At 38.0% G+C, this 129,401-nt stretch overlaps 1 protein-coding gene across 1 annotated transcript; it reads left to right on the top strand.

The window, feature by feature from the left end:
- Positions 1-20,458: 20,458 nt before the first annotated feature.
- Positions 20,459-86,970, top strand: SH2D4B (SH2 domain containing 4B). Its single transcript, XM_075026897.1, has 8 exons — positions 20,459-20,856; positions 33,859-34,018; positions 35,129-35,276; positions 45,070-45,214; positions 54,171-54,381; positions 57,822-57,949; positions 83,255-83,475; positions 86,863-86,970. The coding sequence occupies exons 1-8, from the start codon at positions 20,673-20,675 to the stop codon at positions 86,953-86,955; spliced, it is 1,290 nt and encodes a 429-aa protein (XP_074882998.1). The 5' UTR covers positions 20,459-20,672; the 3' UTR covers positions 86,956-86,970.
- Positions 86,971-129,401: the final 42,431 nt, after the last annotated feature.

The following is a 129,401-nucleotide window of genomic DNA, read 5'->3' as shown; positions in this document are numbered from 1 at the left end:
ACTAATGGGAAAACAGGGGTTCATAATATTGCACAAAGAACTGACAAGCAGCCAGGTATGGAAATCCTGTGCCAAATGAACTGTGGTTTTATATGCAAACTAATCAGTTACAAAGATTATGGCAAAATAAGGCAGTATGAGTATCCAAATTTATAGAACAGCACTGTCAAGCTAAAATGTTCTTTCTGTTTGAATATAATCCTGCAAACCTGTTGTAAGGGGTACTGTAGAAGGTTCTTACCAACTTCAGGTGCTGATTATGCTAGGTGCTGTACAAATGCACAGTAAGCAATTTTTGTGCTGGGAAAGTTTACAACCAAACTGAAAAATCAGAAAATACCTCGTCAGTAACCTGGTGGAGGGTCAGTGGGAGAGGTGGTGAGAGGACCCAGCAGTGTTCCTCCGGTGAGGAAGGCCCAAGCTCTGCTCTGGTGAAGCATTAGCTAGTCCGCACTGCTCAGAGGGACAATGTGCTTGGGTCTGAGACTGACTGTGTGCCTGTACAGCTTCTGAAATAAAGCTTGGTCATCAGGGACTCTGCCTGGGGAACATGAGGTATGATTATGCCTCCTCTTTTAGGCATGTCCCAGGACTGACAGACACAGAGAAACTATTTTCTCTGCAGATGCCAATGAGAAAACTTCTTTGCAGCAGAAGAAATTAATCTACAATAAATGCAGGAGTGTTTCTGTCTTAGTTGATGGATTGCTCAAGTTAAATTAATCTAATATTCTGCATTCTGATGTATCTCTCATCTGAAGGTTAATTTACTGCTTTTACTGCTTTAATTTTTTACAAGGTGGAAATGTGATGTATTTGATCATGGCTTCAAGTAAACTGGCCTCTTTTTAGAGTGGACAGTGGATACCTATGTTGATCTGAGAAGTAAAATACCAGAAAAATATTTATTGGAAAGGACTCTCTACACCAGGAAATATACAGTGCTTCCATATATGGTATTGTTTTTCTTCTCTGCCTTTGAATGCTTGTGAAAGGATATTTTAGTCTGGTTCACAGGTCTAGTAGATGCAGTTATTTTGGGAAAATCAAAAGATTTTTAGAAAAGGATCCATCATCAGTTTAGTTGCTCAGCATGAAATTTCTGTAACTATGATGAAAATAAACCTCACAGAACAGAAAGGAAGTGGAGGAGTTAGAGCAGAGGGTGATCATATTGGAGAGTAGAGCTAGGGCCTGTGGTTGTGCTTCAGCAAACTTTTTGGGGGAAAGAATTGGAAATAAGTTAATCTATAACATCCCTTTAAGATCTACAGTGAGTCCTGTTCTTGTCGTGGGGGCATATCATCGCACAGAGAGTAGCGCACAACATCTCAGTGCTACGAGAGATGTGGCTGCAGTTCTCCCGGTGTGCTGCAGTGCTGCTCTAGCTATGTAGAGGACATTAAAGATTTATTACTCTCTGCAATTCAGATTACTCTGAAGTACTTTGATGGGGAATCCCTATTAGCAAATGCCATTACTGGGCTTAGAGGTACACTTTTGATTTATTATGAGAATAAATATTTATTCTTATTTGTAAAAACAAGTAACCACAGTTACCAGAGTTCTGTCCAAGATTTCCTGGAAAGAAGTGCACTCATCTGTTACGGATGCACAACCAAACAAATCCAACAGATGTTAAAACTCAGATTTATTCTTCAGCAAAAGTTAGTTAGAAGTCCGGTAACATTTTATAAAACCACAGGCTCAATGATGTAAAGAAGATTAATATTACACGGCTGACTTAAGAATCCCCAAGATTTAAAGTGATGGCTCAAAACGCGCGTATCACTCCCCTAAAAGCTCAGGGCTCTCTCCCTCGAGGAGTTACCTTGGGGGGTGCCCTGGCCCGAGGGGGAGTCCCCGACTGCAGATCCGCTGCTCTGAGGAGGACTGCTGACGTGTCCTCCAGCAGGACCCCGTTTATACCCCTGCCGAATCTGACCTGTGGTCATTTAATTCTGTTGCCTAGGAGGGCCACCTCGGTGTACCTGGCTCATCTCGATTGGCCAGTTCAAATTTCAACCTGCGGCCTCCGGGGTTTCCTTCCCCTTCTCCCTGCCTGGAGAAGTTTTGTTTCCTGCTGGCGGGATGGGGGGACAGGAGGTATTGCCACAACATCTACTGTGCTCTGCATTTTCTGTACGTGCTCCTGTGCACGTTGGACTTGAGCTGAGCATGCTTTTTGTCTTGGATTTCTTGATGTTTTACAATTCTTTTGTAACTCCAGCCCTGAGTGGGCTACAGATATCCCCAAATCCAGAACAAATTGACCTTATGTGTCTGGAGTGTTCTGGTCCTAATGCACGTGCTGGAGACCCAATTTGTGCATATTTAGGGGCCATGTTTGGAGTTCTGGCAATTTGGTCAGGGTTGTATTGGGATGTACCTAATGGTCACGTTCTCAAATTAAGTACAGTACTTCCTGATGGCAAAAAAAGGACTTCTCAATGAAAGAGTGTATGAATTGCTGCTGTCACTGTACTTCTTTTCAAGCAGTTTTTTACGAATACACTTTCAATATTATGGGAAGAATTTGGCCTCCAAAAGCTTGTCTACTCATTAAGAAGTCATGGCTTTATGAAACTGAGGCAGTGGGCCATCTGAATACTGTTATTTCACTTTAAGACTGACTTAAGTTGGTATTCCTAATTAATTAAAACAAACAACTCTTAAGCTCATGATGGAGACACTCCTACCAAAGTTTTTAAATGAATTGCTTAAAAATGGATTTCATTAAGTTGGAGCCATGGTTCAGCATAAACAAGTTCAATTGGTTATGGCATCTCTTTGGACCTTTTTTAATTCCTTGGCTGCCAAAAAAACAAAGGTGATTGCCTTTCCTTCTGTATGTGTAATTAAGTGTCCCACTCAATTTAGGGATACGCTCTTTAAACTTTGGGTCATTAAAGTTTTTCTCTGGTTATTTTTGAGTTGTGTTTTTGGTGTTTTTTTTGGTGTTTGGTTTTTTTTTTTGGTCACATGTCCATGTAAGAAGTTTTATCGTTCTCTGGAATAGGGTCTTCCCATCATAGGAAAATGTGCAGGTGATAAATTTGTAATAATATGGTTTCATCTTCTTGTGTTATACAGCTGTACTTTTTGTATAAAGCATCATCGAGGGTCCAGGATTCATTTAATGCCATCCAATTTTAAGCAGGTTAGTAATCATATTTACTTGGAAGAGGTGGTGTCTATATCTACTGTAAACTGAGAACCTTAGAGAATACATCTAGGCAATATCTCTGCTGAAGATCAAATTAGTCTTGAAAGTCTGCTTACGAGTATGTGCTGAAGAGAGTAAGGGCTGATGTTATAAACTCTTTTCTAATCCTTTCAATGTTCATGTTTTGACAATGAATAATCAGGAAACTCTACAAGGAAAAGTGTGCTGACCAAAATGATGAAAAATAAGATGTAGAAAAGGGTGATATCTTTTAGTGAATAATATGTTAAGTGTGAAAAGCTGGATTTACTACTCAAGTCAGTCTTTGTTTCCTGTCCCATCTTTACTACTTGAATGCAATCTGTAGTACTTCAGGGACAGGAGGGTTGTCCTTTTCTACGCATTCATGAAGTACCTAGACCCTTCAAGCCTATTCATTTTTCGATAGTTTTGTCTGTCTTTGTTCTTCCTTGCTGCAATTTTTATTTACCATTTCTTGCTTCCTGTTTTGTGTGGTGCTGCTGCAATAAAAATATACATACGCCCACAGATTTTTATGCTTTTTAGTACAGAATAAAAATATCAAATAGAAAAGCAGCAGATGCCTGTCAGTTAGCCTAAATATCTTCAACTGAGAAAAACCCACCACCATTATCCTGCCTTTTCCTTGACTCGCATTTCAAAGAAGCTTATCTGGAGTTTTTTGAGGATGGACAGAGACCTGAAGGAATTGAAGTCTGTGATTTTCGGGACCAGAAAGAAACTCACCTTTTTATGAAAAGGCAGATGAAAAATACGAGTCATTTCAGTCCTCATTTTAAAGAGATTCTTCTGGAAGGCAAAGATATGACTAACAGGAATAGATGTGATGGTTTGTGATCCTGTCTGAATTTAACTTCAGTCAGGAAGCTTGCATATGAAGATTCAAGTTGGTGGTAATGATTTAATGCTCTGGTTTCTTATTTTGTGTGAGTCATTTTTATGAGGCCCACATACTAATGTTTCTCAGAGTTGTCAAAACACTATTCCTCGCCTTGTTTGGTGCTGTAGTGCAGTTGTGGAAGAAATTCAGATTAGCTCTAAGTCATAAGCACCGTTAGTCTCAGGATGATGGCCAGATTACTGTGTGCTAAAAAGTAGCTCTATTACACACATACTGGATTTGGATTTATTATCCTTCAGTCCCATAACTTTTTAAGGAGTGGTGTTGGGACAAAATGGTTGCTGTGATTTCAGTCCAGAAGGTCATTCACACTCTCGAGTTTCACTTCTGATTTGGCAGTCTTGTACTTCTGTTGTGGACCAGCACAAGCCTTTATTGTGATACTGTTTCTTGCTATTGTGTATATTTATTTGGAAGTCTGGTGGTTTTGTACAGGGGCTGCCAGTGGAAGTCCTCAGGCTGCTTGAAAGGCCATTGCATACACTTTCACATATGGAGCTGCTTCTGACCTGCTGTGTGGTAAGATTTATTTCTTTGCAGGTTTTAGTTAAAGGGGTTAAAACAGGGTTAATACTTTCCCCTCTCCCTGGTGTAGGGCAAGACTTGAAGGAATCAGGCAGGACAGCGGGTACTGCTCCATTGTTAGAAGGGGATGTGCTGGAACTTGTAGGCTATAAACCTTGGGAGGCCTGATAAGGGAAATAGAGAGGCACCGATGTAGTGGAGAATTGCTGACCCGTGAGTCATGCTTGATAAAGGGCTGCAAAAGAAGTTGATGGTCTTTTGCAAAAGCAGCTTAGTTGCTAACAGTCTAATTGCTGAAGTTTAAGTAGCTACCAATCAGCGCGCGCTGATAAGAATTTTGAAGCATAACAACCAATCAGTTTAAAAAATGCGTCTTCTGATTTCCTATATAAACGAGTGTTATATGCAATAAAACAACTCTCTGCTTGCATCAAGCTGTGTCCCATCTCTCAATTGCGGCACCCTGGGATATTGAAGCCTTACTAATTAGGCAGGGAATAAACTGACTTGTAGTGAGTTAGAAATCTGTGAATTGCATTAAGGTAGAGAACCTATGGAATCTTAATGTGCATGCTCTTGAGCTCTGCTCAGTGGGGAAGAACTGTAGATCTGTGTGACCAAAGGACACTTATTAATTAGTACAACCTTCTTTTACCTAGGAATCCTTTACTATCACGAATACAGGTCAGATTTCCATTCCTTGGTTCTCTGGCTGTAATCTATAGCGTAAGTGAAATCCTAGGTTGTCATTGGTTCACTGTGAGAGTTTTTATTCATATAAAAAAGAAAAAAAAGAGAGAAGGGATTTTAACTTTTCTATAGGTTCCCTAGCTTTGTTGAGGCTGGGAGATGTCATGACCTTCCATATAACTCACTTTTAAATCCTTTTTCCCTCAGGACATTGGTCAAGAACCTTTCTGAGAGAAAATTAATGAACTTTCCAATTCCTTTTCACAGACTAAGGAATGGTTAAAGGAATATCAGTGATGATCTGGAGGGTAACTGAGCAAATCCCTTGCTTAGGACAACTGTTCTGCCACTTTGTATCTGCAAAACATTGTAGGTGGTGTGTGTACCAGGCAGATTTTAAATTAGCTATAGATTTTTGATTCTTCCCATCTGGTTCAGTAAAAAGGTAATTTGCCTCATAACATGTGTTACAGTAACAGCTGGCTACACAACACCAACTTGGTTTCAGAAAAGTTTTTTGAGGTTTTGACATTTCATTTTCTACTATGTTGGGAAGATTTTGGCTTCATTTTTCTGTTTTCGCAACCAGAACTGTACTGGGGTGTCATGTCTGGAATCGAAACCTTGGCATTTCAGTTAGAAGACTGTGCATACATATCCAGCTAGGCTGCTAAAGCTGGCTTGGGAATAGGCAAATATACACCTGTGTTCTGCCTGCTATCTGCTGAGAGTAGGTTTTAAATGAGAAATCACCCAGGTACATCAAAGACTTCAATATTAGGGCCAGTACAATGAGAATATCTGACTTTCAGGAAATGAAATGTTAATTGATAAGTCTCTGAAATATTTAGGCTTTCACAGAACTTTCTTTAGTCAAAACCATTCTGATAATCTCTAATTATTTCCACCCATGTTCAACAGTATGTACAGCGCAGAAGGAAAGCTGGATCCTGCTTTCTACAATTAGTACCTTTATTGCTCAAGGAGAAGGTTTAAAAGTAGACATTAATTCAGTTGTTTGTACTTTTTCTCTGTCAGGCTCAGAGAACTCAAATATTTGTCTCCAGAATCAAAACAACACTGTAATAAGTAATATTAGTGAAATACTCAATATCTTCTATGCGACTTTTTAATTTCCTATTGTTATATAAATCCTGCTGTTCTGTTTTATTTTATAATGGAGATTGGAGGAACTTCTTCACTGCTGAGATTAATTTTTGGTGGCAATTCTTTTCTTAGGTCCTCTGAGTATTTGAGGGTTTACTTCCTGTAATTTTCATTAATAGCTGTTTTTTTCGGACTGGTTCTCTTTCAGTTGCACATGCGGATGTTCAGGAGATGGTTTTCAAAGCCCACAGAACAAATTCGGACTTGAGGTGCTCTATTCCCGGCTCTCTGCCTCGTGAGGCAGAGAATATTGTAACATCAAGGGAACGAAGCAGATGGGTCCTACAGCTCAGCTGTATAAAAAGTGACCAGAGTCCTTGCTTAGGGATATTGGAGGATCATTCCAGCTGACCTTTGGAGAAACTGTAGAAGATATGGAACACCCAGTCATGCTTGTTCTTTGTTATAACTTCCTGACATGAAATACTCTTCAGATCATTTGAGAGAAGAATTGCCTATTCTTAAATAGGTATCTGAAGAACAATAAATCAATCCAGTCGCTTCTTTGTTCAGAGAAAAGGGCTGGTGCGTTATGCTTATAGTATTGTAAAATTGCTTGGAAATTAAAAAATTTGCATTGGTATTGTCGTGGTTTAACCCCAGCTGGTAACTAAGCACCACGGAGCCGCTCACTCACTTCTCCCCAGCGCAGTGGGGGGGGGGGGGGGGGCGGGAAGGTAAAATTTGTGGGTTGAGATAAGAACAGTTTAATAGAACAGAAAGGAAGAAAATAATAATAATGATAATAATAACAATAATGAAATGACAATAATAATAATAAAATAATTGGAATATACAAAACAAGTGATGTACAGTGCAGTTGCTCATCACTCACCGACTGATGCCCAGTTAGTTCCTGAGCAGCGATCCGCACCCCCAGGCCAACCCCCCCCAGTTTCTATACTAGATATGACGTCCCATGGTATGGAATATCCCTTTGGCCAGTTTGGGTCAGCTGTCCTGGCTGTGTCCCCTCCCAACTTCTTGTGCCCCTCCAGCCTTCTTGCTGGCTGGGCATGAGAAGCTGAGAAAAAATCCTTGACTCAGTCTAAACACTACTTAGCAACAACTGAAAACATCAGTGTGTTATCGACATTCTTCTCATACTGAATCCAAAACATAACACTATACCATCTACTAAGATGACAATTAAATCTATCCCAGCTGAAACCAGGACAGGTATTAATATATTTTTTTAAAGAAAACATGTGAAATGATTGAAACTACCTGAACCTCTGGCTTTGTAGGTCATAGAAGAGCCTGTAAAATGCATTGTAAATCCACAAAAAAGATTTATTGCTGGTATGTATGAACTTAGAAAAGGCAAAGGAAGGATATGTGCAAGTATTTATGATGCTCAGAACTGCTTTTATTCTTCTGAGATTGTGGATTTACTTCATCTCATTCGACTTTGGTGATGACAATATATCATTAGACATAAAAAGTTATGAGATTGGGGTTTTCTTTTAGAGTGGAGTTGCATATATAATTTTTTACAATACTTGTCAGATAAAGGAGTGTGTAAACACAGAAACATATCCTTATGTATGATTTTGCTTATTGAACGTTTAGCAAAGACCACAAAATATCTTTGCTCACAAGAAGATCAGGTATCATTAATGGTACAAGCTATTTTGTTGAAATGTAACAGCTGCAAAATACAATGATATATCAGTAATGGAGAGCCGCCTTTGTGTTAACCTGCTGTTGAATTTTAAAAAGGAGAACTTGTTCATAATGGAGAATAGGGTATAGTAAGTCTAAAAGTTTATGAATTTGTGGGAGGCAAACATCATGGAAGTCTGGATCTTGGTTGCACTTTCAGAATTTCCACCTGTCCAGCACCTGTAGTCCTTAAGCCACACAGGGATCCCTCTAGTAGAAGAGTTTCTGATTGTAGATCCAGATTACAATATTATTTTTGTGGTTGAAATCTGGAATCTTGCTTTGTTAAACCAGGGTGTAGTCTGTTTATTTTATTTTATTTTTAGTTTGTAACAATGTTAGCTCTTCCTTTCTCCCTCTTGTTTTTTAATGCAGCTCTGACTTTAAAATTACTTTCTATATCAACCGTCTGCATCTTCCTGCAGCTGTTTTTTTTTTTTCTAAATATGCAATTTAGTCCCTGTTCTACATACTGAATGTCCATGGTATCACTCATAGAGAATACAAATACTGTCCATCTTGCTCCATGGTGGATTTTATTTCTAGAAAATAAGAAGTTTTAATGCAGCATTTTCATAATGGAACAATAACAGCTAAAGAAATATGGTCTCTGAATATTTTTGTTGAATTGTGTGAAAAGACACTGAAATAGAAAGGAAGAAAATGCAATAAATGACAATCTCAAGGACCTAGTCTTCAGTTTAGCTGAGCCAAACTCTTTATATAGCCTTGGGGTCTGTGGGAGGGGCCTGGAGCAAAGTTGTGGCAGTTCAAATTCCTGTGTAGCCTAGAGAAGCCTCAAGGTTGTTATAGTGCTCTACCTACTCTTTCTTGGCCCAAAGGGACTGGGATATATACATCTTTTCTCTAAATAAGCCACCTGTTCTATAGCATCCTGCAAATGCCTTGTACCTTGCCCTTTAGCTGATGTCTGCTTGTTTTTATGAGCTGCCGTATAGACTGTACGGAGCAGCACAACCTATGGAATGGGGAGTCCTTTGGAAACTAGCGAAGCTGGTTGTATGGTCTTTGTGGCTTCCAAAGGGCTATATTGGGGATAAGAATTTGGCCTGTATTTCCCTACATATCACATAATATTCACTTGTACTTATTGGACTTTTTTCATGGAAGATGGAGCGTCTGATTCCATTTCTTCAGTGACCTACAAAGCTTTTTAATATTACACACTCTATCTAGTCCCATTGATTTTACTAGAGTTGACTAAACAACATAAAGTTAAGTGCCTGCTTCAGTCTATATTTTCATTAACAGCTGGGCCTACAAAGAAAGAAGACTGCTGGTGACAAATCTGCAGGCAAATACAATAAATTTTAGAGAGGGATAGAAAGCTGCTTTGTTTTGATTTCTACAATAGTTACGTTTATAAGGATTATTGCTTTATATGATCAAAGTAAAGACTAAATAAAATTATCAGCACAAGTGCTGCATTACTCCAGTGCCTTCTGGCAGTTATCATGTCTAAGTGCTGACTTCTTTGTGCTATTTGGTGACATCTCCACTTGGGAGCAGTCTGTCTCACTCATGGGTGAGTTTATAGATTCATAGTAAGCCAGAAGGGACTATTAGATCATCTTGATCATCATAGGCTATTAAAACTTCACTCAGTTATCCATGTAGCATTTGTTCTTAAGGCTGGATATAACAGGTCTGTGCCTTTTCTGAATTCCATAGGAGAAAATGGAGTGGCTTCATGGGGATTGCTGGAGCGCTCTAGCACTCAGAATTGATGGTTAATTTAGTTTGCAAAGAACTGTTTGTGGTGCCAGTAGAGAAAAATGAAAAACTTCCCGCTAACCTGGGCCTTCAGCTTCATGTGAGTGTATGACTAGTCTCTCTGTGAGACTAATGATTATCAGTATAATTTAATCAAAGGAGCTGCTTGTATCCGTAAGATGTAACGTACTGTATGACTCAGTTGAAACTCCCAACAGCATTAATGTAAAACTTTCCTCCTCTAGTAAATAAATCACATTTCACCAGTCAAATCAGAGGGACCAGGTCTTCCTCCATAGTTCAGACTCTGAGCCAGATTGCAGTTCGTTATGCTAACTATGAGAACTTAGGAATGGCTAAATTCCCTGATGCCTCGCTCTTACTTCCATAAACTGATCTCATCTACTTGCTTGCTCTTGTGAGGAATAAATGATCTTTTCTGCCTAACAAGTTTAGCTGGGAGGTAGCAACACACTCAAGGGCAGCGTAAACCCAGCTTCTACGGAAAGGCCAGCCTTGTGGCTAGTATGGAGAGCTGGGCCACAGGCTGCACAGGCAATGGTCATAAGATTGTGTGCCAGCCTGGCCTGGGCAATGGAGTTGTGAGGACCGGAGTGAAAGAAAGCTAAGGAAAAAAACAATGAGTTTCTTTGTAGTTTGGAGCAGAACGGTTAATTAAGGCTTCTGGAGCTCATGGCAGTGTGGATGGAGGAGACCTCTGAGCTACCTGGTTGTGCAGTTAGGGCAAGTGGTCTGTGGAATAGAAGACAGGACCTATTAGGATGGCAACTAATAGTGTGGAGTATGGCAAGTGAGCCTTGATATGGGATATCAGAATCCTGAAATATCACAGGAGCCGAACCAGTGATGTGCTAACAAACTTCAAGGAGTTCTAGTTATTCCAGCTGTAATGAAAATGAACCTATAAGCAGCTGCAGTCAACTGTGAGTGACTTTCAGCTGAAGACTTTAACCATTGCAGGCATGACTGTGCCCATGACTAGAGTACATTTTGACAACTGAAGTGCAGCAGCTAACTGAGCTCTACTCCAGCATTCTGAGGGCAACTGACAGCAGTTTCTTTCATTCAATACTTTGCAGAGAATGCAAGAGATCTGAACTGCTGATGAACTATACAGGTAGCAGTGAGACAGTAGAAAAATGTGAAACAGTAGTGCGCTGTCTCCCGCCTGGACTGCACACTCACTGCCTGATGGTAAGATAAAGAATTCTAAGATGAGCACATGAAAATAATCTTGTTTGGCAATTGGAGATAGTATTTTTTTTTTGTAATCTCAGAATATCCTCTTGAGGGTATGTACGTGGCTTAAGATGACTTAGTAAAAGGAAAGAAAGACCTGGAACAATAGCCATAACCTGCTCGAATCCATTGTTACTCAGGAATGGCTAGAAAATTTGGCCAACATATGGTAGTTGTCTCTTTGCAGGAACTAGCTTGTGTAGTACAGTGGCAGTTTTTCCAAAGCAAGAGTTTCTGTAGGAAGAAATTCCTCAATCACCTGAGTACTTTAGTAATTTTGTGGCCATGTTGTGTAATGTATTTAATATAACGAAGTGTATTACTTCTGTATATTTGCATCACGGAGAATGTAGAGGGGCTCATCTTCCTGTCAGGAGAGGGGAAAGATGGGATACCACAGGGACGGTACAGTCCTCTGTTGCAGTGAGAGGAGCAGGGATGAATTTACTTGAGCTGGTCCTCTTTCTCAGGAGGTAGCTACTGACAGTGGGTAGAGGCTTAGCGCAGGAAGCAGCAGTAGAAATCTAAAATGCAGAGGCTTAGAAGAAAGGAGAAAATAAACAGAAGTGTGAAGAAGCACTACGTGGCACTGTTGGAAAAGAATGAGGAGGTAACTATCATGACTGAGCATACGACAAGAGAAGAGAGAATGAAGAGAAATAGAGCTGCTCTTACTTCATAAGTCTGCCATAAGGGATTGATAGGGGCACATCCCTATTGTGAAACTTGGATCTGTCATGATTTTGCAAATAGCTTTGAAGAGTGTATTTTCTGTCAGGTGAATGGAGCACAGACATGAATGCCAAAGCTGCTAAGGCTCATATTGTGAAAATGAGTCAGTGGGCTTAATCCAGGTTTTGTGATTTGAAACTGTGAAGATGACTGGGGGGGGGGGGGATCAAGTAAGTTTCAACAATGTCCTAAGCTGTTCTTTGTCCCACAGTATGACAGGAGTGGAGAAGGTCTTAAAAAGGCTATGAAGAAAAAGGGAGGGATTTTCAGAATACTTTAGGTACTGCTTTTTAAACCTTTTGAACAGCACCTCAGTGTCAAGACGTGGAAAGTGCTGAATATGATCTGCAGCAGAAACTTAGGGGTCTTTTGTGGCAGAGGTTTTGCCACCTTAGGAGGTGGGCAGCAATGAAGCTGAAAATTAAAGGGCTTTAAAGAACAATACGATGCCAAAATGATGTTAAAGAACAATGTGATGTTTGTGGATTTTTCTACCTGATCCTTGAAAACAAAGAAAAGTCTGGCTTCTTATGGTGAGTGAAATATTAAAAAAACCCAACCAAAACAAACTCACAAAAAACCACACCAGAAACAAACCCCAAAACAGAAATCATCAAAGGTTTGTTGATGTGATTCAGAATGGCAGCTAGCTTTGTCTAGCTGGATTGTTGATCAGGTCTTGCAAACAAGAGTCTGATAGTCAAGAGAAATCCTATATAGCCTCCATGCAGAATATGCTCTGCCTTTTGTAAATCTTTAGGACTTTATTGTCAGCAAAGTTGATGAGAATAAGAAGTGGCTTAAATGGGCAAAATGCTATGCCCTGAAAGAAAATCACTTGCATGATGCCACTAAAGCAAGACATTTTGTACATAAAACAGATGAGTCATTTAAATGATTAAAAATTTTCCTATTGGTGGCTTTCAATTACACAAGTAATCAATTTATCTGCCATAATGCAGTGTCTAATATGATGTGAAGTTGATATGATATGACTGCTACATTATACATAATGCAGCTAAATTGTACCAGGGAGTATATTAAAGAAAATTAGCTCTCACGTGATACGTTTTGATGCACTTACAGTTAGATGGAAACAGGTGAACTTACTGAGCATCTTTGTAAGTTAATATATATCTGAGAGAAGAAACTCACATAATTTAGAGCATGATATCTCTTGGGTAGCTTATTGTAATGAATTTCATTGAAAATGTACCAAACGCTGGAATAATTTCATGTAGCAATTAGGTCATGGGATCCACAGGTCTCTTGGACTTTGCAGATACACAAAGCGAATAATTCATGTAAAGGAGAATGTTGAATTCCTGCTTGAAGATATGTATCCTGTAGTTATGCAGACAGCTGGGTCTTGGGAAGGTGTGTGCTGAGGGGCAGGGGCAGAAGAGCAAACTGTGCCAGTATTCTTTAGGTACCTGTCTATACTTGGAGTTTCATCCTAGGTTAACAGTTCATTATAAAGATCAGATAGAGGTAAATCAATAAAAAGGCAAGGTGTGTAGAGTCTTAAGAAAAGCCTATCACTCAGGAGTTGAAAGGCAACCAGTTCTGCTTTGAAGAGTCATGGATGGCCTCCCTCAGCTACGGAGACTTCTGCTGAGAAACAGATGGACTGATGTATTTTGTACTTAAACAGCACAAGGCTGAACTGCAGTGTGCAGTGTAAGCACATGCTGTGTTTAATACAGTGAGGTATAACATCAGGATCTGACATGAGCAAGGAAGTGTAAATAGGAGAGCAGGGGGTAGTGCATTCTGCATATCTTTTTGAACTAAGAAATTAATTGGGGACTGTTGCCAGCGGGCCTTTTAATCTGTGTTAAGGCTAGATGCCTACAGACACTTAGTGAGCTGTAATTGCTTCCTAAGTAGAGCCTGCTGCCTGCCAGCCAAGTACACCCCATTCATAGCTGAGGGTCCGACCTGAAGAGCTTGATTACTGTTTTGTAAATAAGATACACACCAGCTGAATTAGACAGCACAAGCCAAGTGAGAGGATGGTGGAGTACCGAGAGCTCTGTTGTAGTTAACTGCAGTGTGTGCGAGTGTCTTGCTGCCTTTTTCTGCCCCTCCCCTGCGAAGTATCTCTCTACAGTGCTTGACTTACGGGACACTAGTTGTTGCTTGCAAGCCTATGTACCATGTTTTCTCAGATGAACTCTCTCAAGGAAGCTTGAGTTTTTTTCTGTTTGGTTTACTTTACTAGCTTTCATTCTGAATTATTTTAATGGTGGATGTTTCATTCTCCGTTTGAAAAATTATGATGGGACTTGCCCACCTCTTTGATGTATTTTGCAATTGTGAGTGTATTAATAGCAATAAACATTAAGTATGTGATCTTCTAGTTGGGGTTGCATCCATGTCTATTACTATAGAGGTATTAAAATTTAAACAAGTCTAAACTTAAAGTTGACAAACTGGTATTGACCTCAGACCTTTGTAATGTAGGTCAGAATTTCAAATATCTACTATCAACTTGAAGAAAAATTGGAGTGCTGCCCTTTCTACCCAGCTTCCCAAATCTCTGATAAATTGTGCTGAACCATGCAGGCATTACAGGCTCCAGTGTAATTCTGTGTACAACAGCTGTAGCACAGAACACAAAGGGATAGACCTAAAGTAATCTTGCTGGGTAGGATTGCCACACTGCCAGGCAAAAATAATCACTGATGTGACATCTTCTGAAGGGCAAGTAGTGTTGCAGAGTACAGAATTAACCTTGGGAGAGTGGAGTAATGACAGATTGCTCTATTGTCTGCAGCCCTGGACTTCAAATACTACTTTCTCTGGGTTAGTTCCCATCCCTTTTCTGTCCCTACTGTTAGTGCTATCTATATTTGTGATTGTCTAATTTCTGCGAGGAGCTGAGGAGTAACAGATTTGAATTTGGGGAAAAAAAAAAGAAAAAATCTGATGAGACTCCTGCCACTGTAAATCACCATTGCACCATTAAAGTCCCAAGTTAGCATCACTTCACTTACAGCTGTGTGACTGACAGTATGATAAGACATCTTTTCTCATTAATTAGTTTATAGTTCTTCTGCTGCATTTAATTTCTTTAATATAGGGTTTTAATCGATTTCATTCCTATTTTGCTATACAGACTTCAGATTTTTTCTTTTTCTTTTTCTTTTTTTTAATTATGGCAGGCAGTGCCTTGTAGAAATACCAGTCTTGAAAGAGTACAGAGAAGGTGACAAATACGCAAAGCCAGTCCATGCTCCAAAACACTTCAAAGTCTGATTTACTGATATTAGCCCCGTCTAGAAAAGGAAGGTCTAGGAAAACACTCCCTCATTCTTGCTTTATATGATGCTTTGTGATAGAATAGCAGCTTCAGGGAAATGATCATTCTGATCCAGCTGCAGATTGTGCTGTTGAGGAGCTCATTGTAGCCCTTAGAGGGAGCCACAGACTTAACTATGGAAAAGGAGGAAAACCAGGCAGGTTTTGTTACATCCATCTGTGATAGAGGAGGTGGGGAGGGGATGGTTCTCAATTGTTTTTGGTTTTTTTCTAGTTTTTAATTGAACAGCAGTGTGTAAATCAGACACAAGACTGGTTTGTTGTGGTGACTGCCCTAATGTGTTTGCTTTTCTAGTGATAGTTTTGTAGAGTTTAGAAGGCCTCAGACAAATGATAATTTTACTTTTCCCCTTTCATGTTGTCAGCTCCCTCCTGCACCATTCAATTCCAGATTCTACTGTTCTCCTTTTGATGCTGACACAGCAGGACTTGAAAAATTCAAATACTGAACATTGCTTCCTCTTAAAAAATGAAAAACATAAAAAAAGACACAAACCACAAAAAAATGATTAAGGCTATGGAGTTCAAAGTCTAGAAAACATATGATTGCCTTTAAGGAGAGAGGTTCATTACCCCTCTCTCTTTCCTTGTAATATGTAGGTTATGGCAGAATATTTTTATGTAAATGGCTAAAGTAGGTTATATGACTGTGTTGTAAAATCCAGATGAACATGCTGTTCTGCTGGCTCAGCATTCATCAGCATTGCCAGTGAGCTATTCAGTTCAGGGAAGGGAGGGTGCACATGCTCGGAGGAAAATGGATGAGGAGATTTGCAGGCCTTGGCCAATTAAGCACTTCCCCTTTTCTTAAAAGTAAAATTAAAATGTTTTTCTCTGCCTTTTCCTCACCCTTCCTCCCCCTTCCCCAGCAGATGAATTCTAGTGGCAGTGCTGAAGACTGCTTAGCCAGAAAGATGCTATACCAGAGATGGGACAGAGTGTGTCTAGTCCCAGAAGATACTGTTAAAGATTAAAGGAAACTCCAGACTTAAATTTCAAACAGCTCTGAGCTGCTTGCAGAGACTGCTACTAATTAGAGCATCGAGTTGTGTGGCAGTTACCATAAGGTAATGACTGCCAACAAAGAGCTACATTAATAGTAATCTCTTATTTTGTGTATAGGCTGTTGACACGTAATGTCTTTCTGTAATGGTTTTAGCTTAGTTTGGACTGTTGAACTAGGGGTATCCAAGATGGAAAAGCAACGGAGAGGTCATTGTCCTTCTAAATTATTCAAAATACTTCCTAGGAAGGCTGGGAAGATGCTGAATGTCCACAGTCAGGAAGGGGCACCCTTACTTCAAATTTCCCTGCTCTTCTGAGTCATTAATTCATCCATATCTTAATGAGGTCTGGGAAAGGAAGGGAAGAGAGAGAATTTTTATTTTGCAATAGAAAGTTTTATTTTGTGTTTTGTCTGAGTTATGTCCGGTTCCTGGCTGGAACTGCAAAGCTCATCTGTTGCAAAATATGAGCTAATCCTAGAAGTGACAAGAGTTTTTAAAGTAGATTTGGTGTTTCATCGAGGTTGCCCTTTTATGTTTTGTACCTCATAGATTTTATGAATTTTCTGAGAAATCAGGAGAGTTCATGATAATTTCTTTGTGATAACTCAGACTATTCATTTGGAATATTTATGGAAAAGTGAACTATAATGAGAATCAGTGTCTGCTAGGTTAAAAATCCAGTCTTGGATTTGCATAGGATACTGCTGGGAATATTTAATATACAGACAAACCCGTTCACTGAGATAGCCAAGAGAGAATCAGCCCTTTTATCTCTTTAACAGGACCATGTCTTCAATGAGGAGAAAAATAATTTTCTAGTAGACAGGTGCTTTCTTTCCCTCTGAGAGGAGGCTTAGAACTGGAAATTCTGTTCTCATTTATGCAAGGAAATCTGTGACCTCTCATTTTTTTGACTTTAACTATGGTGAGTGAGTGTTTTCTTTGAATTTTTGATTGTCAGACATCTTGCTTATCAGAATCTATTAATTTTTACCTGAGGTCATTCTAGAGATTGTCATTCATAGAGGAATCAAGTGTCTAGCTTTCTCTTAGTGAATAAGGTGAGCAGGAAGCAGAGCTGCACAGATGCCTGTGTCTCGCTGGTCATCTGGTCATCCTGACACCTCTGTGTGTTATGGGAGTGGGCTGTGAAAACAGTCTATTTTAAAGATCACTAAAGGCCAGATGTGAGGAGGGCATTAACATCTAAAATGGTGCCTCCCACAGGAGGACAAGCAGTGTGGAAAGAGAATGTTTTTACACATATATTCTTTTTCCATCTTCCATGAGAGATCATTTAATTGTTTTCTAATAGTTCTTCAAGAGTATTTCTTCAGAGAGGAGAAATGTGATTCTGAAAGGATTTGTGTCAGATACAGAAGAGATTTGAGGTACTGGAATGGTGGTTAGTGACTACACTTCATTGTCTGGATTATTTATTGCTCCTTAGCACTTTTAGTCTGGCAAGGGTGTATGGAAGGTGGACCTGCTGTCAAATTCTTTCATACACTGCAAGGTGCTCAGCATAGACAGGTTGGGTGTTGCCAGCTCCTGATGAAGGAGCTTTAGCTCCTGATGAAGCCAACAGGCTGTGCCTAGTTGGGCCAAATACTTCATTGGCCCAAAATATTCAAAGCTTGTATTTCTGGGAACACCATCCAGCATTAGTCTTTTCTGATAAGTGGAACATCAGATGCTTTCTCAAGCATGCCTAGTATTTACTTAACATGACTGAGGTTCTCTATACCTTTGGGATCTGCAGGCAGGTAACCATCTCTCTCCTTCCATTCACTCCATTCCCAAATTGTTATCAAATCAAATGTTAATTAGGAAGGGACTGGTGAAAACACTTGATTCTTCCCATTGGTCCTCTCGGATTTTCCACCTCATAAAGAAACATAAATCTTAAAACAAAAATAGCTACCAGTGGAAGCAAAGGGAGAGATTTGATGAAAAACTGCCTCCCATGTGAGAGTTCAAAGACCAAGTGTTCTGAGGCAGAGTATTTTTATCTTGGACAAGAAACTAATGGAAGACTTTATGATGTATCTTTCTACTTCTGTTGCGTGTTGGCTTATGTCAGATAGAGTATTTCTTTATATTCCTTATTTCTCCTTTGCATTTCTGCAATTTTTTGTTTTCGGGTTGCTACAATCCAAAGAAGAAAAGCTATGACAGAGGAGGTTGATCAGATTCATTGCTGTGATTAGATAATAACACTTCCACATGTGACTTTTATTTAAAAAAAAAAATTCCCCCACAGATTAATTCCACTTGATCATTTGGTTACCATTCTTAAATATTTTTGGTGAATAATCTTAGGCAATGGTTTGTTCGTGAAGTATTCATTTCATCTCCTTGTTCTTGCTATTTTTGTTGTGTGATCGCTCGTTGAACATTACCAGTAGTTTCCTGAAAACTTGTTTGTATGTCATCTTATATCTCCATCCTGAGCTACTTCTGCAGCTAAATGCAGTTCAGAAATGGTTCTTCTTATCATGCTTAAATGCACATAATCCTTGATGAAGAGTTTGTTCTTTGCACTGTGATCGCTTCTGATCGGGATTTGATTTCTGTTCTGTGAAGTCAAGTAAAATAAAATAAGAAAGATGACAAATGGGTAGAACAGCAAAACTGCTTGCCCTGAAGCCTTTGCAAAGGCGAGTCTTTTTCAATTAGTGCCAAAATGTGGAGCCACAGCTCTAATATAATTGAATAAAAGCAGAGATACAAAGGCCGAATCCCCCAGGCTCTCCCCTTTCTATACCTGACCAAGTAAAATAGAAGAAAGAGGCAGTAACAAAGTCTTTCTTACCCTGTTTTTTTTCTTGCCAAACTGTATTTCTTAAAAAATAAAAATAAAAAAATTAAAGCATTATATTTTAGGAGACAAAATCTGTACATAAGAAGAGATCCTGAATTGCAGAGTGGCATGCATTTGAACTGAGCCCTATAAAGCCCAAACATGATGGGTTCTGAAATTCTGTTTCAGCTGAAGGCATTATTCAAGTATAATCTTTGGATTCCTGCTTCTAGGTGATACAGTGTCTTGTCTTGAATTACAGTTTAGGTCAGATGTATTTTATGCCTAAATTAAGATGATAGTATTTTGCATACATCAAAAGAATGTTACGTGAATAGATGCATTGACAGTGTAAGGTTTTGAATATGAGGATCATGGAAATCATTTGACAGATACCTATCTATAAAGAAGGCTTCTCGTGAGGAGATCTCACAGATCTACTTTCGCTCTTCATTCTTAGGTAAACACTGTGCAGTGGGACTCGGCTCAGCCTGCACGCGTCATCCGTGTTTTGTTGTGACTCCAAGTGGCCACATCGTGGTTCTCCTGAGAAGATGTCCCCTTCCCACAGAGTGCCACTGCTCCCTGGGGGAGCTGCACCCCTGCCCAGTGCAAGCTGGCTCCGGAATCCAGAGGGTTTGGGGTTTGGTTTTTTGGTGTGTTGTGGGGTTTTTTGGACACAATTAAGTGGCTGTTGGCCCTGGTGCTGAAATAAAATTATTTTACTGATTTTGGTGAAACTTTCTCACATAGTGAAAAGCCACAGCTGGCTTGAAGAGCGACATAGTAACTTTCTCCACTCACAAAGTGGAAAATAAATCAACAGCAGGACTTGCATAGTCTGCATGAACTGCTGAGAATTTACTCCTGTTTAATTAATATTAATTTACTATTTATAAAGTGATAACAAGAGTCTTGTGGCTTTTGTTACATCTGCTTTTAATTTTAGAGGCATTTTAATCCACTTGCTGCGTAACAATATTTGTCAACACCAGGTAAATAGGACCTCTAATATGACCTACCCTGCTGAGACTAGTTAACAGGCTAAACTGGGAAATAATATGCAAACTCCTTTCTTCTCTCTTGTCAGAAGAGATCAGTTCCCAAAGTGACATAGATATTGTTGGTGTAGGTGATACCTTTAACCATGACATCACTTTAAACCCCTGGGCAACACTTACACCCTTGGGAGTGTATTGCTGCTAAAGGAAACCACTTGAGCTGGAAGTCTGAGACTTTCTCTACATTGAAATTCCTTCCGCTCAAGGGAGGAAAGCTGATGGCTTCAATCAAGAATCCCTTATTTTTACCAGCTTGCAGTCAGGAGCACTGAAGTGACTTTTTTCCTTATCCTTGTTTGTTCCTCCCCCTTCCTTTCACTTGACACCTGCCCCTACCTTTGGCAGATGAGATAAGCAGAGAACTCTGTCCCTGTAAGAGACGAGGAGCAGAATATGCCTACACGAAGAGGGCCAGAGCAAGAATCAAACCTCTCCTGGGCAGGCTGGTGTGGGAGAGCTCCTTTGCTGCAGGTTGCTTTCTGGAGTGCCATCAGTGGGGTTTTGCCACTGTAGTGAGTATAATTGGAAGCAGGTTTATCTTCTTGTTTTTTCTCCTTTTTTCTTTTTTTTTGTTTTTTTGTTTTTTTGAGTCACCATGCTGCAGCAAATTTTGCGTGATATGTATATTGACCCTGAACTCCTGGCAGAGCTGAATGAAGAGCAAAAGCAAATCTTGTTCTACAAAATGAGAGAAGAGCAGCTGAGGCGCTGGAAGGAGAGGGAAGAAAAAGCACGAATGGAGGAGGCCGTGCTGAGAAAGACAGCGAGGCACAAACAGAGTAAGATTTGTGACCTCCTTCTATACTTAAGAGCTGGGGATGGTGGGTGTGCAACTGGCTATGGTGCAGCATGCATCTGGAAGAGATTACAAGGAAGAGTGCCAGCTGTCCCCATAGGCAAAAAGGCAGTCTGAGGCAGCAAAGGCACCATGTTCCTGCTCCTTGTCTCTCAAGGCTGGTTCTTTCTCCAGGGGAATAGTTTAGTGTGGGAGTAAGGGGAATTGTTTTGAACTGCCTCTTTCAGTCAGGAGTCACTGCTCCTGTTCTCTCAGTGGTAACAGATGTATCATGACCAAGTTTCCCCTCTACTCCTAAGGCTTTTTTCTTCACCTACCATCCCCACCCCTCACCCTCAGTCAGGCAAACAGCAGTCTTGCCTGTGCTGTTGAGGTTTCTTGACTTGACATTAAATGTTTCCAAGTGGCTGGAGCAGGAGATAAATTCATGATTTTGAGCTTGTTATGAAGGGCTGTTTGTGAATAAGATGTGGCATCAGAACAGCCATACCATATGAGACTAAATTTCCAGCTGTACTAGTAAACATTCTCCAAAGATTATGGCTACAGAATAGGATAATAGTGGGGCAAGCATGCTAAAAAAAAAACCAAACCACAACCAAACCAAAAAACCCAATAAAAATCCAACCAGCAACCAAAACCAAAAAAAGAATAAAACAGAAATGTGTTTTCATGCAATATATAGTTAAACTGTGGAGCTCCTTCTACAGGCTGCTATGGATGCTAAATGTGTGTGTTGACTTAAAAAGCAAATAAGCTAAATCATGGAAGAAAACATCAAAAAAAGAACTCCAAAGGTGATTTCCAAGTGTCTGGTCTTGGGTCCAAGTGGTTTGGAATGAACAGAAATACTTATTTCCTTGCTCTCTTCTCTGAACAAGTGGCTTCCAGCTCTTTTCCCATTCACAGGATGAAGTTGTTAGACTGATGCAAGATAGAAAACATTTTCATCTTGGAAATGTAGTTGCAGTGATTCCTCACTCAACAAGGAAATGTCACAGAGATATGCCAGACATTCCTTTCCCTGTGAAATGCCAAAGATCTTATCCTATCTTTAAATCTATTAAAACTTGAACATTCAAAATTTCTAATAATTTGGGGTAGCTGATTTTGAGAAAGCACTCTAATAGCTATGTGACTCTGCAGTCAGTGTTTAAAGTGTTGCTCATCTTAACACACCCATGCTAGAAAGCTTTGCTTGGAGCACCTCAATACAGATAGATTATTGGATTCAGTTGTCAGGCTTCTTAAAATGTTTAGAGCCTCTGAACCCTACAAAGTGCCCATTAGATAGTTAACAATTCAAAGACTATCATTAAAGAAACGTGTTTCAAAGCAAAACTAGTTTCCAAGACTCACTTGAAGCAAAGGCCTGTATGAAATGATTCTAGAGTAAGTTACAATGGTAGCCTTAAAATAAAGGGTGAACATTCAGAAGACCCTAATCAGCCATAATAGGAGTTTAAAATGGCCCCTCAGAGATGGCAAGGCGGATGTTGGAAAGCCTCATCCTGTTTAATTTCTATTTTCTTTGTGTTAGTGTACTTACTGTGAATGGCACTATCAGAAGAGAGATGACATCAAAATGGCTTCTCTCATACAACACAAAGCCCTTGTTCATTTTGATTGATTTGTAGCTGAGGAAAAATTAAAAATGCAGTTCAGCTCCATATACTAAAACAACATTATATCATTGAGATAATCTGTATTATGCTCATTCTTTGAGGAAGACAGATGCAGAAAAATCTAACTGCAAAAATATTTATGTGATGATTTGTCACAGTGTTGACACCTCAATTTCCATATATAAATTATACATGAAACCTGTTCAGCTTCCTACTACAGGAGACCATTTTCTAGGTAATTAATTTTCTGATTTATAAAGAATAAGAGAAAGGAGAGCAGCAGAGTAACCTATAGATTATATTTGCTCTGACAAAAGTATTCACGAATACACATGGAGTTAAATTTCACAATAGCTCATATCCATTTTACCTTCTTAAATTGCCACTTTAAGGTATCACTTAGGTTTGACTTTTGCCCACTGTTAGAAACTTTCTACTTCCTTCAGAACTGTATGAAAGAACTGATCTTACCAATTTTTTATAGAGAGTACTGTTGGAATTAGATTTGCAAGTCAGTTATTTGGTTCTGCTGAAAATAAATTTTGACTTCCATGAACTGATGTGGACCAGAGTTACAAAGGATAACTTCCATCTTTCAGGCATGCTGGTCATCAACTATACAGAAAATTGTAACTGATTTCTAGTGTACAGTTCCATAATATGATGGTAAATGGTCTCATAGTGGAGCTAGATTCTTGTAAAAGAAAAAAAAGGTGAAAAAAGTCAGCCAGAAATTATGGTGTAAGATAGGAATTATTGTGCAATGGTTTTGCCTGTATGACTCAAAGGGTCAGAGTAGATGACTGAATAATCCTTTCTTATCTTAAAATATGTGGTTTGTTTTTTTTTTTAAAAGACATTTGGCATCATCACTTTTTGGACCTTGAAGCTGCTTAGTTTTCAGTTTCTATTGATGTATAAGCAAATTCCCAAACATTGTCCCCCTGCTACACAGCGTAAAATATGTAGTATTTTTATTCCTGTTTAAAATTAGTGGCTACCAGGAAATTTAGAGGTACTGCAATTACATGTTCTTTATTCCTTTGAAACTGAGGGATTTGAGCAGTATCATCCACAAGGTTTTGGTTTTGACTCTCTGCTGCATGACACAGTTTTTATGTTTGTGCTATTTTATTGAAGCCAAGAATTACTCTGGCTTTACAGAGGTCTTTGTAACCTGACATACAGTAGAAAACAGAGATGAGACTTCAATATCTCTAATGTTGTGCCAAGTTTCTGAAATTTTCTAGTTGACAGAAAAAATGTATATGTTATTTGTGAATACAACATAACATTTGTATAAAATAATTTTTTACTAATTTAATCAGAATTATCTTTATAGGACTACCTTTCAAATCCTTCTGTTTTCCTTATAGTTTGAATAGCTACATATGAAAACTTTGCCCCTCTTCTTTGGGATGGGATAGGGTAAGATAGAACAAAAGGAATTAATGACAATGGGTGCTTCTTTAAAAATGCTCAAAAAAACGCTTGGGCTTGATCTGATTCAAGAGCTTACCTGCAACGGTACATGTGAACCCAGCAGTATAGCAAAAGGGGTGGATTTTTTGAAACAGAGCAGTGATTGTGAATCCAATTTTGATTTTCTACAGTGACTTGAGGATGAAGGGCTCTTGTGCAAGGTTTAGATGTGTTGTCTTACAGAAACCACAAGTGCACAGTCGGGGAGGAAAAAAGTGACATATGCAAGTCAGATGGGCCTTGTGCTAGAGTTAAAATGATCATCAGCTTTAGGGAATGCTCATCAGTGTGACAATTCTTTAATTTCTTGGAAACTAACTAGCAAAGACCCAAAATCTGCAGTGGTTTTTACAGAAGCACCACCGAACACAGATTGTCCATAAATGTCCGATTCAGTACTATGAAATTTGCTTCTTAGAAAACAAAAACAAGTCCAAACCATGAAATAAGATGTAAGCTGTTGAGAGTGTTTAGCAAGCCAAATAGTGCAACAGTCTATGTGTAATTAGTCTTATTCTTCATTTCTAAAGAAAATAATATCAGTCACCTTCAGTAAATGCTAATTTGTGCCTTCTTTTCCATTTGGATTGTTTGGTTTCATGAGTCTTGAGGAAAGGTTAAAATTGAAATTTGTATCAGAGTGAGTCAATATTAATGAAATTATTTCACTTTAGGGGGTGAATGAAATGTTTTCAGATTATTCAACATTTTTAATTTATTCCCTTTTTAAAAACACAGATCAATGTCTAAAAGGGAGCAATATCTAAACATCACTTCAGAATGAGATATTTCCTTTAGAAGATATTGAATAAACTGTTCCCATGTTTTTGCTGTTTGCACCTAGCTTACATTTGTACCTTGCCTAAAAATATTAGTAGAATTTGAGCATCATTTGGGTCCTCCCAAAACTGCAGTGTTTAGTGAACTTATTCCATGTAAAAGAAGTATTTCATAGCTTTAATTAAATCATGACTGCTGGCTTCTACTGAAATAGCTTCACAAGTGAGTTGAATTCCTGGATGTCCATCTCCAGTTCATTTACAAATTACTCCGGGGCAGATCTTTCAGGAACATATTTTCATTGTAATAAAACAGGTTGCCTTTTCTTATTGTGCTAAAATCACTAAGGGAAGTCTCGTCAAAATTTCAAGATCCCTTTGGGATTTGCTGAGAGTTGACTGACAGGCAGCTTTACAGTTTGCAAAGAAACATATTTATTTGATTAGGCAGGAGCCCTTTAACTCAGCTATATGCTGAGTTGGGAGTAAGTGAAGGATCCTGCCAATTTGGATTTTGACTCTGATGCAGTATCCAGAGCTGTCAGCATACCCAAAATGAGATCTCAAAAACTATTGAGCATTAGGTAGCTGAAGGGCAGCCATGTGGGAGGGAAGACAATGCTGGCCTGCTGCTGCTTATTCTGACATTTATTGATTGTGAACTGGAGCTCATGATGTTCAGACAGGAGCTATTTGTAAACACTCTTATTTACCTGTCCTTAACAAGAGTAGCTGGGAGAAAATTAGGCAGGCTTATCGCAGCATGGCTAGAAAATAATTTCTTTATCTAAATGGCATTTGTGTTAGAAAATCATTAGAGAATAGATGAAGCTGTTTGGAAGCATGTATTCCAAATATCACAAGTGGATGGTTAGAGGATGCATCAGTGTCACATGTGAAGGCCAGTGCGTGGGCGTGTGTTTCAGTGTGTGTATGAAGGGTGAGTGGGTGTACATGCAGTGACATTTTTTCTATGTTTTTGAACTCAGAAATGTATTCCTCATTTATACTAAGGCCTCTAGACACCCTGGTAGTGCTTAGCTAAGATTTTCTCTCCTATGGAGACATGCTCCTGGCAGTGTTCATTGTCTCTTTCTCTCTCTTATTAGATATGGGTCTAACCAGAGACATCAGACTTGAGTATTTCTGATATTTCTGGCTTGAATTCTGCAGAGCCCTGTCTTCTGTTTCCAATTCAGATCCAACTGAAAAAGTAACAGGAGAACATTAGCGAGAACGTTAGAATAATTTTTATTAGGGGACTGAGCCACCTAATTTGAAGTCACTGGAAAAGTTTTAATGTAATATTCACAACATGTATAGCAGCTTGTGACATGATGCAGTTTTGTTTGTACTGTATACCTTGGGGCCAGAACTCAGCTGCTCAGAGCTCGAGCTCAGTGTGGCTGTGTACTGAGGTATGGTTAAACAGCAGCTTCTAAACTGTCCGTTCGCTTCTCCGAACCTGGGGCTAGAAAGAGACCTCCAACTGCCATATGACCTAAATATGTACCAGATGGAACAAATCCAGAGGGACTTCTCTGCCCTCCTAAGATTAGCCATAAGTCTGCACTTTTTAGTCTCATATCTTGCCCTGCAGCCAGCTACCCTGTTTTGCAGAAAAGTGACAGCAGAATATCGCTGGACGTTTCTCTTGCACATGTGCGATCCTCAGCACTCCTGTTGTCTGAAGCATCTGGCATCAGCCGCTTTCTGAGAGAGGCTACTGGGTTAATTGAGCCACTGGCACGGAGAGCATTCCTGTGTTTCTCTATGGCATTGTGCTCCTCAGCCTGTTTGGACACAGTGGTGGTAGATGGGCTTTCTTGTACATACTAGTGCTCTGGTAGTGATACAAGGTTGTGACTGTCTGCAGGCTCGTGAATACTTGATATGGAAAGAGAGCAGTACTGCGGCCAAGCTAATTCAATATTTCCTTGCCGATTTTGCCAGGTTTTAGCATAAATGACTAAAACATTCAAGGACAGAGGCACCAGGATTGGGAAGACATGGGAAACTCAATGTATTCAAGTCAGCAGTGGATTTAGCCAGACACTGATGGTGGTTCATTAACTTTCGAGTCCACTCATGTGCTGTAAAATCTCACTGTAGTGGTATAGTTCTCCCTGCTTTTGTGGTCCTGTGTGCCTGACAAAAGGAGTCACGCTGCCATTAAGTAGGAGAATCTGGTGCAGAACGTGATCCATAGTTCTCTGTTCATTCTGCGACAGAGAACCCTCATCTGACTGCTTTGACTTACCAGCAGACCCTGAAGTAGCCATGCAGGCTTGTTTTTGTTTATTCTTCAGCAGTGGGAAAATCTGGATGCTTTGTGATGCCTCTGTGTGAGAAAACAAGCCCTGTATATAGCTTTTGCTCTTTACAAGAGACAATTGGGATCAGGAATCAGAAATTATAGTGCTATGTTCTTGTCGTCATTTTTTTTTATGAAGAAAAAAAACATTGAATGAACGATTCTGATGAGAATTTTACAACCTTCAACTTTGATCTGATGTTTACCTTCATTTTTATACTGTTTATGGTGAAAGGGTCATTACAATGGACAGAAAGAGACTACCTCTAGATTGTACAGAGTTAGAACAATGTCTTTAAGAGTGAGTTCTGAATGTTATCTCCCAGTTGAATGTGGGCAAATTACAAAATTGTTATGCATAACAGCGTGCCTTGGCCAGGGAGCCAAGAAGATATCTGGGACATACTAGATAGAGACCACATAAATGATACTTTATTTCTCTGTTTCTTTTTTTTTTTTTCTTTTTTGGTTTACAATATGCAAACCTGTATATATGTATTGTATATATGCATACCAGGTGATAACGCAAACCCACTTACCTTTGAGCGTTATGTACAGTTATCTTTGCTACATTTGTTAATGACCATAGTCTTATTTGAGTAACTGTTTCCTCCCTTAATGTTTGCTCTCTTGCAGTCACTCTTCCTTTATTTGATCCTGCAGGGGTATATTGCAGCATAATTATTTCCATGGTAACATGCTGTAATTCCATAAACAGAAGATTGAGTTTGTTATATGATCAGGAAGCAGCTGGAGAGCCATGAAGGCTGATTTTTCAGCAACGCTGAGATACTGCAACCCTTATTGATATAGTAATGTAAATCAGCTGAATTTCTTTCTCCCTCTGCAAATCCTTCTTTAAACAAAAAGGCACACAACACAGTGTTGAAATTGGAGGGTATGTAAACTGAAATGTTGGGGGAATGCTTGAGAAGTTCAGAATTTTTCCCCATTTTCTTCCTGTTTTAAGAATTGAAGTGACTGGTTTTTTTTAATGTATTCTTGGAAGAAAGGGGTTCATGGTCCTTTGACTATTAGCAGGGGCAGACCACAGAATTAATTATAGCAGATCTTCAGTTTATTGTGGGATTATGTTATTTTCATTACTTTCATCATTACCACCTAATTATTCTATATGTATTTTAATGGATTTATGGCAGTTAATGTTTGGAAAAATGCATTCTGTCCTTTGAACAGTCTGTCAGAAACATTCACAGTAATTTCGTAGGTTTTCTCCTTAGAAAAAAGTGAAATTGTGTGTCTATTTGTGTGTTCATATAAAAAAGAAATATAATTAAATAAATTACTTGTACTGGGTAAGCTCAAGGAACTGAGAACAGCCTACAGCTCACATTCTCTTTTTCATCCTAATCAATGTGCTTCTAACACATGTTCTGCAGCTAATGAAACTCTGAATGGAACCTCATCTACCCTGCAGACTATCAAAATTCAAGCTTCTACTTTAAGGAAGCCATTAAAATCATTTGCTCAGAAAGTCAAGGGTGAAACCTCATGCTTAGACCAAAGTATACCAGATATCTAAACACCAAAAGAATAAAAAACCCTCAACCCTACAAACACATCAATCTCCACAAGCTATGTTTTGTCTCTGAATGACAAAAGTAAATCAGGCTGATCAGCTTGATGTCAGCAGTGAATGTTCATGCAGCCTATTTCAAATACAGAATAAATTTCAGGAGCCTTCTTCTAGTGCAGAGAGAGAAAAGAAAAGGAATATTTTCTAAAGAGAGAGTCAAAGGATGTTTGTATAACTACATAGCTTTCCAGCGAGCAAGGAGAGCCAATTGCTGTTGCAGAGATCTGTGGCTTCCAAGCAGGAGGACTATGGTGGGAAGCCCAACCTCAGAGAAACAAGAGTGTTCATTGAAATAGCAGGCTCTTTTGAGAAAGTTTCAGGAGGCTTTGAATGCCATTCCATGTTTCTCAGATTATGAATCAGTGATCTTCTGATTTTCTGAATTTACACTTGACACAGCCTGTAATATTCCCTATGATAGAAAGGCAGTCAGGGTTACTTGGTGCTCTCCATCATTTGGCTGGACCAAGCAGGCAGATGGCGGCCAAGTGACAGCACAGCTGGGAGGCGTGACACCAAATGAGGCCTCCAGTGGTCCTTGGAGTAGTTTCCCTGTAAACACTGGAGATGGATGACAAATGGGGATTGTTAGGGATTCCGTTACTGTTAAAGCAATGGTGAACAAGCTTGGAGGAAGGAAGCTGGCTCCAGCAGTATTCCATTTGCTCTGTTATTTTTAAAGCGCTTTTAATTAGAAGCCTGTGTGAAAATGAAGCCAGGTAGAATCCAAAATCACAAAAATCAACCCAAAACCCCAAACCCCATAGAACACCCAAATGCGCTCCGTGGTTCTACTTCTCTGTCCCGGTTAGCAGAGGCAGTGTAAAGGTCCAGTTCTCCTTTGTTTAACTCCATTTGTTTTTAAGCCTTAGTCACAGTGTGGCAGTCTGAGCTGATTGGAATTGAAGCCTGATTTAGCCTGAGCATTGCGCACAGCCAGGATTCCCCCTGCCATGCACCTTCAGGTGCTGTTTTTCTCGTTCTCTTAAGGTGGCTGGCAGCGTTCGTATTTTCTGGCAGCATTCAGCCTTGACAGTAACGATACCGTGCCTACACCAGGGACTTCCTAAGTGTAGCAGAAAGGCCAAGAGCAGCCTGTGGTGCCATATAGCACAACTCATGGTTGCACTCCAGCACTCTGTGTGAGATTAGTACTGCTGCCGGTGGAGACTAATAATTCTTAGAGGAGAGAGCCTTGAGTTTACTATTACTCTCTAGGGCATTGTTTTATACTTTCATTGCTGTTATAGAATTGACTGAGTAAATACAAACAAATAGTAAACATGATTTGGTCTTATTTTTGATTGTGTGTGTTTATACGTGCAAATTTGTGTTGCTGTTGGTTCGGGCTGTAGGTCTCCAAGAAAGTTTTCACTGTGACCCCTTTGTGCTGCAAATTTGAGATACCTGTCTCAAATTTGCCTGGAATAAGGACCAATATCTAGAAACCAATTTACTTGTCTCAAAGCAGTATAGATGTAAGTTTAGGGGAACTCCATGGGAGATACTAAGTTGTGGAAGAGCTACAGGTGAAAAGAACAGCAAGAATTAATGTTGCCTTCTTGTGCTGCTAAAGAGTTGTTTTAGACAAAAAAACTGGTAGAATACTACAGCCAATAATCATTGGTCTGAAGATTAGAGATGGAAAAGACTTGGTAAATTATTCAGTACATTTTCCTGATAAAGCAGTGTTTGTTTCTTAAACACTTTAATTTTGTCTCCAATGTAGACTAATTTTGATGTCCACTACTTCCTAATTGTAATTATTTGCAGCCTGCCACAGTATCTCCAGGAAAAGAAAAGTACTTTTGTGGTCAAGGCACAAGACTGGTGCTCAAGAGATTTAATTTTTATTTCCTGACTCTGCATTAGGCTTTGTGACTGGGCTCAGAAGCCTGCTTCTGAACAGGAAACATGAGGTTCCCTTGCCTCTTTCTCACCTGGATTTGTTTAGTCAGGGCCTGTCTCTTCCTTTTAGATTCAGTTGACTTTTTCTATTTCTTTTTTTCTATTTCTCTTTCACTTGGAAATGAAGTGTGTTAACAAAATACCTTGTTTTGCAGAAAAATGTAACACTTGAGAGGCATCTTAAAGCAGAAATTATTTTATTATAATCAGCCCTCAATGGTAGTCATTCTCTGCTTGCAAAGCAGACAACACTAGTTTCCTAAAAATATTAAGGAAAATAATGTTCTGTACTTTCAGCTCAGATCTTGCAATTGGTTCTACAGTTTAAAACTGCAAGCCCAGTATCATGAGCCTAGAAGAGCTGACACTGACCACTGTGAACTTGATTCTGCAGGCTGCAAAGACTTTTTCTATGACAGGAATTCCGTTTTCACATTGCCAGATTTTCTCCCTAAGCTGCTGTTTTTCTTCTGCACACTCATTTTTGAATGTTATTCTGTGCTAAGAATCTATCAAGTTTTATGATCAGATTGTACAGTAAAGCCCAACCATGACTTTATGGGAGCATGAGTTTAAGGGAAGATTTGCATGGGAGTCATTTCTTGAAGTAAAATAGAAAGGGTGGTTGGATGTGAAGGAGACATTCTCCTTTTCTAAAGAAAAACCTGAATAAAGGCATATGTGCTCAAGTTGAGTTGTTTTAAAATTTTACATGTGGAGGTCTGTCTGTTTAAAGCTGAAGCTTAAAATTGCCAGATTGTTTGATACTGCTATTATCTTTCAACTTGAGCTATGGATGCGTATACAGTAGAATACTGTACTGTTGTAGACAGTAGTTAGTGCTGAATCAACAATATGTTACACTGAAGTTTTCAAAAAGTTTATACATCTACTGTCCATAGCTTTAGAAGAGACATCCATTGTTTTAAAAGGAAGACAGAGAATAACTTCTCAAGACATGTCTACAAATGAACTATTTGTTTTATGGGGCTGGGTAGTAATGGATAAGTTGTGCCTCTGAGAAATATATGAATGAATAACTCTTTGGCACAGAAAACCTGGAAAGAAGCAAAGATAAAATTTGTCTGCTTACCTGAAAAGGGTTTTTTAATTCTCTTTCCATCTGATAAGCTCATAAATGAGCAGTAGTGGTAAAGTTGTCTCAGAACAGTAGAAGTATTTGGTATCTACCAGTTATGATACAAGAAAATTAACATGAGGCATGTTGTTTGCAATGCTTCTTTAAAGTACTAAATAAAGGGCAACAACTAGGATATCCAGATTCCTCCCAGGGAAAAGGACATGGACCACTTTTAAAACAAAAGCTGCCATTGGTTAAGTGGGATCAGTACTCCTGGGAAATCATTCCATACTTTCCAAGATACTTTACTATAAAATGCAGTAGGAGAAAACCTTGCAGGGAAATACTGATATGGGCAGTCAATTCTCAGCAGATGGTGTTCAAATGCTGTATCCAAAAAATACAACATAAATGTTGTGCTGATAGGAACACAGAAATGTACACACTAGGAACCACAATAAAATACATTCACATTTATAACCTGAGACATAATCTGATAGACTGTGAGAGAGCAAATGCTTTTGAGTCTTATTGAAGGAAAACATTATTAGCTTAAATTCCCCCCTCCCACCCCCATTGAAGTCAGTACCATTAGGCCAACACTGGGAATTCATATAAATCACATTTTCAAATTTGATATAGAATATTAGCTTTCCTTGAGAGATCTGATCTGTTCATTGCCTGCAGTTCATATTGTCAACACTTGCGAGTGTGGGTTGGCACTGGCACTGCCTGCTGTCAACAGCCCCGCTTCATTCCCTCCTGCAGTTTTCTTCTTTCAGTCTGGGATGTCAAAAACACTTTATTGATTGTGCATTGGGAAACTTAATCTGGTTAAATAGATACTGTCCTATCACAGAACAACAGGTAGTTGAAGGTGAGAGTAGCTAAGCTGACGCTTGTACAGAAAGATGTAGAAAGAGCGGAAGCAAAGACTGGCCATTCAAATAGGACCAGGTTTCTTCTAACTCTTATGGGAACATCAGAGAAAAACTACCTAGGAAAATGGCGGACTTCCATTTCTTCACATTTTCAAATGAGACAAAATGCCTTTTAGAAGCTATGCAGCAGCGCACAATTTGCTAACCTCAATATTTGGGTAAGAGGGTGAAATCTAGTGGACTGTAATATACAAGAAGTGAGATGAACTGCTGAGCCTTTATGGCCTTTTAGTCTGTGTTCTTTAAAATAAATCCATTGTTCATCTTGGAAATGGTCTTTGTGGTAGATTCTCCTTTTGTAAAGAACAGTTTCACCAAATTTGCAAGAAATAAAACATAAAAATGGATGCATAAGAGCTGTTTCTACCAATTCCTCATTATGAACCTCTGAAACGCATAAAATATCTCCTAGTTATACATATAAAAGCAGAAGGAAAAGACCAAACCATACTAAGGCAGCGTATGTGACTATTAAAATGTATTCAGATAGGTTCTAATCTAGTGCCTTTTGTAGTCAGCAGAAACCCTATAGTTGGTTCTTGGACATGAAGGTTCACCAAATGTAGTCTATTTTGTAAAGAGCACTCAGGTTTTTCTGGTGTTTTTAAAATCACTCTGTCAACACAGTAACCATAGATTTTTGTGTGGTGTCTTTCATGAAAACTGAACCAGAAACTTAATCCCTTTCAATTGCTGACCTGAACAGAAAAGCCTCTGCAGTGTTGAGTGGTGTGCTCCGAGTATGCAGGCTTTCTGAAACTCCCCCTTTGCACAGTGGGAGCAGGAAATTTCTGGATTTTTTGCAGGGGTTCCAATGAAGTCTCTATATGCTCAACACTTGACATTCTCTGTGCACTGTAGCTTTGCTAGTCACATAAAGTCGCTGGTTATTGTTGTCGCTCCATCTCTTCTGCATTCTCTTCATTTGCTGAGTGAAGCAAGAAAATAAAACAAAAAGGGATCATAAAACCTAAATTCTGGGAAATACATGTTAGAATTGATAATTCCATATTTTTGTGGGACAGTGAGTCTTTAAAGATTGTGTGATCTGGAGCGTACAACCCCCTTTTTTTTGCCCCAGCATGGTAGGTTGGTCAAATCTGAAGATTTCATCCAACCTCTCAGTAATGTTTTATTCTGAATGGTAATTGCAAGCTTAATGTTTCTAAATTGCAGATTTCCCATCTTTTCATCTACATTTATGTAAGAATTTGAACCAGTATTTATATATCTGGTTTGTTCTTGGTGGCTGTTGCAGGTAATGGCAAACATGTGCAGTGGCTACGTGGGAAGGACGGTGAGGTCTGGGTCTGGGTTATGGGAGAAGCCCCAGGTGACAAGCCATATGAACAGATATCAGAGGAGCTAATAGCAGAGCGAGCCAGGCAACAAGCACAGAAGGAGGCAGAAGAACTATGGTGAGGATTTAAGAATCTGAATTCAGGGTCCACTTGGCATAATGGGAGACATGGCCTTGTAGAAAGGCAGCAGGTAATGGTGGGTAAGACTGGTAAGTATGTTTTGTGAACATTTGCTTTCACTTGTTTTGGTAATTTTTCAGCACATGAAAAATGTAATTTTATTTGTATTGAAAACTGAAAAACAAACCCCCTCTTTCACAAAAAAAGTGAAGCAAACCTTTTTCTTTTGGGAATTTTGCTAAACCATTGACCAGTTTGTAAATAAATAAAAATGAAACAATCTGGTTTTGAGATGATTAGATTAGAAACATTTGTTGTATCACACATCTATGCCCACGATAGGCATTTGGTACATAAAATCGTTTTTGAAATTGGTTTTATCTGCATATCACCTGTATTAATTCTTATCCCAGCAGTTCAGAAACTGATTACACAAAGTGCTATGCTGCTATTTCCAGCAGGGCCTCTTCCAGCTTTGGGAGAGAGTCAAAACTGTTTTGATGCTTGATATGGTTAGGAAGTAGGCCACCTGCCTCCTGCACTTCCTTTTGTAGTCCAGCACTGAAAAGTGATGGTTTAAATATCAGATTATTCTATATTGTTCCTTTTCATACTAGATTTTTCTTGCTTATGGTGATTGCATATTTAAGCAGGGATTAAAAGCTTCAACCTGTGCTCTGTGTTCCTTTTACATTGTCAGTACTAATAAACAATCTATTGTAAGAATTTGGCAGACATTCACATTGATATTTGAGAGACAATAAATTCCTAATCATGCTTTGCTAGACTGACAGATCTCTTTTTTTGGCCAGGGAAGGAAAAATATAGGGTATGACTCAAAGACACCCAAGAAGTACTCCTCTAATTTAGAAGTTGCTATTTTAATTAGTCATTTATCAAAAATTGAAAACGTCTGCTTTCTGGATAGTTTCCTCCAATCTGATTTGTGGTAGGTCTCTTGTTAAATAGATTTTAATTCTTTCCTTGTACATTTCCATGAAGTCTTATGCTAATTACTTGTTGCAACCAGTGAGCAAGTATTGATCCTTGATTTAAAAAAATAATCAGTGTCTTAAATTATTTTTATTTTCAAACTCTTTTCTGAAGGAGGCAAAAGGAGGCTGAAATTACAAAGAAATTCCGGGATGCTATGGCTCAAGAAAAAGCCAGAATAGTGGCAGAAAAATGGAAAATAGAAATAGAAGATCGGAAAGCTGCCAAATTGGAGGAGGAAAAAATTCAGGAGGAACTGAAGGTTTGCATAGAGTAATTTAGCTTTTTTAGTAATGTTTTTATAGAGATTCAAAGTTCTTGTCACCTTCAGTGCAAGTTTATTAATCAGCTTTGAAACGCAGAGCTGTAATTTTTCATCCTGGAATATACAAATAGCTACATGGTGTTCACCATAACAGCTGGGAGAGTGATGCAAAAAAATTACATATCTCATTCAAAAGTGTCAGGACAATCAGACTGGTTATTCAGCTCACACATTAACAGAATTGTTCAGTCAGCTGTGCTGAGTGAATCATACTGGGGGAAAAAACATACAATTGTGGAATGTCTCATTTTAAGTTAGTTTGCTTGAACATATTTTGTGTGTTTTGGATGAGTTGTTCACATATTTAACTTGAAAATTCTGTCACTACTTTCTTTAAGATAATGAGGGGGGAGGATCCTTCTGCTACTCAACATATGTGATGAGTCCAGTTGGCTTTGCTGGGAGAAGTTCACTTGGCTGATTTTTATTGACTACATCATGAATTTTCTATGAGCTCAGTTATAGTATTTTAATGTTTGTTTGAAATAATATTTTTTTCACATTCTCTTGTTGAAAATAACAAACTGAGAACTAAACAGAAAAAGAAGGCCTCTCTCTACCCTTTTCATATTACTTTATAAAGATAAAAACTTGTTTAAAATGAGAAAACAAAATATAATTGGTTTAGCATGCAGAGAAATTATCTCAGTCTTCTGAGTCTGGGATGTGCACTCTGGGACTGCACAAGATAGATTGGTGAGGCTGGGTTTCCATGGAGAAAGCCTGTAGCAAAATATGACTCCTAGGAGATCTGCATCCAGTAAGTTCTGTCTATACGCCTCTCCCCTGCTGACAGCTTGCTATGTCATTTTTCCCTTCCTGGGATGGTGATTAAAGGTGTGGAAAGTGCAGATAGGCTCCCCCCTTGTCTCTCTGTGATGGGAGGAATGCTGAAAAACTGAGTGTTAAATGTATGTGGTTTGATTACAAACTAGAGTCAGCAAGTTACTTGTCGTTCTATAAACTGTGGGCCTGGGATTTGAGGCTGGTTGTGCAGCACAAAGCAAGGGTGGTTCCTGTAGCCTCCTCTGCACAACATTGCAGATTTACCTTTGCACAATTAATTTGAATTCATAGGAGAGAACAGGGCCTTTGAAATTTGATGTCAATGAGTAATGAAATTATACCTTTCAAGTGCTTTATTAATGTATGAATAACGAGCAGAGCAACTAATTAAATGCTCTTTCCTCTGCTTTCCAGAAAGCAAAGCCCTCTTAAACAAAGACTGATACAGGCCTGTTCACTTACATCTCTGTGGTTGATGTACAGTGCACTTGATGGGGTAAATGTCCACAAGCTCACTGTTATTCTGTTTCAAAGAAACTTTTTCAAAAAGCAGAGTGAGTAACTTGTGAGACTTCAGTGGCCAGCAGTCATAATTTTCTATTATGGAAAAGTAGTCTTTCAGTTACTGATACAATTTAAAAGGAATGGCACCAAATTCCGCTCATTTTCATATTGATGGAAAGGTAATGTCACAGTGATCTGTGTTCTCACTCTTTCTTGGGAAGTGAGCAGGTATCCTCCACCCAGCTGTGTGCCTGGTAGGAGCAAGAATTGCACTGATGAGATGAGAGTTTGGTTCAGTTTCTACTTTGAATTTCAAGAGCTAACTTTTGGCCAGGATTTCTTTAGCCCTATTCATAAAGTTGCCAACATCTTTATTTTAATCAAAGAAACAGGATCCTTTAAATCAAGCATTTGAAGAGAATATTTGCAAAAATTTAAGAAATGGACCAAAATTTTTAAGACAAGACCCAGCAGAAATGAACTCTTTGGCTTCAAAAATGAGTTTGGAAACAAGATATTATGCAGTGATTATTTTTTAAATGCCCCTTCATTGAGTGTGCTCTCAGCGTTTGCTGTATTAATACAACAACATAGGCTAATTAAACTTCCAGCCCTGGGTCTTCAATTAGGTCTATAATTTGAGATCTGTTAGGAGGGACTTGGACTAACATAGGGTTCCACCAGCAGAGATCCAAATGCAGGATTGATCCCTGGTACTATAATACCACACCTTTGCTGCTCAGAAAAGCAGCTTATCTATTACTTGGTCTTGAAAGAGCAGATCTTGTATATAGTGCTGTAGAACTACTTAAAAACAGTAAAGGCATTTCAAGGACAAGTGAATCTCACAAGCTAATATGGGGGCGTTGTTAACCTCTCTGTCATGTACATGAAGTACATGAAATATTTACAAGTTGAATGAGTGGAAAAGTACCTAGACAGGAAAATAGGAAAATTATGTTTCTGGCATCTCCCTCCAACTACAAAAGGTGAATACAACTAACATGTTGGGAAAAAGATGAATTAATGAATCTACTCATGTGTCACTGCGATCATTGATATCATGAAGAAATGTACCTTTTGTAAATGATTCAGGGTGTGGAATGAAATGCAGATCAGTTAGCAAGCCCCCTTTAACAGTTTTAAAATATTTAATGCGTAGGTAATCATCCTTCTGTGATGACGACGAGACCATGTTTAAAGTGGTCTCCAGTCTGAGGTATGAAAAGTTCAGTCTTTGCTAATGCTTCATCCTCTTGAAGCATTTTGACTTGGGAGATTGAAATGCTGTCCTTTCTGCTGATGTGTTTAATTTCTAACTAGATTGTATCACAAACACTCCTTTTTAAAATGCTTTTATTCCTCTTGACCTATCATGGGACTTTAGGGCTGTCTGCACTAGATAAATGGTATCTCACATATCAAAGTGAATGATGATCTCTGTTTCCTTTTCCAACACTATTAGAAAAGTGCTGCTTTCCTTGGTGTTTCTTAAGCAGAAATGCCTTTAATTTATGGTGCTAGAATATAAATGTTGACTGCTCTATTTATGCAGTTTAAGGACAGCTATTCTTTTATGCACCTATTGCAAAGGACAAATAAGAGAGCCAATTACTATCATTAATCTTTTTGCTAATACACAAAGGCTATGAGATTATAGGCATAATTTCCTACTGTTATCAGTTGCTGTCACTAAAAGTCTTGAACAATGTGCAGAGCTAGGGCAAATTAAAGGTATAAGTGTCAGCCAGCCAGGGGCGGGTGTTATCCTTCAGCTGCGTTTAGAAGTAACAGAGATACTCTCTCAGCTGTCTCTCTCCTCATGTTGTCTACATAAAACAAGAGAATATTAATAGTAAAGTACTGTGTATATGACAACACCAGATACCTGCCAAATTTAGTACTATAAGCACAGTTGACAGTAAAGCTGGATTGCTGCTTAAAAATTCCTTGGGAGATGAAATGTGTGTTAACCAAAAGCTGCATATAAACTTTTATGGGCATTGTTTTTCTTCATGCATCAAAAAATATTTAGTAGAAGTTTTAATGACAGTGGCACTTAAGGAGAAATAATCCTTATTCTCTTGATAGGCAACAAGAGAGTAACAGTGCATTATAATTCCTTTCACTTTTTTTTTTTTTTTTTAATGCAAGTTCATGACCTTTAATTCCAGTTGGGATTGTGGTGAGTGAAGTGAGCTTTTTTAAGGTGTGGATCCAAGAGTTTCTATGTTCTGGCTGTTTCCATTCTCATCAAAGAAGACAGGTTTAGAATCAACCTTCAGAGAAGAACAGAATAATTAGTGCTTCAGTTCAGGACTTCAGTCCTGTGTATTTGGATGGGCTTTCAGTGCATATCTAAGTGCTTTACTGTGCTCAAAAGTACTGTGGACCTGATTCTTCAGACAATTGCTGCCAGTCTAGAGTTTAGGAATACAGTAAAATGTTACCATCACCACTTACAGTACTATGGGCTTCTTGTGATATAGCAGTGAGCATTCTGTCCTGATCTGAAAAAAAATCTTGTCTCCAAGTAAGCATCAAGCACTTCTGAGTAGGCCTGTTATCTTTAAGTGCAAATAAGCTGTAAGTTCAAAGCTGTGCTTTGCTGTGCCAAGAAAACACTGAACTCTTTCCCAAGGACAGCATATTTAGAATCCAGGAATATGACAACAGCTTCTTGCTGGGGTTTGGCACCCAGTTCATACTGAAAATGCCTCTGCTGGGTTCATTCAACTGCAATTACAGTAATTCAGTAATACTTCATTTTGTTTTCTTTTGTGTGACCATAGTTCAGAAATTTTTTTTTTCTATGCAGTTGTCTCTTAAACAATGTTGGAAATGAGACAGCTGTTAGTTTCTTCTGGGAATCAGGTCCTCAGGTTTTTCTATCCTACTTGTGAGGAACTGTGGTCTTAATTCTGAAGAAAAATCTTTTCCCCAGTGACATCAGTAATGATTGTGCTGCTGCAGCCACTGTCTTTATTCTGGATCGCTAGTAAAAACTAGCAAAGCTCTGATATATTCCATGGGTAAATGGGAAGATCGGAGCCACTAATGAGGATAGTTTACATATCAGGAATTCAAGCAATGAAGAGTCCCTAAGATCCAGAGACAAACTTTTATCTATGGCAGCTTGGATCTATGGCAAGTTACCCAAGCAGAGTCTGCTCCAGCATGTGTAATAAATCTCCGATCTCTCCCAGTCAGGAATGGTCCTTAGCTTTGTTTTCTGTCTCATCTAAAAGAGGATCTTTGTGAATCAGAGTATGTTGTTACCTCCCTGTATGAGCCATGTGTGAACAGCATGTCCTGGGGCATATCCATGCCTGAAATGTAACTAACTTCTTCTGCCTAAAGCATGACTGCATTTCATACAAATACATGCACAGTGAAGTGATGCAAACCCAGTGTTCCTTTTGAGACGCTGGTAGTAGAGAAGAAAATAATGTCTCTGCAAACAATTTATTTTCTGAGGCAAGTGAGAGAATTTTCTCAGAAAATGTTGGGAAGGAGTTGGATGTATTTCTGCTGATACTTACTCACAGCCCTGTGAGAAACTGTCAGGTGGGTTTGTGGAGAACTCCGACCTCTGAATTCAGCCTGCTGCATCAGCCTTGCTGAGAGCAGGCTCTCCTGGAGCTAGGGAGCCTGGCACTTCCAGATTCCCTTCCTCAGAGCAGGGAATCCTGCAGGCTCAGGTCTGAAGAGGAGCTGTGCTCTCAGCTCTGTGGCAGGTACCCTGAGTGTCTGCCGTGGCTCAGGGGTGATTGCTGAGGGGTCTCAGGAGATTCAGCTAGCCAACTAGCTGCAGATCTGAGGGCTGCCAAAGACACTTCCCACCTGCCTGAAGCACTGAGGGAATCCCAGGCATCCTTTGCTTTGGAGAGGACTGCTGTAACAAATACGTCTTGTAGGTTTTGCCCTGAGCAGGGTGGCAGTCATTCCAGGGTGGCAGTCATTCCAGGGTGGCAGTCATTCCATTCAGCTGCCCTGTGTCCCGCAAGACTCTCCAGAGAGACCTCAAGAGCCATGGCAGCCAGAGCTCCGTTTTCCATTGTAAAAAAATCAACTGCTGTATTTTGGCTTTTCCTCAGTGTATTTTTTAAATCTTTCTGGAGCAAAAACTAAATGCTGACCTAATCTCCTCTCATCTGCACTGGACTGAAACATTAGAAGCTAACTATGGCTAATATTAAATATTATTTAGACCTGGCTGTAGTAAAGCTATCAAACATTGTGAGACACACGTTTACACTAACAAGTAACAAGTTGGTGGTAAATGGTCAACTGCCAGAGGCTAGATAAGATTATTTAGCATGTTCAAATTCTCCAGTGGAGTTAAAGCTGGAGAGGATTACTGCTGCCTATTGAATTGCCAGTGTGATTTGTTGCAGCAGGTTGGTTTTTCTTGGCAATTTGCAGCTACCTACTGAATTGTCACCTTCCTAATTATTCTGGAAGAGCTGAAAGGGTCATGGCACACAGTACAATCTCTCTCAACTGTCAGGCAGAAGGTGATGTTTGTAGGTTATTATAGCTCTTCAGGGTCATTAGCTCTGATGTGCAGGATTGGGTTCATGGGGAGAAGCAGATAAACTGGTTGCTGTATTCTTCCACTGGAGTAAATGTGAGAAGTTCAGTTGTTGTTCATTTTAAATACGAACTTATACTTTTTACTCATACTTGCCAAAAGGATAACTTTTCTTTCCTGTGTCATACTAACAGGGGTTGTTTTTCCTCACACATACCTTTAAGGAGTTGTACAATATACTTGCACATGTATCCATGTGCTAATTTAAGTAAAGGGAATTTAAAATTTTTCTTCCTTTAAAAAGGAAAATCATATCAAAAAGTTTTGTGAACTCAGAATCAAGTGCCAGCATTAAGGGTTTTTTTGTAGTTGTTGTCTCTTCTTTGACTTAAATCTCCTCCTTCTCACAAAAACAACGACAAAAAAAGGGTAGAGGTTTCTTAGTAGGTATTGCTGGTTTTGATTAAGAACTCAAACTCTACCTGAATTCTAGTTTGGGTTGTTTTTTTTTTTCTTTAGATGCTTTCACCAATTTACTACAAATGCTTCAGCAATAGTTACATTTAAAAAACCCAAACTTGTGATAAAACTCTTGTGTGATTTGGGGAAACTGCTGTGAGTTTGATTGCCCACCCCCCATTAAACCTTGTGGTTTGAGATGTTGAATAGAAAACATGTTGATAACCCAGGATTACCCCTGTGTCTCTCCATCTTCCTGAAAAGATAGCCTAGAGGTATTGGATTTTTTTAGGTAGTGAATCTAAATGAATAAATATTCTCCTCATAAGAGTAAAGAATAGCCGTTTGCATACTTTTTCCAAGAAAGGAATAGAGCCATTTGCTAGCAACTGAAATATGGAATCCCTAATTCTATGGGGTATTTAACAAGATAGTTTAATTTTTAATTTTTTTTTATTTTTTATTCTGAAGAAGCTGCTGGGCTTTGAAGTGAGTACTTCCTAAAAGCACTGACTTTTCAAAAATAATGAACTGTCCACTCAACTAATCTTTTTAGGACTCGGGAGTTAACAATGGGAGGATGATGTTAGAAATAATCAAAGATACTAGCATTAAAATTGACTGAAGTAAAATACCATGCTTTTCTTTCTCAGAAATAAGAGCAGCCTGATGTATTGTTCATCATGTGTATTATGGAACTATTATTCACTACACAGGTGCATCACTATTAATACCCAATATTTCAGGTGTTTTGATTTGTTGTATTATCAAGAAGACAGATTCTCTGCTGGTGTAAACCGGTGGAGTTCAGCTGTGCTAAATCAAGAAGTGCTGATTTATGTTACTTAGGGAGATGGAAAAGTGGTTGAATTGGAAAAGTGGTTGAATTCTTTCAAAGGATGGAGATTTGCATTTGTTCTGTTTTCCCACTCTGAAGATGGTGTTGCTCATCACTGCTAAATTGCTTACTGCTCTTCAGTCTTTCTGTCATTCTTCCTTAAACGTGCCATTGTGTGATCCATGATCAGAACAACCAAACAGTCTTGATTTCTTCTGCTGCTTCTGGCCCTCACTGAGCTTCTAGAGATTGCAAACAGCAATATTGTTTGCTTTGGAAAGCTGTCTTCTGAAAAGAATTGGAGTTACCTTCCTTTAATTCTAGATGTCTGGTTAACAACAGATAACTTCTGCAGAACTAGAGAGAACTGGGGTGAGGGGAGGAGAGAAAAAAGTGCCTTTCCTTCCCCATGGTGGACAAAAGTTTTCTTCTGTTTCCCAGATAGATATTCCAGACACGTGTTTCGCCATTGGGAAAACGTGCATGAGTCCCTCTTAGGGGCATTAAACAACAACATTGTTTGGACATTCATATTACTGTACTCAGGTTGCTTTTGGTACTTGTGCCCTGGCAGGTATTAGGATAGGACAGATAACCTTCGAATGAGTATTTTTGCAATGTATTATAAAATACAAACTATTTACTGTAGGGGAAGTGTTAATCAATTAATATATACTTTACTGAATTAATATAGCTTTTGGATAGTTCAGCCCCTTTCAGCCTAAAAAAAGGCTGAATTATAATGAACGTATATACATAGTGTGAACTTTCATATAAGTAGTATCCTCAAACACTGAACAGGAAGAACCTATGTGTTAAATAAAAAAAAAGACATACAAGTTACTTTTTGCAGGTTTATGAGCAACATAATGAAAACTCAGTTTTGCGTCTCCTGAACCCACAGACTATGTTTAGAGAATAATAGAAGTCAGAGTTTGGCCCCTTTTTTTAAATATCTCTACTCATATTTGTAGTACTTACTAAAAGACACCATGGATTGTTTTGGTCATGCTGTGAATCCTGCTGAGATGAAAGTTTGTTTTCAAACTTAGTAAATATGCCCTTCCATAAAGTTCACAGTGCACAAATATGATATAATAAAAAGGAAGCTAAATATGTGTGATTCCCCTTTGAAAGCAGGAGCATTCCCATCTGAACATAATTTTCAGAATTTACATCATACCATGTCTTAAGAAAAAAAAGAAATTACCAGTACAAAGTCTGTAGTTAAGAAACATTTGCTCAAATATGTCAGCTCAGCTGATTGATAGAATGTGTTAGTGCATTTGAGAAAACTGTTTTCCAATTTAAAATAAGCTTGGGGTTTTGTTTGTTGTTTTTTTTTCCTGTGCTCAACTCTTGCTGGTCCCATTGTAATGAAACATTAAAATCCCACTGAAAGGGAGCAAAGTTAGGAAAATGCAAAGATCTTATGAAACATCATTTCTGACCTTTAGTAAACAAAAGTTATTTAAGGAAGACCCAAAGATCTCCCCCAAACCTCCTAATGTAAAAAGCAATGTTTCACCAGATTTTATTTAACTGGATGTCAGTTGTTTCACCCTAGAAATCTGATAGGGTTAACATTTTGCAACAAGTCACAATCTACTTTGGGCTTCCCTTATTTATAGTTTAGGTTAGGTAACTAGGTTAGTAATTCAGGGTGATTTTATTCAGTGACTTATAACAAAATTCTTATCCATAAGTTTGTTACCCAAAAGGGTATAGCGTTCTGTTACAAAATTAAAGACTGTTCTTATTCATAATTCAAGTTATTTCAATAATATGAATAACATTTCATGAAGTTCAGTTTTGGTTTTTTTGGAGGGTTCCATTGAACAATGAATTAAATCTGCTTCTTTGCTACCTAAGGAAATTGGGAAGATTTATTAGAAAACAGGTATGGACTCCTATTTCTGCACTAATCAAGCTCCTATGTTATTGATAGTATGTGGAAGGCCAGCTGTAGAGGCAATCTTTATCAGCTTTCCATCTCCTTTAAGGTCTCCTTGGAAGGGAACTTTTTTGTATGTTACTTGTAGCTACATTTTGCAAAGTGACTAGTGTGTGCTGAAGGATCTGGCTTTTCTTCTAGAATGTAATGATCTTGATATTTGGAAAATATTATTCTCTGTGTTAGTTATGATGACACATGGTGACAGTTGCTAAACTAAGAACACCAGTAAATAGGTTACTGAATTCTACAGATTCTGTAGATGATGTGTATACTGTTTGAGTGACAGTGATAACTCTGATGGAATTATGTGTGGACTTAAAATGAGCATTGCTTATGGATTGCAGGATAGCACAGGCTTTGGTGCCATGTGATAAAAAATGTTTTCCGTATGGATTTCAGGTCTTAGATACTTACATGTTCCTTATTCCTGTGATACCTGTGCAGCTCAAAACATACCTCCCTCAGAAATTCCTAAGAGGTAGGAAACTTCTGTTATGCCTGTTATGATAGGTGAGAAACCCAAAGTTGGAAGAGACAGTGATTTGTCCAAGGTAACATAGCTACTCTGTGGGAGGAAGCAACTGAAGCAGTGTCCTAACTTTTGGCACGTTCTTCCTCCTTAGTCACCTCTGTTTTACTTCATTTTGCCTAGAAAAGAGAAGAAGAGGAAAGACAAAAGGGCGAAGAACAAATAAGGCAGCAGGAAGAAATCCGAGCAAAAGAGTTGTATCTGAGCCTCAAGCAAGCTCAGCAGCATAGTCAACACAGTGACGATGACCAGGAGTGGGAAGAACAGTGTGAGTAAAATTACCTTCACAGGATTAATGTATTTCTAAAAGCAAATAAAAGGAGACCTGTAGAATGGAAAAAGGAGTTGCCGAAAATCTCTTCTACCTAGAGCAATACAAAATGCTATTTTATTTTGCAGGAATTTACCAGCTTGACCTTACAAACAGAAGTTACTGTGAGTTTACCAATTTCACATTTCTTTCTGAGTAAGAATCCATGTCAATGCCTTATAGAAAATTTTTTGTGTACAGTGACTGAGATAATTAATTTTTGTCTAATGTAATTAATTAACAGTTTTGGCTTAGTAATAATAATTCTGGACACAGTTATTTCGACAGCTTGTCCTCAGCTATCTCTGAAGAGGTAAAATCTGTCTTCATCTGTATTTTAATTACTTCCATATGGTGATGGGGTCAAGCTATGGTAGCAGCACTGAACTCACTTAATTTCAAAAGATTACAGTAAATAATACTTAGATTGTTGCCCTGAAAAAAATCCGTATGATGATGATCTCCCTCTATCGAGGTGCTCTTCCTTTTTAGCCACCCTGAAATTCTTTATTAATATCATCATTGGAATTAATTTAAAAAAACATTAGTGATTTTTAAAAGCCTATAAGGAACAGAACAAATATATTACTATATATATGTATACACACATACTGTAGGTGAGTAAACTTCCACATTACAAGTAAATAAGACTTAATAGGTTATTGTGAATAAAATGTACGTCTCCTCCATCTGGAGTCTATTGTATAGTTGGCTTTAGAAGTAGGAAATTTGTTTGCAATAAGAATTGTGCATTTTTGTTGGGGGGAGAATATTTTTTACTTCCCACATCTATACTGATCTGATTACTCTGCAGAACAAGGAAATGTAATGATTGGAAAGTTTTAGCTCATGTGGGGTTATTGTATTAATTATATATGACACAACGGTTCATCAGCTAATACTAGAAATGGAGTTTTAGGGAGCTGATAGTCAGTATGTGTCGCATGAAATACCTCATGAAGTAGGAAAAAAAATTGCTCTAGTGTTACTTATTTCCTGACAGAAGTAGAAGAAATGTTTCAAAATATGCAATGAGTTTGTTTTATGGTTTTAGTCATCACTTCAGGAGTTCCTGAAGACTAATTACTGAAGTCCTATTACCTGGAATTGATGTGATAGTGAATCATTCGGTACAACATGAATTAAACCTGTATAAGATACACTGGTGCCATTTTCCAAGCTCATAGCAGGCTATGCTCATTTTTGATCAATAAAACCTCTGTATATTACACTATCAATAAAGAGAAGGTAATTATTTTCTGGAGAATTATCTAAATCCTGGTGTATGTGTTTATTCAGAAAGGAAAACTAGCTTTCTGTATTTTGGGTGTTTAAGAGCAGAACGAGTTGGGGAAAAAAAAGCCCTTTAGTCTTGTAGAAAATGAGGCATCGTCAATTAGCATCAGCTGGCAACTTAGCAGAGAGGATGGTATTATGTACTTTAGCATTTCTTTGATGATAGATAAGGAAAGAAAATATATCTGCAACCACATTATTAAAAAAAAAATAAAAATCCAGCCTATCTTTACACTGAAATTGGCAATAAAACAAAATACTATAAACATTACTAAAACCAGCAATCATTTTCTTACTATTGCATTAAAGAGGTGTTATAAATTGAGACCACAACGGACTATAATCCAATTAAAATTTATTAATTGTAGCAAGTAGGATAGGAGCAAAGAACAGCGCTGGACGGCAGGGGAGTCTGCGCTCCGCCGACTGCCGTAACTAGCACATTCACACCTCTTGTTTTTATAGTTTTAGTCCTTAGGTTTTTAATTATCTCATACATATTACAAAACTTGAGCTCCTGGTTGGTGCTTGCAATCTTCCCGCAACGTGCGCATTCTTTAGTTTCTCATATTTTCTTTTTCAATCTTTATCTTGTTCTTTTCGCAGGCACAGTTCTTGTTTGACCTATCTTTGTTTCAAGTGTTAGGAACATTTTCTTCACATTCCTCACAATAATCAGTACATCCCCACACATATCAGTAAAATCGTTAGTACATCCTTATTGCTTAACCTGAGGGTTTAATTAACGGTTAATTGTTACAATATAAAGATGAATTAAAATTAACTGGTTTCAGTAACAAAACGTATTTCCTAATTACTCATTCTTAGCTTTGATAAACAATCTTTGCCTCACATTTATCACAGAGGTAACTGAGGTTTTAAAATGTTGTCTCAGTTTCCTCAAGGAATGCTGGTTGTTCAGGGACAGATACTAGAAATGCAATAGAGGAATTGTGGGAGAAGGCAGAGAGGAAAAGAATAAGCTACGAATGGTTTTGACTATGATTTCTGTAATGGCATTCTTGGTCTGTCAAAACACTTTCAACTGCATCATATGCTGATAGATATAATCTACCACAAGTATTTTTTCTTGTGTAACCTTTGGAGTGTTCTGTATGCTCTGAAGGAACTCTGTCGCCTCCAGTCTGTGTCCCTCAATACCTATAGACCTGTTTGCTTGTGGTCAAAAGGGTGACTGACTGCAGCTCACAGGATTTCAAGCTATCCAGCCTGGTCACCAGTAATAGTGCTGCACAGGCAAAAGAACAGCTTAGCACCTTCTAGCTGGCGGCACCACAGCTGGGTTTTGCAGCATACTATAAATTCTGTGCTGCCAGAGTTTATGTTGTTATCAGTAATTGATTTAGCATTAAACTAACTGCAGACTAATGACTAGAGTGTATCACATCCTTGTTTATCCTCTTATGCTTATCTCAGTGTCTCAATTTATCCCAGTTGGTTTGAGGGCTTAGAACTGTGTTCCATTAGCAAATGAGTGTGACAACTTAAGATATGAAGATGCAGTGTTTAGTGCCTTATCTGAAACCAGTTCCTGGCTGGTTTAGACTATGCCATCAGACTTTGCATTTGAGCTTCCTGAGGTATGTTAACATCTTCCGTTTCCTTAACTTTGCTGCAGAAGCCAGAACCTCCAGCAGACAGGCAATAACGAAACTTTGGAAGTGGGAACAGCTGAAATTGCTATGGAATGAACTAGTAGCTCAGGTTCACCAGATTTTTCACTATGGATTTCAGTTCCAGGTTTCTTTTTTTCCCCTTTTTTTCCTTTTTATGGTAATCCTTTAATTTTGTCTTCAAATATTCCTTTGGGACACAGAGAGGAAATTTAGTCCAGTTAGGCAAAGGTATCCACTTGTCATCTTTTCTAAGCAATAAATAAATGCATGAGCCCATAAAAGAATTACAAGCAGATGTAATATTAACATCTTTTGTCTCTACACACCTGCAATGGAAACCATATTGCCCATTAGGAACAAGGCCAGGCTCCTTTGTGTCTTACCTCCTTGAAGTCAGCCCTCCACATTCAACAGTGCTGGGGGGTCAGTACTGAAGAGGAGCAGCAGTACTAGAGCAGCTATTGTGGAGAGCAAATGTAGCAATGATATTGATGACACTACTAATTTATTTAGTAGATGGAATTTAGAATTCATCTCTTCTCATCACATTATCCCTCAGCTGTTTATTGCCAAGGCAATAAACGAAGTGTTGCTAATATTAGTTTCTGTTGTTCGGTTCAGTTTGCTTCTGCTGTTTGCCTGATTGTGCCAAATAACAATAAAAGCCCATATAACCACTGTGTTAATTGAAATACATAGTTTTGGTTATTTTTAATATACTAAATGACGAATGTAGAATAACTTGAGAAATCAGTACTAAAAGAAAAAAAAAGATGTTTTAAGAGCAATTATACACTTTGATTTCATATAAAGGATATATGTCAGGGTATTTTAGAGGACAGTTAGTTGTGAGTTAATATGTCGAGCAAGTATATTGGTTGGCAAATGAGAAGATGAATAGTGGAAAGACTGATTAAGAGTCCACTGTTCAAAGCTCTTACTCTTTGAAACTGAGAAGTGAGAACTAAGGCTAAGCTTGAATAGAGGAGTGTATATATTCTGTTTAGTTTTGGACCTTTCTATGGGCTATTCCATTTTGTTAGGTTTCTAGAGTATTCAATAAACAATACCCTATATCACAGTCTCTGAGTGTGACCTCTCTCTGTGAGAGCAGAAAAGGAATCTGCAAAAGATAGTAGGAAAAACTGTAGCATAAATATTCATCTGATTGAATATTGCAAAAGGCATTCTGTTAGTACACTTACGAACCCCTGCAAACTGCATCAAGCAGTGAAGTGCTCAGACATCAGTAAAAATGTAAACAGAGTTGAGTGACCAGATCTATTCTTATGCCTTTCCCTAAGCACCCACTTTTGGTCTCTGTTGGAAGTAGGATACCAGGCTGACTCATTATAGCTTCTTTTATATTGCTATATTTTTATGTTCTTCTACAAACTTTGTCTATGAATTTATTTTTGTCTGGATTTTAAAGGAATTTATGTTCATTTGGTACTTATCTTCCACAGAAATTCAAGTGAGTGAGTTTATTGGCAGGAACGTTTGATAAAATGCTGGATTTTAAAGTGAGTAGTCCCCAGTTTGGCTATGCATTAGATAAGCAAGTGCTTAACCTTAAGTATGTGCTCACTGAACTTCAATAGGTCTCAGAGTGTGTTGTTGAATAGGGATGGAATTATTCACATGCTTTCAGATAAAAAGACTGCTGAACTGGAGCCATATTGCTGAGTATTTGTGGGAAATTATTTTCCAATTAGGAAACGAAAAAACACAGTGTGATTTGTATGTGCACTCAGAAAATTTGAAGATTGAATTTTATCTATTAAGTAGTCATTTTGAATTGCTCATAAACAAGCTTCCAAGAATTATTAACAAGCATAAAGCTGAAACAAAATAATTTAAAAATGAGGATGCATATTCATGGCACATGCTTTTTTTTCTGCTTTCACATAGCTCTGACTGTAACTCACAGCTCTTCAAAAGCACAAAATAGATTATACAAAATAGAGAGTTCCTAGTCTTTCATAAATGATGTGATCACGTTCAGTTGCAGCACAGCATGAATTAATCCTCATCTGTATCAAAAGATTTGGTGTTAGAACTTTACCAGGACTGCTAATAGGGATTTCCCAATCCTAAGTGAAAATATAAAAGGTAATCTTGTATTTTCACTCAAAAGACAACTTAGGTTAGCATAGAGGAATAACAGGTTCTTGTAAACTGTTCAAGGTAAACAAGGCAAACTCAGATTAAGACCTAGAGGATCATAAGAGCTATTGCATACATGAGCTTTGTGGTTTCTTCTTTGTTGTTAGAGTATGTTCACACTGCAGGTCATGTACACATGTCCAAGCTGGCTTTAAACTATTTATTTCTAGTACTGATAACTGTATAATCATGACAGCACAGACCTCAGTCTGGATATTTTTACCAGTTTTCCAGGAGGGTTTGGTAGCCCATTTTGCCCTGCAGCCACGGTCACATTGGCACCTAACCTATATAAACAGCTCAGGCATTTCTACACAAGTTACAGTGCCATCAGGGCAGAATTGTGCTTAATTTTACAAGTGCTGAAGGAGGATGTACATGTTGTTATGATCACCAACACCTGAAGAGAATACTAGTAGTGGAGATGGACTTCATGGGAACTGGTTGAACTGTAGATTTCCTGCGAGCTTGACAAATCAATCAAATTCCTCATTTCCCAGACTTGTCAGTCCGGACATTATTCTGTAATATGAAAGGAAGATGAAGAAAATGTGAATTATTATTTGTAGTAATTCTTGATGCTAGGTATATGGACCTACGGTGATGATTTTTAAGGATGGAAGACATTATTCAGATATCTAGTCTCCCTATGGAAAACACTGATTATTGAATTTAATGCTTTGCACAGGGGTCATGCCAGAAGTACATTTACTGTAAAAGGGCATCCAGTCAAGAAAAGTAATCTGTTCCTGCTTAAGACAGTACTAGAAGTCCTGACTACTTTTGCTCTCTTATTGTGAGAAAGGCTATGATGTGTCCTGAAATACAAGTAATGCAGAATTTGTGGCTTCTTCGATCTCAGAATATTTGTGCTACACTTGATCCAGATATAAAGTTCTTATTTCTAGGGACATAGTTCAGAGTCAGAGAGAAATATGAATATTAATTAAATTCTATTGTAAGAAAAACCTGCTGCAGAAATATGTCCAGATTTACCTTTAGACTTTGAGTGACTTTCCCAGGATATATAAATTTGCAGGAGGTATCAGTAAGGGAGGACAGTTCATGTGACACACATCAACTTGTCTGGAGTGTAAAGGGAAAACTTTGTACATTCCTGACCACAATGGCTGAATGAGTCTTTGTCCACAATACTCTTTCCAGTCACCAAAACCAGTTATTGGTGCCAGTGACTTTGGTTATTTGCCTGATACAAAATCCCTTAACCAGTCAGAGAGTTTTAAAAGCAGCTTGGGGTAATATAGCACCACAGATCCACAGTAGGAGCTGTACTAGAGAATTCCTAAAGATAGAGGAATGTGAGGAAAGAGAAAGAGGTTTCTGGGAATAATTATAAGGAATGGGACAGGGAGAAAATCAGGACTCCAGTAACAAAAAAAAAAAAAAAAAAAGGGTTAAGAGACCCTATGCGTCCCTATGGTCAATGATACAATTCTTCAGATACCTCAGTTGGGAAATTTCAATAAAAATTCTTCACAATGTGAAAGAGATGCCTGTATATATGTATATATATAAAATTTATATGCATGCATCTAGGCATCTCTGGCATGCAGCCTTCCCTATCCCGACATATATACAGACACATATACACATCTATGGGTATATACAAATATGTAAACATATATACATATATGTGGATGGATAGGGAAGGCTTTATGTCATACAGCCTTTCAGAAAGTTTTCTGAATGTTAATATCTGACAGTTGCAAACTACGCTACCTCTCAACATTGTTTTGTGGTAAGAAATATTAAAATTTGGTACAGGTTGGGAAAATGTGATCCACGTCACTGGCTTCTGATGGTATAGATTTATTAGCTAGCACAAATACAGTAGGAGTGTCTGTTGAAAAGAGTTATCTATTGCTGAGGAAAGTGGGGCATGAAGATACCTTGCCGTTTTCAATACCAGGCAGCCTGTACATGAGTAGAAAAGAATCCCAGAAAGCTCCAGACATTCTGCCCTCGATATGTATACTGTGATTGTGACAAACAGTGACTGGTTTCTAAATGTCTTACCAAGCTGCATTACACTCATCTTCCTTGCTGTCTCTCCAGCTGTTGCAAGCACAAAGTCCACATTTGAAGCAGCCGTTACTGAGTGGCTTTACAAAGCACAAATCACAGAATTTTTGTAACTAATATACTTGACCCATTGAAATAGTATATTTAGATGACATTATCTATGCTTAAAAATTACCTGGAGGATAATAGTAAAACCTGTTACTCACATTATCTGTGCTGTACAGTTGTTTGTTACTGCATTTAGCTAAAACTGCAGGGTATGTAGTTAAATGAAACCAAATTCCTGTCAGTTGTATACATATGAAGCATCTATGACTTGGTTTTTTACGCTGTCTTAATGAGCTTTTAGTCCTGTATATCTTTCTACTTATGATAATATTATTATATAACTCTAAACTTAAAGGTCTTTTCTCTTTCCCTTATTTTCCCAGAGGGTTTTATTTCACTTCATTTTGCTTTGAGTGCTTTTATTTCTTAATTTCATTAAACTTTTTCATAATTTGGACAAATCCATTTATACTTCTGCTTACTTTAAATCAGGAGTGTAAACCAGTGGCATGCAAACAACTTAATGAAATGCAGCTGTCTGGTTTTGTATCATGCATTCGTAGTCACAGGTACAATCATAATAGAATAAGAAATAATATGTGCACTTTATGAATTGGGTATGATCTAAGCCAAGATAGTCATGGCAGGATTGATAATTGCTACTGGAGGCAATATCTTGCTTCTTTAATATTTGCTTCACTGGATGTTAAAGGTTTGTTTTGCACTGGAATAATTTGCCTGCCTGAAGTTATTTGTGTCTCAGAAAAATCATCAAAATGGGGCTTGAGGCACCAGGAAAGAGCTGATAGATTATGAATATTTGCAGCACAATTCTTGGTGCATTTAAGTTATACCATTTTGAAGACAGGATTGTTAGTACATTAGTTTTAAAATGAAGAAGCTTTAGTGAAAGATGCCTGACCTGCAGTGGCCAGAGGAGCAGTCTCATTTCAGGTTATGGAAATATGTAACTCCTTGGTCAGTGCCATTGATAGGTGTGTATTAAATTTTCCAGTACAGATTCTGGTTCTTTATATGCAATTTCAGAGACTCAAGTGTGAGACAACCCCGTCCATAGCATCAGCATGCCCTTTCCAATGGCTGCTAAGTTCTCCATTGTTACTGGAACCATTTTTAGACTGCAGTTTTCAAGATGGAGACTTGTGTGACTTTAAGTACCACAACAAAGATACCATCTGCCTTTCAGAAAGAAAGCAACATTAGCAACAAAAAGTGTGACCTACATGTTAGTTTTTATAATTGTAAGTTTCGGGAGTAGCTCCTGCAGTTCTAGTTATGTGCATAGTTGCAGAGAATTCTGTTAAACACAGACTTAATTTTAAGCAGTAGTTAACATTCTCTCTTGAAACATAAAACTTGGTGCACTGCCAGTGGAAAAGATGTCCTCAGGCAGAATTTCTCTTATTACAGCCAAAGCAAGTTTCAGATGTAATCGCAGTATGTAGAGGCTCAGTTATTGCCAGTGATCAATTCATTGATAGCTCAAGTCTGGCACATGTCATCTAGGGCTGGGCCTATATTTGAAGCACCAGGGAAGCCATCCAGTTAGCTATCTCTTTGATAGTGCGTTGTCATTTATACGTTCTTAAAATCAGGTCATATAAGGAATAAAGATAGTAAGTTGTTGTATAAGGAAAGGGATAAATGGCTGTTTGTATTTCTAAAGTTTCTCCTCCCCACCCCTTCCCATTCATTCCACCCAGTGCGCCGCTCCAAAGCTGCAGATGAGGAAAGGAGCCACAAAGCACGCAGGGCCCGGGATGAATACCGACGACAATCCTTGCGTGCCATCCAGAAGGGAAGAGTGGCTGGCCTGAGTAATTTGTTCCAGGGGACAAGCCTGAATAACGATCAGGAGATAAAACTGAACAACAATAGTGCAAGTCCTTTGCTGTCTCTGTCTGCAGCATCCAGGTTGGTTTGTACAGGAGTGACTTTGAAATAGTTTTCTGTTGAATTGCTCCCTTTCCAATCCCAACCATTTCAACAACCTCTTCAGTTGCTGGAGATTCTCAGTCTTGCTCTTTCATGATAACCAGAAAAAGAATGTTTAAAGAAAAATGAAAACAGATTGAATACTTAATATAAACTAAATGCTATTTATTTTTCAGACAGATTTCTTAGAGTTCACACAGAGAGAGATGGGTCCTTCAAAAGTCAATATTAGATTAGTATGCAAGGCTGTGATATGGAGAAATCAAACAGACAAATTCTTAGGCAAGTCTTAAGCCTCAAGCTTAAAACTGCCTGCTGCATAACAGCCGTTTGAAACATTTTAGAGAGCTGTCATACTCCTAAGTTTCAGGGGGTTTATGTTTTATTTTCAGACAAAATCAAGTGTCTTTGGTGTTTATTAATCTTTCATCTGATTATTTAGGGAGTGCCATGAATTGCAGAAGAGGAGAAGAATCCAAACTGGCAGATGGGTGATAGAAAGTTGACTAGTCACTCTACTATTTTCCTGGTTATTTCTTATACCCTTAATTTGGTTTCCTGTGGTGATAAAGGCCATGTAAGCACTGGCAGGGTAGTAGCATTAAATGCTAAAGAAGAATAATAAACCTAACAGCCAATATCCAGGCTCAGAAAGGAAAGAGCCCCATTACATTGTTTTTCTTTACCAGTCAGTGTGGCACCAGAGAGAATTAGTCCCTCATTGTTTGGAAATGTGTTCTGCTTTGATGAGTTCTTTGCTCTACTGTGTTGAGACACAGAAACTCTCCGGTAACAGCAGACAAAACTCCCAGTTTGAGGACAAATCAGACTTTCACTCTCAGAGAGAACAGGATCTTTAAAGTTGCCATCAAATCAACTTGTCAAAGGAATTCTCTCATTATTTTTCCAAACTACTTAAAGTCTTCTTCAAATTGAAGTAATAAAAACACTAGTAAAAGTGGCAGATTTTGAAAAAGATGGTCCATAAATTTGAGCTGAAGTTCTGAGCTTCTGAGGTGAGGTTATTTACTCTAGAATTTGGTGGTGCTAGATGTGATCCTTTTCAAAAAGGGCCTGAAAAAAAGCTGAAAAATATTCTGATCATTATCCAGCTCATATTCAATACTATTTACCTGTTTCTAAGCCATGCCTATACTACAAAAAAACAGGCAGTATTTATTTTTCTGATCTCTTAAGGCTCCTTTTTGCCTGTCCATGACTTGATTGTGAAGTTATCAAGAAAAATGAAAGTTGCTTTAAACATGTGCTTTAATAGTGAATATACATAATATATATATAAATCAACTTTTCACACCTAACACTGGTATGGTAAAGCAGGAGCAGATGTGTATCTAGAATTTTACTTTGCCAGTGACCTAGGAGGTCAAGGAAGAGATGCACAGTATGTTGTTATTTACCACTAGTGTGAGACAGATTTTTTGCCTCAAGGGAATGTGGGTGCAGTGTTATCTCTGTAAGTTTTTCAGCATGAAGCATAGCTCCTGTAGTTTTTTCCTTGCCTTGCCTTTTCTTTCAAAAGTCACATGAAAATAGTATTCTTTTATTTTTACTTGAGATCTCTATTTCTTATAATTTCTATATAGTTTAGAAAGCTTCCATTTAATTTTTTTCCCACTGTCTTTCTTATTTTGCTGAGTGTTCTCTTCCCAATGAAACTCTTTGGCCCACTTACTCACTTTTATACTTTTTCCTACTGTGTTGTTTTGGTTTGGGTTTTTTTTTTTTACTTTTTTGGTTGTATTTCTTTCTTCCTGCCCCTACAGGACAAGCTCGACTACAATAGCTGTATAGAAACCAACACAGTAATTTTGAGATTTGGCCCAGGGCAGAAAAAAATCTGGATTTGAGAAGTTTTTCAAATATAAACTGAATTAGAGAGAAATGAGTTAAGAAATGAGAATGGATTGTAGGGCCCTGTAATTTAAATGCTTTTTTGTTTCTGATATTGAAACAATTGAATATTTGAAAATATTCAAAAACAGAAATAAGAAACACATATGTAGTTTGGTTTTTTTAACATGTGTCTATAACTGAATATCACTTTCTCCCCTCACTCATGTTTGTATCTTCAAATTTTATGATGAATATTGGTCAGATCTACTCACACGTGTTTGTGTAATTTAACAATAACTATTACATTCACTGCTGGCTTCATCACTTGATATCAACAGAATCAATCACTAGTTTTAGTAACAGACGTGCTGAAAGGGGGACTCAGTTGCATATTATCGAGCAGACAGCATCTATCTTTTTGCTTTTATTCCTTTCTAAAGAGCACTTTGCTGTTATGAATTGCAGAACCTTGATTGTTTTTGAGGGTGCTTGATTATCTCACAAATTAGTTTAATGCTGTTTGGTGACTTCTGAGCTGACATTCTAATTATAGTAGTAGTTCTCTGTTACATTGTCTAGAAATATACAACATTAACTGGCAGCTCCATGGCAGGTGGAGTAGGAAAGCTAGAAGTATGTAGCCAGCTACTGTACTGAGCACTGTGAGTGTATGTCTCACCAAATGAAAATGAAATTCTAGTACAAGTAGACATACCCACACTAGTCTTCATCCTATTTAACTGAAGAAGAACAGCTATGAAGATTTTGTAATTTGTGCTAACAGTTTAAGCACCCAGAAACCCATGGGATTTCAAAGTGTACAGAAATCCATTGTAAAACCTCCCTTTTACTACTGTTATCAGGGTAAATGATATTGTATGCTTAATTGGAATGCAGTCATGCTTTGATTTGATATGATATACCGTAGTCCTTATTTGGGGTAGCTGGATGGATTTTCCACATATTTTACCTGATTTGCCTCCTACTAGCTTAAAGAATCTAAAAGCATAGAAAGTAGTAGAAACAGTAAGGGAGGCTGGCAAGTAGAGAATGCAAAGGGAACATAAGAGTTTAAACAAAACGTTCCCTCTATCATGCTTAGTGGTTTGGATACACAATCTATTATAGCTGATTCTGATTTAGAATTTCTTGTCAGTGAGAAGGACTATACTCTAAGCAAAAAAATAAACTTTGCTTGTCAAGATGTACATTGGAATAAAAACGAAGTGAAAGAGGAAAGCTGACTGAAATGTCCATTGCATCTTTTGTGGTAAATCGTTTTTTAAATATACGCTCTGTGCTTAAGAAAATGCTTAAGGTTCCATTGCAAATGTAAAATCAAAATGCTCTGGTTTCTGTAAAAACTCAGAATAGTTTTAACAAAGTTAAAAAAAAGTTAAAATTTTTCAGTGACCTATACTGCACAGCAGCTACACTGACCATTTTGTAACTGTATGTTTTGTAAATATATAAAAGAGAGATTAATATTTACATTGTCCCTTGTTTTCATACACTGCTAATTCTTTGTATGACTCTCTTCTGTAATTACTTGCCTTTCAATGCAGTAACATCTGGGAGCGTCCTTCTAGACCCTTTTCCCGAGATGTCATCATTCGCTGGTTCAAAGAAGAGCAGATCCCTCGACGTGCTGGGTTTGAGAGGAACACGAACAGGATTGCTCAATGGTTTCATGGTAATACATTGATCCTTCATTTCTTATATAATAGAGCTGTAAGCATACATTCAGGAAATAAATCTTGCCAGCTTTCATCACAAAAAGGAACGTCTGCTGACACTGTGAAATCTAGTTAAAACAACGTTTTTGCATCATTCCTCTTAATAGCATATTTTCCTGTTTTCTGATTAAGTAGACTAATTTGTGACTCATATCACTGAGGTTTTTTCAGGAATATTTTGGCCAGTATATACTTGCTGTAAAATAGCGAGCCAAGCAGGAGGAATAAGACCAAGATAGGGTGAGGAGGACTCCAAAATAAACTGGCAAATACCGTAGTGATGTGGTATGTGGATGACTGACATTCAAGTTTTTGCTTTACCTGATTTGCAAGAAGGACTTGAACCTGTGTCTATTTAATCCCTGTTGTACTTTCTAAGCGGGGGTAGCATTTTTTCTTTCTCACTTTCTTTTGCAAACAAAAATTATTGAAAGATGTTGATTTTTCTCAGGAAGACTTGGGAGTGTATAATTTTAGGCAGTTTTCATGAAACAGGAAAAAAAGTTTCTGTACAGATCCATAATTTGCTGTCATACCTGCTGGAGTTCCTAGCATCTCGGAGGATTTTTTGCTCTGTATAGCATTTGCTATGCAGCTGAGTCTTTGATATCAAATTCACAGGTAAGACATCTTATTTTCATAGGTATTAGCAATGATCTTTATATTTGTTATACGTAAACATGGACAAAAAGAATCCTGGCTTAATAGCTGACATAATTGAGGGAGTGGAAAGACTTTAAAGTTAAATCTCAATATTTTTTCATTGCTGCTTTTGGTGAGTCTGGTATTCCTTTGTTCAAAGCACTAAGCTCTGACCTTGATCCTATTTTCATGATTCTCTAAGCATAAGATGAAGATGTGTGGGTGTTCTAAGCTGAACCAGGCAAGGAAGATTTCTGAACAAGTTTAGTCTTTCATATATTTCAGAATTTTTTTTATGATACGCAAATCCTTATGTGTTAAAAGACATCAGCAAGCTGCTGTTTTCATTGGCTTAATTAGTCAAAGACAGTGAAGTCAGTCATGAATAGCTTGCAAATGCTACATACTTCCATTTCTAATGAACAATGATGCAGACAGGGTTTTTTGTTTTCTTACAAAAGACATTTGGTGTGGTTACTTTCTGAGAGACAAACTGATTAAAATTTCATCTGTGGACATTTTTTAAAAATATTTTCAACCCTGATCTTTCTGTGTGGTCTAATGGTAAATGTTTTCCCTGCTTGTGGGAAGTTCACAGCCATATAAATTGACATGAGCAGTTATGAACGTAATTCATGCCTTATGTTAAGAAGGCACCTGGGCTTGGGCTACTACCTGTGCAGTCGTTCTACTGACTTCAGTGGCTTTTGGATTATCTGCTAATCACTGCTAGAATTCAGGAATTAATGATCTTTCTTTAGTTTCTCAGATCATGCTGTTCATATCTTAAGAAACTGTGACTATCCAATGACATTTATAAAAGTGAGCGAAGTACCTCATTTGTCCTCCTCCCACTCAAGGAGCCTGACAAAGATAATTAAGATAGATTCCCAGCACAGAGCTCAGTGGTTTTCTTTGCAGAGATCCACACGAATGCTGCTTTGGTACATATTTGCTGTGTTAGCTCCTTTAGCTTCTGCAGCTCTGGTCAGATTCATCGTAATCTCTGCACAACTCAGCTGCCTTGTAACTCTTCTGGAGTGGTGGAAGCTAAACATCAGGTTGTTACAGATGTAGTAGTCAATGTTTTGTAGTGTTATGTAGTGTCTAATCTACATTTTGTAATGTAGACAAACTTTGAGCAGAAACAAACAAACAAACAAGAGCAAAATATTAGAAAGTATTAACATACTTTAACTTCTTTTTTTCCTGAAAAAACCCCCTTCTTCATTGAATTGGCCTCCAATTCGGGGGCAAGTGGGAAGGGGAAGGCAACCAAAAACTTTTGATCCAACCAAAAATCTTTTTTCTATTCTTTATTTACTTCTTATTAAAATAAAGATTGTGACTTCTATTGTATAGTCTTATTTAGGATCTTCTGTGTGTTGTTGTTTTGTATTGTATTCAGGGAACCAGGACATATATATACATTATTTCTGTATGAACAAAAATACAGCAGAATATATCTGGCTTGTATAGAAATTGGCAATACAAATGAAAGCCATTCTGCAAAGCCCAGAACTATGGCTAACCACTTGAGTCAATGGGACAATAATATGATCATCATTTGGATAGGTGGATGTTTCTGTGGAAAGGACTGCTGCCTAGTATTTAATGTTATCTAGTATTATGATGACAGGTTCTTAAAACCTCAAACATCTCTCAAAACAGGTATAATCAGGTCCTTCACATCCTTGAACAACTTCTGTATTTTCTTATATCCCAGTTTTGGACCATAAAATGGGAGGATAATATTCTGCCTCACGTTAAAGGCTTTTTGAATGCAATGCACTGAGAGCTATTACAGCAGTACTGAAAAAGTAGATATCAGTTTGTTACAGAATTACATGTTTCTGCCAAGGTCAATAGACCTTTGCTTACCTGCTATGACTGTCAGGTTGTTCAGTTTTTTAGCTAAAGTTAGGCGTTAGCTGATTCACTGTCTTCAAATTGTGCTATGGACATACGATATTTTGTAATTATGCAGAGATGAAGGTTTGAGACAGATGTGTTTGGCTAAAATAACAAAGTCCAAATAATAATGCAAAAATGTCTTTACCCTCATATATTTGGCATATTTCCCACGTTAAGTCATCAAACTGATCTGGATTCTGTTTTAAAATATATATTGACTAGTGCATTTTCATGATATGCGAAACAGGGTAACATACAGCATATTAATGTACCTGAAGTTTTCCTTTTGTCTTCATTTGAAGAATCACTACAAAATGTTTCATTTGAAGTGGAGTGGTAAAATCTGTAGTAAAGAAAAGTCTTTTCAAATCTGAGCATTTCCTTCCTTATTCACAAAAAGTTACTTCTTAAATGAATATCAACTTCAACTTCATCCATCTCTATTTGTCTCTTGAAATTATCATGTTATCTGCACTTCACTAATACGTTTTTAGCTCATTTTGAATAGGCTTTTCTGTTTTCTTGATTGAAAAAATTACCACATTAAAGATACAAACTGTAATGTTCAGCTGAATTTTGGATGTAAATTCTATTATTTTTGCTATGTTTGAATAATAGATCCTTGCAAAAAACTGGATCATTCACCCCTTCAATAAAGGATAACTTTTTTAAAAATTTGTAAAGAAAAAAATGTTATTTTAAAATATCTCTTTTAAAATGTTATTTATAAATTAAAGCCATCTTTAAGCCCCTCAGAAACCATAACATTAGATGATCTTTAATTCATTTGGGTTGGGAAGCAATGAACCTTTTTTCAAAGTGGCTTATGCTCACTTAGTGGCCACAGTGCAATGATACTCAGTTCTCAAACTGCTAAAATAAAGGAGAATCAGAGCAAGCGATTAAGGTGTCACTGAGACTATCCTGGGATATAAGGTAATTGGTGTCTAAGTCTTTTGTAGAAAAACCAGCTGTTTCTTTTGTATTGTTTAATAGTTGCCTTAGGTTTGAGTGAAAAGAATTATGCCTTCAATTTTTTGACTATGAAAACTAAGAAATTGGTCTACATTTAGTTAAAGGTAAATTCTCATCATTTTGATAACTAAGAAGTTAATAATCATATTCAGATTTCTTACCTGCTAATTGAAGATTATGGGCAGATGAATCTAACTTACAAGGCCATCCTAATGTTGTATCAAGATATATGAAACTTTTTTGTAAAGCTGAATTCAGAATATGCTTTGCCAAGATCTCAGTTGCTGCTACACTTGGAAAGCTGGGAAGTAATTTGGTGTCTAGGATGGGAGGTCTGTCTCTCAAAAGGGCTAGAAAGGGAGACACACTCTTTCTTTTGGCCAAATTTAGCTTTGGACTTGAATTTTCTTTTCGAGCCTCTGTGTGACCCATGCCAAGTAAAGGGAAAGTTACCAGCCTTCCCTATATGTTGAAGAGTTTTGCCAAACTCTGTCACAGTCATTAGCAAATTGTAGTTTTCAGTTTACTACAGACATAAGACACTGGGAATAGAATTCCATATGGCAACAAAACTAGAGGCCTCTTCCTTCCGTAAGTATTTAACAAAAGGATACTGGTGGCTGAGACAGATAATATTGCCATTTGTTTGCTCTGTCTTTCATTTGTCCTTTAACCTTTCTCTTTTGCTTGAAATCTGTTTCAGCATTATTTTCTTTTCCATTCCCACTGGTTTGTCAGCTATTATTTTTGATATTTTTGATATTTTTTTAACTTCAGATGTTAGACTTTTTGCTCTCACATATTCTGTTCTGCATTTGGTTATTTTCCATTCAGAACACAGGAGTGTTGCTGTTTGCAGGAGGGCTGATCTCTAAATATTTCCCCAGCTTTAGTTGAGACCAATGTTTTAGGATTGTTGATGTTATTTATCCATGATATAAAAGGGAACTCTCAGATGTATAGCAACGATAATATGGTATGAGAAAATGAGGAATTTATTCATTGCCAGTCTGTGAGATGGCTGTATGCACGTTTGCTAGGCATCTACTGCAGCACTATCTGATCTCTACTTGCTTTCAGGTTGAAAGGAAAGTTCAGAGGCTGATATCACAGATCTGGAAACATGAGGTAGTTGCCCTAAAGGTTGTACCTTTAAAATGTAATTGCAGTAGCATGGTTCCTATTGTGGAGAACTATTTTATCAAGGCAAATCAGCATGGCAGTGCAGTTACTTGGTAAGGGAGTGGCAAGCTGCGAAGCAGCTGATCAGAGCAAGTTGAAGAAGCTGAGTAATCCTTGAGGTCAGGGGAGCCAGGGAAGACAATTTTCAGTTTAACAGGATCATGTTGCAAATGTGTATAGATCAAGGTATAATTTCAGGTGGCTAATATTGTTTTCAGGAAGAAACTTGTTTTCAAGAGGAAAATCTAGCAGACCTAAATAGTGACTGGTTCTGCAAATCAGATGCTCTTAGTAAAGGATTCAAGACTTAATATTTCTGAAAGTCTACTAATTTTGAGTCCTTGAACAGCAGCAGCAACACTGGCCATATTGGTAGAGCTGAACTGTGGGAAATATAGCTTATAAAATATAGCTTGTATAGTAATATTTTCTAAGGGACACAGAAGTTGCAGTGGTTTGAAAAACATCTAACAGTGAATAGTTTGCTGCTTCAAACATAAAAGCACACTTTTTCTTCTGCTCTTGAAGAAGAACCTTCCAATCATTCATAAATGCATGTTAGGAAGATGTAAAGCAAGTGTTGTAAATCCAGCAAAAGTACAGCCTTCTTGATGTTAATGTTCTATTTTCTGATTCACTGCTTTATCGTTATGTAGCTTTTACTTCTCTCTGAGAAAGTGCACAGATAGATTCGCTGCTTAAGTAAACTGAGCACCCTCCCAGGGGTCTGGGATTTTTTTTCACTTCTAGAATTGTTGTTGATAGGGTACTTTGTTAGGAAGAAGATACAAGATCTTGTTAAAAATCTCCTGAATTCATTGAGGGCTTTTCCACTGTCTTCCACAGGCCTTGAAAGACGCATCCAAAAAATAGCTATATGCAAAGCTTGCTATCTAAAACATCCTGTGATTGGGAAACACCTGGAATGGAATCAGAGAATTCTTGACTTGAATGATAAAAATAGCTAAAATAAAAGTTGACAATTACAACGTACCGGTTATCTTGCACACATTTGCAGGACAGCTCTGGGTCTCTAATTTATTCAAGTGAATGAAGAAGGGGAAGTGTGAGATTAAAAAAGAGTTACAGAATATAAAAATTTATTTTGAACAACTGTCTGGGAAAGATTAAAAAAAGATGACTTTCGAGATGATAGATTTAGAAGAGACTATGTCTACTCCCTTTATCAAAAAGGTAGATTTCTGTTTTCTACTCTGCCAGCCTGTTCTCAAGGAGAGAGGGCTGACACAGTTGTGAACAGCAGTTCGAATGTCTGTAGACTTTGTGGCTTAGGACTGCTGCGGGGATACACCCAGGTCAAGACAGGCTAATAGTTATTGCCACCTGGTTGATTTTTTGTAAAACAAGTGATGCCATAGTCATTTAGTATTAAACACCATTCCTAATCTGTGTGAATTTCTCCAAAAACGTCGTTAAGAATGAGTGTTACCTTTGCTGAGAATCTTGGCAGAAAGGACAGATATGGAATAAGTTTGGACACCCAATGACGCTCTCATCATGTAACCCTACATTAGAAAATGGGTTGAGATATACTGCCTGAGTGGAGAGGCATGCACTGCTGTCACCCCCGTTGTCCCTGATCTGTGCTTAAACAGAGCACATTAGTTTCCAAGGCTGCTTAGTCCCATGCTTTTCATCACTGCTGAATTCAGACACAGAGATGAATGTGATTCCTATCACGGTGGTTATGCAGGATGAATGAAAGCCCTCTGTTGTATTAGATAAAGGGGTTGCTAAACACTGAAGGAGACAAGTCAGGCTGGAAAATCTCTGTCTAGCATTTGAAGGACTGATGATAGGCTCACTCTGGTTTTATACCATGGCCTTTAAATAGTAATAATACTGTAATTTTACTTTACTTTGAAAAATTATAAAGCAGTAATGTTTATAACATACACATACAGATTTTATTGGGTCACTATACGTGAACCAGTTTGTCCTTGCACTTTTACATAAATCCTCTATATGTGTGGTTTTACACATAGTTATTAGAGCCATGATCATCAGTTTACTTGCTGTGAGATGGAACGCTGGTTTTTATATTTCCAGAACATATTCCTATCAAACATCTACTGAACATTCTGAAAATATTTTTCAAAGATAGTGCAGTATTTGGAGTTAAGCAGTTAGATCCTTTGGTTGATTCTGGTACTTGACTATGGATGTCTCAAGTCAAGTCAGACCCATAACATATGACAAAATCCAAATACTTCATCAGCTCTAATTCAGTTCTCAGCTTCTTCCTTAGGAAACGAGAGGTGTTTTGCTGTTTTCTAAGAAATAAGGTGATCCTTCATATACTAGGTCATTCTACTTAGGTCATAATGATTGTTTCAGTCTGTCAGTTCTTTTGAAGGCTTTGAAATTGTTTTTCTAGTGCCATTACAGTGCCAAAGTGTCTACGCAGACAGGTTATTAGCAAACAAAATAAATGTTTTAGACTCATGGCTCCCCTTGGAAGGGAGCAAAGTATCAAAGTGAGGTAATGTGAGCTGTAACATGCTGCAAGGAGAAAGGAAGCACAAAAGAACAGCAGGGAAATTGTAGAATGAGGCAATTGAATAATTAATGTAAATAGGCTAATTGCTAATGTGAAATGAGCTTTCTTACTCTTTTACAATACCTTGTCCTTCTTGACTCCTTTTTAACTGGAAGCTATATTCTAAAGATTAGGCATGTTCTAAAGATAGAAAGTAGCAATTTTTCTGAACAGGTATTGTAGACGCTAAAAATGAGAGATAATAAAGAGCGTGTGACCACACAGGAGAAACAGGTTTGATGAAGTGTTAATGGTTTTATGGATACAAACAGGTCAGGTGCAGTGCCCATACAGTGCACTGCTAGTCAAAGATTTAAAAAAAGAGTAAAAAAAAAATAAAATATCCTTTCAAGTTTGAAGTTTGTGCCAGACAATTCTTTACACTTGTGAAGAATATGCACCAGCTTTTTCATAGAGTTTACTTCCAAGTTAATGTACTAATCTCTTAATGAAAAAATATTTTGCTATTGAAAATCAAATTGGTTTACGTTCAGAAGACTTCTTGCCCCCTTTGTTTAAAACACTTTAAGATTTTCTTCTCCATGTGCTACTGTTAGAGCATGACATAGTGAGCAATTATGATTTCATTTAGTAAGCCATCGTGGTAGCTTAATGCATTTACCTGTAATTTTACATTACAGTTCTGTGTTCTATCTCCTTATTGAACTGGACTGTGTGTGAGTAGATTTCTCTATTACTGCAGCTCCTTCAGTTCTTCAGTTAGGCTTTCTTTATCACATTACAAAGAAAACAAAAAAGAAGAGGCGTTCCTGAAAAGAAAGCTCTGCTCTTAGTCTTTGGAAATGAAGAATCATTTGTAAAAAAAAAAGTGATATAAAAATACGGAACATTAGATTCAAATAAAAAGCTCTGACATCTGCCAAGGTTGTTTATGCTAAGACTGGAAGAAATTATGATGACTGTTTATGGTGACCAAAGTGAACGCAGAAGGCCTTGTTCACCTGTCCAGCAGCCTGAATCTGAGCTATGGTATCCTTTTACATTGTAGTCTGTTCCTTACATGCTGGATCATGCTTTCTCCTTTCAATGTCAATTATGTATATGTATTGTATATGTATTAATTGGTTGCTTAGTTTATCCACACACAAGGTGCCCTTACATGTCAGTTGCTACCAGCACAAGACATTCAGCTCATACTGCATATCTTTAAATGCTGTACCTGGATGTTTCCTGATCACCCCCTCTAGTATACCACAGGTGTCCTGTGCAGAACCTTGTTAGTCTTGGATGAATTGCTGATATCCTTCTTATTGTTAGTCCCTATCTAACTGTTTATCAGCCATGCCTCCAGCTCTTGTTCCTTTGCCTGCACACTTACAATAACATAATATATTTTCATCATATATAATATCCATATATTTTCTTCAGCTTATGCTAGACTAAGTTATATTTATTATTTTATCTGCAGTACTTTCTGTTTAAAGCACAGCAAATAATTGCAAACCCAAGGTCAGAAAGTTTTCCTGGTTTCCCAGCAGATGACCTTCTTACTGGTCCTACTGTCTTGCTACTCAAAGTATTGAAACCGCAATCCTATTGATCCAGCCTCAAGGCAAAAGATTACAAGTTATTATTACAACAGGTCCTTTGAAATAATGGTATTTTCCTGCTAAGCAAACACAAGTCTCTCAAACAGGGTATCAGCAGGTATGGTGTGTAGTCATGTAGAGGAGAAAAGCATGCAACTGTGCAAAATTATGTTACTGGTTTAGCTCAACTCCAGTTCACCCAGTTAGGAGCAGATTGTGACATTTAAACTGCTTTCACCACAGGAGATAAACATTAGGAGATTATATGAAAACAATGGGACAAGATTTCTACAACTAACCTGTATGTGCAACTTCATGTGACACTGGCATGGAGGCAGAATGAGGTGGAGCATGGGAAACATAAATTTTCCCTTCCCCTGCAAAAGTTAAGGGAATGACAGCTCCCTTTCTTCTCTCTTGGATTTCAGAAAGGTCAGTTCTTCCTTCTTCTCATGGCCTTTCAGTGAATGGAACTGTCAAATCACAAACTCATTAATCTTTTTAAGAGGTAAAACTCTGAAAGAGCTATGTGGATTAGCACGCTATTAGTATTGGCTCTGACTGGATCATACCCTACCTCTCTATCCAAGATTAGCATCTCTAATGTAATACACAACAGTTCTTAATCCAGGATAGGGAGGACTCAGATCTAAATTATATATAATTCCATGGAACATTCTGCCACTGCTGTTACCACTGATTCTCACAATTAAGCACAGCATGGGTCTTTCATGAGTGCATGTGGTTATTGCAAATTCATTCCAGTATGCTTGCTAAAAAGAATCTTTTGTACTTGAAGTGAGCTGCAAACATTTATAGATATTTCAATCCAAGATACAAGAAGGTAATAGTTCATTAGTCATAGGATAGAGCTCCCTCTCCTATTTTCTCTCTTAACCATGCTACTGTTTGCAGGGTGGGGACGGAATCTCTGAGAGCTAAGATGGTGGTAGCAACAAATGATTTTGCACACTTGCTGTCCATGTGCAGATCCTCTTGTCATGTAAACTGGAATAGTCCCATTGATGAAATTTAGCATAAATGAAAGACTCTTAATTCCAGACTCTGTATTAGAAATTAAGTAAAAAATTCTGTTTGCTTCTGTTTGTAACTTTTTCAGAACTTCAGATGAAGTTGGTCCCTCCAATGAAGACATTTCTGCTTACTAAGTAGTGGTTTCAAACACCTAATTCAGATTATCCTGCTGTGAGTTTGAGTCTAGCTGCTAGCTCACTTACATTAATTCCAGTGCTGGTAGGAAATGAGGCTATTTAGTGGCTGGTTTTTAGTGGCTTAATGGAGAAATGGGTCAAACCCCAGAGGATGTCCAGAACTGGATCATTGTAAGAGCTTCACGTGGTTATACTGCCACTTATTAGGTGTGAAGTTTTTACTATCCCAGTGTTTTTCTCATTTGACTTTCAAGAGTGCTTCAGTGTCTGGTTCACTTTATCGAGTGATTAAAGGTAACTTTTTCCCCTGAGGAACAGTACACTAAATCAATATGCAAGAATGTTGCAAGCAGCTAGAAAGCCCTGTAATTAACAAAGTTAGCTTAAAGTTTGCAAATCTAGCCAAGTGTGTAAGAAGAAAAAATAGTTATCAATATTAACCCTAGATTTATTTTTCTTTGAGCTGGGTAAAGAAGTATAGTTTCTTAAGTACTTACAGAAAATACCACAACCAAACTGCTTTGTAGAAATCTATCTGGAACTGCTATTTTAATTTGAGTATGGGAAAATACTCCAGATATAGCATGATTTAAATTTGTATCCCTTTTAGCAATAAAAGTTCTAATGATTACTTGATTAAAAAACATGTAGAAAGATTTCTTCTAAGCTCAGTGATGTCACCTGGAAGATTCTCACAGATGTAAATAGATTTCAGATTTGACTGCTAATGTACCTAAAAAATGTATGCATTCTTAAACCTTACACAAATGGAATATATTTGAGGCAAAACCATTTTCCTTCACCTATGAAAAAAGCATGAAAAGCGAAGACCACAGTATATTTTCTGCTTAGTTATCTGTTGTAACATCAGTTGTAAAATTTGAATTCCAGGGCTCCATGTTAACTGTGACTTTTATTTTTCTCCTTTTATTGAGTGAGCTCTGCTGACACCGTGATTTGCATTACAGTTGTCATTTAAGTTTATGGAAAATGTATCTTGACAGCTTCTTTAACACCTATGAGATTATAGTGTTCTAGGTAAGCTGTAAGATATATGTGTTTTTGAAGACCATCATAGGCACATGTATTTGTATACATGTAAAGTTTTGCTACTTTTTGGATCTATTAATTTCATTGTAAAAAGAAGAAGGGCTGATTGGTTATTTTTGAGCATGGGATTTATTTTTGTTAATACCAAGGGATTTTTTTAGTATTTAAAAACAAACTGAGAATGCATTCAACTGCTTTTCTTCTGTCTAATTCACGGTCAAGAACGTTATCTTTAAAGCCTCTTGAAAAGTTTTTATACCTTCTACTCATAAATAGTTGTGATTGCAGAGCTAATTGCGCTGTATAACCGCTATTATCAGCTGATATCTACTCAGTGTATCCATGGTAGTGCATCAAATTGGCTATAAACTGTGGGCCAAATTTATGACAATAGTCGACGTTCTTCCTGAAATTAATAGTTTCATGGTGGGAGCATACAGCAACCTTCAGCTATGTCATAAGGTACAAGGAAACATACTATGGGGAGAGAGAAGCTGGAGCTTACTGCACCCTAGTGATGATGCCATTCTGGTCCCTACCCACCTGAATGAGAGCCCTGGGCTGCCTTTCTAGGGCTGACTTAGAATGGACCCCAGAATCAAAGAGTCAGCTCTTGTTGTGCATGGAGCTGGAGGTCGAACTAGAGGTTTAATGAGTCTTGTTGAATGCAATGAAGAATCAAAATCTAGCTTCCATATACTCAGATAAAAAGCAAATTCAAATAGCATAGGTACTTCAGTGCAAATCAGTATCAATATAAAAAGGCTAGTGAAAAACATTAGCAACTCTAGCAAATTAGCAGCTTGTCAGAGGCTGTAATGTGATATTTTGTTTACTACCATGTAACTCAATTAACTTCTAGACATTTCAGTGTCCATTCATTGGACAAATGCTTTTACAGTGAGACCACTAAATTAATGAAGTTGTATTCATATTGCATTCCCAGCGTACTGAATGACTAACCAATACTAGCATAAAATAAAGCCATTTAAACTAGCAGTATACCAGGAAGACTCCTGAAGAAGGCTCTGAACATTCCTAATGCCCAAACCCATGATCAACCTAGATATGACCGCTCTGTTGTTAACCACTAGAATTACAAAACCTTTCCCACACAGCTATGCATTTTGTATTACACTATTCAAGACGTTTGTTCACATAAATTTGACATTTGCATAAAACTTACTAAGTATGGATGTATATGGAGAGATTTGGTTTTCAGTTTACCTACAAGCAGATTTTGAATATCTAATGGTCCTTACTCGTGTAGAAATCTTACTTCTCTGTTTCACAGTAGTAATTGTAAAGCTTGTTTGTTTTAGGTAGAATTGCAAATTAATTGCCTTTATGGAAAGTAATTTAAGTATTTTTTCAATATTATTTCTGCTGCAGAGATGCATCATATAGAGAACTATTTAAATCCATGGAAGTAGCAGTGACATCTGCTAGTCTAAAGCCAGTCCAGTTGTCTTCCTTTTTATACCACTAGCAGGATCATTGTTCTTCAGATGTTCTTAAAATGTGCTTTCATTCAGTACATCTCATTTATTTTTTTTACATTTTATTCTAAATAGGATTAGGGTATATTTCCTGTTTGCCTGAAGTTGTAATCTACATTTTTGGTTGCTTTATTGCACCCAAATAAAATATGTCAAGCCACTAATAAAGACAGTAAGTTCAGTTTCTAAGTCTATATTTAAAGTGTTGAGCTTTATCTTAGTTCACCAAGATTGTGAAAAAGTTGTGAAGACATTTTTAAACGTACTTTGTTTTTGTAGTGAAGAAATTATACTGCTTTTATATGGGACATACTGACGAGCTTTATGTCAGTTTGGAGAAGGAAAGAATGCCTGAGAATGACTCCTTTTTTTCTTCCTTTTCAAGGGGTGAGCTTGAGAAAGCAGCACTGCTGATTTTCTCTCAATTTTAACCATTAAAAATTGCAGGCTTTTTATAATTTAGCTCATGACTGAATGTGCTGTTTTTCCCTTCTGGGTTTTTTGTATGGTTCTTGGAGAAGCTCTGATAAAGGCAGGAGTACCCATAAAATGTGGTGATATAGATAGGGCTGCTTTGCTTTTGTTTGTCTTTTTATAGCCAATGTCTGCATCATGCAGCCTCTAGTGCAATTAACTCCTGGTTTAAAAATCTTGCTCATTTTGCTACTTCTCACTTGGCTTGATGAAATTTGCCAGTAGCTTCCTATTATCTAAGTAATTTTTTCCTTTTCTTCTTTTAGTAAATCCAGTGGCTATGTTTCATAGGTATTTATAGCTATGGCAATAGTGGCAGAGGAAAACTGCACTAGGAGTTAATGTTGGTGTCTTACTTATTCCATTTAATATGAAATCATAGCATATTACAATTCTCAGTAATTTATTACTGTTATTATTAGAAAGCTTTTTGGCATCTGGTTGTCTCAGTCCAGTCTGTGTGGACAAGGGCCTGATTTTTTAATTTCTCTGTATTTTCTGTACTCAATTACATGATGGAAAAATGGCTATAATGGATCACAAGAACGCCCCAGAATAAATGACTGCAAACATATGAGACAAATGCAAATCAGGCCCTAACTGTTCTGCCAGAGTTTATGTTGATTTATTATATCGTTTATTCAGTATAATGTCATAGTCACAGCCTAGACATTAAGAATTTCATGGGCACTGAATTAAATCCCCTGTTTTCCTCTAGAATTGGCATATTCATGATAGAGCATGCAAATGGTGGGGTAGCCACAGTGGACATTTTAATGAATGTGCATTATTGCTCTCTGTTCTATACATCCTTAAGTGTGGCCACGTTTTTAGAAGAGGGGCTGGTTACACGAAAGATCCAGTCTGCATTTGGAAACATAAATGATTGTTTGCCTGAGCATCCATGTATTCACAATTCAGAAGCACCAAAAATGTTTAACATATTGATACTGTAAGACTATAAGTGAAACCATATATAATTGGTTTTAGCATATTGTGGTTTTCTTATATCAAAATTATTTGAGGACAGAAAGAAATATCTTACTCCTTAAGAAACATCAATATATTAAGATGTGTAGTACAGAAGCAGAACCTGGTGCCAAAATAAATATATTGTATAATTTTTAGCATTTAATTTTTTAAATAGTGCTTATGGAATTACATGTTTTATAAAGTATTTCACACTCCAGTGAATAATGCTTATTTCAGAGCTAGGAAAAATATGTATGAATACGCATGCTGTTTTAAAGGATTGCATAGTTTATCCTTCTAGGTAGAAGTTTTGTGCTTTACTTGTCTGTCTTGTTGAGATTAAACACCTGTTGATTTGCAAGTACAAGTATTTCTTCTGGCAGTGGTTTTCAAAGAAAATCTTGGTGGTTAAATGTACATATCTAATTCAGTGATGGGAGAAGTGGCAAGGTGATAAAAATGTGATGAGATATGTTTTTTTCAAAAGTGCTCTCTGAGACTGACAGTAGTTTTAACACTTGCAATTTTTCATACTCGTCTTCCACTTGCAGAAAGTGGGAAATGGTAACATTTACACACACTAAGTGAGCAGGTGTGTAGAGTTTTAAGTTCCAAAAGCAGCTTTCATGGCAAATCAATAAACTTGCACTCAGTTCTGATTCTAATGCCTTCAGCATCTGCAGTGTTCAGCAACTGATGATTTTAAATTGCAAATAATTTATACTCTTATATGAATATTTCTTCAAGCCTTTGATTCAAGAAGAATTCCCCCCAACCTCACAAACATTTCTCAGTTTCTGTGTGTTCAGAGCTGTACCTCCCAACTCTCCTTCAGCAGCTATCCATCAGCCAGTAATGGGCTCTTTGAAACCATGTCTCTGCAGGAATGTCATCCCAGCCAAGGCTATTCAGTAGTAGTGCTATTCCATGTGCTATTCTCATCTTCGGTCCGTGTGTTCCCCTGGAGTGTCATCTAGCAGTGTTGCCTCAGAGTAGGTTGTACAAAGCCAAGAAGGGGCTACAAAGAGACTACCTTTAACTAATTCTTCTACTTTGCCATTTTACAGAAATCTAAAGCAAGCAAAAATGTCACTGTGGGCTTTATTTTGTTTTGTGCAATTGGTTTGGTAAAAGTTCAGTCTTCCATGTTTTTTCATGTCCATGCTGCCCTCAGAAGTATTTAGGAGGAACAAGGACTTATGATGGCTGGAGTTATGAGAACATAAATAGATCCCAGGAGGGCTTTTGGTCTCTCATCTTCTCCTCTCACAGATCAGGTTTCTCATCTTTTTCCTTGATTTAGATCTCATTTGCATACCAGCAGATTTTCTCTCTCATTTTCAAATTCAGCAAAATTTGAGGATTTAAATGAGAAGTAACAAGGTGAGTAATGTAAACAAGTGAAGTGGATAAGAAGTGCTTGCAAATGATGCCCACAAGCTAGAACTTCCCTTTTTCCTCTGTTGCTTGCAAGACCAAGACCAAATGAATGCAAATATTTTGTCTGCCTGGAGAAAGGGTGGTGAATACTGGCCATTAACCTTCTAAAAATCTGCCATGCTTTTCATTTTTCACAGAAAACACAGTATCAGTGACTGCTGTACAAGAACAGATGTGTTTCTCTTTGCTGGACCAGGATCAGAGCTTAAATCAGCTTCTTTGCTCTACAGTGATTTTGTATTATACTACAGTGCTATTTCTAGCCCTGCCAGGCTGTTCTAGTGAGGTATTTCTTTGTGCTTTACTGATAAAGCAAATTTTAATGTTTCAGAAGATACACTAAGTTCTTAATATCTACTTTGCATGTGCCACATCAGACATCTATCACAAAAGTTTGTTGATAGAGTCTGTATAGTTGTCTATCTTTTTCACACAAAACAGAAATAAAAATTCAATCCATCTGTATTGTAAGGAGGTAAACACATCCTACAGGAATAATATTTGTAACAAAGTTCCCTATTTGGATTAGCGTACTGATATTTTCTTGAAGCATGTTTGTTTCTTATTTGGAGTTTGCAGACATCCTCATGAATATGTTTATTTTCCATGCTCTTTGCAGGAAATGTCATCTTATCTATAACAGCATCTAGGATGCTTATATAGGCTTGGAAGTATTTACTGTTTTTTTTTTTTAAAAAACCAAAAGCAACACTTTCTTATTTTCCAGTCATCCTATCAGCAAAGAAAATTCATCATTATCAAGAATATTTGTACTGTTTATGTAATGCATCCTGTTTAGGTGCTTGGAACCTCCCTGTTGTTGATCTTCCATTGACTTTACTAGAACATAGAGGCTTCCAATTTTAGTCAGTGAAAATAATACAAAATTAAATATTCTTGCCCCTAAGTTTCTGTCAATTTACTCATCATAGATAGTAAACTACACACAGAGAATGTAGTTTGAGAAACCACTGAAAATTGAATGGTTAACTGTTCCATTTTTGTAAATGAGCTTCTTTTCAGAAGCTGTTCAGATGAGAAGAGAAAACTCACAAAAATTAGAGTAATAGCAGATGTTTAATGTGGGGATTTCAGGTCAGAAAGCCCATCTCTAAAGAAAAAAATCAAGAAATATATATATATGAGATAGAAGGTTAAAGGTCTTTTGTGCTACTTTTTCTCCTCTAATAGGTGACAATTAATAATGTACAAAGAGAAGAGAGAGTTTGAAATCTTTGTTTTCCTCCTGGCTAATGCATTCTATAGGCTTATCTGAAAGGAAGGAAAGAAAGAAACCAACACTATGCTTTGAGGAGACTAACAGAAAAAATTATAGCTCTATTATACCAGTGGTGTGTTCAGACAAGTAATGCAAATGCATATCTTTAACTTGCTGCAATGCTTGTTAGTGAATATTGTGTAAATATTTTGACAGTGAATATAAAGGGTTTTACAGTATTTGATAGTTTGGGTATAGAATGAACTTTAAAGGAGACAATTAAGGGGTATATTTTCTGCAGAGTGCATAGGGAATTAACAGTGAGCCACACTGGCAACAATGGATGTAGTACATCTGATTTTCTGTAAACCTGAAGAAAAATACCCATTATAACTGCATTACATGTTTAGATAGGATTTTCAAAGATTCCCAGGGGAGTAAGGCACCCATTTCCTTCAAAATTTCAGTAGGTCTTTAATCGCTTTAAGGAATCTCAACCTTAGGGAATTAAGAAGGCTTCTGAGGTCTGAGTTTTCTTTATTCTAAGAACTGCTTTATCCTAACAGAACAGAAAGATGAGTCCATATTAGTTTAAAAAAAAAAAAAAAGGGAAAAAAACCAGCAAAACAGGCTGATATATTTTTACATATGATACTTTTCCTTCCTGTGTATAGAGGCTCAAGATAGTCCTATGTACCATGTAAATCTTCAAGGAGAGCTTGTTCAGGGCATGGTGCATTATCAATATGCCTTATCCTTGCCTGAAGGGATCTCTTGCCATCAGAAAAACATTATTCCTCTGGGCCTTGGTTTTCTATACATGCCTGTAGGTAGCCCAGAGCATACTTTCCATACTGAGCAAGGCCCACTGGGGACGTAGCTGAGATTCACTGATGTGGAGTTTCCCAATTCTGCTTATATCTTAAATGTACCAGCATGGTTACAAAGGAGAGGAATGGTGAAGAATGGGTAATGGACTCCTGCTCACCTTTCAACAGCACAGATTTATCTCTATCTTAGGTATTTTACTGCATGCATTGCTTCTGCGCTTGCGCAGAAGAAAAGGTAGTGAGTATGGAACAAAGCAAGGTTTCTCCAGAGGCTCCCTAACCACTGTCACTTCACTTTGCCTATGTACCTGAGAAAGGAGGCCAGCCCCGTACTGACCACAGAGTACTCAGATAACCTATCTGTGGCATGGCCAGTGAATTTCAAATGTGTATTTTACCTGTTGATTTCTAAATACATCCCAGCTTTGCCTCCCATTGCAGTTCTATGCAGACAGGAAAGTTTCAGTTTATTTGCTCACATTTTAGGTTTTGCTTTTTGTGACCTATTGCACACCTTTTCTCTATTATCAGCACAGAGGCCTATAGCCCCTTACTTGGTAACATTTATGGATACTGTGCTATTTACTAGGACTTAAATCAGATTGCCAACATGCAGCACAGCAGGAAATATCTGCATTCTTACCAGCTCTAAGTAGCAAAAGCATTTTGTAGGAACTCAGCACCCCGTGGCTCTTGGGTTCTTGCCATGACACTTGTGGACAGGTTTTGAAGAAAAAAACAAAAAAACACCACACCACCACCAAAACAAACTAATCCCAAACCAGTTATTGTACTGGTTTTTTTGTTTGTTGGGTGGTTTTTGTCTTTTTTTTTTTTTTTTTTTAAACCTGGCCATTTATTTCGATGTCTAAATGGGAACAGACCTCTTTTGAAGATCTAGTCCCATGTGAGTTTATCCTGCATTAACAGCAGATGGTGAATAGCTTCAACAGCTTTGTTTCTATTACCGGCAGTCTTTGATTTACTCCTTTGCTTTGCTTTTCAGTCTTTATTGCTTCTATTCTGAAATAACAGAGGCAGAGCTATTGTTATCTCTCAGCCATAGCTTTTCTCACACAATACTATTGATCCCTTCTTTCACTATTTGTTTTGCTGCACTACCCCAAAAAGTATTGTGACTAAAAGGAAGGAGAAGAAGAGGATGAAACATTTTTAATAGAGTGGCACACTGTAAGATCCTATTGCTGCAAATATTTGTGCGTGTATTTAATTGTGCATGCTACTCCTGCTGTAAATGCCGGAGAAATTACAAGGTATGACCTAAATATATACGTTATCCTTTGGCTATTTCAGTCGCAGATCAGTCCATAAACCACCATAACTGATAACAGTGCTCTTTAAATTATACGTGACGTCGGTAGTCTCAAGGATAACATAAAGTATTCAATCTAGACATCATAGTTTTGTAGATTAATAGTGTCCTTCCCAATGAACAACCTTAAGTATGTTCAGTCAGCTTAAGAGTCCACATATAGACTTGCAACTGTGGGAGAGAATTGAAAAAGTCAACCTGAGGAAACTATTGCTTTGAGTGATGTAAAGACTGCTTTTCCCTGAGAGCATAAACTATAGCTTCTCTAGTTCTTGCACTGCAGGGAAGCAATCACTTCATCTTCCCTGCTTTTATGCTTTTGATCTTTCTGAGTGGTTGAAGGAGCTGGATTTTTCACTTTCTCTTAGACCAGAGCTGGTTGCTAGTGTCATGCATTCGAACATTTGTTTCAAGCATTTACTGTCCCACCTTATTATGGCATCTAAAAAAGGTCAGATTTATTCTAAACCTTAGTCCCCCAGCTTGAGTTTTCAACTTAGCTTGTGTTTGTTCCTCGTGTATATCTTCCTTTGCTGTGGGCTCTGAAATCTATGACCGCCTCCATTAGGTTCATAGACTAGTGTTCTAATAAGCTGTTCTTGCACTTCCTGACAGTGGTTGATGTTAATGCTAGCATGCTAACACAGGCTGTCAGTTCTTCCTAAACCACACTGGCTGCAGTTGGATTAATCCCTTCTGAATTTCTGTTTACTTTTCTGATTATTTCCTTCAAAACTGATTACCTTTATTCATATTTTGGTCCCAAGTAGGTTGGGTCTTTACTTCCAACTACATGATTTTTATTATTATAATGATGTAGGCAGAAAACAAACTGGAACTTTTCTGTTTTGATTAAAAATACCCAAGACCCTAAAATCAGTTCTATGCAAATTTATTTTTAGGCTTTTATAGCGGTTTGTTCTGAAATTTGTTTCAGCTTTTTTGCAAGGTGAGGTGCAATCCAGCTTTTGACTCTCAAATTAAGTCTCAGAGAGAAGAAATTTATTTGGAAGTTTTTTGAAAATTCGCTTATTTATTTCCCTTTGGGAAACATTTTATTCCAAAAGGTATAGTTACAATAATGTCTGTCTAGTTCAGTTTTTGAGTTCCAGAAAATGGAAGGGGTTGGCTGGTGCTTTGCAAACTGATCCTTCTAACCCTTGTGCCATTTTGTCACTATCTTTCAAATTACTGTTTAGATCTGCCTGTATAATTAGAAAAATAAAGTCCTTTACATTATTCGGGAGTTACCTGCTAATTCCTCATAATTCCATGTGTTTACTCATTTATTTATTGTTTACACTTGCTCTAGGTGTAATGAGTCTGTATGACCTTAACATGTGAATTATTCATGTAATGATTGCCAGGAATATTTGTATTCATATGAGCTTCGATCTAATCCCATTGAAAACAAAGGAGATACTGGTATTGGCTTCTCTGTGTTTTGGATCCTGCTCCTAATTTTGATTGGTAACCTAAATCACACACTTCCCTGGTTAGATGTCTTAAGTTGTATAAGCAGGATGAGTCTCTTTCCTCTTCATTGATTACTTGTGAATATTCGTAATTGTTCAACAAATCGATTTTGCATGAAATAGAAGGCTTTTCATAATGGTCATGAAAGCACTGTTGGCAGGAATGCTCTCATTAATATTTATTCATGCCAGTATTTGTGATGCTTTTGCTCTGTGAGTAAAACCTCATGCACTAGAGTGTTTGAGATCAAGCTAATGAAAAAATATGAAAAGGGAGAATATCAGCTAAGCAAATAGCTTCTATTGCAGAAGGGTAAATGAATGCATCTGGGCTGTGTTTGTACCTGCTGTCCCTCTAATCTTAGTCGACCTCTCGGCATATATAAATGCACATATGCATATTAAAAATATCTTGATCATTAAAGGCCAAATTATCTTAATATATTGACATTGTTATTACACGTGGTACATTAGACCACTGGTAGATTACAACAATGGACATGATGTAACTTTATCTGTATGATCAAAAAACTAATTTTAGACTTCTAGTATATAGTCTTGCCTTGTTGCCAAAGTTTATCAGCTTTTCTAGTTTGGATTCATGCTTGTTATGGCATTCTCTTAGCAAATATTTATGTATTTCATCTCCTGAGTTTCACTCAAGGATGTATGTAGGATAATGCTGAGAGAAGAGTGGGAAGCTGAAGTGTCATTGCATAATATTTCAGAATAGCATTTTCTGCTACTGAGGCTGCCGTAAACTTGGAAGGCAGCATCAAGATTTCTTAGCTGTTACCACTAAATTCATAATGGACTCTCCAGTTCCCACGTGAGCTTAATATACTCTAAATGTTAGGTGTTCTTTTTCCTTTTTGGAAGATTGGTGGCAGTAAAAAGAACATAATTACAACAAAAATGTTAAGACTTGCCTATCATCTACAAATTTTCGTTACAGGCACTGTATTTAAAAATGAAGCTGTTAATTAGGAACATGTCAGTTGGTGATGAATGTCCTATAATTTGAAATAACTGTCATCCAAAACGTTATTCTCTTGCTAAGAATCAAAAATGTTAATATGTATAAGCATTGCAAAACTAGAATGTTTAGGGTGGACAGGTAGATACATGTAACATGATAGATGCATGAGGTGAATCTGGGGGGCAGGGGGCTAAAACTCAAGCAGGCTGATAGGGTTTCCCTGCTTTCAAGAGGAGTTAGTTACACCTTTGATCCTCTCCCAGTCAAAACCCTACTGCTTTTTTACAGTTTGTTATGGACAACAGCAGTTTGTATACTATGAGAGAAATTATTTGGCATGACAGGTAAAAGATGTGAGTTTCAGTGGGGTCACACAATGAGTTAAATGATACTGATGATAGAGTAATTGTGAGGCATTTATTTAAATGACTGATTTGCAAACTTGAGCTTATGTGAAAGGATTACTGCTTTTGACACAGTGTTGGTTTACAGCAAGTGAAGTTGTTGCCTTTTTTTTTTTTGAGAGATTAGCGAGAATTAAAGAGAGGGGAAAATTAGCTTTCAAAGCATCGGTGGTTTCTCTTCCAGATAGTATTTCCAATTAATATCCTAACTAGCACAAGTAAGAGCATCAGTGATTCTAAACCTCTGACCAGAGCCTTGGGAAACCAAAGTTTCTTGACTTCAGTTCAAACAATTTTAAATGTTCATGTAGGGGTTTCACAGATGTTGTGTATTTCTCTACAGCTGTCTCAGGAGCGAACAGTGCCACTCTTTTTCTGGTTGTCTTGAGAACAGTATAATGTTTTTTAAAGGGTGGAGGGAGACTTTCATTGCTGCAAACACCACCCACTGAAGTACTGAACCAGAGAAAAATAAAATAACTGGGAGGCAGAGACAGGGAGGAGGTGGTGGGGAGAGATGGTTTCTCATGAGCTGTTAACAGAATCAGGAGAGAAAAAAGGAAGAAAGCAGCTGGCTGATAATTTATTACACCATCTTTAACAGAAAAGAGAATGAAAACAAAAAAGAACTTGGCTGTGAGCAATGTAGCATTTCTCACCTACTCAATGTTATAAAGCGCCCAGAACAAAAATAAGGTCTGGCAAAGAAGATAACATCATGTGGAAGCCTGCAGTGTTTTAGCTCTACTGGTGGGAGTTGAGAGCAGGTGAACAGATTGGTTAGTATTAAACTAATCGATGTTAAATGAATTTCGTATTATATGCCTGATAGTGATGGTCATTGAAATCTTAGACATACCCTAAGAATAATGTTCACCATATAATACAAACCCTCTTTTTTTACAACTCTCTTTTTTTACAAACCCTCTATTTTTATAGGTGCTAAATTGTCTAGGCCACCTCATTCCCTAGCAGGCCTGCATAACAGTTCTGACACTGCTTAGAGAAGGGGTAGTTGTAACAGCACCCAGTTCCTATCCCAAAAGTTACCAGCATGGTTTCAATCTAGAATTACAGTATAAATATTGATTGTTGGAATTAATATAGTATTTGCTGGTGATGGAACTGTTTACCCCTTCCTCTATTACTGAATGCTGTGAGCTTGTTAGTGTGGCTCATGTACATGTATTTCTAGCAGAGATTTGTCAAGGAATTTGGCATCATAATCACTAATAAAAGCTTTCATTGTATATTTAAATTAGGGCAATTTGAGAGAAGACTGAATTAACAAATAGTGTGATTTCAGAATCAATTTTTGTGTAATTCTTGGCACGTGGCACCTGGTATTGGGATCTAGTGATACATCTTCACATAATATGATGTATCATATCGATTCATGTTAGTAATATCTTTTCATTTGAACAGAGTTCAAGACTTTTTAACGATTCATCTTGGAATTCTTCCAATAAAACTGTTTTTAGTTTTGCAAAGTGCAGCAATTGACACTGTTGGCTGAGCAGTTGCATGCTGTTTCTAAACAAATGCATATATTTCCATGCTTACTGCCTGTTTTGCATGTCTGGTGCAAAGATGATGAAATATCCTCCAGAAAAGAGAACTGTACATCATTCAGCAGAGTATATATGTGTATGTTTCTCCTCAGTACTGAGGATATTTCAGTAGAGATCTCTGAGCCCCACTGAGATTGAACCCTGGTCATGTTCATCATTGCACCAAGCAAAACTGTAAAAGAAATTCATTGTCTCAAAGTAGAAAAAAACTGAGAGAAGGAGATGCTTTTCTATCTTTCCTAAAATCACCCAGTGCTTGCTTTTAGGACCCAGATCTACTCGGTCCCTTCCTATGTCTCCCAGAGGCATAATTTTCCTTGTGGGCTGGTTTAATTAAAGCATCCCAAACTTTGGTCTTTCAGGTAGGTCCTTCTTTGTATGAATTAGTGATCCCTGGGCTATGGTTATTATTACACTAAAACAATGTGGCTTTTCAGCACTTGGACTCCATGGAATTCTCAGTAGGACACATGTAGGATTCTACGATGACAAGCAGTTCCATTAAATATTACACGTATTGTTTTGAGTAAGTTTAGTTTTACAGAGAGTAACTTTGGAACATGTACATATATTATTTATTGACATTTGTGCCGTGTTCACATTCAGGATGGCCTAATTCAACATCTGTTCCTAATTGAAGTGAGCATCTGGTATTTCACAGATAATTATGAGACATGAGCTTACTGTCCTCTAGGCCCACCAGACAAATTGGAACCAGGCTCTATAGATGGATGGTAAGACCTGGTTCAGTGCTGGGTACAATTGTGATCACACCTTTTACGTGGTGTGTGATCAGATTAGGGTTTATTTGTTATATCCTGTTTGTAAGCAGAAGTACCACAACCTGTTGTGTCCTAGGATCAGAAAGAAAAAGAAAGTTGAAGATTTTTCCAACACAGAAGAATAAAATGGGAAGTTCTTGAAAGCTCTACTCCTGTTAACTTTTACCCCTGCTTATTCTGAAAATCTGAATTTGTGATCCTTCTTTTGCCCTGACAAATATATTTGTCATGCAGCAAAGGAATGAATTCACCTATAAAATAACTGCTTGGTGACCAGGATATAGGGGAGAGTTTGTTCCCTGATTGAGTTTGTCCAGAGAGGTAAGTTGCCTCACAGAGAAAATGACCGCAGGATGATAGTTATGTACTGCAAAAGCCCCAACTAATTTTGTAATCTCTTGTCCCAGAGCAAGGTGCATAACTCATTATTGTTCATTATGAATTGTAAAGACGAGCTCACTTCTGATAAACAAATACAATATTTGATCTTTTTTTTGTGTTGGTACTCTGGTTAGCTCATGACTACAGTTTTTAACTAGAGGAGACTATTACTCTGATATTAAGCCTGAAAGGTCCCAGAAGGAAAGGACTATGATCTTGTTTTCCTCTGTCACAATGTTCCCTAGAAATGCAAGGCTGTGAATAAGTATTCTAACATACCCATCTCTGTTAGCAGCTCTGTTAGCTGCAGGTTTTGTTTTCTTTGTGCTACAATTTATCTATATGCATCTATGGATGTGTGTGTATGAATGTACAAATCCAGGCAAATGCTTTTTCTCCTGGCACTTTCTTTATGTTCCTTCTTTAGGACCTATAAAACAGTTGTAAGGCAACACAATCAGAAATACTGCAATATAATTGCAAATACCAGCAATGTATTGCAAATTCAAATTGCGATACCAAACCATGCTGGTCTGCTAAATGATCACTTGTATGGAATTCTCTGGTCTGATAGGCCAGTTGTGTTTGGTCACTTCCTTTGAAAAAGCAGTAATGATGGGAAAAAGCAATTCGTAATCAGACAAAAAGCATATCCCACCAGACTCCATTAAAACTCTTACAGCTATCCTTCAGAAGCAAATAGCATAAATGTTGTTTCCAGAGCTCTAAGTCCTCCTATAAACATTTCAATCTTGACAGGTTACGCCATTTTAATTTCACTTCTGCTCTGTATTTGTTGCCTTTGATTTACTGTGACAGACCCATTATCTGCATAACCATAGTGTTTTTTCTTGCCAGGTATTATCAGCCGCCAGGAGGCAGAAGAGTTGTTGATGAATAAATCTGAAGGAACCTTCCTGGTGCGAGTCAGTGAGAAAATCTGGGGCTATGCGTTGTCTTATCGCCAGCAAAGTGGGTTCAAACACTTCCTGGTTGATGCTTCGGGGGATTTCTACAGCTTCTTGGGGGTAGATCCAAACCGACATGCAACGCTGACAGATCTTATTGATTTTCACAAGGTAACACTTGCTAGGTAGAGATCAATAACTGAGTGGAATGGATTAATAATTTAAAGAGAGACTGTGTAATTTGAAACCACAGTGGAAAGTAGTAGTAACCATAGTGGGGAACAGAATATATGCATATATTTTACACTAAGCCTAGCTGTAACATTTATAGTTTGTGTCTTTTGTTGCAGTGAATCAGAAGGCTTTTCCCCTTCTTTCAAATGCTTCAGCATGTATTTGTGTCCCCTTCTAAGCAGATTCTTATGCAATGCTTGCTCTTCTGGGCTAAAAATAGACTGATAAGGGCCAACAGAGCTAACACTTTTTGAGCTTCTTTGCTGTGCAAAATTGAGTTGGAAATACCATAGAAAGGTCTGACAATGAAATTTCAGCATTTTTCGACCTTCAATGTGAGGGTTGTAACTTGCAAAAGCAAAAGAGTGGGGCCCTGCAGTAAAGAAGGGAACATTGAGGGGTTCTGTTTTAGGGATGTGCTAAGGGTCATTTCTTATTGTCCAAAACAATGCTACAAGACTAATTTACTATTCATCTTTGACTTTAGATGGGTTTGAATTCCTTTGCCTCTAACTTGTGTTTCTTGTTGCCAGACTATGACTAAGGAGTAGCACTGTTTCTGATAGCATAGGTTGTTTTCATCATCTTGCATCTCTTCCCCATCTTCATCAGTTTTAATTCTGCTTTTTTCTTAGCTACCCTTATAATTTCTCTTCATCCTCTCTTTTCTAGTTCCCTTCCCTTTTTTTATCCTTTTCTCACTCTTGTCTCAAATGAATTCTATTAATTTTTTGCTCCTCCTCTTCTTCACAGCTTTTAATTTTTTCAGTATCAGTCTCACAAACACTATGCAGACATTATTTTTCTTCTAATTTCCCTTTTCTTTTAAATCTTTCTTTTATTTCAGCTAGTTTGCAACATCTCTTCAATGTTGCCTTAGTGTCCCCACAGAGATCCCTATGACGTTATATTTCCACAAATTACATTTCCACGTGGGAGGATAGTAGGTGTCACATTTGACCAAAAAAACCCTCCTCCCCTAATTTGGTGAAATTATCTCTCAGTGGCTACCTTGGAAGCCAACCGCCCCCCCCACCTTTCTTCCTCTATCACAGTTTTTATTGCTGAGCATGACATATAGTACAGAATATCCTTTTGGCCAGTTTGGGTCAACCAGCTGGGCTCTGTACCCTCCCAACTTCTCACTTATTCCCAGCCTACTCACTGCCAGCAGGTCCTGAGTGGGAAAAAGAGAAAGCCTTGATGCTGTGCAAGCACTGATCAGCAATAGCCAAAACATTAGTGTGTTATCAAAACTAGTTTAGCCACAAATTCGAAACACACCACTATACAGACTGCTGTGAAGAAAGTTAACTCTATCCCAGCCCAACCCAGTACAACTGGAAAAAGCCTAACCAGGGCCTTGTCAGGGAAAGAAAGGCACACATGTAACACCTCAAATGCAGATTATCAGGCATTGGATGTAGGAGCTCTGGCTGAAGTAGTATCCCCTGTGCTCCTGGAGAGAGGTGATGGTGACAACCAAATGCAACCATCTCTGCTCCAGCTATGTTCTGATATCTTCATCACAGTTCATCCTAGGCAATCACTGTGCTAGAAACACATCTATTTACAGACAGCAGAAGGGCACTTGTCAGAAGCAGAATGTCTTTTAGTTCCTGACATTTTTTTAAAGAAAAAGAAGTTTTCTTAGGTGTCCCCTGATAATAGTTAATAGCTCCCCCTGTACTAAGACTATCAGAGAAACTGGTTCACCTTTAATGTCACCACACAATTCTCTTAACTCTCTAGCTTAATAGCTATATTAAAACTGTTCTCTTTGGCAATCACTTCAGGAGGCATCTTATCCTGTCTCTCACATGGTTTTCTTTGAAGCTTTTCTGCCTGCCCTTTCTGGTGAAGTCCATTGTCAAGTGTCACAAAGCCTTCTGGTAGCCAACTATGCAGTCTTTATGTAAATGGTTGGGCTACAGGCACACTGTCTCTTGCAGCTATTGCTATATTGTTTGGAAAAGTTGCTGCTTCCTCAGCACTATTTTTGGCAAGGGTATGCTTCCCCACCCCAAAAGTTGCATGGACTGCTCTTTGAGGGTCCTTTTCACTTTCAACCAAAATCAGCAGGGCTGGCATAACTGGCATAACTACTTTTTTAGTTGCTTAGACTTATTCATCTAAAACGGCTTCATTTTGATTTAAAAAAATTTAAGAAGAGGTCACTCAAGCAACTCAGCTGACAGATACAAGGGGCTGGTAACCATTAGCTGGAAGAACAAACATCTTACAGAAGAGGGTGTGAGTGTGCATTTTCTCTTATTACTATTTGCATTTAAATACTGTGTGGAAAGCAGCAATAACATATCCAAGAGCATTGCTAAATCTTTTTATTTATTTCCTCATAACCTTTGCGAAAGCATTTAATTTGAGTAGTAACTTTCTGAACTTATTCTCAGTCTGATGTACTGATTGGGACGGGGCCATGACAGGGAGACTGCATGTGTTCTGAGGAAATCAGGCACCAAATTTCTATTGAATTTCAATAGAAATTAGATAAGTTTTGAAAATGTTAGGCCCGTATATAGATCCATAACTTGGCTCTAAACTTTCAGATGAAGGATTGCTATTTTAGTCAATATAATTCTGGATTCTGGCTCATTTTGGTGCATTTATAAATCTTAAAGTTCTACAAAAATAAAAATGAACTATCATTACTCTAAGATTAAGTGCAAAGACCAAGTTCTCTACCTTTTCCAGTAAGTTTTTTTGTATTCATCTTGGTAATCAATTACTGGAATGACAGACTTGGCATGTGGGTATTTAATTAATGAGAATGGGTGCTATTTGTAAAGACTGTCTTTACCCTAGCAAGGTTAATATCTTTCACCTCTCTGTAATCAGTCAGAAAGCTGTTACTGTTGTGTGTGAGTACTCAACATTGAGCTCTTGTTCAGTCTGCCTGGGGAAGCTTCTTTCAACCCAATGACTATGGAAGTAGAATAGTAGGACTGGCATATGTCTGTTAAATTAACCCTTCAGAACATCCTTTATAGGCATCTGTAGCTCTTTTTTAAGTAGCGTAGCAACTTACAGGTAGTACAAATCACCACCTTTTTTGTACACCAGCTGTTTGATTTCACCGTTTGATACTAGCCCAAGTTACTACTGGCATAAGTATAAGATAAAGCATGAAGAAAATGAATGGTTGATAGGATCCCTTTGCTGGCCTGTATTTATTTTATCAAAGGTTTATTCGTAATTGGTTACCAGTTACAGTGGAGTGATGGTCTTTATTGCTATCAGCTGCTTTTCTTAGAAGCTCGGGAAAGGCTTAGACCTTTGATATTTTAATTGGTTTTATCTTTATAGGAAGAAATCATCACATCCTCAGGTGGGGAGCTACTACTGGAGCCATGTGGACAGCAGAAGAATCCACCAGACTACAGCCCTTTATTTGAATAACTGACCCAGGACTAACAGGAATGCATTCTGGATAGCTGTAGTAATAGATAGCTACAAAAGTAAACACTGAAGAGTAGTTAACAAACTTCCAAAGCCACTGGTCTTGTGGCCAAAAAGTATTCTCATTAGAAGGCCTAAAATATTTCTGTTTTGCATCTGAATTATCATCTTTATTCATATTGCTAACATATTAAAGGTGAGAAACTACTGGCAAATTACAAATGAGGACTATTCCCAGGAATTTTTCAAGGGATTGTGGCCAATTGCACTGAACACTAAGTTCCTCACTTTATTTTCTTAATGTCTGAGATTGAAAATGCAAAAAGCCTCAAGAAGTATGGGCAGGAACTATTAATAGATTATTGGACAAAGTACCAATATTGGTGAACATATTCTTTTTTCCAAAGCAAGGTTTGTCAGTTTCTGTTGACAATCTCGTTACTCAGTGGTGCACTTTTGATAACCAGAGGAGCAGTCTTAAAACATCCTTTGGCAGTTTGTGATTGCTGAAATGGTTAGGTGCAGCTGGAAACTTGCCATTGTGCTTTGGAATTCAGGCCTACAAAGTTCACCACAGCAGAGACAGAATGAGGTAATTCGTATTTTATTTACAGTTTCATGCAGTCCCACTGCCTTGGAAAGAATTTTACTCCTGTACAGAAAGTGGTCAGTTTATTCTAAACTAGTTATTCTAATGAAAGCACTTTGATTTGCAATAACAACTCTTACTGGCCTTGTCATGTTTTCTGCTTTCTGATGTGCAAGATACATGCTGGAGATTTCTAGCTTTTCTTTGCTATGGACCAGGTATTTTCCTTAGCTGAGCTGTGGGTGAAGTTGGGGTTGGTATATTTATCCACAGAAAAGGTACAACTAATTACATGATCATCATGCTGTTTCATGTTTAAAAAAAGATGCACACAATGTGTTCTTGATCCATTTGTGATATATAACATGAAAATAGACCTGTAGCCTAGATCTATGGAGCAGTTGCTTAGTGTTTGGACTATTAAAAAAAAAATCTCATCACAATAGTTAATTTGCCCTCCTGAAATTTGTGTCTTAGCAGTCCTTGCGCTCTGGGCTGTCACACGGTATAGACGTAGTCTTGTGTTGCTTCACTGGTAAGCTGGATACTACTGGGGCAGCCAGTTCAGGAAATGGAGTGAAATGAGTTGGAGAACTGTTACTACTACCTTCCTGTGCTCCTTGCTCTGTTCCTGTGAATGGCCAGATAGAAACTGCTGAGTATAGAAGTGTTGTTTTCAGCTCTAAACATTCATTCTGCAGGGCAATATTTCAAATAACTGGGTTGTGACAGTTTTATATGCAACTGATTTTTTTCAAGAGTGAAGTGGGACATGAGGGAAGTAGCTGCGTACCTGTTGGTTAGCCTGATAGTCATGCCTTTAATAGGCAGTTTCTCAGTACTTTTTCTTATGTGATATGTATTTTGAGATGTAAAGTGGACTGATCTGTATGTGTTACTGTACCTCCATGGTGAATTTTTTCCTGGAAATCTCTGAACACATAGGGAAGGCACACTGAGTACATTTCTATATGCTTTGGGCAGTCTCTGAATTCCTATGTGGTTCTCTTCCAAATCCCAGTGTAGACTTCCCTCCCAAACCCCATGTAAATCCAGCTCTCCTCAAATAGTCATTTCTCTTGATTCACTATTACCTTCTGTACTTTGTCTGACCTAGATGGTAAGCTCATCTAGGAAAGAAACTTGTCTTGTCCAAGCTTATAAAGCACACTATACATTTAAGGTGCTAAAATAATAATAAATACCTGTGGTAATAATAGCAACAATTTTTTCATAAGTAATTCTACAGTTAGCCCATATTAAAGTACAGATTTTTGCACACAAACTTCATTGTTGTTCAGGAAAATTTTCTTTTGTTAACATTGCTTTTTGTGTGATTTAGTCCATCAATGTTTGTGACCCTTGAAAAGAAAGTTCTAATGAACTTTCCACAGAGACTTAGCTGCACAGTTTCTGTATTAATCACTTGGGACACTGGCTCAGGAACTTTTAAATAGTTACTGTTAGCACCTCATAACAAAGCAAATCAGGACACAGCAAATAAGCAATGCTTACTAGCTGGAGGAGCTGTTCTTAGTGCACAGTGGTCGGATAAGATGACAGCTGGGCTTTTCACAGCAAGTAGGCTTACAGAGGTAGGACGTCTTTAGCTATGTGTCTAATACCCTGAGAAACAAAGTGGCTTGGCAGCTAGAAAAAGGGTCAAGATACACAAGTGGTCTTGTAATTTTGTTGAAGTGTGGTCCTTTGCAGGTCACCAGGGGCTGGATTCTCAAAATGAAATACGGCTCTGCAATTCTGGACATAGTAACACTTATGTACGCCTCTAGTAGGATCTGTAGTCTCTATTAAATGAAAGGCCTGGTATGTGTGATCTGGGATCAGAATATACGTGGTACAGGTATATACAGACATTGAATCCAGCTACCAGAATGTGGCAATTCACTGTGCTTCAAATATGGAGTCTGTAAAATAATCACAAAGTTGCTTTTTTCCAATAGAACATTCAATAGTGCAATTTACCTCCCCCAAAGAGTTCCAGTATCTACTAGCTGCTTCCTCTGAGAAACTAGCTCTGCACTTGCTGCCTCTACATAGACATCTCAAGAACCACCTCAGCCTCAGGTTATTCACAGCTGCACATGTTCCATCACAGAACATTTGGACCCCTACTTTAAAGGAGAATGGAAAGAGACCTTTTAAAGTAAAAAAATGTAGGTATCCATAGACTTACCTCTGAGGCCAGAGAGCAGCAGCTGGGTGCATGGGACTGAGGGTCTAAAGGTGGTACTGAGTAATTAAGGTGGTATTTAAACACCTAGACATCTTTGCAGACTGGTGTTTTGCCTTTATGAACAGTAAACAAACAAACAAAAGGCATAAAATGCTGCCTTCTCTTTGGAAAAGGTGCTAGGCGTACTAGAAAAGAAGGCATGCAATTTCCAAAGTTTTTGGAAGATTACTTAACCCATTGTACACAATTTTGCGAATGTTTATAGACAGAATATTGAAGAACTTGATCAATAAGGATTCACATTCAGAGACTGATAATAATGCAGCCATTTATTTCTAGTGACACACTTCCCAGCAACTCCTTGCATTTTGTTTAGCTGATAAGAAGGCTTTGAAATATTAGCTCTTTAGCTTATGTGTCCTCTTTTGATGAACATCACAACAGCATCATCATTTTCACTTTGGAGCACATTTCCTACTTTTAATTTTCTAAATTTTTCTGTCTGAATTCCATCCATTTCTCATTCTAGGTTTTACCTGGCTTTAAAATAAATCCCTTGTAAGTTCCCCTGCAAATGAAATTACTTGGAAAACTGCAACTTATCTGAGAGTTTTATTATGCTAATAAATGTCAGAATTCTCAAGTAAAGGAATTTTTTTTTTTTTTTCCATAACCCCACAGAAATAATGAAAAATAGCCAGCCAATTCATAGAGTTACCAGGAAAGAAAAACTCAGCAATACATAACCAGAAGCAGCAGCAATAAAATACAGTGCAACTTAACTGAAGATAAATTTTGAATGAAATAAAAGGAGATCATAGCAAGCAGAAATTAAGAAGAACAGAAGCTTTCCTTGGTAGAGATGTGCAGCTGCTGCAAATAACACTTGAGGGCTGTGAGTGAAGTGCAAGCGTGGAGATGTTTTCTAAGCTAACAAATGCTTCTTGTTGCCTTCCAGAAAATAAGTGGACTATGAAAAGGTAGCCAGTTAGCAAGAAGAATATAAGGGAAAGCAGTGATGGAGTAAATACGGAAAATTAAGAAAATAAGAAAGGGGAAAATGTGCTTATCCCATTGTTTTGAAAGCATTTTGGACTTTTGTTACTCTGGGAGGAGGACTGGGCACTGCTACCTCCCTTTTGCTCTGCAAGTCTTCAAGATTTCAGCTTTGAGCTAAATCTACCTTGGAGCTAGATTTTACATCCTCAGTCTGTAAGAGTCAGGCTGGTCCATACTGCAGCCTTGAATGCTGCATCTGCTTCACACTGTCTGCCTCTACATTTAGTGCTGTCTGAAGCTGTTCATCACTGTGTACAAAATCTTTTTAGTGCTGCAGTTTCATTGTCTGGAAGGGCTAGCTTTATTCTATTACACAGCGACCTTCAAGTCTTGCTTTCTGGTCTGTTTTTCTAGTGGTAGCTACTGTTGAGTCATAAGAGGTGCGTGTTATGGATTTTCATTATAACATTTCCTGTCAATGTATCTTGTCAATGAGGCCGCTGGGAGTACACTGAAAGACCTATTATGGTAATTCTGTTCCATAAGGAAAAATGCTACAGCAATAAGGAAAACTTTTAAACTTCTAAATGAATTGAACTTTTCTTCATATCTGTTTCACAGCAATAAAATATGGCACAAAAGGTCCCAAGCTTGTTTGCACGTATCTTTGAAAAAGCAGCTCTTGATTTATTCTTGCTGGATCCACAGATGCATCCGTTCTTTCTAACTTTGTTTTAATCTGTTATTGTACATAGACATCTCCAATTTAATACTGCTTTCCTTAAAAGAGAACAAAAACCAGGCAAAGAAATTGACAGCAATCATGGATGAGATTTTTCAAAGCCAGTCTATTACCTCTTATGATTACTGTAATGAAATAATTACATAGTATGAGTATTTAGATATTAGTTTTATAAAAGAATATTCCAGGGCAACTATTAAGTACTAAATCCCTATTGTACTGAACAAGTACTGAGCAAAAGAAGATAGCTCCTGCCTCAAGAAAGAGATACCTAAAAATTTTAATTAGATTATTTTCAGACTTACTGAGTAGAAACTGTTTCAAAGACCACATTCAGAGTGAGAATTTCCACTAGATTTCAATGACTTTGAATCAAATTAATAAAACCTATTTCTTTGCTGAGGTGAGCCAAGATTAGTATACTGACTACAGTAAAACAATTCAGTTTTGTACAAACTAGGGATCCACTTCTGCTCATTCTTCTCCTGAGTCACCACAGACCTGAATATAGAGCGTTAATGGAGTTACACCACATTTCACTGCAGTCTAAACTCTTCTCTTTACATAATGCCACAGCACAAACCTGATCTCAGGTGAAATGTGGTAGTTCACAGTGGGAGAAATTTTTTTCTTCCTTTGTATGAATAAATTCATTTGCATAATTTACAGATTGGAGTTTATTTTTCAATGATTTTCAAGGACTGACTTTCTTTTCTGTTTTATTATGCGTTTGCTTTAAGATTCCTTTTTCCCTTCCCAAGAGCATAGGGTTAGTGACCTCTGTGAAGTAATAATGTGTCCCTGGCTGGGCTATCAATTGCAGAATGAGGTGTTCGCACTTGACCAAATGTTTGATTTGTGTTTCCTGAGATGAATCTTCTGGATACATACTTACTGTCTGATGATAATGATGCGTAATTGATTTTTATAGCTAATTTCTTGCCATGCAAGTGCTGTGTGAAACCTTCTCTTCAAATATTTGTTTACTGCTAGTGATTAGTCCTGTAGCTTGTATATTTACATTATGACCCATAGCTAATGCAAATTTTCTGCCAGGCTGGAGCCTTCAATGAATTTGGTTTCTTCTTGCTTGGAATTTCTTCCAGTAGTTTTAAATGAAGGTAACATCATTTTATGGTATCTTTATTAAACATCAATAAGTGATTTTTTTTCTTACAGAGGAGAAATAGCTTCAAAAGAGATTGGACATTTAGTTTGGTCCTAATTGTGTTAGTTTGATCTATGTGCAAAGAAAACACTTAGCATGTTAATGTCTTCTTTAAATTTTAGCTGCCATTTCTCCCCTGTTCTCAGTTTTAATGAGAACTGTATGTGGGAGAAGGTCATATGCTTACGAGCAATGGAGAGAAAAGAGAGGAAGTAGGACCGTCTTATTCCATATAATTTTACATATAACAGCAGGCAAAGTCTTGAATCAAGTATTTCCTGAGATGCACTATTTTTTCTGCTTAGCATTCAGAGGATCTAGCCTGAGACCTATCATCACTACTTTTCCCTCACATAAGAGCAACAGGAAGGTATTCATACTGGGTGTGAAAAGGACCCAAATGGAATTGAATGAGTAACATTACAGTGCCCCAGGAATGGTACAGAAGTAGTGCAGGTCAAGAACATGGTAAAGACATATTTTGTATATGGTTGTGTAGAACTAGGAGTGCTTGCAAATTCTTGTTTGTTAGAAGTTAATTCTTTTAATTATATGATTGTCATTAGTGGTCAATGCATGGGAAGACATGGCCAATCTTAATGAACTTCCTATTCCACAAATTCATAGAACATAGATTGCCTCAAAGGAAAATCAGAAATACTTGTCTTAGACAAGAGTTAATATGCATTACTGTATGATATTTGGGGCAGAGAATTTTAAAATGTGTTATGCATCACTATCAGGATAGGAGAATGTACAAGCTAAACACTGCTTTCCACATAAAGCATAATGAACTTCTCAATGTAGTTTTTATAGCACTTAAAAAGTCAATGAAGAATAAAGCTATCCCCAGTTATACTCCTCTCCAGTAGGAAATGCTGTCACTACTGTAAACAAGAAAATGTCTTCTCATCTAGGATTTTAAGATTAATAATGGACTTAAAGATTACAGCAAATAATTTCAGAGAGCTGTACACTGAACACTGCACTCCAATTAGGAAAATAGCCTGTTGCACTTACATTTGTTGTTGGTTCTCAAACCCTACTTGCTTGTGATAGCCTGATGTTAAAGAGAAGTAAGTTTTTAATAAGTCATTCAAATCCAACTTTATGGAAGATGTAGTAAGGTATATGTTTCATTATCATTTTTATCATTAACAGTTTCTCTCAGGGAATCCCAGAAAATAAAAAAAAAATTCTAAGGGCGATGACTAAATGCATTCAGCTCTGGTCTGACCACTAGACAGTATTTTGTTATGTTTTATGGGCTGTACTTACAGCATGCTGGTTCATTCATTTTGAATTTCAATACCCTATGTGCTACATTGGAACCTATCTACATTTTTTTAATAACAAAACAGTAAAGAGCAGTGCATGTGAGCAAACTGTTATATGCGATTAAAATGTTCACCAAATTCCAATGCTGAGCCCCCACAACATCCACTGGAGTTCATGCGGCAATCTCTAGTTGATAAATATGAGAATTTTTTTAATAAGGATTGCCTGTCAGAATGACTTTTCCCTTCCCCCGGAAAGAAATTGAGATACTCTAAAATCTTCCATTGACACTTTTTAATGGAGAAACATTCTGTTTTCGAAATGCAAAGCTTCATGAAATTGTTCCTATTTTTGAGAGTAAAAAAGATTAAAAGTATATAAAGGCATTTTTAATTGCAGAAAATATGAAAAGTATGAACAAATTTAACACCAAAAAAAATCTGGGTTTTATTCAGCCCTAAAAGAAAATGTGCTGCATTAGCCTCCAAAGTCAATACAGGTATTCAATGTTTTTGACATTTCATTAGGTATCCATTCTCTTCTTTAATGCTAGTTTCCTTTTAAGGGAGAATGGAAATACTTAGGGAACAGTTATTCAAAATGTCAAGCCCATTAAATATCTGGTTTGACAACTCAAATAAATTTATGAAGGTTTAAATAAAACCCCAGGTAATGTTTTCTCCAGAAAAAAAAAATCAAGCTAGTGAGGTGGGTGAGTTCAGAAAGAAGAACTGATGTATATTGCTCACAATTTTGTGTATTTTGTGTTATATGCTAGGATCCTTACAGTATGATTTCCATTTAAACACTACTAGAAAGTATGAGCACTGAAAAATAATTAATTTAAATGGAATAATAAATAACATAATGGAAATTGTCTGCTATTCCAGTTTCTCTAAAAAAGGCTAATCCTATCAACCTATGGTTATGTGAAAGACTAAGCCTATTCATGGACTTTTGCAGGAAAAAAGATCTAATTTTCCATGTCATCATTGGGACTAATCACAACACAATCTCCTCCTGGTTGAAGGTCTTTGATTAATAAATACAAAGTTCTGACTACACATTCAAATACTAAATGGAAACATTTGCAATGAACCAGTTGCATGCAAATACAAGCCATCCCACAGAATAGCCATTGTCATGTAGCAAAAATGAATAGCTTGGACTTCAGTTGTTCACCTTAAGCGGGACTAGAAATGTTGACTTAATCCAGAAATCCAGGACAGTGTGGTATCAGCTCCTCTGTCAAAGATCACTGGTTATTTGAGGAGACATGAGGTCAGGAGAGAGTGTGAAAACTTTTGAAACCTTGAAATATTTCCGTGATCGGAAAAAAATTCTTCCCCACCCTAGGTAAGAGTCAGTTTGCAAAGGAAAAAGAGGAGGCTTTGTGAAACTGTTGCAGACATCTTTTTTCCTGTTGGCGAGTAGACGTCTAGACAATTCGTTAAAGTCAACGAGAAGTAAGTGGGGAATAAGGATTTCACAGCCGGGTCATTTTTTATTCATTCTGTTCTACAGCACCGCACATACAGTCATGAAGTGCTAACCCATCTGTTCTCGGAAGTTGTTCAAATCCAATGGACTAAAAATATTCTGTCTGCCAAGGAGACAGTCAAGGTGATTTGAAAAGGCTTGGATGCTTTTACTTTGGGCCACAGTCTGCAGATAAATTAAGAGGCATCAGGGCTTTTTTTTTTGTTCCCTTTTCTCCTCACCCAGACCTATTAATAATGAACCAAATTCACAACAACCAAGGAGAAACCTGCCTGCTGGCTAATATTCTGTTTGTAATACTGTGTCTGCACCTGCCCATGGTGCTAAAATTCATTTCGAGTTACACTTTAGTAATTGATGATCACTTGCCATATCCCTTTATAAAGCATTTTTATCAATGTCTTTGGTGGTTCATTTTGTATCAGCAGCAGATCAATGAAATTTTAATGGAATGGAGTGCTCTACTTGAGACTGAATTAATGTTGCTTTACCTGTTTCAATATCAAGCAAAGTTTTCAATGACGAGAAGGATAATAGTTTTTCAGATTTTTTCTTCAATAACTTTGTTTCTGCACAATGGTGGCATGCTTGTGATCAGCTCTAATAAAGTTTAAATGCATTAATGAACTTAGTTCTACATTAGCCATGTGCTGTGAGAGACAGTGGGAAAATGGGGGGTTTGAAGCTGATACCTGAATCCTTGTAAATGTAAATGCCACTGAGATGTAGCAGGGAACACATGAACTCCTAGAATACTAGCTGGGGAGTCCAGGAGGATCTGAAATGGTTTAAAAATCTCCAAGGTAATGCAGTAATTAACCATGCACAGGGAAGTATAACAAGGTCATGAATTGAGTTCCCTTCTTTAAAACTGCAGGAGGAGCCTGTGTTGTTATCAGAATAATCCCACAGCACTGCGGGAATAATATCAACCACTGCAGCCACCTCAGAGCAGCCTGTGAAGTACAGATGTCTTGCGTGTGAACTCAGCACAGAGGGACTACTGGGGCTTTTTGAGTGCATAGATCCTGCCGGTCTATGTCTATCACCAATTAAGAAACTATGGATCTTGAGAAGCTCCAACAACTCTCACATTGTCTTGGAGCCATCTGTACAGCAAAGTGATTGAACTATTTTATTCCCTTGTAGAAATGATTTCTTTCTGGTCCTCTAAGCCACATGAACTAATTATGTGGTATTTCACTTTATTTTTTGCTACTATAGATGACTAAAAAGCATATGACAAAAGAAAATTACTTCCACTCAAGCTTAAATAGGCTAGGAGGCAATATAAACCTTTTCCCGACGATTTAGCTCAAGGCTTGTGCTGCAGGTTGCCGCAGCCCCCCTGCTCCCTCAGGCCCCCCCTCAGGCCCTCACTCCCTCAGGCTCTCCTTCAGGCCCTCAGGCCCCCCTTCAGGCCCTCCCTCCCTCAGGTCCCCCCCTCAGGCCCTCCCGGCCTCAGGCCCCCCCTCAGGCTGGGCCCCCCTCAGGCCCTCACTCCCTCAGGCCCTCCTGCCCCCAGGCCCCCCCTCAGGCCCCCCTCAGGCCCTCCCGCCCCCAGGCTGGGAGCCCTGCAGCAAGCGGCGCAGGCAACCGCCAGACAGCAAGCGCGCTTTGCGAAATGCCGCTTGATTTTGGCCTTTCCGAAATGGGACTGTTAGACTTCATGCTCCAAATCGGGCAATTTTTAGCCATTCTAAACACAAACTAAAAAACCCTTTGCAAATGAGAGAAAAATTGAGATAAGTCTCAAACAAACAACATTTCTTGGTTTGCGTTGGAGAAAATTCATTTAATTGATCTAAATTCACCTGAACTGGTCTGGATTCATCCCCTGGCTTGGCTTTCGCCACCGGTTTTGACAGACTTCCCTCTGTTTCCCCTCCCGCTCCCCTGCCCCGGTCTCTCAGTGCGGCAGCTGGACGGAGGAACTGTCCCCTAGCCCAGCCTTGTCACCGTGTGGGTTTGGGGACCAGGGGTGCTATGGCGGTGCGGGGGTGGCTGGAGGGGCTGGCAGCTACAGCAGCTGCCGAGGAGGACGCGGGATGGAGCTCTCGTGGCATAGTTTGCCCATCAGTGCTCCGAAGTGAAGGCTTGGAGGTTGAGTGCAGCTTTACTGGAGGAAGATTTCAATAGCGGTTTTCATCTGCTATTTACTGAGTCCTGTCTGAACCAGGGCCTGAAATGCAGGCCTGATAAAAACTTCTTCCATGGGCTGATTCCCCTCAGGCTGAACATAGCAGATAATTTACAGACTGACAAGATAAAACCAGCAGTAGGAAATACATGGGGGAACGCCGAACTATCCCGGTTTAAGGACTCTTCATCTGCTGAGGAGGACTTACTCAGTTGTGCTCCTTGTGGCTGGACAATAGAAATGGGAAGACCATAAGGAAGGAAGCTGCCATATTGCCTTCAAAGACAATGGGAAGAAGTCCTCCTCTCCAGTAATATTCACCTGATGAAGGTGGACTGGTAGGTAAGACGCCTTTTTGTTGTTGTTTGGCTTAGCTTCCTGGAATTGCCAGGTTGACAGTGCTGGAATGCAGGAAAGATATTGGCTGATTTTTGAAATAGTAAGACCCACACTGATTGCTAAGGAGGTTAGCATTCACTGGCCCAATTCTAGAAAGAATCTAAAGGAAAATATTGTCCAACATGTTTGCATCTCCATGAATCAGTAAAAGAAAATAAAATATTAGTTCAGTATTAAGGATATTTAAAAAAATGTAAATGTTTTTCAGCGTTTCCAATGAGTGTTGGATCAAGTGTTGAATGCAAAAGAAGATAAATCTGCCCTCTCACCTTCATAGTCACAGCTGAAACACACATTACCAGGGAAGCTTGTGTTTCCCTTAATGGAACTGTTTCTATTCAATGAAACAAAGTGTATCAGTCTCTGAAACCGTAAATTTAAATCTTACCACTAACACCTTTCTCTGTACAGCACTAAACACAATTTCAGATACAGGAGAGGGAAAACTTTTTGAAGACTTAGAAATGTCAAAATAAGAAATGTCTAAAATAGAATTCTTGTGGTAGAGAAAGCAGAGTGGCAAACAGCTATCTTCTGGTTGATTTGATGTGCTTTGATAAGCACAGTGTATAAACTTTCAAAAACTGGGACTATTTAATACATACTGAAATAATGCTCAGTAATGTAATGTAATAAAGCTTTTGCATAATAAGGAATGTTGTTAATAGCTACCAAGAATACAAAGATGCCTGTTTTTCACAATGAAATTATTCTGGTTTGATTTCTTTTTCTAAAGTAATCTCGGTATGCATTCTTTCACTACAGAAGAACAAGCTAGAGAACATCTAAATGAAATTAACACTTTCTTAAATAGTTCAGATGAAATGTTTATGCTTATTTAATATTTTGTGGGTATTTTCCATGGTAATTTAATTTTCAACAAACCAAGGAGTCCAACAGAGAAAATAAAATGTAGACATTTGATACTGTAATTTTAGTTGATTAGAAGCAGCAGGTAAAAGGTGAAGAATCTCCTGCCCTCATTCTGCACAGCACAACACTAGGTTAAAGAGGCACTTCATGGCATGAAAGAAAGGGAGCTGCTTTTAGCTCAGAATGGAAAAATTGTAGAATCATAGAATAATTTGAGCTTTTAGGGGGCCTTTGGAAGTCACGTCTGTACTAAAATTTGAGGACGGCTTTCCCTGGACTTGTGTGGAGTTTTCCCTCAATTTTCTTTGATCTTTCAGCCTCTGGGATTTTTTGTTTTTCCTTCCTTGTCACCACACCCTCTGGAGGACCATTGTTGAATAATTTATTGGTCCAACCAATAAATTTTCAGATCTGTCCTTGTATTGTAACACATCTCTTTCAGATTGCCGTTCCTGAAGCTCATCTTTCAGTGAAGTTTTTGCCATGCACTTTTTTTTTTTAAATCTTAGATTACAGCAGAGATGCTGGAATTCATTATGTGTGAATATGGACAGAAGTTCTACTGAAAGAGGCTGAAAAGTATTTTATGGAAGAAGAGAATTCTTGCCCATGTTTCATTTTTGCAGTATTAAAGTTCTTAGTATGTATGTAATAGAGCTATAGAGAGGATTTTGTTGTTGGGATTTTTGTTTGTTTGTTTGTTTGTTTAAAAAACTATTTGATGGGATACAAGAGGATGTGTTGAAGACTTCATTTTAGCCTGAACAGCTGGAGTTTCTTCTTTAAGCTTTGTATTTTACAGTGACTGCTGTTGTTGCATGTCTGATAAAATGCTGTTGCTGTGAGTTCTGTAACAGCTACAGATGTGACTGACAAAGTGTCTGGGGTGTTGGGAGCTATACAAGAAAAAAACAACCCCAGGCCATTTCTAACCAAAGAATGCAAGGCAACCATTCGTCACTATTGACAGCAGGAAAATGAATAAATATTGTAATAGATATATGTCTACTCAATGAATTTATATTAGCATCTGAGTGATGTCCTGTCTCAGGAAGGCTAGTAGACTAGTGTTATTAACTTCCTTGATGGGGATCTTTCCTTTCAGGCAGTGAATTTGTGGTGTGAAATCAACATCTTGTTTTTCTGGTATTCTTTTACTTCCTAAAGGAGTATGCATATTATTACATTATACTATGTTTAAAAAAAAAAAAAAAAAAAAAAAAAAAGGCTTAGTTGCATGTCCAGAGCTAGGCTCCAAAATTCACATTTTGGCACCACAATAGAAGTGGCCAAACTGAAAAGTCTCAGATATTTTACATAACTTTATATGTACAATGTATGTTCATCATATTGGGAAAATTATGATTCAATATAGATGCAAAATAATAAATTTGGAGCCTATGTTGCGGCACAGAAAGTTCTGACAGTTCTTGTCAACCTGTTTAGACACACATTATGAGAGTCCCTCATCATTAGTAATCATAAGACTATAAAAGGAGCCAATGGATCATGTCTTCTGGGACAATAAACAGCTAATTGTAGCACAGCTCAGCCTATGAACTGGTTCAGTGTTTCTACTTCATTATTCTTGTTGCTCAGTTTTCCAGGTCCAGGATCTTCTGTTTCTTTTCAGAGATATAGCTATCTTCCCCTCTTGATTTCTCCCTCCTGCTTACCTTTTTCATTTTTTTTCTTAGTCTAGTGTTTGCTGGTAAGTTGTAGGCACTTGAGTGCACCATTAAAGTGTGCTTGAATCATTCCTTTAGCAACTTCACCAGAATATTTATTGTAGAAAGTTACTGTAGAAAAAGCAGAGAAGGAAAACTCAGATAAACAGTTTAGTTAAACAAAGGAAAACAATTTCAGGCAAACTGAATTCATTCTGGTTTTATATGTAACAACCAGAACTCTTTTGAACTTTAAGAAAAGCTCAGTGCCTTCACTTCCAGTCTCCCCTTAGGCTCTCCTGATTTCCTGATTCTTACTAGTTTTGAACTGAGTGCTATAAGAATGCTGTGTTAGTGCTCGCCTGATCCGAAACTCCTGGAAATCCATGCAAGTCTGCTTTTATCGTCATTTTCCAACTTGTTAAATGTCTGATTCAAGAAGATATATAAAGAATGGGAAGTCTCAAAAGAAGAACTTTCTAGGAATAAATCTGATGGACCCCAAAGACCTGAATTCCATGAAACAATTTCAGATGAGTGTCTGAACTCTTGTGCTTCATCTAAAAACATCTGAACTTTTTGAGAACAGCCAATCTCTAATGAAATTGTCCTTATGTATTTTTTAATCTATCCTGCTACTTTGGATGATAAGTCCTTTAATAACTCTTCAGAATACATCAAAATGTCATGCTGTGCCAAATGCCTACTTTTTTCCCTCTGGATCCTAGCTTGAAAATGAATGCTGTACAGTAGGAGATCATTCTGGATTACAGAACAACTTCTCAAAATGTCAGTGGTAAATAGTCAGCAAATTCCTCATTATCAATAAAATGGCACTGATATTCAGTAAGAAGCCTTTTGTAATACTTTCAAATCCATGTCCTCACAAACCTTTTATCTTGTAGCAATCCCACCAGCACCAAGCAAAATACAGTTTAATGCAAGAGGGATCTTTGGGGTTTTTGCATACCTAATGAACTTGAGTAAAGGTTTTAGAAACTGTTGCTGGACAAGGGACTTTGATTTTAGTAGTGTTTTAATTGAAACCATTTAAAGATGTTTTTAATTCCCCATCTTTCATCACTGTAATAGATATAAAATCCTTCAGTATGTGCTCAGATACCATTCATTTTCTGAATAAGAGTCTATTATTGTTTATGAAACTGCTTTGCTTTAAATACTAGCTTGAATGTCACTAAATTAATCTTGTTGAGGGTTTTGGTCTCTGACTTCTGTTTAGTTACCTTATTCATTTACATATATTCCTTAAAAGCTCTCAATCTTTTGTTAAGTGAAAAAACCACCTCTCTAGTGTTACTTGTGTGGAAATTGTAGCTCAATAGCCCTAAAGCCAGTATTTCTTTGATGTAAGTCAGCTGTAAAATTCCCATTGACTTCATTGGCAGAAGAGTTAGACCCATATGAGAAGCAGAGAAAGAAAACAAGTCAGTGGAAAAAATGCTATGAAAATTTTATACTGTCAGAGAAAATGTGGTGATGTTCAAGGTAACAAGCGTGAGCGTAGTGGTAGGCATTGGTGTTGAAGAGTGCAACTTGTTTAACTGCAGTGCTGGGCTTTCAGCACCATGTTACTGTACAGTTCATCTTGGTTCTGTAGATTTTAAGACTGGGAGGATGAATTTGACTCTATGCTTTTGACTTACCTGCTGAGATTTCTGACTGGTGATTAGGTAGCTGTTTACTGGGAATCGCACTAAAGTAAGACAGCTCATCTTATATTAACTTCTATAACGCATCAGCCTGAACTTAGCTGTCCTTGAATAAATGACTCACAAGGCCAAGTCTAGGTATCTGGTTGCACGCTGCTAGCCAGTCAATCATATGTGAAGTATTAGGAGAGCCCATAAAATCTAATTAATAAAAAAATAATTTTACTAGGAGATAAGTGGATCTGTAAAATTTTTGCCAAAAGAATAACAATGAAAGTGACCTTGTAAAATGCATCTGCTACACCTTAGATATTGTTGCTTACAAGTAAACGTTCTTTCAATAACATGCAGTACTAGGTCTTCAAACAGAGAATTTTTTGAAAGGAAAAAGCTCTCAAATTTTTGAATTAAAATTGGCTAGATTTGACTTCCAGAAATGTTCCAGTCTGAGTAAAACAGTGCCACAAATGTGTGTCAAAGTCGTTCTCAAATACCAAACCATTTTAAAATCAGATTCATGAATAGTAGCTAAGTTTCAAACATATACATTCTTTTTTATAACATTACTCACATGCACATGACAAAAGTTTGTAGACCTCTGCTTGACTTCACTAAAGCCTGGACTGCCCACATACCTTTTCTTCGTCAAACTTGTGGTTCCTGAAAGTATTTTATGATTCTTTCTCCAGCTTCTTTTTCCTTCTAAACTGCCAATCATGGTCCATAATTGAGCAGTCAGCAATGTTGACAGTTAGTGGATTGCATAGTTGAATCTCAAAGCACTTTCTGCTAGGACTACGGATTAGACTACTGCAGTGGTATGCCTCATTTAACACTTGAGCAGAGTTGGAAACAGCTAGGCCTGAACTTACCTGAATAACTCCATCCGAAAGGGAGAGAGAGCGTGCAAGCTCCAGAGGATAATCTAGACAGACTTCAAGATGCAGAAAGCAGAGCTTTAAGATGTAAAAATTGAGCTCTAAGGTTTGGTGATCACCACAACAGCCCCTCTAAGGAAAAAGCAAGTAAATGCATGTCAAGCAGTTTCCATAGTCTATGTCTTGGGTATTATGACTCTAAAGAATGTAATCCTCAGCTTCAATTCATTCTCTACATGGGGATTTAGATGATTTTCTTCCCTTGACTTTGTCTAGTCCTCTTGTCCTACCAGAGAAAAATTCAGCCCTATTCAGAAGATTGGCACACTGCCAACACAGATCTTAAGTACTATTTTGAAGTTTCCGAGAGGCTGTGCAGGGGGAGCTGATGTACTGGGAAAAGTGTAATAGTGCCTCGCCATGAACACTGTGTTTCCACAACGTGTAGAATAAGGCAGTTGGATGTGGGCTGGAGACAGAATTGGAAAGATTGTTTGCTATGTCATGGGCTGCATTCCAGTGAAGGTCCACCACAGCAATAAGTTAATGATGGAACAACTTAAAGCCAAACACTAAATACTTCAATACAAAATGTTAAGTCCCAAATGTTTGCTTTGCTAAGAGGTTTTTTTTAATGTTACACAAACAGTACATCGAGTTTGTGAAAAGATATGCACTGCCCAAGGAAGAGAAGAGTAATTAAAACCCCTTTAAAACTGATGTAAAGAGAAGGGCTTTGAAAAACTGACTCCCTCAGAAGTTCAGCATAGCTAACTTCTTTCCTTTTGAGCCTAGTGTACAGAATCTGAAAATGAGAATACAGTCTAAATAGTCTTATTCACACAGATATGAGTGAGTGTTTTTGCTTTGCATATTCCTGCTGCAAGCAGACATGAATGTATTCCTCCTGTGCTCAGAGATCTGAAGTCAGTGAGTATAGTGCTGAGTCAAGCTAATAATCCCTGAACCGTGTGAGTATATATTAACTCAGCTCAGACACTCTGCAAATCATTAAACCTAGCTCATCATTTTTGGTGTTCAACTTGATGATCATCTATAACTTGTAATGCTGGAGTCAGGAAACTCCTGATGGCCCAAAGATGAAGACAGAAGAAAGGGGAAAGAGATCTTGCCACAGTTGTTCCATTTTGCTTTCCCTTCCTTTTTTAAAAGTGCTTCAACATGCTATTTGATTTTGCTCGACTTGCGTAATTCAACCGTGATAATTATTCTCAACTCTCTGTTACTATATTTCTTGTAAGCTTTAGCCTTCTTCTAAAAAACATTTTTGTGTATGATAGTATTTATTCAAATGTTCAAGAGGTTTAGTCACTAGGACAAGCCTGCTCAATTGGGATTGTCCTGCTCACACAATCCCAGTACTTTGGCTAGTTGCCACATCTTTTAAAACAGTGTTTTATTGAACCCGGCTGCCAGATCATTCTTTTTACCCCATTTGTTCTTGGGATAATAGGAGATCTTTGAGTGACTGTAGCATGCCCTTGTAGCTGGCTTAGTTTTGTAAAATATATATTGGAATAGGGCTGTTCTTGTAAGTTAGGGAACCCCCTGCTGCAATATTCTGCCAAGATTTGACAAGAGTGCATAACTCATCATAAATATATAACGAAAGTAGTTTTGACAGGCATGGAGTCAAGTAGGTTGCATTCTGGTTTTGTCTGGACATTCACAATTAAACTCTTCTCAGGGTTTGGCAGACATAGCCAACTTAAAATGTTTCCGATTGCACTAAAATTAGAACAGTCATAAAATCCTCCTTAGCTAGTGTGTTACTGTCACTACAAAAGGCCTGAGTACTGAAATGTCAGTGAATTCACTTTCTTATCATCCTTCGACTTGGGAGATGATCAGACAGCACACTCTTTTAAAATAAATATTTTAATAGTATTTAGTACTTTGGCTTGCATGTGGTGTTACGCCTTTGAAATTAAAGCCAGAGAACAAGACAAAAATTGACTTGTTTTGTAGAAAGAGTAGCCATTTATGAACTCGGATAATTTTATGCTCTTCCAAGAAATATAACAGACAGGGCGGATCATCTTGGCAGACAGCACTCTGCAGCTCATGTATTTGTATCTCAGTGTATATTTCAAGCACAGCCTTGGTTGGGAACATACTGCAGCCCAACTTTTCAGATGTGATGAGTGGTTTTGCATTGTCTTGTTTTGTTAGTTAGAGACATTTTGTAAGGTTTTATACTTGCTAGTGCTTTGCAGAACAAATCCTTTCAAAGGAACTCAGGCGAAAAATTGATGCATCCAAAATCATTAGTCATTTTTGAACAATCTTTTTTTCCTTGTTATTTGATAAAGTGCTTCTCAACAGTTCTTGATTAGAGCTTCTAACGGAAATTAAGGGTCTGGAATATGGTTATCAACAAGAATGCTCAACTGCTGGTCTCCATTTTGATGGATACTTTTTACATATGTTAAATATAGTACACAGACGCAATGCTGTAAGCCAGCCTGATCAACAGAGAAAGCCTAGCTCCTACCTGGCCCACCACCCTCTTTTTGAGAAGATATGGGGATGTGTTGCCAAAACAGTAGATGCTGCTCCTGATCCAATGATGTATAGAGAAGAGGTTGTTTGGGCAGGAACAGAAGTGTGTTTACCTACAAAGGAGAAGAATGCTAAGAAATATATCAGCCCTTTTGGCTGGCTCACCCTCAGTTAGATGTTGAGCAATTGGAGGATAACAGCTGCTAAAGCCCTGGTACTCAGGTGAAAGGGATGATGAGTGCTATTTTGCCCTACCAGTCCATTGGTATCTCCATTGGTTAATGGGTTAATGAAAACTTAGGACCTCTTCTCATTCTCTCTCCCCTTTGATGGGAATGTATGGGAAACTTCAGGGCAAGGTAAAAAGCCTTACAGACTGAAAGGAAGTGGAAAGAAAATCAGTCCCTGCTAGCAAGTTCCTAGGCAGTAATTCATCTAGGAGTCAGGCTAAAGTTCTTGTCCCTTTTTCATGATTTGTTGCTACTGCTTCTTTTCTTCTACATTATCACTGCAAAGAGTTGTCCTTTCAACTGTATAAGCTTTCAAGGTCTCCAAGTAAGTGTTATTAGGATACCTACTTCTTTTTTTCATGAAGACTATGATGGACTAAAAATATGATTTTTCTTTTGACATCTCAAATGTATTTCAGTATTTGAAAGTTTCATTAAAAATGTGAAAGAAGATTACCCAGAGCTTCACAATTGTGATTGCTATTGAAAATAGTCAACTCCATGAAGATCATTGAGAGCTGGCTTAAAACAAGAACTTGAATTTTGGTCTCCTACGTCAGGCTGCTGCTTTAATTAGCAGGCTTTTGACTATCTTGGATAAAAGCTTTTTCTCTGTTCCTCCCTTCCTTTTCTTTCCTTCTGTATTCAGAGAAACTGAATTTGTGTAATCAACTCATCTTCCTAATGTACCTTGTTGCCTTTTGGCTGTGCTACAAACACTGGATGAAGACATCAGAAATAGATTTGTTGTTTGTGGGTTGTTTTTTTTTTTGTCTTTGTTTTTGGTATGTTCTCCTGATTTTCTTTCTCCCATAACTTGAGGAAGAGATTGCTGAGAAAAAACTGGGCTCATCAAGTTAGTCAAGGGAATAACTGGAGGATTGCTAAGCAGCCCTAAATATGTTTGTAATACACCACAGCACTGCCAAGGCTAAATTACACACATAATGGCTTGAACAGCATAGCGTTATTAATTACATTTACTAATTAAGAAAATTGCACTGTTCCCCCCAAATTAGAGAGAAATTATACAGTATTGACATTTCCATGAGAAATCAACATTAAAACCAGTGTTTTTTGCCTCATAATACAAGTAATGAAATAGGGGGAAAATGGCATCAGCACTAGATTCCAGGGGTTTCAGACAGATTATGGCAATAGACATTGTGAATAAGGGTTTAAAAAAGAACATGTGTACAGTGAATACATTGCATCTTTTTTGCAAGATTCACCTACAAGACACCAGGCAGATTTAAACTATTTGTTTTGAATAACAGGAAATGGCTTAGCTGTTACTCAGACTCTTTCAATGACTTAGAAACTAAGCCTAAAAAAGCAAGCAAATAAGCTTCTTATGGTCAAAATTTCTGTTCAGGAGCAGCATATGCATTAGCCAGTCAAAGATTACTATTACCTATCATTCTCACTGTAAAGCTGCATGAATGTGTACGGTGTTCACAGTTTAAATATGCAAAAGAATGTAGTCTGTATGCAGAACAGGTGATGATCGATACCGTTTAAGCACATCATGGACCATCTGGGCTTTCAGTTATTTTAAGATGGAGAAACAACTGCTTGACATGTTGACTGTGAAACTGCAAACACCAGTATTGTACAATAATTTTCAGTATTTAGTTTTGTGTCTTTTAGTGAAAGAATGCATACAAATCTTAGAAGTGTAACATTGGAAAGAGATGTTTTTATCTAGCTCATCTCCTTTCAGTGAGATAGGATTAATGACAGATGTTTTGTCCTTCATTGAGCAGTGACAGAACTTCCCTGGCCATTCTAATGATAAACACAGAAACACTCTGAATTATAAAATTTCTTCCAGTATCTATCTGAAATCTCTGCTGCAACCAAAGTTTGTTTATCTTTTTCCTTCTCCCAGTGAGACTGGAGAACAATTTATCACTATAGCATTTTTACCAACCTTCACATTAGAGAACTGTTGTCATGTTACCCGTAAGTTTTCTCTTCTCTAGACTAACCCGACTGAATTCCTGCAGCTTTTCCTTTTAGTTCACATTTTTAAAACCTGTTATTACTCTTAATGTTCTCTTCAGGACTCAGTAATTTGCTTTTGTCTGCCTTAAGCAGACTGGCTAAACTGCAGTCAATGCTCTAGCTGAGCTCTCACCAGGATGATGAAAAGCAGAGTGATTTTCTCCATTTCAGATTTAAAATATTCCTGTTGGTACAGTTCAGAGTAAGTGCCACATATGGTTGACGCTTATTCAGGTTTATTCTTAACAACCAGATTCTTTTCTGACGTAATGTGATTGTTTGTTTCCCTTCTTTGTATTTATGCTCTTTATTCCCCCTTCCTATGGGCAGTTCTTTGCACTGGTCCTAACTGAATTTATCTACTGACTTTAAAGCATATTTCTGACTTAACAGGGTCATTCCAAAATGCTTGTAAATTTTCCCAGTACAATGCCATGTGGGAATTTTGTGTGTTTATTTCATTACTCAATTTACAAATATTATAGCTTGAATAATTAAAAAAAAGTAAATAAATCTCAGGACAGACCTCTGAAAGACTCACTTAAAGTCTCTTAGTCTGATAATGAGTCATAAACTATTAGGTTTTGAGATTATTATTGTGCTTGCCATTCTGCAAATATTTCCATCTTATTACAGTGTCACAGTGTCAAATACCTCACTAAAGCTGAGGTGTGGCACATCTATTGCTTAACCTTGTTCATTAAGCTAGCTAGAAGGAAATTCAAGTGCTCTAGTAAGATGTTTTTGATAAGACCGTACATCATGGAGAGATTATTTACTTATCACTATTCTCAGAATGCTTAGCAACTCTTCCAGGATCTTCCTGGGTATAAGATAAGGCTGGGTGATCTGTGATTCTCAGATACTCCTTTACTCTTTTAAAAATAGGTATATTTTCCCCTTCTGCTTTTGCAATCTCAGTCATGCTTTTCCCTAAAAATCAGGATTGGTTTCTGATCTTGAGGCACAAGTGTATAAGCTTGTGTTTCTGGGAGAGCTCATTCCAGCTGTAATTTTATTTACCTTGCAGGATCATTGCATTTTTGTCCTAGCTGTCACTGGCTAGATATGCGTGCATGTATTCGGGTGTGGTGGTTTAACCCCAGCCAGCAACTAAGCACCATACAGCCCCTCACTCATTTCCCCCCCCCATCCCCACCAGTGGGATAGGGGAGAAAATCGGGAAAACAAGTAAAACTTGTGGGTTGAGATAAGAACGGTTTAATAGAACAGAAAAGAAGAAACTAATAATGATAATGATAACACTAATAAAATGACAACAGCAGTAATAAAAGGATTGGATTGTACAAATGATGCACAGTGCAATAGCTCACCACCCGCGGATCGACACCCAGCTAGTCCCCAAGGGCGAATTCCCCGCCCCAACTCCCCCCAGTTCCTATACTAGATGTGATGTCACATGGTATGGAATACCCCGTTGGCCAGTTTGGGTCAGCTGCCCTGGGTCTGTCCTGTACCAACTTCTTGTGCCCTCCAGCTGGACATGAGAAGCTGAAAAATCCTTGACTTTAGACTAAACACTACTTAGCAACAACTGAAAACATCAGAGTTATCAACATTCTTCGCATACTGAACTCAAAACATAGCACTGTACCAGCTACTAGGAAGACAATTAACTCCATCCCAGCTGAAACCAGGACATCAGGCACTCGCAGAAATCTTCATATGAAAGAAATGACTTCAGAAAAAGCAGGATAGAGTCCACAGAACAATATAGCATTTTCAAAAACTATCTCACAATATCAGTATTTTAAAAATATACATAAAGGAAAGTTATTAGAGATGGAAATTTACTCATACCCTGTAAAATGGATGAGTTGCTTGCTAAGGTTCCACATTATACATATATGTAAGTGAACATGCAAGGTACAGAAATTGGATAATTATTTTCTTCATTTCCACATCCTAAACTTATGAAGGAAAGGAACAGAAGTATCTCAGAAAAATGTGAGCTATGACTGTTGTCCCACAAACGGGGTTCATTTACCTGGCGTGCAAGCCAATAACAGACAGAGTCAAGGTATTTTCAAATTAATTTCATTGATGACACTTAACTAATACATATTCAATATTATTTTCCTTAATGATTGGTTCTTTCTTCTTTGCCCCTCATGTAAATTAGTGCACAAGACTCTATCTTCTTCCTTCATTGTCTTCTTTTGAGCAGGTGGTATCATTTGAGTAGGTGATCAATGAGTCGGCGGTTGCAATCTCCCCCTGTAGGAATTACCTTTTGCCTACTTCTTCCCTAATCTTGGTGGCTCTGAGCTGTTTTTCAGGGTTTATTGACCAGACCACAATCCATTACCTTTTCTGACATAAACATAAAGCCCCATTGTCTAGTAGGTAGTTCCTAAACCCTAAATCATGTCTAGTTATTGTTTCCCTATTTTAAATATTAACTGATGGGGGCTGTACACAGGACTTTAGCAGCACCCTGGTTATTTCAATCATATTATACATATTAATTGATAACATGACTGTGACTACCAGATAGCCAGAGCTCCTTCTCAGGATAAGAGCATGTAGAAAACCTTGGAAGCTGTTAGCACAGGAAAGCCATAGTCCCAGCCTGAATTATCTAATTACAATAATAGAAGGTTTTTTACTATTAAGCAAAACTAAAACAGTTTGTGTAAATTAATTTGGAACTGCAAACACACCCCACAACCCCCCAGACAAACAACCAACTTTATGCCTGTTTCATAATTTGGTGAGAGGTGGCAAGGGTGCAGGGATGTCTGTATTTTTATTAGATATCATGCATTTGATGTAATCTGATTACAGGTCACAATCTAGTGGGTGAATTAAGATGCTTTTAGAGAAATACATGTTACAGGAAGTCCCCAATTTAATGAGATGGTGGAAAATTATATCAAAATAATAAAGCATGAGTTAAGAAAGTTGCAAAAGCTAACTTTGCGCTTTAATTTTTATTTTAAATTAGCAAAGCATCAACATTGTTACATGGATGGTTATTTGCTAATATTTATTTAAGAACTGAAACAAGAATGCCTGCATTATTAGAGCCCAGTCATTGTCGCTGGATATGTGCAAGCAAATAAAGTGAGAGCAAAGGCATAAGAAAATGTTCAGTATATTTTAGCCTGCTGCAGTTGTTTGGTGAATATGATTCAGAGCATATCTAAGTCCTCAGGGTGGTCAGGGGAAAACTGTTAAGTGTATGATGTGATACATAAAGCATATCTCTGATTTCCATGCAAGGACAATTACAAATGGAGGTCTTGCATAAGATCTCAAGGAAGCACTACCATCTCAAAATGCTGTTTCTGATATTTTCATGTGCTGACACAGGCCAGCTCAAAGACCAGTTGAATGTAGGAGATTTTTTTTTAACATGCTGAAATTGAGTAGCACTAGTTAATATTATTATGTCAGAATGACAAGAAAGTATTCCCTTAAGAAGCTCTGGCAAAAGCCCTGTGGCTTGATTATTGCAGGTGAAGTGCATCAGTTGCAAGGGAATGGAGCAGACCTTTGTCAATGGATTTTTTTTTTTCTGAGATACTTCTGAGCACTGCCTCACTTTCAGTGAGAATCTTTGTGTGAGGCTGAGACTGCTACAAGGTTAGACAAAAGACTCTAAAAGCAGGATTTATTTTGAAGTAATCTGAATGATTAATTAGGTGGTTGATATACAGCTTGGAGCAAGGCATCTAGAAGTAGCCAAGACTCTATTCCAAACTGAGAACTCAGTTGGAGTCACACAACAGAACACAGTTTTGCAAATACTCATAATGAAACATCAGACCTTCAGTGCAAGTTGCCCAGCTTCTGTAGAATCAGTTGAATTGTATCAGTGTACACCAGCTGAGGATTTCTCCCATGGATTTGTAACAACAGAAGCACGGACAGCAAGATAAACAAAACTGGCATGCCAGGTTTCCTTTTTTGGGAGCTACAGTTTATCTGGGAATTAAGCTTTACCATTATAGGAGAGAAAAAGCCTTTTAAACATGAAAATAATTAATGAACATTAAGCAGCAATTAAAGCAAACTTAAAAGTGGATAATCACGCCTTTCACTTGTAGTTCAGATATAATGTGTTATTTTTCTTTCAGAATGCTCAGTCAAAAGGATTGAATTAAGAAAGCAAAGCAAGATAATAATAGCCTCCTACTTTAATTGTAAATACTGATTTCTACAGCAAAGGCTCCATTTCTGCTTTTAATACTAAGCACAAAGTGTTTTGAGGATTTAATATTTTTTCCCAAGCCCATGTTTTTCAACTCCAGCATTCCAAAACCAATTCCACTCTCCCAATATGTGGTCTTTCATCACACTGTTAACTTTGAGAAAAGTCTTTCCAACATTTCAGAAATTCTTTAATCGAATAAATGGCTACAGCTACAATAACTGGTTCTTCTAGCCCATGGGGGTTCATGTTTCTGATAGCTGAGTAGCAAACATCTTTTTATATGTTGAAAGAGAATAATGACACATTCAAGCTGTGATATGTTTTATTGCCCAAGACTTCGTCATGTTCATTAGGCTTTGAAATTAAAGTTTCTTGTAAAACTGAATGTGCTTGCTTCTACTCAGATTTGCCCGGGTAGATGCAAGAGCATAGTAGTACTGAAGGCAAAACACCTTTTTTAAAGTTTTTTTTCCTTCCCCTTTTTTTTAGTAACATCAACAGTTGCAAGCCACATATGTTCAATTTTTAGGTTAAGTCAAAAGCTACTGTTCTCTGAAACATTAACGTGGCTTTAGGGATGGTAGATCAATATGATCATTAATTTTCACATGTTCACTAGAGGACCTTCTTCATGCTGGAGATGTGGGACAGAAAGCCTTGTTATATGCATTCTTTATAGCTCCTAATAGAAACTTCATGACTACAATTTTACAGCATGACTTATTTTTTCCTCGTCATAACAACATGGAGAATGAGAGCTGAAAAGGTCTGGTGCCATTTTTTTCTGCAATATCTGTCTGAATCGATCAAACTCTCAAGAGTCCTTAATTTCAGTGATTTGCTATCAGTGCATTTTAGAGGCTGATTTGATGTCCTAGCACTGTAAAAGGACTTCAAAAATTCTTCATGCTATTGTTGTAATTGCTGTGACTATTAAGAACTTTTTTACTTGTTCGCTCATTTTTCATAACTATGAATCTAACCATGCCTAAGTGGATATTAGTGCCATGCCTTCTTAAGGTTATTTGATGATTCTAACAAAAGCCTTGATTTTTTTGGGAAAAAAAAAAAAGAATTGCTTTTGACTCTTCTAAGTATGTGGGATGAAGAAGAAGAAAAAAAGAGGTTCCAAAAAAGCTATATCAATCTTTCCATCTTGTAGCAAATTGTATACAAATTTTCCATGACTGCAAAGTAACTTCTTCTTCTTGCTGTAGTTTTGAATTGTTTTAAACCACAAATAGTAGCTTAAAAAGGAATAGCATTATGACAGAGGACCATATTGAGTACATTTAGCTAAATAAATAAATGTTCTAATCCCCACTGATTTGATGGAACACCAAGATTTTCTGTTGCCACTATTTAGAGTTTAGAATATACCACACACATTCTTTTTTTATTTCTAGGTTTATACACACACATACTTGCACAACATGTATGTAAATAAGTATAATCTGCAGTGACAACTGTGACATGTGTTGGAGACATGCAAGTGGAATTACTAATTCTGTTTGTTCTCAGTCTGAAATCTCTTTTATTCTGTAAGAGGCAAGTACGTTATCTAAGCCTTGAAATGAAACTGGTGTCTCTTATTCATAAAATCAACTAGGGGACAATGTTCAACCTAGAGAATGGTGTTATCAGTCAATACAGAGAGGAAATGGTGTATGTACAGCAGTCCCAGTAGTGATATAAAAATAGGAGTTCCATGCTTTAGATTAGTCTAACTAGACTAGGTTATTTTCTTACTTAAACCTTGCTAAACATTCATTCAGTATGAGACAAATGACTAATTGTTCAGAATGATACCTATAGACTAATAACATTCAAGAGCCCTTTGGTTAATTTTTTGGTTAGTGAATTGGGAAATTGTAGAGATGCACCGTGAAAATACTGAAAATAGGTAAATTATGCTGGCTTAGCTGACATTAAAGCACTGGAGTGAAACTGTACGTTACTTAGAAGGATACCTTAAGGACCTCAGCATATTTTTCTTATATACTGAAGTCATTATGAGTGGTAACTTCCTAGGAAGTTCCTAGTGCCATGCAGCTGTTGATACTTGAAGTAGTTGTAGTGGAACCTGGGTATTTGCATTCCCATATTCTTGGAGCACATGATTACGAGCAACTGTTGCAGAGTTCATACTACAGTGGCACAGTTGCCATATAGAGAGATAGCTTCATGGTGCTTCTGCTGGGACTAGACCTTGAGTGGAGCAATCAAGCTATTTTTCTCTATTTCATCTGGCTTTATTACCCATGGTTAAGGGTCAAGACCCTTAATCAATTCTCTGGGAGTCCTGTGTATCTGATTTCATGCTGCCCTGAGCCCTTCCACAGAGAATTCTTGCAATCTCTCATCTACTGCTATTACCATCAGGAATTTCTGTTGGCACCCAGCAAAATGAGGTCAACAGAACTGAAAGCAAATCAGGAAAAATCTTCTGCATTTTAGGTAATCACTGTTGTACTTCAGTGGACACCTTGCAGGCACACAGAAAGAACAGTCTGAATAACAGTTAGACAAAGCTGTTTATTTTAGCATCTCAACAAGAACAAAGTTACAATATTGAAAAGAAGCTATAGCAAACAATTAACATATGTCTATTACCAATACAGGGGGGGAAATCTTAATCTTCATTGTAGTTTGACTTAAGATTTAGGAAAAAAAAAAAATCCCGAAGTAGTTTGGGAAACTGATGAAGGTCTATGATGAGATCAAGAATGGGAAAACGCAAAACAAAGTCCCAAATGCAGAGTCAACAATAGCTTGCAAGGTGAAACCTTGTACTGTATGAGATGTCCCTGATATATTGCAGCTTTTTTCTCATATCCAGTAATGTGAAGGATAATCTATTTTGTAACATTAACTTTTGATCATTGCATACCTGCCTTCATAGGCATCACTATTTGTAATTGTGATTTCATACTGTTTCTAGTTCCTTTTTAGTATTTGCAGGAGTTCCATGATTTTCTGGCTTGGCATGGCACAGCATAATATTGGTAGGGTAAATGTCTCCTTTACACAATGCCAAAGCAGTTGTACTATGAAATTGTTGAGCAACAACTCCTGTTTGCATATTTGGGCAGATTATAGCTCTGTCAGAAGAATAGATTATATGGCTGTGGAAGTAGTGGTTGATGGTTAATTGTATTATAACAGAAGTACATTGACTAGGGTGTGGTGGGGGAACATTGTGTGTTGAATATATGTGAAATTCCTAGTGGGTACCTGTTCCTGATCAGGTTTCTCAGGTCACCCTGATCTAGAAAGACATATGAACTAGGAAGTGGGTTATTGCTGCTCTGTTCCCTTAGTGTGGGGTAAGTAGAAGCACCGAGTCTTCATGACTACATATGATGGTGCTCTTATCCTCCCTCATTGAATCTCCACATTTAATAATACTCTTAACTACTATTGTTCACACCTCTTTTCTAGCACATGGTGTGCAGGCTCCAGAGACACATCCCTTTTAATGAGTTCTGAGAACATCCTGGCTTCTTCCAATCAAATATTAATTTCATTTATCTAGCATGGTTTTAAATCTATATTCTAGTCTAATATTATTCAGGACATTTTAGTATCAGGGAGTCTTGCAGCATTCATTGTGATGGAACAAAAATGGCTGTAAAATTATTGATAAATTTAGAGTAGAGCCAGTCCTTACTGAAGCCAATGACAAAATCCCAAACACAGGAGTAAGGCCAATGCTTGTGGTCATAGACAAAATTTATTAGGATGTTTTAAAATCATATAGAATTTAATAACAAGGATAAATGTTTTAGTTAAAATCCTGAGGACAGATCAAACAACATTTAGATAGAATCCTGTTCTCTATTAAAGTTCTACAGGGAAGCCTCACATTGAAAGGCTCTTATTACTAGGCAAAATGAATAGTCTTAGTGTCTTTAAAGGTCTGTTCGCTTTTCTTTGCACAGCGTGATTTTGCTGATCGATGGATATTTAGTGTGTATGTGCTTTTCAGCCTTGAGAATAAGACATGAAATAGAACTTTAATGAGTTTTCCTCCTGTAAAGAGTTTTGGGTTGGATCTGGAATTTTTTTGTAAAGAGCATCTGGCTTTACATGTATACCAAAAGGGCTTGACTTGCTGTTGTTTTCCAGAGCCTTTAATAGTTTTGGTCCTTTCATCCATTATTATTTAAATATTACAGTGTTTTGTTGTTGTTGCCCATGAAATTACTATCTGATCAGAAACAGATCAGAGGAAAGTGAGTTAGCCCTTATAACCACGATTTATATCATCTAGGCCTGGTTTGGGATAATAATGAAGGACCACAGGCCAAAATAATCTTTTGGGGATTGCACTGGGCCAAGAACATGAAGGGGGTATTAACCATCCCCTGATAGGTGGTAGGGGCAGCTTTCTGAGTAGTAGGCACAGAATTTTGTCAAAAGGTGCATCTTCGCCCACGTCCAACTGAAATGCATAAGACCCGAGGTGATGAAATCAAACTGGAATCGAATTTAATAAGCTCAGCCTTTGTTTGAGTTGTAATCAAAGGTTTGATTCCTCTGGCAAATTGCTCAGGCTCTATGGCTTGGTTCTGTTTGTAGAGTGGGAATAATACTAACAGGTAGCAGCACATGCTGTGAAAGGAAGGATAAAGCTGATACTGAGTGCCTCTCTGGATGCACGGTTCTTCTGGCTGTTTGTGTGATTGGTACTGCTGTTCTGCGTTAGAAAATCCATCTGCATTTCATGGCAGTGTTGTTATGTAAATAGCCCTGGCATCCCTTGACTATGTTTTTTGTGTTCTATTGGAAATCTAAATAAGATAAAGTTGTTAATAAGAACAGACACTTCCATGATTCTGTTCATCAGGCTGCTCACATGCCTCACCAACACAGAGAGCTAAAATTCCATGGAGAGAAGCTTTTTATTCCTTCTGCCAGCACCATCCAGAGGCAGAAAAAAGTTATCTTGAAAAATGAGTGAGGCTTTTCTTTGCAAAATTTCACATAAATTCCTGTCAGCAGAAAAATCTTTCCAAAACAAAAAGGCTTAAAGCATTCACTCTGCCATTGTGTTGGCAATTAATGAGGTCTGAAATTTAAATGAAGTTGAACTCAAATTCATATTGTCCCTTTTAGAAGTATAAAGAAAAACAAAGTCACGAATAAGAGAGATGATTGAGGGATTATTTTAGATTATTATCTGTTTGAGATTATTCTGCCTGTCCTTATTGTTTTGGGTATGATTCCCTTTTTCTTCTTCTCCATGTCTGGTTGAATAGTACTGTGCAACTCTGAAGGTCTTATAAAATGAATAAAAAAAGCAAGTTTAGTTCCACTGTCTTAGGTGTGCAGCTGCGTTACAGAAGAGCCTAAACAGCCTGAAGAAAAATAACACTGACTTGAAGTGTAAGCCAAAATTTGAGTTTAATTTTTATTTAGATAGGACATATGTCCTATCTTTAACACATACCAGGCCATGTATAGGATGTATTAAATCTCAGGGAAATGTAGGTCTCTGAGTTCTATGTTTACCTCTCCACCACACAATTTATAGGGTATAGAATTCACTAGTTTGCTCTAGCTGCCTCTGGTGTGGAACTTAATAGATATGTTGGTTTATTATTTAAGATAACATCTGATAGAAATTAGTCCACAGAAATTAGTGGTTACCTGCCTAGCTGGTCACTTCAATGCGTACATTCCATGTTTACTTGTTCATTCACATTTGCATGAGCAAAACTGCAATCAGCTGATACTGTCATCATGGTGATAATTAGAAGGAAATTTCCTCATCATATGAAACTAAAAGGGAAATTATATTTTGACAGAATAGTCATCAAGATAGAATTAGTACAGATTGAAACATGTCTGGGAAAATTAAGTGCATGCACCTGACTTTAATCTTTCTCTAAAATAGCATTGCTTTTGCTTGCTTATGGTGGAAGAAATCAGGAGACCCATGGCAAGACAGGACCTTTTTCTCCTTTGGAAGAATTTGCTTGTAGAATAGGATATCTTGCATGGCATACTAGAGATAATAAAATTCAAAATACTTACGAAAATAGTTCTGCATGTCGTACTTGAAAGCTTTCACATGCCATGTGTTCCTGTGTTTACCCTGAAAGTTCATGTCAGTTACACAAAGGAAAGAAATTGGAAGGAGGACTAGAATAATACCGTGAGGCTCAATGACAGTCTGCCTGAGAGTTGATATAAATAGTTAACACAAAGTTGGCATCGTCTTATTCAGACTGTAATTCATTCTTCATCATAGGAAAAAAGAGAACTCTTATTTTTTCCAGTTTGTTACTACGTGAAGGGATGGCCAAGTCTAGTGCACCCTCCTATAGATAAAATGCTTAGGAACTTGTATGCATCATCAACGTACATGACTGCTGCTTAAGAACTTGAATGTTTATGGGAAAGTACTACTTTTTCTCTCTGAATGGTGTTGTAAGCTATGTAAATTTAAAAGTGCCATGGTGGGGGAGGGGACCAAGCAGTTTTAGTGTTGTGATTTTTGGAACACAGCGTTTGAAAGCAAAAAAACCCCACAGAAATGCCTTTATTAGAATGCTTGATGTAGTGTTCTCTTTTCATTTATTCAGAGAGCATGGGGATTAGAACAGAAAATTCAGATAAAACCAAATCGAATGGATCAAAGCACGTGTGGCTACTTAATTTTGTAATTTGATGATTATTTAAAATTATGGCCGATTTCTTGCATGGAGCCCAGTTAATACCTTTTGTAATGAAATGTGAGTGGCAAAGTAAACCTAGCAACCTGGGCTCTAATTGTTCAGAATTTTCTCTCTCTCTTTTTGTTTTCCTTTGTTTTCCTTTGTTTTCCTCCCCCCCCTTCCCCCCCTCCCCCCCTTTTTCCCCAAGTACCCACAAACACTTCAAAGAGAATCCTTAGATCTGATTTACTGGGTTCAGCGCAGTGGAAACTGGGTGCTTTCTGCTGGGTTGTATTACATGCTAGATCTTGGCAGTTGACTGAGTTTACCAGTTTCATTTTAAAATGTGTGGGTCAAGATGTCCTTTCTTGTTGTACCTCCAGAGTCTGTGTACTGCAAACTTAGAGCTGCACTTGATTTTTCTTTTCAGAACATTTCCTGAATTAGACTTGCTACCAGGTTATTCAAGTAGGCTTCATCTCCACACTAGGAAGCACAGTTTACAAACTGTGAAACAGATCACCCTCTCTGTAGCCTTGTCCGTCTTCTTTATTATTCCATTACTTTGAAAGGAGATGGGTGGTTTGTGGTTTTTCCCCTCTTGTTTTACTCTTTACCGTGAGAAGACATTGCAGGAAAGAAAAAGCAAAATTTATGGGCTTCAGGCTCCTGAATTATCCCTCTGTTTCAGGGCAATGTGTCAAGGGTAATGCAAGTATATGCATATAGGGACAGCAGGCTATGTCCTACAAACAGTAGTCCATATCTTCTGGAGATATGCAAGATTTCTGATGCTTGAACTCTTTCCAGGTGCTAGAAAACAACCTTCCCTGTTTCTGAGTGGCCATGGCATTATGGTGAAATAAGTCCAGCCCCAAAGAGGATTTAGATCTTCAGCTCAGTATTTCCCCTTTGCCAGTGCATGACCTTGACTGTAAGAATTTTGTTTTGAGGTTTAACAGGAAGGCTGTGTTAACTGGTGTAGAAGCTGAGTAGTGTTGACATAGATTGAGATCTTTTGATGTGAAAACAGAAGCATTCACTTACAGAAGGAGATCTGTAGTCTCTTCAATTTTATTAGCTTGACAGTGGAAACTGTATGTTTTGTGTCTGCTTCCCTTCCTTTCCTTACCTTCATGCATGCTGCAGTTGTATGTCTCTCTGAAATAGCTTGTCTCTTAGCTGTAACAAAGGAAAAGAGCGCCTATTGCTTGGGCTGCTAGCATTTACTAATACAGGATGACAAAAGCTCGATTAAGCTAAGGAGACCATATTAAGAATAAATAAAGAATGATTTGAAGATAGATCCTTTAAACCCACTGTTGTAACGTGAGGAGGAGACAGATGGATAACGTGCCACCTTCTAAATCCACAGCTCGTTTTCACCTCAGCTGAGACTGATTTCTAGACAACTACCAGCCAGATGCTGTCCTCGTTTGTGTTTGTCCACCTCTCAACGAGGCTGAAACCCGGCCAGGGGAAGGGAGCCTTACTGCAGTATGGTTTGCAAAGCAGGGCTGTGGAAAGATCCGACCGGCAGCAGCGCAGGCGGCGTGAAATGAGGGGCGCCGGCTGAGCCAGCCCCTGGCCGCGGGGGCACCCGTGCCGTGAGCTTTGTCTCAGCAGGTGGCACTATTGAGCTTAGCAGCTGAGCGGGGCTCGTTCCTCGCTCCGTTTCTCCCCCACCCCGCGCTTTCTTTTTTCTTTTTCTTTTTTTTTTTTTTTTTTTAATATTTTATTTTACTATCGTGGTGATGCGTTCTGCATGTGTCTCAAACTGCAAGTCATTACAGGGTGTTCTGGTACCACTTTAAGTGCCGAGGGCAGCAAAAGCTCTGTGCAGGATCAAGGTTTCTCACATTGTTCACACTGGAAGTCCACTTCTTTCTGCTACCAGAATAAAACCCATTCTGGTTCTGAGTAGACCCTATTTGTATTACATTTTTAATGACTAATTCTATTCCTTAGTTGAAAGAAATTGCACGCATGTTGATAGAATACATAACGACACAGCAAACGGAGCTATGGACAGAGTTTAAGATGGCTAAAGTCCTCTCAGCATCTTGTCCTTTGCTCCAGATGCAAAATAACATCCTACAGGGGAGACCTACATGGTCCTTATGAATGTTGGCCCCAGCCTCATAAGTAGTTGCCTCCCAAGCAAAATACTGCCAGTACTTGCAGTGTCATTCTGTGGAAGTACTAATGTATGAAATACTTTTAAGACTAGGAACGTTGTGGTTACTGTAGTTACTTTTTTTTTTTTTAATTTCCTTGCACCTGTCAAACCAGTTTCCAATGGTTGAATGCTCACATTCCACCCCTGCTGGTTCGCAAGCTATGAGATCTTAGGGTTGTCACTGACGTAAAACTAAAAGTAATGAAGGTCTAATCTGCTAAAGTTGATTTGTATTATGTCAAGGTTTGTTTTTAAAGGAGCTAACTATTCCTGATTCATTCTTGTGTGGCTACTGTCTGAATTAGCTTCTATTTAAAAGAACCGTAAGCTAATTCAGATCTGTGTACTTTTTTTACTTGAAAAGAGCAGGGCCAATGACAGGTGATGAGTAAGAAGAACCAGGAATAACAACTAAGAATAATTGCTCCTGCAAACAGTTCCTAGTGTAATTTGTAGGAGATAGTCTACATTAAGACTCAAGAGGAAAAAGAAAGAAGACAGACAGTCCCTTGAAAATGCTTACAGCTGGAATGTTAGTATTCTTAGCAGGTAAATCATAACATCCTTCATACATCCTCATTTATGTGCATAACACTTCAGAAGTAAAATGTAGGTTCCACAAGGCGATTAAATGTGTCTGTGTTAAACATTTCCACCCAGGGGTTACCTCCACTGTTTTTTACATAGATCACATCCACTCAGGGGTAAACTGTGCCTATGACAAAACACAATGCAGAGGTGTCTAAGTTATTCCTGTGCATAATGCCTTTTTTGCCTCAGCCTTTAATGGTAAGACCAGTTGTTCTCTGGGTACCCAGCACCCTGAGCTGGAAGACAGGGACAGGGAGCAGAATGAAGACACTATAATCCAAGGGGAAATGGTTAGCGACCTGCTACACCACTTTGACACACACAAGTCTATGGGGCCAGATGGGATCCACCCAAAGGTACTGAGGGAGCTGGTGGAAGTGCTCATCAAGCCAGTTTCAGTCATTTACCAGCAGTCCTGTCTAACAGGGGAGGTCCCAGTTGACTGGAAGTTAGCAAATATGATGCCCATCTACAAGAAGGGCTGGAAGGAGGATTTGGGGAACTACAGGCCTGTCAGTCTGACCTTGGTGCTGGGGAACGTTATGGAGCAGATCATCTTGAGTGCCATCATGCAGCACATACAGGACAACCAGGTGATCAGGCCCAGCCAGCATGGGTTTATGAAAGGCAGGTCCTGCTTGACTAACCTGATCTCTCTCTGTGACAAGGTGACCCATTTAGTGGATGAGGGAAAGGCTGTGGATGTTGTCTACCTGGACTTTAGTATGACCTTTGAAACCATTTCCCACAGCATTCTCCTGGAGAAACTGGCTGCTCATGGCTTGGACAGCTGTACTCTTCACTGGGTAAAAAACTGGCTGGATGGCCAGGCCCAAAGTTGTACGGTGAATGGAGTTAAATCCAGCTGGCGGTTGGTCACAAGTGGTGTTCCCCAGTGTTCAGTATTGGGGCCAGTTCTGTTTAACATCTTTTCAAAGATCTAGATGAGGGGATCGAGTGCACCCTCAGTAAGTTTGCAGGCGACAACAAGTTGGGCAGGAGTGTTGATTTGCTTGAGGGTAAGAAGGCTCTACAGAGAGATCTGGACAGGCTGGATCCATGGGCTGAAGCCAATTGTATGAGGTTCAACAAGGCCAAGTGCCGGGTCCTGCACTTGGGTCACAACCCCATGCAATGCTACAGGCTTGAGGAAGAATGGCTGGAAAGGTGCCTGGCAGACAAAAACCTGGGGGTTTTGGTTGATAGCTGGCTGAATATGAGCTAGCAGTGTGCCCAGGTGGTGAAGGCCAACAGCATCCTGGCCTGTATCAGAAACAGCGTGGCCAGTGGGACTAGGGAAGTGATCGTTCCCCTGTACTTGGCACTGGTGAGGCTGCACCTCAAATACTGTGTTTAGTTTTGGGCCCCTCACTACAAGACAGACATTAAGGTGCTGGAGTGTGTCCAAATGGCAGTGAAGCTGGTGAAGGCTCTAGAGCACAAGTCTCATGAGGAACGGCTGTGGGAACTGGGGTTGTTCAGCCTGGAGAAAAGGAGGCTGAGGGGAGACCTTATCGTTCTCTACAACTACCTGAAAGGAGGTTGTAGCGAGATGGGTGTCGGTCTCTTCTATCGAGTAACTAGCAATAGGATGAGAGGAAATGGCCTCAAGTTGCATCAGGGGAGGTTTAGATTTGATATTAGAAAAAAATTTCTTCACCAAAAGAGTTATCAAGCATTGGAACAGGCTACCGAGAGAAGTGGTGGAGTCACCATCCCTGGAGGTATTTAAAAGACATGTAGATGTAGTGCTTAGAGATGTGGTTTAGTGGTGGACTTGGCAGTGCTAAGTTAACGGTTGGACTTGATAATCTTAAAGGTCTTTTCCAATCTAAATAATTCTATGATTCTATATGTTGTGATGTCTTATTTTTAACACCTCTTTTTTTGCAAAATGTTGGCTATATTCCTATACTCCATAATGTGAAGGAAGAGCACATTGCATGTTATGTGTTCAGTTTTGCTTGACTTTGTATGGGCAAGTAAGAAGTGAAAAGTGACTAAGAGGCAGGGTACAATGCCGTTTTGATTGTGGTCTGTCTTTAGCTGCTTGAAAACGTGGGTGTGGTCATGATATATTAAAAATGTGTTATGGAGAGCTGGAAAAATACTGACCGCTTTTAGCAAGGATCTTGATGTTTTGTTCAGAAACCATCTGTTGACCTATCAGTTACTGCCTAGGTTTTTCACTTCATGAAAAAGAGAGTATGTTCCTTTACTCATCACTTCTGAGACACTAGCAGCTTTTCAGACAGGTATTCCATCTAACCGGAGATTCAAAAGATATAGGCGTTTTAGAGCAGGTGTTTCAGCAACGTCTGATATGACTAATCATGGGTGATTGCTTCAGCAGCTAAGAGATGCTTCTGGAATATCAGCACTTATCCTCTCTTAAGACCAGTAAGAAATAATCAAACTGCAGAGTTGGTGCCCAGAGGTATGAAACATGACATGTTTCAAGGATCTGTCTCCAAACCTTTGCTGCTCAAAGGACATGTGAAGCCTCTGGACAAAATTGTTTCCTAACACAGCATAGAATAACATCAGCACTCTCATAATGCACAGCTGTGTATCTTGTACCCTGTGGAGTTTAGTCTTCACTCTGGAGAATTGCTTACATGACATTGCCATCTGGATGCATACAAATTATTTTGTTCTTAGTTTTATAAAAACATTAGCCTGGCTGCCAAGGGGAGGTCATTCAGGGTGTCTTTATCAACATATACGTAAACACATGTTCCCTGCCCAGACAAGCTTACAATGTATTGTTGCAAGGACACAAGAATTGCTTGATGCAAATGATAGTGACGCTATAGGTATGTAAAGAATGTAGTAGTTTGCCTACTTTGTTTTACTAGTGAAGACTGTCATTGCAGCAAGCCTCTTCTAATTGTCATTTGTTGCATACTACATCTGTTCTATGGTAAGCCCAGTTTGCTGGACATGGTTTGAAAATGTCTCAAACTGTACATTTTGGTCATCCTGTGCTCTTATTTGTCCCATACTGGCCTTGAAACTGCAAGACATCCTCCTCATAAGCATAGTGCTTGATTTGTTGCAATTCCCCTTCAGTCAGGCTTCCAGCAGAGTAGCAGCTCTGCTTATGCTTCTTCAGAGTTCAGGGACATATTTGCTCTCTGGTTTTGAACAATCCTGAGCAGATTATACCTCTTTTGTCTTCTTTATATTGGCTGCCTGAAAATTAGCAAACAGACTGTAGCAAGTATAAATCAGGAGTAATTCAAAACAAATTATATTGTCCAGTTTTTGTTGGTGTAGTTTGGTTTATTTTGGGGGGGGTGGATGACTTATTTTGTCTTCTTTTAAGAGAAGTCTTAATAAAAAAATGTGTTAGGATGTGTTTGTATGTGCAACACATGCCTCAGGAATTTGGTAGGTTGTGTGGGTATGCTGAGATGTTTGCCAGCCTCAGAAAAGAAATTGTGTTTTCCTGTATTACCGATGGTCAGTGAGGAGAGGGTGTTTTCCACCTTCAAATCCTTTTGATCATGGGATATTTTTTTTCCCCCAAGCAATTAAAATGTAATGATGATAGCAGTGCTGTTACATATGTGGGTTGGGATTTCAAATTACTTTTGGAAAAAAAGTCTCAAAATATCAAAGCACTTCACACTCTTTAGCTGTGTCAACCTGACCGCTGCTCTTGTTCAATATATTAAACCCAATTTACACACAGAGAAACTGAGGCACAAATTGGTGGATTAAATATACTAAGTCTGGGTTATTCCAGAAAACTACAGCTTCACTACAGCTGTCTGAGCCAAGGTTTGGGAATATGCTAAAGGAGGAATTTCTGTTGGACCTGTGGTTTGCCTGCAATTACACAGAATCATAGAAATTTTGGCTGGGAGTGATCTTTAGTGATCATGAAGTCCGAGTTTCTGCTCAAAATAGGACTTTGGCCAACAGTAGATCAGGCTAGTTGAGACTTTTTCCAGCTGAGTCTCAAAAAACTTCTAAAGCTGGAGTTTCCTTAGCTTGTCTGGTCATCTGTTCCGGTGCTGGGCCATCCTCTTATTTTCTCTTATGTCCAGCCTGTACTTGCTGATGTACAATTTGCAACTGTATTGAAGGAACTGAGAAAGGGGTGATGCCTGGCAGAGATATCTGTTGGCCCTCCTACCACAAAGGAAGAAGTTCCATAAAAACCACCTCTCCTTTGGCTGCTGAAAAGGACACTTGAAGATCCATGAGTGCTTAAGCTTGGACAGTTCTTTTATTCTTTCCTATCTGATGAAAAACTAAACAGAAAGGTTGTTTGGAGAATAAAAAATGAAAAGAAATATCAGGTGAAAACAGGGAAAAACTGTTTCTCCATTGTCCAGTCACAAAACTGAGTCTGCCAGAATAATGGAGTTGTTTAATTGCTGTCAGAATAATAAAAGGGCTATCCTGCTTGATCATCCCTTGTTTGTAAAGAAGATGAATTTAGTATCATTGCTATTTACTTTTTCACGACCATGTAACTTTTTAAATGTCAAAGCATGAGTCCACTCCAGGCCCTATTTATTGTACCATCAACCATCTAAAGAAATCTAAAGACTAAAAAGTTGACAGGTTCAAACATGACACTACTTATTTATGTATGCTCTCTTGATCTTAGTACAGCAGCTGCAAAACCATTTGATTGAAAAACAGCAGGTAAGATGATGTGGAACTGACCCTCATGCATACTACATACAGCACAGACTGTCCATGCTACTGAAGAAGTGGACAAGTAGCAGATCTGGACAATTAGCTGCAGCACTAGAATTAATATGACTGGCTAGGAAGTTTCAGAAAGAGGTGTTCTTTGAATAAGTACTCTTAGAAAAAGAGAGAATCAAGAAGAATATTTCTCAGGTTGCTGTCATGCTTCAGTCATTTCAACCTTTAACAGCAACCCAGTAGCAATGTGCTTGAAGTATATTTCCCCACTGGTTCCCCTGGTTCATAGTACTTAACTGTTGAGGTCTACTTAAATATTAAATGATTCCACCCTGAGGTCAAATTAAGGCTTAAATTCTTGAAACTTTGACATCAACATGTAACAGGTTATGAAATGGAGCTAACCTATGCTTCTCTATTTAGAAGACACTAAGTAAGAGAGGTGATGGATTTGGGTGACCCATGTGACCTTTTAGAGGCAGGAATACTGAAACTTTCTCACAATTCTGATTTTATTAAAAGAATACAGAACAAGAGAAATACATACAAAAAGACAGCTGATGTTTCTTCATGTCTTACAGAGTAATTTTCTAGATGATTTCAACAGGCTATATTGAGCTAAGAAATGCTGGTGGTCTTTTAATTAAATAAACCACTATCACTGAAAGTATTCATAACTCACTCTTGGTGTCTCCAACTTATACTGTGTTGTGTTGTCTCAGAAAGAGGGAGCGAGCAAATATGGTTGCTCTTACAATATGGTACTCATTTTTCTCCTTGTTCTACAGGGAAATAAATAAGCTATCCAAGCTGTTTTCTTGACCCATGTGAGTTCCTTTCTTTACTGGCACAGCTTTTCTGCCCAGTGCAACCCCGTTCTCAGTTCTCTTTGTAGAAAACCACTAAATTCTCTTTTGGTCAGAGACTATGAAAAAAATTGCCTAAGCAGAGGTTTAAGTAGGAAAGCTTTCTTTTGGCAGTCATGTCACAGAGCAGTATCTTCCTTCCTCCCTTCTTCCTCCTTCCCTCCTTCACTGGCTTATTAAAATACTGACTTTTACAAGACATGGCTGCCAGAAGTATTTTATGGTGCTAAAGAGAAGTTACTGGAGGATATTAAGAGCTCTCAAATTATGCCCTTTTGATCAGTAATTACCTAAACTACAGTGGATTATTCTGTCCCTGATTGGAAAAATTATTTGATCAGTTTATTAGGTGTGGATGGTGAATATTAACTCCACATGAGTCTTTCTGTTTTCTCTGAGGTGAGATTGTGTAAGAAACATAGATGTCAGCGTGGATAGACAAAAATGAGCTTTCAAGACAAAGCTATGGAAAGAGGTTTAAGGGAGTCCTTGGCTGTTTACAGTGGAGATTGGTGCAAAGGGAAGGACTTTCATCTCTTTTTGCTACAGGTAAGAGTGATACTGAAATTCTGTGTGAAGTTCCAGTACTCATGTTCTTCAAAAGCATGTTGAAAATCTAACAGTGCAAAAAAGAAACAAAACCCCTGTCTATATGAATTGGAGATCATTATTTATTGAGAGATGCAAAAGAGGTCAGCCTGATTAGTTGACCACCAGGGAAGACTGAGAGATGGCATTCATTACAATGTATGAGTATTTTCAAAATAAAGTAGTACTTTGTAGGAAAAGGCTGTTTAGTGGCAAATGACTTAATGAAATTGGATGTCAGGAAACTGAAGCCTGAATGAAAGTAAAATAACTCTAAAACACAAACTTCTAACTTTGAGATTGTATTTTGCTTTCCTTGTATCAGGACCCAATATATTTTGTTAACCAGTTACTAGCCCAGAACAGAGGGAAATATAGTATAGTCACCTTGGAAAAAGAGGGGGGCATGCGAGAAGCTATGTCAGGGTTTTCTGTGTTCAGCTGTATAATTTATGCATTGCATAATTGTAGGTGCTTGTCATGGGGCATCTACAGTTTCCATCAGTTAATTTCATAGTTAACTTTTTTTAGTATAATTGAGAGAGTTATATTTTTCCATCTGACCTTAATGAGCAGTGACTTTGCATAGTTGTTCTCATTTCAGCCTACATTGTAATTCTATAAAGCTAAAATATGGGTGGGCTCAAATTTGGAGGGAATTATTACTGACTTCCTGGTTTGTTTGTCCATGGAAACTGAAGCAAGATTTCTGGGTCTAAATGAGAGATCAATGAAGGACACCCCTTATCAGTCTGAAGACAGTATGGGGTCATCAGACCCTACTATGCCACCAGATATGAAAATGTGAAGAGTGAGAATGCACACTTAGTTTAACACAATAAAATAATTCTGTTCACATTACTATCTTCTCCTCTGACTACCAACAGTGCATAATAAATCACCTAAATTATATCTAGAGAGTCTTACTGTTCTATAATTGCTGCAATAGGGTGTTTTGTATGCTGCAATTGCTTTCTACTACACTTATTTCACTTGGAAGACATTGAACCTCTTACCCAAACAAATTTTCACCCTGTAGTGTGTTTCCTAGGCTGCTCAGTAGACAATACTTTTAAAAGAGTGGGGGTCAGGAGAGGGAGGCAGAGTGAAAAAGTGAATACTGAGAAGCATCTAAATATGTTGTCTTGCCAAGAGTAAAGCAGTAACAATCTGAACAATAGCTAGGGCTTCTTGTGATGATTTCTTTCCTGTTCTTTCTATGAATTCTAGACCAACATGCAAGGTGAAAGCTTAACTACAGTTCTTTACTTCAGAGATGCTCATAAGCAGTGGAGCATGCCAGACTTTATTGGAATTTGAAACTGCAGTCAATAGCATTTTCTGCCATTCTGATGCTCATCCTATTCAAACAGTAAATTTACTATCTAATCACAAGTTGCCTTGTCAGTCTAAACAGAGTAATGCAGGGCTTCAATGCGTAAGATAATCCAACAAGAATGACAGTCAGTAAAATTACTCTTGTGTTTGCTTTTTCATTCTGGAGGGAGCCTTTGAGCTTTCAGATTTAGTGGCTTTATATTCTTTGGGGCTTCCTAGGTGCGTGAGTCCAAGTTATACATGGCAATCAGAAAGGTGGTCAGCTAGCACTTTCCAAGGCTAAATAGTGGAATCGGACATTGATGGGAAGCAAAATAAAATATTGTGATCACTCTGTAACTGCTTAATCAGAGGCAATAGGCCTCTTCTTTACTCCGTTTCACTTTGGGCAGTTGCATGCAAAGACTCTGTAATTCACCTGGGCAAAGAGTTCATTGTCTGTGACCCAGCAAGTATTCTCTACTCACTGATGTCCATTGTAACATTTTGTATTCTCTTGGCACCAATTTAAGCAGAC

The sequence above is a fragment of the Buteo buteo genome, chromosome 4, assembly GCF_964188355.1.
Source record: "Buteo buteo chromosome 4, bButBut1.hap1.1, whole genome shotgun sequence".
Lineage (NCBI taxonomy): Eukaryota > Metazoa > Chordata > Aves > Accipitriformes > Accipitridae > Buteo > Buteo buteo.
The sequence above is the reverse complement of the archived record's forward strand: the minus strand, read 5'-3'. Positions and strand labels throughout refer to the sequence as shown.

Excerpts from the sequence above, each read along its gene's own strand:
- SH2D4B (XM_075026897.1), top strand. The coding sequence starts at position 20,673 with ATGCTGCAGCAAATTTTGCGTGATATGTATATTGACCCTGAACTCCTG. Across the intron at positions 34,019-35,128 it reads AAGGAGGCAGAAGAACTATG|GAGGCAAAAGGAGGCTGAAA; the intron begins GTGAGGATTTAA and ends TCTTTTCTGAAG. Across the intron at positions 57,950-83,254 it reads GATTGCTCAATGGTTTCATG|GTATTATCAGCCGCCAGGAG; the intron begins GTAATACATTGA and ends TTTTCTTGCCAG.